Raw genomic sequence first — 144,179 nt, forward strand, 5'->3', positions numbered from 1 at the left:
AAAATCTATGACATGCATACATGATTTATTTGACTGATTAACTGAAAAAGAGGAAGATACACAAGATAATGGTGTAAAAAAAGTCAGGAGTGGCGTAAGTGTGAAGGAGTACCAGTAGTATAAAGGAGAGCGGTGTGTATGGTTTCTATGTTTACATTGTGTGTTTGTCTGTTGTAGCCTGTGTCATGTAGGGTGAACTTGGGGTATGTTCAAGCGAAGCACATTTATTACAATGTATATACAAACACTTTAATCAGTCCCATCCAAGGAATGAGTAATTTTATAATCAGATTTTAGGAATCAAAAGTACTACTAGTGTATGGATTCATCCATGCCTCCAAACATGAATGCTGTTTTTATGCCTCCGCCACGAAGTGTCGCCGGAGGCATTATGTTTTCGGGTTGTCCGTCCGTCCGTCCGTCCGTCCGTCCTTCCGTCCGTCCTTCCGTCCGTAATCAATTTTGTGGACAGCGTATCTAAAAAACTGTTAGAGGTATCCTAATGAAACTTGGCATGTATATGTATGAGGGGGTGAAGTTGTGCCTATCAACTTTTGGGCGCACATGCTCGAGGTCAAAGGTCAAAAGGTCAAGGTCAAATGCTCAAAATTTCACTATTTCCCTTATATCTATGCAATGCCTGGAGGTATTTTCTTGAAACTTGGTGTATACATAAACTACCAAATAAAGATTCTCCAGAGAGAGTTTTGAGTCATGAGGTCAAAGGTCAAGGGTCAACGGTCAAGTGGAAATGTTAAAATTTTACTTTTTTCTCCATATCTTACAAATATTTTAAGGTATCTTCGTGGAACTTAGTACATATGCATGTTCTGACTGGCAGTGATCATGTAGGGAATTAAGGGGTCATGGGCCAAAGGTCAGGGGGTGAAAGGTCAATGTCAACTCATCAAAATGTCATTATTTCTCTCTTATCTATGCAATGCCTGCAGGATTTTTTCTTGAAACTTAATGTACATGCATATTACCCAATATAGATTCTCTTGGAAGTTTCTTGCTTAAAGGTCAAAGGTCAAGTGAAAGTGCTAAATTTCACTTCTTCTTAAAACTTATAAAAGGGTCAAAAGTTGGGTACAAACCCTCAAATCCCCAAATACCTGCACTCTTAGACAGTATGGCCATTCATCCAAATAAACCTAGTTCAAGGATAGTGAACACTCAATGCATTTGTGACAAACCTGTCATTTTAATATTTTGCCAGTTATGTGAAGCTGCCATCACACATTGTCAAGACATTGTACTATAGACGTATTCAGAGAACCATGGATTATGGCGGAGGCATACCAGTCGCCATAGCGACATTTCTAGTTGCAATCATGAACCATCAGCTACCAAGTAGACCAGTTAACTACAGTAACATTCAAACTTTATATGCATACATTTTGAACAAAGATTTTCCCTAACAACCAGACAGCTTGCCTGAAACTTGTCTGACATAGCAACACTTCGTGCATACTAAGTGCATCCACAGGATAGGTGCATAAGTATGTATAACATGTGGATAGAAGAACTTGTTACTAAGGCCTTGTAGGAAAATATCCATGAATTTGAACACGTGACATGTAAACTGTGCTTTCAAAATACTGGAAAAGTGGACATTTTCGTGGTGTTGAAAGTTTCTTGCAACAAGCTTCTTACCCAGCCGAGCGTGAAAAATTAGTTTTACAGCACAAGCGACACCTGTTATAACGAAGCCCTCGGAAGCAGCAGTTTTCTTTCGTTATATTGAAATTTTGTTATAGCCAAACATTATAGTATATATAGACGATAGTTTTGGACCTAAATCTTTACTTAGCTGTATTGAGAATTTTGTTGTAACCATGTTCGTTTATAACGGGAGTACTGTAGCCTCTGCAATGTACCAGGAAATTCTAAATTTGTCACAACAGGACATTTTGAAGAAAATTACAATGTTACTGTCACTGAACTGCACTGTTCTGTCAATATTTCAGATTACTGTTGTATGTCAGATTAGTATTAAACATGCTGTCTGATTGGTGGGAACATCCTATCATTTAACTCTTTATCTGCCATGGTGGAAACCCCCTGTGCACCACATTATTCTGAGACACCAATGTAGTCATGCTTTGAGAAAGCATTCTGTTTTTCAAATCTATGTAACTTTTATAGATTTCTGCCAAGTTGGACATGTAGTGAGCAAAGTTGTAGAGAAAATGCAAAGCTTTGCTTTGACGTAAATTGTATGACAAATCTATTTTTTTTTTTTCTATCAAATGACTAGTATACACATTACAGTAAAGGCATGACTTTGCACACACAACAGTAATAGAAACTTGTAATTTACACACAAATTGAATGGGGAACACCACTTATTGGTCAAACACCACATAGAATGCAAGCTATATGTGAGAGGAAAGGAATCGCAAGAAACGCTTTCATTGTACATGTACTGTGGCATTTGGCGATTTATCAATCGGTTTGGGCAGGTTTGTGCGTTTGAGCAGAATATGCGAAGTTGGCACGCCGTCGACTGAGCCGGACGTGCAGACGTGACACACTGTAATGAGTTAAAGGGAATGAACAAACTTTGACAATGTTGGTAAACCAGCTTCTTTATCATTACAGTGATCAACATTCACACACACACACCCAACAGGCTTTAACCAGGAATGATACATTGTACGTCGCAGTTTACTCACATGCCCGCACACGCACACTAACGCACACACACACAGAAAGAGAGACGCTAAAAGTGACGTACTTGTTGGTGCAATTGATTTTGCATTTATTTCTCTGTATCCTCGGGTGATACAAACCAACCTTAATAAATACATACATGAATTGAGATTGGACCTGTTTCCACAGTAGCAATTGACTGTGAGCTGAATGTGTCAAATAGAGCATAAAGCAGGAACAGCTATACTATCAACCCTGTCTTACATTAATCAAGTATGTCATAGAATATCATTTCATATCAAGTTAAGTTAGTTTGCATATCACAACAGGGAGTCTTACAACAAGTGTTGACATGAACCACAATCAAAATGGCTACCAAGTACCTGCAGCCCATTTTTTGGACACACTTTGTAATGACAGCAACTTACAGTAACTGAATAATGGTAGAAGCTGGCAAACAGCCAGTAATCACTATCTTGCTGTGGCAACAACAGTTTTGTAAGTTGCAATCATGGTGAAGTCTTAAAAACATCCTCATATAATCAAACTACTTGCACTGAATCTTGATGAGCACCACCTTTCCAATGGTGATGTAATAGGTTTAATTGAAATTGACTTGTATTTCTCACAGAAGACAATACCATTCAACAGTTTTGCCACCCTCTTTCTCACTGGCTTTGCAGTGTTTAGGTGACAAAGTAACACGTGTCCCCTACACCCTCTACATGTATATGAAGTATGGAATAAATGATATGCATTTATTTTACATGCTGCATGGCAAGATTTCAATCTGTGGAGGGAGTGTAGTGAACCCTGATCTAGAATAACTCCACATCAAGCTTGGAAGCCATCACGTGGCTGCAGAACACACCAAACCTTTTAGCAGCAGCAGGATGTAGATTGCATCTCCTAATAAATGGTCTACAGTAAAGTGGTAATGCACTGTAATTTACACCCATCAGTCTCTGAAAGATTTCTCAGCATCCCCTGCTAATCTTAATTCAATGTTATTTAAACTGGAAAGAGAGAAGTCATCCTATTTATCTCACTAAATCATTCAAACAAGTCAAGCCATGTGAGCTGCAAGATGTGCATGTGTATGACATCATGGTATGTGGATGAGTGGCCAAGCTTTCTCACATCTCAGGTTACATAAACGGACAGACCAACAAACAGTGTTATCACAAATGATTACCTGCACTCAAGAGAATTAACTTAATCCACATTGGACGGAAGTCGAGATAAATCACGGCATGGATATAAAGACATTTTACTGGGAAAGCAAACAGAACAATGAGCAGCTACATACTGGTTGGATAACTGTAACATGTTAATGGCTCTTTTTCAATTCATTGATTTCAGTTCGAGTTCCATGCTTCATTTTGTCACAACTATTACCCTGACAGCACTGCCATTGCTTTTACACAAAGCTTGTCCTACATCAAAATGTCTGGTATGAGATAACTGAATTTCATTGTAAGAAATTGAATTTGGTGAAAAAAAGAGGAAAAACAAGCAAAAGCCAGGAATCAAGCTTTAGTTGAAAAAAAAAAATATATATATATGTGTAATTTGTTGAAAACATTGCCAATTTTTCTTTGAGATACTCCTTCCTAGTGGCAAGGGTTCCTGACTGCAAAAGGACAATTATACTCATTCATCTGCAAACATGCTAATTCTTAATCAAATTTGTGCAGAGCTACAGGTCGTGTTTCTGTGATGGCAGCCAAGTCTAACTCGACGTTTCCCATACCCTTCAAACTTCGACAAGTAGTGATTAGATACTGTATACAGAACCACTTTTGTTGTTTTCTGCACAAGATCGAATACAATTTTACAGCTTCCTGCTTTGTGACTCAGAGATCCTACCTCATTGAGATTTAAACTGCCTACAGACTTCATGAGGGTCCAATCTTGCTTGGTCTCTGGATCAGAAACCTGAACATTGCATCAACTTTGACCTCTCATTTCTCTGAATATGTTCTCGCAATCCACCTTTCCTGAAGCATTATCCATAAATACATTCATTCTAGACATCACTACATGTTACACCAGACAGCTTCAAACTGCCCCAAACAAACTACATGCACATTGGCAATTTCAGCTCTAACCAAGGCACTAAGTTTTCACAACCATGTCAGCAATCCAGTTTACAAAGCAAGCACAAGACTCAGCTTCACATGACAACACTAAATCACAGTACAAGTTCAGAGGACCTTGCTGTTTGACACACTGACTACGGTACATTCTACATGGGAATCAGCTGGCAAACATTAGCATTCTGATTACAGAAAGCTATATATGAAGAACCTGTGTATGAACAATTTCCAAATGAAAAGTGCAGTGAAGCTTATTACTGGACCAACTTCATTTACATTCTTACAGAAAATTCACAACTTTTTTCCCAAAACATTAAACTCTTGGTTACATAACACCAATCTAGGTCACTAATCAAAGTTTTGGGTGGTGATGGATTGAAAAAGAAAGAAAAAAGTCTTCTCTCTGAAAGGGAACTAGGTGATGTTTTCCAACAGACTGAACACTGTTTACGTATTCTCTTCAATCAGCTACATCTTGATTGCAGAATAAAGTACCCAAGTGTGACATCATAGTCATTCATTACCATGGAAACTGTTTTTAAACATCACACAACCCAAATATCTGTGAACACAACAGATGCTTACCATGCTCGAACAAAAGACTGTGATATCATCACTTTGGTACTCATAAGAATACAATACATAATTGTTTCACAATACTATAGTGCTTTCAATGTTGGGTGCAGAATATATATTTTTTTCTTTTCTTTCTTTCTTTTTTTTTTTTTAAGGGGCAAATTATCCAAGTGCTGTCAACTACAGACAGCACTGTTTGCTTTGGCATGGATCTCACAATTTGAGACTTACATGGAAATTACTCCTCAGAATTAAAATGATGACCTCATTGTGAAAAATTACAAGAGATATGGCATGTACTTTATTTTCTGAATAATGAAAGCTTCACAGCACTTTTCAGTCTGGCTTGCACAGCTTCATTCAGGGTTGAGTATGGTAACACCTACTTCTGGTAATATTCTGTAGCACAAGTCTTATAGAAATCTACTTTGACTGAACTCAAAATGCAGTGGCTGTATGGTTCATACATGACCAAAATAATGTGAAGACAGTTAACACTTCACTTAGCAACTCTTCATATTAGTTTCACTGCATCTTATACATATGACAAAAGCTCTTGAATAGTAATAGAGTGACGGTGCTACATTGCGACAGTGCAACGTCAGGTTTGTGAGAACAAGTCACTTGTGCCACAGGAATACAAATGATATGGGACTACATACAGAGCAATTGTCACAAGAGCTATCAGAATAAAGGATGCAGGTTAAACAAAGTTCTAGTTGATCTGTACTCCTCAAGGAATTTGTCGTCATGAAACAAAATCCTCACTTAAAGTTTAGTATTGGTTCCTGGGAAAAAAGAAAAGAAAATGGAGTAAAAATGGAGTACATTTAGTTTACCATTATTCAAACCCTGTAGTTTTAATGCCAAAACAAACTTGAGGCAAATTCACAAGACATTCAACATTCAGTGTTTCCACATAGAGTGGATGAGTGGGACATGAGATATTGAGTGTTCCAAAGAATGTGATTCATACCAGCACTGACACGCACACTAATATTGACAAAGAATTACACAAACTAAAAGCCACAACCTGTCCGCATTACACTGTACACTTGACACTGAATAATTTGAGGTATGTCCTTTTCCTTGTTGGAATACACCAACACTTAGTGTTTGAAGTGCAATTTCGACCAAAATCGAGCCAACATCCACCATGATTCTATGTAGAACATTATATAGATTCTCAGATGAAAGAATTTCACAACCTGCTGTAATACACCATGTATCCATCTCTACACTACCGTAATAAAAATAATCCTTTTTATTCTTGCTTCCATATTAACACACTTGGGTATAGCATCCTGCACTCAAGCCAACAAGAAGCGCATCAAAGTTTCCAATCATCAGCCAAGTTAGAAACATGCCTGTACTTGAGATCAAAATATACAAATAACAGAATACAAAGAAGTAACATAGTAACGGCATGTCATTATCACCAGCGGTTTACGTACACACAGCAGAGATTCTCCATACCACTTTCAGGCTTGGGAATTTCAGCCAACACGGTGAAGCTGTGTAAGTTGTCACATTTACGCAAAGCTTTACTTACTGTGTCTGATTACCGGCACCTCACCATGAACAAGGATTCATAGCAAGATATTACACACACATACACCCAGATTTACGTGTCCACTAGAATAAATAACTTGTACACAAGACTGGCTACGCATTTAAAGTGTATAAATACACCACCGGACTTGCTGTCCTAGTTACACAAGAGGTACAATAACCCATTACAAAAACAAAACCTACAATATTTCCAGTATTCCATACAGACATCTTTTCAGTACTATGTCCTAGATTTCTTCAATTGTTAGTCTTACTATACAAACATTCATCCCACTGTCCTTCAGCTTGCTCAGATCCCTCATCAATCAATGAGAATCACTTCCTTGGATTTCTCTCCGCTGCTTTCTCCTTTCCTCCCATAGTCTTTGGCTGTACATACAAATAAAAGTCGAGATAAAACTGCAGGATCTCTTCCATATCACATTATGAAGATATACGCAGTTCTCAAATGCACAAAGGGCCCTTTGCATGCATGTTTCTGGACACTTTGCTTCATAGTGGCATAGGGATAAAAGTACATCACCTAATTAGTCCACAGCATGGCTACATGATAAGAGCTCTATGTACTGTAGCTCAAATATCACAACTGAGGCTGTTCATAATGGCGCATTCCTCTGCACTGATTGACCTCATTCTGTGTGTTAAGACTCTTTTAGTCACTTTTTAAAATATCTTACTACCAGTGAAGTCTTCCCTAGGCTATTGAAATTAGACATCTTTGTCTATTCATACGAAACCTACCGTATATTAGCATGATCACAACTTTTTTTTTGTAATTTCTTCATTTTCCTAAAGTGACAATATTCTAGTGAAACCATTCTTTCATGCATGAAGAAATTTACAGGAGCAGGCAATTGAAAAATGGATATGGTAGAAAATAATTGGCAGATGTTAGTTTGATATTCTTCAGACCCATTTTCAATGCAGAGTGCAGCAAACATTCAACATTTCCAAAATGTTGCTCTTACAAATTGCACACCACAATTCTGGGAACTAGGCAAGACACATGCAAAATATGATGCTTTGTCCAGGTGTGTGATGTTATCAAAAGCATGGCTGCATGATGCTAGATTAATTTTGCAAGAACTCATCAACTATTCACAACCATTGATGAAATACTATTTACATCATTCAAAATTCCAAAATTATTTCTTTTTAAATATAGATTTTATCTCCAAGATACCGCATGACAAAGGCTGGCAGTATCAATTAAAAAAATTAAAATCCATTACTTTAACAACCAGAATGCAGTACATTTTTCACCATTTCCTATCTTTTCTCACCTTTTAGTACACAAGCTAACATGTAATGAAGCTAATGCTTCCCTGTTTTGATTTCAATGAATATGCTACTCATGAGTCACTAAAGATTACTGCAAAAAAGCACAAACTGCTTAAATAGTTGACGTAATTCTTTACACTATGGAGAAAACTCATTTGCAGCTGGACTCTCACAAGAACTGATGAATGACCCAAGAAACAACCAACATGCATATTCAAATGTAACTTTAGATGCAAATAAAACCAGTATCTCAACATTTTGCTTTAGCCATCCAAATCCCTCAATGAACATGGTTACAATACACTGGTTTACCATTCATTTTCACATGGGATTAGTCAACGGGCAATGAGATCAATACTCACAACATGGTTCAAACATGAAAACACTTCAATTTTCAGATCAAATTTACTGAGGACTACAACCCTTGTATCTGGGTATCTAGTATGATCTTGTAAGATATGGGCATTTCCACAGTAACAGGATACATTTCAGGATGTTACTTTACTTTATATTTCCAATGTGCATTACCCCCCTTACAAGATCATCTCTTAGAACACTTTAATAAGAGATTACTTTGCCCCACAACTGCTTCAAAGAAACAGTCTGAGAATTTTGCCAAATTGGAAAATTTCCGGGTAACATAACACTGAACAAATGTCTATGTACTAGCATATGGTGGTCAAATAAAGAATACTCATTGAAAATATGTTTTTAAACTGAATGGTCTAATACTGATTAGAATAGATAAGAACAGCTCTGAAATTCTACTGAACATTGTGGAGTTACTAGAGTAGAAGCTCATCTATATTGGAAATTCAACTGAAATTGAAATCCCACAGGTAAATAGCTTGTATTGAGATCAAAAGTTTAACACCAATTCCAATCGTGGAGTTTTGTCTTTCCAGTGTTGACTGTTACTTGTTACCCTAAAATTTTTGATAGCAGTTTGAACAAACAATGTCTGTGTATTTGGCAAGAATTAGAGGGGCAGATTCCTTAGTCTGAGCAAAGTCACAATGTTATCAATAACTCCACGAAGTAATGTAGCTTGTGAACGACTGAAACGTCTACCCTTGCCGAAGCTTTCAGTTTGTCTACAACACAGGATATTAAAGAGCTCAATAATCTGTTTCAATGGATCAGATAACAAAGGACACAAGATTCCTCAACGATTCTAGGTTACAGCTTGTTTTGATGCTTACATGCTGCACTTGGGTTTTTTTTTTTTAATGCTGTTCTTTGTATTGAAAAGAAACATTATACTCTAATATTAAGATAGATATGATGAACTTTTTCTTTTATTGTGTGTTTGAATATCTGAACCATGATGACCTATCCTATACTGGCAGAATGACAATGTTTATGCCCAAAACTTGCTGTTAGTAGTAAGGAAAATAAAAGAGCTTCGTGCACACCTTTCACTTACCCTGGCCGGGTTCCCCCTTCAACAAGGATGCTTTGCTCTGAGAGGGACCTGAAAGGACACAGAAACAGTCGCATCATATACTACTATGACTTCATTATATACTATTTCATCATCATATATCACTATGACCTTACTATATACTACTATGTCCTCATCATATACTACTATGACCTCATTACATACTATTTCATACCTTATATACTATTTCATCATCATTAACCACTATGACCTTACTATATCTATGTCCTCATCATATACTACTATGACCTCATTACATACTAGTACTATTTCATACCATATCATGTACTATTTCATCATCATAAACCACTATGACCTTCCTACATACTACTATGTCGTCATCATATACTACTATGACCTCATTACATACTAATTCATCATCATACAAAACCACTATGAGCTTACTATATACTGCTATGCCCTCATCATATATTACTCTGAATTCACATAAATTATACTAAATATATCCCTCACAAATCACTTCTTGTCCTCTGATTGGTCGAGGGCCATAAAAGTGACAAAACAAATTCCACCATGAAAATCCTTATCCCATCAGAGTCTATCTTACTGAACCACTGGGAGATTAAGGAAAGTTTTAATGGCTTCTGTAAGAGCTCGGATGTTGGTCCCATGTGTACCCTTCATATCTGGAGGGTATGATAAGTCACACCTACTTACCAGAGCTAGAGATGGCACTGGAGGCATTGCTGAGCATGGTGGAGTAGTAGTTACTGCTAGTGGGCTGACCCCCAGAGGAGGAGGAGGTGGAGGCAGCGCCAGAGCTCTTTCCTCCAGCTAGGACCTGGGGACGAGAACTGCCTGGAACCACCTGCACGTTACCCTGTGGTATCGGCTGCACAGCTATAGGTATAGGAGAAGAAACAACATTTGGGTTCAAAGGTCATAGCTACTCATCATCATCACATCCTCCAGACATCAACATATTATCAATTTGTCATTAAAAGTTTTTGCTGACTTTAAGGAGGCAAATTCTGAAATACAAATGAGTGCCTCTTTAATTTAGGTAAAAGACTCACTACATCAAGCAAGGCTGTTTCAGAATACTAATATTTGTAATTAGATGGTATGCCACTTGATATCTTGTAAGTCGACTAAACGCACAAAGTAAATCTCTTCCAGTTTGTACACATGCCAAAACAAATATCCATTCTTTTCATCATCATCTTCCAGTTTTCATGCTTATCTTGCATAAAACAAGAGTCCCATACCCACAAGTGTGACCGTAATATCCAGGCTTCATTCTCAATCTCACAATGGTGAAAACAAATGCTGGCAGTCCCAGGTCAAACAAGACTGTAAAAAGGATTGCTTACAAATGGAGTAAAAACCTTTTAATACCTCATTTCCACATTCTTACAATTTCTATGAAAATCCATATTTAACTTCATGCCACTTATATGGCTTTCAAACACACTGTAGAGGCATAACACATATTTACCTTCATGAAAACTAGCAGAGAAAAAACAATGCATAATTCACTCTTTAGCCTGGCAGAGTCTTGATTCATGTAATACGTCACATAGCCGCAGCTTTACTTCATGTCACAAAAACACTTATTTATCATTCAAAAGAAAGTTTACACCTGGTTTTCTCCTGTTCAAGAAAACCAAATATCTGAAATGTAAGACAACACTGGTAGTAAATTCTTTTTGCAATATTAAAGAGCAATATCAGATTTACAAAGTGGAACACTACACAAGTGGCATCACAACAACAAGAATCACAGTACTAACTAACACGCCTTCATTCAACACGCGATGGCATGTTGAGTACAGCAAACTGAGCATCATGATTTGAAAACCAAAAAAAACAAAAAAACATGAACACACAAGAAATGTGAAGTAATGTCAAATGCATGAATGGACAAATGAATGTAAATGGCCTGGAAACACAGCACCTTTAAAACCCTTGGTACTATAGTAAAGTATGTTAAACAATGCTGTACATTTTGGAAGACACATTATGTCACTTTCCAACAGGTTATTTTTCTACACAGTTAAAGTGGCAGTAAATACTGAATGTGTCATGTTTCTTTGGAGGGTCAATTATGTTTAGGGTAGTTCCATGTCAAGCCCAGCTTAGAGACAGGAGTTTGTGATCCACCACCAAACACAAAACAACACAGAACACAGCAAATAAAAGACAACACCAAAACAACACAAAACATCAAAAGGGCACGCAATACCCATGTTAATAGTTTGCACACTGACATCAAACGATGGTAAGCACAAAACATCTGATAAGATGAGCTTAAAACACGACTAATGTATGCTGCAAACCCCCTTTTCAGACGCATGCCATTTTATACCAAAATACGATAACAAAACGACGTACAAAGAATCATTGTATAGCCGACAGACGGTTCAGACACTAATTTCAATCGTTCTGGGAAACGTCGTATAGATGTGCTGTTTCCCACTGTGCATGCTGTTATAGTCATGAGTGACAGTTGTGGGGTCACCTTTCGTGCGCGCTCCCATTAAGCCCCGCCCAGTTACACCGTTCTATGGTCGCCATACGTTCAGACGCACACGGAATGCTGATTCATTATCGAGTTCTAGTTCGAAACGATGCTCTGACCATCGTTTCGCTATACGTCGTTTCGTTATACGTCGTTTCGTTAGTCAGCGTTCAGACTTATGAATTCATCGTATAGCTATACCGTTTTGGTATAGCTATACCGTTCTAGTATAGATTTTTGCGTCTGAATGCCCTGAAAGATATACAGATATTTATGCTTTTAATTTATGCAGGTTCCCAACAACAAACAAGAGACCCGCGGGTCTAGCGCTCACCTGAGTATCGCAAGTTCACCTTTCACGCAGTCACTAACCTAAATTATTCACAGCTCTACCAAAATTTGACCAGGCATTCTCAAGTAGAAGATGAAAATGTACAATAAAGGCCCAATTTTTTTTTAAGATTCCTTAATTTGGGGGGATTGGGGCCCCCTGGGGCCCTCTGGGTGGGGCATGGTGCCCATTTTGATAAATTGAGATCCTGACCCCCTAGGGATGCTACCTGCCAAGTTTGACAAAAATCCATCATGAGGTTTTCAGGAAGAAGATGAAAATGTACAATTCAGGCCCCCATTTGGACCCTTCCAACCACCCCCCCCCCCTACCCACGAGGGGCACCCCTGGATCTCCTATGAACAAACTTGAAACTACAGTCATTAATGTACTCACTCATAGTATTATCTCAGCTCTATAACTTCTGATTCTAGAGAAGATTTATAAAGATTCCTTCATTTGGGGGGTTTGGGACCCCTGGGGGCCCCCTGGGTGGGGCATGGTGCCCATTTTAACAAATTGAGATCCTAACCCCCTAGGGATGCTACCTGCCAAGTTTGGTGAAAATGGGTCATGGGGTTCTCAAGAAGACGATAAAAATGTACAATTTAGGCCCCATTAGGACCCCTCCTCACCCCCTCCCCTGGGTCCCAAGGGGGGCACCCCTGATTCTGCCATGAACAAACTTGAAACTACAGTCATCAATGTACTAACTCATAGTATTAACTAAGCACTATCACTTCTGGTTCTAGAGAAGAAGATTTTTGCAGAATCCTTAATTTTGGGGGGCTTGGGCCCCCTGAGGGCCCCCTGGGTGAGGCATGGTGCCCATTTTAACAAATTGAGTTCCTAACCCCCTAGGGATGCTACCTGCCAAGTTTGGTGAAAATGGGTCATGGGGTTCTCAAGAAGAAGATGAAAATGTACAATTTAGGCCCCATTAGAACCCTTCCCCACCCCCCTCCCCTTGGTCCCAAGGGGGGCACCCCTGATTCTGCCATGAACAAACTTGAAACTACAGTCATCAATGTACTAACTCATAGTATTAACTTAGCTCTATCACTTCTGGTTCTAGAGAAGAAGATTTTTACAGATTCCTTAATTTTGGGGGGTTTGGGCCCCCCTGGGGGCCCCCTGGGTGGGGCATGGTGCCCATTTTAACAAATTGAGTTCCTAACCCCCTAGGGATGCTACCTGTCAAGTTTGATGAAAATCGGTCTTGGGGTTTTCAAGAAGAAGATGAAAATGTAAAAAGTTTACGCACGACGCACGACGGACGACGGACGACGGACGACGGACGACGGACGACGGACGACGCACGACGCACGACGGACGCCGGACGATCGCAATAGCTCACTTGAGCCTTTGGCTCAGGTGAGCTAAAAAGTCACAAGAACTCATCAAAGGCTTTGCATACTTAAGCCTATCTACCTGAATATTCATAATACTTATCACAAACTGATTAAAGTTATTATTTATGCAAAAGTTCTCTTTTGTTGTTGTTGTTTACAGTTTTTTTATAAAAAGAAGGAGGAAGAAAGGTGCCAAAAGAAGGTATCAAACCTTGAACAGTTTCAGGAAATGGTTCACGTACCAGGCAATTCAATCTTGGCTACACATTATTCAGATTTTTCCTTTGAACTTTGAGCATTGGAAAACTCAATACAATATATTGGCAATTCCTTACCAGACAATGGGATAATTTCAGCATGTTGGACTGGCTGTAAAGGGCAGACCTTTCTTCTTCACTGTTTGTATTCCTTTATGCAGTGACTATCAATTGTTTTCAGAAGATACATTTTTGAAAAGACCAGTACAAAAACCATCACCTAATGATAGCGATACAGAGATTTCATACAACATTCACAAATTACACAGAATCCACAATACTCAAACACAAACTTAAATCAACATTGAATTAATACATGTTCAATAATTCCTTGAATTATCAGGAGGGTTAGTGTTTGATGAATGCCAAGTATCCCCGGAAAAGAGACAACATAAATTTTTGTATATCATTCTATTTTTTCGTTCCATTCATCACCACCATGCCACGACTTACGATCACACTCTCAATACAGACATGTACTAGGTGGACAATTACAAAACATGAGGTGTAGACTAAAGGTATGTCACCAATACTAGAAGTGATTTCAAACCACTCATATCACACAAAGGTGCACAGGGCAACGAAGTGTTCGTCAGAAGTGCAAAGAGCCGTCTCCAGTTCTCAACTCCAACACAAGCACAATGCATGCAGCACTGTTTTACGGGTGCCAAAATGATCGAGTGCTTTTCAAGTACTTCATTTCTATTGCCTTTCTTGAAACAGATAATTAAAGCTTTAACTTCTTGTCAGAAATGCTTGATAATCAAATTTGAAGCCAGCTGTAACTTGAGTGCGTTCACAGCACACATATACCCAAAGAAACAAAAGTTGTCAATAATGATGATTATTGCATGAAAAGGAATGTAACAGAAGGGTTACTTCGTCATAGATAATGAAAGAGTAAAATAATAGGGGAGCAAATTAATGTTTTGTGTTATAAAACCATGAGAGGAGAAAGGTCACATGTGAAAAGAGATGCATTGTTTTTTTTTTTGACAGGGATTTTTTTTTTTGCAAGAGAAAAGTATCTTTTTTTTTTTAATTTAGCTTTGTGAAACTTGAATATATGATCTCATTAATAAAGACACTCTTTGTTTGTCAAGTATTAGATTCCCAGAGTACTGTGAATTAGGAAGAGGAGAGAGTCGTGGTTTAGCTTCCGTTCCTCCCGACGACACACTTACTTTGACCGAGGTGTGTGTGCAGCCCAGAATACTGAGCTACCGTGTACTGACCCGTGGGGCGGTAGCCGGCATAGTTGGTGGCAAAACTTCCCCCAAAGCTGCTGGCACTGCTGTACTGGGCGTAGGGATTGTGGCTGGTGGGTGCAGAAACAGCTCCCTGAGCAGCCTACCAGTAAAACATAACACAAGGTGTCAGGAAGATATTACAGTTACTGTATTTTCATGAAATGGTACACATTACCAATACTTATTTTTTTGAAGTACTCAGCAATCCAAAACATCTGAACATGTTTCAACATCATCACACATTTATTTTTTGCACTATATTCTATGAGCTCTATGAGCTGGAGATGATGACGTTCCATACTGCCAAACATGCAAAAGAGAGTGTACACATCATAATCAAACTCAAAATACTACAGCAGATTTTTCAAGACTAAGCCTCGATAACAGTACTATGCCAAATCAAAGGGGTATGTGGAACATCTACCCATGACATTTGAATATCATCTGTACACTCAAAATGTCCACAATTTTCTGCTGCACAAAATGTTACCTACACTGGTATTTCCACATTTAAGAAAAACATTGAAACATTGAAACAGCACTCCGGCAATCAAGCACTCACAAAACCACAAATTATCTGTTGTTCTGTTTTATTTAATCCATGTAAGCAAACAAATGATTAACATCCACTGACTAAGAGCTCTTCATTTTCTCTGGAACAAAATGGCTCTTGTGAGCAGCTACTTGAGTTTAGATTGACATGAAGGGATAATGTTTGAAGCACAACTTCCCAGCAGGAACAAAACGATAGAGAATCATCTACAACGCTGACCAATCATAGAGAGGACACAAAATCCCTAGGACATGATTCTCTTTTTCTCTTGCTACCCCTCCTACTGTTAGACTTCCTACCTGGGCCTGAGGTGGTGGCTGTGTGGCAAGCCTGCTGAGAATGCTTCGCTCCGACATCTGGAGGCGGGCAGCCACAGGAGGAATGCGAGAGAGAGTGGCTGGTAGGCGGGCTACATCTGACTTCATGTCGCTAAGCAACTCCTCCAGCTGATTCAAAACTGCGTATGGGAGAAGACAGTACATGAAGGGCAAAATATTCATATCTGATCTACAGATGAGGTATTAATGAGATACTGTCAGCTGAGAACCACATGACTTCGTCTGTTGAGAATGAGAAGGGCTTAATTAAGTCTTCTCGAACAGTATGGGTTTTGTGGACACTTAACTCCCTTATCGTTCTCAACCGACGAGTCTTCAAACCCTGTACAAAGTCCACAGAGTTAAGCACCTATATCTGGTTAACATTCAGTTGGTGTCACTGGTAAATTCTTATATCGTTCTGTTTTGTTTCTTAATTAGATTGTTTCCACAAGTCTGCAATAATTTGCTTCCACATTCCTCCTTTCTCCAAAGAAAGAATAGTAGTGCAGCTATCTGCAGCACTGAGTATTAAGATTGAAGCACAATAGTACTGCACCTACCTGCAACACTGAACCCAAGAATACTCAGGCAGGTGTCTATGGGAAATGCGTATCATAGCAAAATCAGTCTGTCCTCAACGGGTTAAGATCAAATCTGATAGTGAGACAGGGCTAGGTAGTAATAGGGACTGCATAGTATTGGTTGAGATGAGGATTTAGCTTCAAACGTCTTGCAAGATAAATCTAGAAACCACTTTATAAATTGTTACAGAGCAAACAATTCTTTTTCCCTCACATTGCTCACCTTTGTGAAGCACAGCATTCGCTGGTTTGTTACCAGCCAGGGACTCCTTGGAGAGATGTTGGTGGCTCTCTGCCAGACATTCCACCTCAGCGAAGCGAGCATTGAGAGCCATGGCTGGATGGTTAGGATCCTGGGTTAGGTTGAGGTACGCTGCTCGTCTCAGCTGCTCCTCAATCACTAAACCTTGCTCCAACAGCTGTGAAATTGAACACATGACAAATCTCACTCGCCTGCCTCTTGCCCCAGCTGCTTCCTCTTACAAATAACGGCAAAGATAAGAAGAAAGTCTATGTCTGATCAAGGTATTGCCACTCTCAGTGATAAGTGTGTGTGTATTACTCTACTGTGTGTGTTACTCTTTATGTAACAAGGCTTCATCAAAAGTAAGTATTTGCAAGGGCTCTGACTTGCAAAACCGTAATATGAGCTGCTTTATTTCAAAGATTCAATGTAAGGAATGCATCCCGCACAAACACATAATTATAATACTTTACTAGTTGAACAATAAATCAGGTAAAGGAAATGCAAGTTTGAAGTCATGCACAGTGCATTACATACATAATCTCATTAAAAAATATGCCTCTTTTTGTTTGAGAAAATACATCTGCTCAAATGTTTTGCAAAGGAGGGACAGAGGCTGAAGTTTATCATGAAAAGTGAAATCTAACCATGTTACGCAATGCACCTAATCAACACAATGACCCTGCATGGTTCTCTCACCTTGAACCTACGAGCAAGGAACTTGTTCTTGATCTCAAGGTAGTTTCCTTTGCCTTGATCTACTTTGAAGGGCTCGTTGAGGATGGCGTAGGCTGGGTCATTCTGGATGTCTTGCCAACGACCGTAGCCATGTCTGATGGAAGGGTACATGATTAAGGTCATACACAAGGAAGGTTCAATAACTATCAATTATCCTGATCCTTTCCAATGGTTGTTCCAAACAAACGTCAAGGGTTGAATGACATTAAGACTTTCAACAGCAGTTAGTTCGAACTCATCACATGTAGAATTCATATTTCCTGGCCCACCATTGCTACATGGCAGCTAAATACACTGTATATGCATGGATTGACATGACAGGATTAACAAACAGAATTATGCATATGTGCCATACACACTGCCATTGGGAGGATAATAAAATGCACTGCACGTACAGAGGTTTGTAGATGTTTCTATCTTGTATCAAAACTATGCAGTGAGGTTGTCAGACAATGAAGACTATCAGACTACCCCTCCCTAATATACGTATAATCCAAATTCTTAAATATCATGCTATACAGTCAACTCCTATTATAATGAAGTCCTTGGGACAAGTCGTTTTCTTTCACTATATAGAAATTTTATCACACGCAAATAATTAAAAAAGAAAAGACACAGAGCAAATAATTTGGGGGCCTGAATTTTTACTTTGTTGTAACCGGAATTTTGTTATAACTGCGTTCGTTTTAACAGGAGAGCATTGTATAAGAACTGCACAATAAGATAACGCATGGACACATTTAAATTCATCTCACTACAAGTCAATCTAGATATCACACGATAATATTAGTTACCCCCTGCTTGTTCACGAAATACGGGCAAATATCTACGGTCTGGTGCCATATTCCATGAGGCCGAAGGCCGAATGGAATATGGCACCAGACCATAGATATTTCCCGTATTTCGTAAGAACAAGCAGGGGGTAACGATTTTATCTTTTAGTGTAAGTGCTAACCTTTTTCTCGCTGATTTCCCCTCGTGAATGATGTTGAAATCGCCGGCTGTCAGCCATGACCATGTTGACTTAGGCCTAGCTACGTCTCAACAACGCGAGCTGATTACTGCATGCGATGCGCACATACAAATACGTAATCGTACACGCCATAAGATACTGCAGTGCAGTAGCCAGATAGATATAAGTTGCTGTTGTTTATCAAGCATCTAGTGGTCTCAGGTTATGTGCGCAATACGCTTGAGGACTGCGCACTGTCCATTTGTTTTGTACAGGATTAGCGCGCACTTTCCTATAAGCGTCTTTGGTACACGCGCAGCTGGCTGTGTAATACAGTATCATGACGTCATATCACGTAATACGGGATATATTACGTGGTTGATTGACCAATGAGATTACAGAATTCACGATCACTAAAAGATAACAAGAGATATCAGCTGAAAGCTAGCCACTGAAAAGGATACTTGACGATGCCATGAAGGAGCCAGTAGTCATGCTTTCTATGCCAGATCTCTGACTCATTATCACACATCTCTTTAGCTGCACGTTCCTCATTCAGCCACAGTGTATGCAGCTCTGTGAAGCCACCATCAGCGATGTTGAAGACAAACGGTCTCTTCTCAGGTTTCTTCACAACTGGCTTTTCTGGTTTCTCTTCCTTCTTAGGCTTAGTCTCAGACTCCTCCTTCTTCTCCTCCTTCTTGGTCTCTTCTTTCTTTGCTTCTTCTTTCTTGCTCTCATCTTTCTTGGATTCCTCCTGTCCATCTTCTTTCTTTTCTCCTTCCTTTTCTTCCTTCTTTTCTCCCTCCTCTTCTTTCTTCTCTTCCTCCTTAGCCTCCACCTTCTCTTCTTCCTTGTTGTCTTTCTTCTCCTCCTTGGAGTCCTCCTTGGAGTCCTCCTCTTTCTCATCTTTGGATTCCTTTTGTTCCTTCTCTTCATCTTTGACTTCAGTTTTTTCCTCATCTTTCTTTTCTCCTTCCTCTCCTGCAAGAATGGAATGCATTGAGGAAGACAGTTCAACACATAAATTGGAGAAAAGAAACTAGCACAAATTTTGATCAGCATGAATTTTAATATGCCAAGAAGAAAAGCATCCAATATACAGATGTACATTCCTACTGAAATCTGCAAAGTTGCTCTGATATAAACAGTGATACAGAATTGAGCCTTTCTTAGAATACCGTGACATACAGTTTCATACATTACAATCTGCACATATTTGCAAAATTTCTTTGTATAAAACAATTCAAAATCAGAATCCTAACGTCTCCCCATGATGATAAAATTGGAGTCACTCCTATTTTCAGTCACGATTTCAATTTATAAGGTCTCTAAAAAGAAAATATGATAAAAAAGAAGTGCCTGCCAGAAGCATATTGTCATGACTCCATTGGGAGAGAAAATCAAGATCTAGATTAAGGTAAAGCTTGATAGTATGTTCTTATTCTTGCAGAGATGCAAAGAAGTGTCGACATCAAAATCTCACCTTTTGCTTCTGCTCCGGATTCATCCTTTACGGCAGCTTTCTCCATGTCTTCTTTCTCTGCCTTATCTGTTTCATCCTTCACTTCTTTCTTCTCTCCCTCCTCATCCTTCTTCTCATCAACTTCCATCTTCTCAGGCTCCGTGCTTGTCTTCTCCTCGTCATCTTTCACTTCTGGTTTCTTCTCCTCTTTCTCGTCGACTTCCATCTTCTCTGCCTCAGCCTTCTTCTCTGCCTCAGCCTTCTTCTCTCCCTGATCTTCTTTGTCCTTCTCTGGCTCTGCCTTAGCTTTAGCTGCTTCAGTCTTTGTCTCAGCTTCAGCCTGCTTGGTTGCCGCTGCCTCCCCATTGCTGGCTGCAGCAGCCTTTGCCTCAGCATCGCTGGTCTTGGAGTCCACAGTGCTAGCTGGAGAGGCCACACGGGCTGGCGTTGGAATGGGGGAGGAGGTTCTGGAACTACCTTTGCTAGATGTTCCTTTCCCTGTCAGCTGGCTAATCAGCTCCGGTAGACTAACGCTGCCATTGATGGGTTCAAACTCTAGCACCTACGCGAAAAATGACATTATAATCTCTGTTATGTATACTTCACAAACTTGCTAATAAAAGGTGTTTCTCCTTCAAGGACCCCAAAGGAATTCTCTGCAAGTTATCTAAATAAGATTTCATGACAAGAGAGAAATATGAATTTTACAACATTTTAAGTGCTACACTGTATCTGAACTAAACCAGCATGTCTTGAACCAATGGTTGGTGGAGGCATGCTGGGAATACTGTCAGCATCACAGCATAGTCCAAGCATAAACAGAACAATCTCTAAGTGGTAAAGTAGTTCCATAAGCACTGTAAGTCCTCATAAAATCTCACAATGATTATCTCAATGGTGGAACACCACAGACAAGAGTCATGTGATACTTCTAGAACTAACCTTTTTCCTGATGAGGCTCATGACGCCAATCCTTGTCAGTACATGTTGCCGTGACAACCCCTCCCTTGGGACACCATCAGCAAATGTATCAGCTCCATCTGAACCTGGCTCACACAGATGTCTCATGAACAGAGACACGTATGCTCTGTAGGGATAAAAGGTGTGACAAATTTTGAGGATGTGTTTTCTGTTTTTTGTAGAACCAGGTTACTTGCTTTTTAAAAGCAAGCAAACATTCAGAGCTGAATGAACTCAGTTCTTGTCCTTAGTGGAAGACGACAAATGAGTTATATTGCCGAGTTCATTTGTTGAGTTGATTTATTGAGTAGATTTGTTGAGTAACATAAACATTTACGCAACAGATACATGACTAGCAGTAGAAAGCTGAGATATGTGTTTGCAAGTAATTATGACAGAAAAGCAGCCATAGATGTGACAAGTACAAACACTACTTTTCAATTTACTGGGGAAAATCATTAGACTTCCTTTGAAGCTACACAGGTCACTATTAATTTGCCATAGTTTCAAATCAGAAATATACAGCAGCATAGACATGCAATTTGAGTCAAACCTTAGGTATTAGCACTCAAACTTATAGTGAAAGAGTTGAAAGCTGTAAACTTAAGGATTTAGCTCAGGTTAACCCACTGAAGGCTAGTCAAGGGTATACTCGGCCAAGTGTCTCCAGGAAATGCATGTTATATCTAAATCAGCTCATCCTTAATGGGTTAACACACTCTTCCTTCCAACTAAAGTGCCTCCTTACCTGAAGTGTCTCTCTGGTTTGCCCCTCAAGTCTCGGACTAACCACTGTGAGTTGTATGGGTCTTGGGGTGGCATACCCCATCGCATGATGGCATTCAGGAAAGCCTTGCGCTGGCGGGCACTGAACCCTAGCACCTGAGAACACACACCAAAACATTGCATTGTAACAACTCAATTACATACTAATTCACACTTCAATTACAGTAGCTTCTAATGTAGTTAAAACTCAAGAGAGTATTGAATAAGACCCATAGAATATGATGTCTAATTGAGTATCTGAACATAAGAACAAGCCAAGTCCATGGTAGGTCATTTCGAGCAAATTTAAAAAAAAAAATCATATTTTTTCCATTTGTCCAATAACAATCTATTCTAGTATGGTGGTAGGGCAACACTGTAAATACAAATCAATATGTACATTATTATCAAAATTAACATTCACGTTACTTGTGGGGGAGTCTTTTTATTTGATGGACTTGGCTCGTTCTTTGAATCATATGGACTTAGGTCGTTCTTTGATTCGTACGCATGATAAGACTGCCATAGACTATTGGTATAGTCTGGTAAAATGAATAAATAGTAGAGTTGTGTTCCTTTCTCCACTCTAAGTCAGTATGGTCTGCAAAAATGTAGTTGCCTACTATGGTACAATGTTCCTTGAGGATGTCTATTATTAAATTGGATTGAGTGTGTGTGTGTGCATATACATGTGTGCATTAAATGAAGGCTCTTATTCATGTTATGCTAACAGTTCAAACTTGCAAACTCTAGTTATATGAGCACATAATGCTCTCTTTTCATTTTCTTGACACCCTGACCCTATCTAACTCTCCATCCAAGGCATCTAAAAGTCACACAGACACAGTAATACACTCACATACACACACTAATCAACACTCAAATCAACCCATTGAAGACTAGTCCCTAGGGACTAGTCTGAGTATTGACCGATTCGGGTTCGTTGAGGGCAGCAGACAATTTGTAGCACTGGGTGCAGCCATTAGCTCAAATTGCAGTGTCCCAGCCTACCCCCCTCCTCTCCCCCACCCCACGGGCAACATGTTTATCGTGCACTTGTAGCAGGAGTACGCGCACTTGTTACAAAGGTTCGCGCACTAAGCAAGCATTCGCGCACTCAGTACGAGACGCCTATTGGCTAAAACAACCATGCATCAGTTTTTCATTCCGTGCATGTGCTAATGTAGGGAGAGGGGTGGGGGAGTGGGAGGGGGGGGTCGGCCGGGACACCGCAGTAATGGCGCTGCCCATGCCGATAATACACAAACCGCCTCACAGAATCGGTCAATACTTGGGCAGGTGTCAGTGGGAAATGCGTGTGACAGCAAAATCAGCTTGTCCCCAACGGGTAAATTATTGTACACGAGCAATGGCATCATGACTGGACAATTATCCTTTAACATGAATTAATTAATGATGGTAAAATTAATCATTTCCGTTGCAATCAGCAAAGCAGTCCTGGCATTAGATATACCTTCTGTATAATATTTAAAATTCAAAACACATACAATTAGTCATATATGCATTAAAAGATGGACTAAACCATGTAAAAGGCACCTCCAAAAGGGCCTTCCTCTTTATTATGCAAAAAAAAAAAAAATGACAGGTTCAATTCAGTTGACCTTACATTGAAATTCATTTGTTTGTTACAACAATGCAACAATAGTTTTGTTACATGTAAAACGTTAAGACGGCTAATGCACTCAAAAGGATATTTGGCTGTGACCCATTCTCCTCACCCACTGCATCTACCCGCGTATTTTGTGTCTTCAAGTAAAATAATAATGCAAGAACACACAGTGAATCCCTTAAAGCCATTGTAGTTCAACCTTGTAATACAAAGCAGGATTAAAACTTGTGAAAATTCCATAAGGAAATTTCTCTACCTGTTATCAAGCTCAGAGTCAAATACTTTTTGATCCAGATCAAATACACACTCATCAACATAGAAATATATGCTGTAATGCATATTTGAAACTTTAAGAGACTTAAACTTACAGCAATAATTGAGCTGCATATATACATGTACTTTCACATTACTCACAAAGATTTGAAATATTGCAGATTGTCCCTCAAGGTAATACACTGTAGTAATACTTGTTCCATATGAATAAACATGAAAGAATAAAAACATGAAAGAATGAGGCCTCACTCACATGTAGCTGGGCAACAGTAAACCTGATACCAAAATGATAAATGATAAAAAGGACATAACTATTGATATTAAATTAGTGATTGGCTAAACAGAGTCACGTGATGGAGGTACATTCGTTATGTTCACCCATGGGCGAATATTCTTGTGAATGTTCTCCCATGGGAAAACATTTTCACGTAACAAATGACAGAAGGTCTAGGACGGCGCGCGCACAGTGAATTTGGCTCTGCGCGAGCGAGCGATCAAGCTGTGCTGTATGCATGCTGGTGGTTGCAAAGATCGTACACTGCAGAATCTCTATGATCTTTGGTGGTTGACGTTGACGTATTTGACCAACCCATATAATATAACAGATGATGACTTTTGTTGTCGAGAACATGTACCAAACGTTCCACCCTCAGAGTTTGAAATGCTATTTCGGGAGGCTGTAAGTCCCTTGACTTCGTCTCGGGACTTAAACCTCCCTCAATAGCATTTCAAACCCTTCGGGTGAACATTCGGTATGTTCCCTCCCCCGCCAGTCATCATCTATATAATATGATAAAATCACTTGCATACACACATTTATGGTTTAAAAAAAGAAACATGATTTCCTTACACTTCATACTGCCAAACATGTTTCATAACTGCAAAAAAAAAAGTAGTAATAATCAAGTTCGGTCCAAAGTATTTTAGTTCATCATATTTCATTCACATAAGCGTCACAATATTAGATGTCTTTGTCTTCAAAAGTTACAGAATTCAAACCGTGAGAGCCATAAAGTTTACATGTGTATCCTAACAATACAAAGGAGGAGTCCATAATGCAATCATGTTCTGAAAATTCAGCTGGAAAAATTGCTATACATATAAACAAGCTCATTGTAAAAAAATAAATAAATCTGTGATCCACACATCAAAGTAGAAACACCTTTTTGAATACATATTTGGTACTTAATTCTATACAAGTGTATCAATGCAGATATTTCATTGATTTAAAACAATGCATCAACAACATAGCACTTTTTACATTATTTACAAAAAATAATAATAAATTATCCTTGATAGTCCTTCTGATAACGTTAATTTCACTGGAATCAAAAACAACAGTGTGACTCACATGGAATGACATCATTGTTGATATGACACATGCATATTTCTTGGTAAAAAAGAATAAAACAACTGTATTAAACTTTTTTTTTTCTTTTTTCTTTTTTTATAATATGAATGATATAATTGCTTATAAAATACATTCTTTGGTTTTCATATCGTGTAATTTGGCAAAGCAAATATCCTTGGCTAATTTCTATGTCAGGCTTCTCATGCACGAAAAGTGATAAACATGCACACACTTATACTTTGTACATACAAACAAAAGTACCAGCGGCGGATCCAGGAGAGGACACAGGGGCGCGCTCTCCTCTACCAATTGGACAATAGATTAGATAATATCACATCTCGTTGTACCCCTTCATCTGTTGTCTTTAAAATACATTGTATACAGTCGGTTGCAGTATTCATGATAATACATGTACTTTCATCCTTTGATAGCATGAAGGATCAGAACCACAATACATGTATACATCTTCAGAACAACGCAAATAAATGAACCAGATACATTTACAATCAGTGATTTTTGCTTTCTTCTCGTTGACATGAGCTTTTCGTAGTCAGGACGATGTCACCAAAGATCTTTATCTCTTTCTATTTTTTCCCCTTCTGACCGGTCACATTGCTTTCTCGACTGTCCCCGAGCTCACAATATCTTTGGTATATATTATAAGTAAAAGATGAAGTCTTATGAAGTAAAGTTAGTTTTTAAATACCAAATGCAAGATGCAATTATGTAATGCTAGAGGGGAAGTTCCATTTGGCACACATTTTTGTTGTTGTTACAAGTGTATTTGAACAGGAAGTTATACATCTGCAGAAATGTGACAAAAACAAGTTTCAGAGAGAAAGAAAAACATGCGCGTTCGATGAGACACGCCATACATGAAATCTGAATCCCATAACGGTACAGCGTATGTTAGATCAGATATTGTCAGTACACTGTACATGCTGGAAGACTACACAGTTTTGGAAATTCTTTGTCAGGAAGTGGGATACGTAACATATTGTATCATATACATGTACATTGTTTCCAGTAAAACGCGTAAATACTTTTGTACATGATGTTTATATACGTGTATACTTTAACCCTAAAAGGGCCGGGGGGGGGGGGGGGGGGGGGGGGGGGGGGGGGGAGGGCGTTAATCACCCCCCCCCCCCCCCCCCACATTTTTCACCACTATTCCGCCGCGCGAAATTTTTAGACTGCGCCGTTGCTGACTTTTTACTCTCAAGTCTCGCACTTCGTTTGACACCATTTCTGCGATAATCACACATACCGTTACCACGCTGCACAACCTTTTAAACATGCCTGAACTGTATTAAACTTGATACTGACATACATGTTTCATTACTGAAGGAAAAAAAAAATTCAGAAGCATCATTGGTAGCATCATGACAGAAAATAGTACTGATAGAAAGGAAACAAACATTGAAATTCAGTATATCCTGTAGAATTTAATCTGCCTAGATCCTTTAGGATGATTCACAAAATTAATCCCAAAAGCTCAACACCTACCAAAATCTATACTGCATAGAAGGCTCTACCATAATAAAGCATCTCATGAAAAAAAAAATAAGTACACTAAATCAAAACACACACACTCGTAGCAATTTGTTTTGGAAAATATGTACGTCAAAAAAATACTACTTATCAACTTCTACAGATTGTTAGCAGCAGTCCTGATGTTCTCATCAAACACTGACTGATTGCAGTTGCATGTTGCTTCAAAGTAAGGGAGAATATTGAGGTGGACTGATTTGAAAAGCTCAGATATTATATGAAGATAATGCACTTGATACACAAAGATAGTGCATGTGCTCTACTGACAACATTTTTTTTTCTTTCTGCAGCTTGGCTTGACAGAAGCTGAAAGCAAAATCATAAAACAGCAATGTTCTTTATCTCCAGGGCAAAATGTAAACAGAACTTTACCAAAAATCAATGTACTGCATTCCAGAGAAATGCCACATAACTTTTACTTTGTGTCTCCTATTTGTAATGCATATTCCTTATTTTCTCAACTATCACAGATAGGAGAATCTTGAAAGTGTGAATACAACATCACTAGGGCAGGGAAGATTAAATCTGTATCATCATACTGAAATCTGCCTTGTGCAGTCTACAAAAGCAGAATGGTAATAACAATGAAAGATTCTCAGAATGACAAATCATGACTGCAGCAAAGAGAGATACAAAGTCTTCAAGTACAAGGTCTTCTTAATCAGTCGCCAGCATGCTTGAACTCTTTGGTGACTTACTCTTTGTAGTCTGATTTATCATTCTAAGAATCTGCATCATTTGATGTTACCAGCTGATCCACCCGAGCTTTGTGTTCCTTACTCACATACTTCTTCAGTTTTTGGATGTCTTTCTTTTCGGCTGTTTTCACAGGGATAGGGGTGGAATAGCAAGGCCTGTTTGGTGGAAGACATGACCTTGCATTTGGCCTCAGCAAACTGAATTTCATTCCAGTGAGAGCCATCATTGAGGTTGATACCTCAACTTTGTATGGATGCTGACTGCTGAAATAGAAGACCTTTACATACTTCGATACCTTGTACTTATCTGGCCCTCGCTGCGAAGATTTCTTGGAGAAAGGCTCAAAGTGCCGTTTGTAGTCCCTAACGCGGTCTTGATCTACGCAAACTACTCAAGTACATCAAAGAGTTCTTCAACCATTTCGATTCACTCTGTGAACCACTCAGCACTTTCTACTCTCCTTTTTTTGTTCTCAATTGTTGCGAAGTGGCGGTCACAAGGAAGGAAACTATGTCCCCGAATAGGAAGATGATGTTCTAATATGCTTTGAAATCGGCCCATTTGCACCAACGTGAAAAAGTACTGTATCAAGGTGTGATTGTGGTTTTGTCCCCTACATCCATCTGAATAAAGTTTCAGCTTTGTCACATTCAGGGACAGCTTGTTTTCAATGAAATATTGCAAACAAGAAATCACCTCATTGGCCTCCCTTTTCGCTGTCATTTCTGGATACACGAACATGGTTGAGTTTCATGTTTTTGCACTGAAATAGAGAAATTGTAGAGCCACAATTGCCTCAGATAAAACACCTCACCATAGGGGAGATGGGGAATGGGAATGTTTTGTTGGTAGTCTATGGTAAGAACATCAACCGTTTCATCATTTCTTTGCTCTGTCGCTATCAGATTTCAGTTTAGTAAAGAAAGCTGTTGCTTTACGCTTGTGAAGATTAAGTTCAGTTTGCAAACGTCTGCGGATTGCAACGTTCTTCTCTGTGCTTATCTTCACTTGAAGTTCAGCACACGTACCACAAATATCAGTTTTGGGTCTCCCAAAGCCATAGTTGAAATGTTTTTTAAAGTAGTTATAGTACGTCTTATAACGAACTTGGCATTCCACCTTCTCTAGAACAACACCACTCTTCACCCTTAGATATGTTTCAGGGAAATGTTCCTGAAGAAATAAGAAATACATGTGCCTGACACTGAGTTCAGATGCTAAATAGCGCCGTTTTGTGTGTTCCTGTCCATAGTTTGAATCTTGGTATGGAAATGACCGTATGTGAGCATCAATAAGGCGGGTCGACTCTTCACTAAGCGAATGAGGACGGTTGCTATGTTTGCCACGATTATCAGTTGGAACGCTACCAGATTTCACAGCATTGCCGATGCGTCTAACTCTTGTTGTGGAAACTCCATGAAGACTGGCATATCCCTCTCGACAGACTACTTTTTCCTCTTCACCAACTTTGACCTGAAATTAAAATAAGCTCACAATAACATGGGTATCAAAGATGACCTCACTTCATTCTCACTACACGTAAGAAAGTACATAATGCAGAAGACTTTAACTTCTTTTTATGTATTGTTCTTGCATCCACCCCAACAAAAGCAAACGACAGTAAAACAAAAATTCTGCTGTTGATGTCCATGTATGCATATGAATTGTGACAGTGATGCCAAAATTTACCTTGCTCAGATCATTACTTACTCAGTGAAAACAAAACAACCAAAGAAGTACAATAACTAAAGGAATCAGCAAAGTTCAGAATGATAAAGGTGCCCACTGAATATATTTATTGAATGTCAAGTTAAATGAATGTTACCTTGCCATCACTTTCATAGACAGAAATATGACAATCTTTCTTCATATGTCGTCTTACAACATATGATATCTGTTACACTTGAAATGCACATCGTTGCTGGGGTGATAAGACCTTGTATCTGCAATTTTGGTGAAAATGAGTTTTTTGGATTAATGGTCAAATAATGGATTAAGTGATGTCCTGTCCAAGCTGTCTTACTCCAAAAATGAAGCCACCACGGCATGTCAAAGGAAAGGCTATCCCATTCGCCACAGTGCTTTGGCCGTCATGTTTTTTGGCTCTCCTGAACATTTGACATTTCGTAGATACGAGGTCTTATCGCCCCAGCGACGATATGTAGCTACCACTTCACACTGTGTAATGCTCTGCAAAAGTATCTTGACCACAAATAGAGAATTAAAGGGTGGTGGGTGGTGGGTGGCCTTCACACTACTGGAACAAAACAGCATATTTGTTTTGGGCTGTGCAAGGTTGTAAAACTTACAATGTAAAAAATGTGGCAACTCCGATGGGCATCTTGATTTGTCCTGGACCTCCTGCGCTTGACAGGCCTTGTGGAAATGCCACCACTTAAATAAACGTCTTGTGCCTTCTTATCTGCAAGATCATTGAAATTTCTCAAAATGTTCTGCTTCATTTCAGCGCTGAAGACGTCCAGGCACTGGCGTGAACATCTAAAAGGAAAATCAAACAGGAAGTGCATGTTTTGGATCTTAACTTGTTATACAAAACCAAACAAATAAAATTCTGGTCGAGAGCAGAAAGCATCTTTACCCTTTTGCTGACCTATATTACAACAAATATTCATGGCAGGAACGCTGAGTCACCACAGACTCAGATTTGTGTTTCCCACTTAGACTATGATCTATTTACCTTTACTTAATTTCCATGCAGAACAGTACAACTTCTGAACCAGAACACCAAGTATTTAACTATTATGTAATAAATCTTCATAGTTTAAATAGGTCTAGGCTCTATTTGCACTTTGCGAAGTTATAATTTGCGTAGAGTTCCTGAAGGGGATAATGAAAGGTAGATATTACATAACTATGGCAAATTTGGAGGCTTGGGTAAGACATTGACTTTGAAAAAAAAACAATAACGGAATAGAAATCTGATACTGTGATAGCAAACTCTCAAGACTCAAGCTGAAATACATTTGGTGTACAGTAGCTCTTATACCACATTCACACTGATTCAAACTCTTTTATCTTGTTGAGGCTTTATTTCAAGACTGTTCTAGTACACTGGGAAACATTTCTACTCCATAAACATGTGAAGAGACATGATCGAAACAGGAAAAAGCTTGCAAGAATACACCAGGGCTGGGTCCTGGGATCACCCCATCATGGCAATCAAGGCCAAAGTAAAACTAAATCACGAGTGTACAGTCCCTGCAACACATGTAGATCTATGTAAGCCTAGATCTAGATGTCTACAATGTCAGACAAGTACAAGTAGATGAAACAATGGCATGTTTGACTGGTGTATAACATCTAACGTTACAGGTACCGGTACTTGTTTACCTTAGATCAACTACGACCCAACTACTAGTGTTGTAGTACTACTAGAACTTAGGCCTGAAACAGTAGAAGCTGCAGAAGCTCAACTTGAAGAGTTCTGTTTATACAGGTAACAACAAAATTATTCCTGCCATTGGAAAATTTTTAGTTCTGAGCACATTTCTTACAAGGATAGAGTGATGGTGATTGGGTGATGTATCTCAACATTTCTATTGTTGTGCAAATGAGGTGAAAAATGGAATTAATTTATGTCAATCTATAAAGGACAAACAAGAGTAAAAAGTTAACACCCAATCACCATCACTCCATCCTTCACTTGTAAGAAATCTGCTCAAAACTAATAATTTCTCAGGGGTATGAATAATTTTGTTGTTAACTGTAGTCCGGTCTAGATCTATAGACTGTAGTCAAAGAGGTTTCCCAGTCTAGGTGTGTTGCAGGTGCTATACAGGGATTACTTCATCAAAAAATACTAACACTAAACAGACTTCTACTCTCAACAAGTACTCCCGTACTACGGCTACGCCTACTAACATCTTACTACTAGTACTAGACTAGTACCTAGGCAAAGTGCAGATCTACCGTAGATGTGGATAATTTTATAATCTGCACTTTCTCCATATTCAAAGAAATACACAGCACGTACATGTGAGTGGGGTTTACTGTGGTTAACTAATTATGTCACTATAGATTTACCACCAGTATTATTTTATACACACATCCTGTCATAGCTTGTAAACAATGAAGTGACAGTGATTGACAAGCTTCAACTTTCAAGAGGTGCTACTATGCACCTAGGCTGTTAACAGCAATGAAGTACCTGCAATTTTCACCAGTTTTCCTGGCTGGAACCTGGTTTCCACTGGTATTTGTGTACTCCTTGCCCTCTGCTCTCAGCCTTTTGCATTTCTTCTGCTTCCATTCATTTTCCGTCCTGTGTCCTTTCCCACTCACTTCCTCATCACTGTCGGCCATCTTTGAAGTGTGCCAGTAGTAAACAATGAAGCTTAGACAGGGAGTGATGAGAGAGGGCGCTATAAAGTGCACTCCCGTTATAACGAAATGCTCAGGACCGGCAGTTTTCTTTCGTTATAACGAAATTTCGTTATAACCGAACAAATACAATATATAACGAAAACAAGGAAACCACACATACATTATGTATGGTTTATTGAATACTCATTATACACTGGAAAGCTATGTGAAATGGGATGTTACCTTCTTAATTTCATTGAATATTAGTACATTTAAAAGAGAGTAATTTTGTTGTCTGTATTGTCACACATGTAGAGAAAATGGACAGTTAAGGATTCGGTTACAATTCGCTATACCAAAGGTTCGTTTCTTACAAAAGTTTGTTACTCCGAAGGTTCCTCATTCGGAAGTTTCGCCATTCCCGGGATTCCGAAGGTTTGTTCATTTGAAGCTTCACTCTTCCAAAGATTTGTTATTCCAAAAGTTCATAATTTAGATATTAATATATTGTTCGTTTTTCGAAGGTTCATTGATTGGAAAATGAAATGAGGTTCGTCATTCCCAAGGTTTGTAAATCATAAAATGAGAAAGGTTCACTATTCCGTATGTTTTTTTAATCCAAAAATGGAATAAGGTTCGTTATTCCGAAGGTTTGTTAATGAAAAAAAAAAATGAGAATGGTTTGTTATTTCGAAGGTTTGTTATCAATTAAAGATGATTATAATTTTTTGCAATTCCTAAGTTCTGTTAGTGGAGTCACCTTTTTCACTTTTGGATTAATGAAACTTATCTAATGTCTAAATTATGAACTTTAGCGTTCCGATTAACAAACGTTTGGAATTCCGATCACTTTTGGATTAACGAACTGTCGTAATACCGGTAAGAACCCTATTTCACTGTCGGATTAACGAACCTTACTTATAACGAACCTTTGGAATAATGCCAAAATGTTCATAACAATCAACCCTATTTCATTTCTGAACTAACCGACATTCAGGTGTATCAGAATCTGTGTGTTTTTAATAAGAATTTTCGGAACAATAAAACAAACCTTATTCAAATTTCAGATTATTGTATTACAATAACGCAAGTTCCCTCGAAAACTATGCGTGACACACGGAGCACATACACAGTGATCGGAGCGCTCGCCCATGCAGAGACACTAGAAATGCTTGTTCTACCACGTATTTCCGAAAGCAATCCCTATTTCGTTATACAAAGCTCATTTCTTTTGTGTTTCTTTGTCGGTGGTGCTCGGAAAAGACTTCGTTGTATCGAAAATTTCACAATAACCGTGTTCGATATAAGCGAATTTTCTACCATAGGTTTTAATGGCAATGATTTTAGGACCAGAAGTTTTACTTCGTTAGAACGAAATTTCGTTATAACCGTGTTCATTGTAACGGGAGTGCACTGTAATATTCAAAATTACATTCAAACTAGCTTTCATTTGTAAATTTTAGGCACTTTCGGAGCAAATTACGGTTTGTCATTTATACACAAGATGGACCTATGTATGAACAACAATTTCCTATGTCTAACTCAATTTGGCCAAAAATTGGACTTGGATCGTTCTTATATTCAAGTATTCAATTATAATAACAGATATGAATACTGTATACGGCGAATATTTCACGAGGTTTTTATTTTCGCAAATTTTGTGAGTCAGGTGCTATTAAAAACACATGAAAATATTGACTCTGATCCTGACGTGGATGTGACATGCGCGTGTACATTCCTCCGTTCAGTACAAGACTCCACAATCGCTAATTTAACCACTCGCAAAATCGTCGGGAATTTCTGATTTGCGAAAATTTAGAATCACAAAATATATGGCACGTACAGTATACAGTCTTCAGCTAAATGAAATGCACACAATTCAGAATATTGTATCTCAGCAAAACTACCATCATACAAACACTGAATTCAGACTTTGACACATGAGTAGCTCTGCATCTCAACTACCATGCATACGTTTTAAGATGTGTCTGGTCAATAAGCAATGTATTCAACTACAACATCACAGTAAATACCATACCCCTAGCTTTTACACATGATACCAGAATGAAATCTTGGAAGGAAGGAAGAAGGGAGTATACCAACCTCAATCTGACCACCAACTCTAGCCAGGAGTGGCGGCAGCTTGTCCCTGTCACGCTCTGCTCGCCTGCTTCTTCTCACTGCAAGAAACACACATATAATACATATTACTTTCAGTTCAAAGAGCACAACTTCATAGTGGAGTTTATCAAGCCTTTTGAGAATATAACATATTGCACACTCACAAACACAGACACACTGAACACAATCAATCATATTCATATATGGTTTGTCACTATTAATATTCTCCCTACATCTTAGAGTAAATGCATTCATCTTCTGTATGTTAAACTTACCACCATCGTTCTTGTCATCGTAGTCCTGATCATCTTCCTCATCGTCTGTGCCTCCAGAGTAGTCACTGAAGTTCTCACTCAGTTTATCATCCCAGACTAAAGGATGGAAATAGGAAAACATGACGGGTTGTAGTGCTGGCCGAACAGACTTACAGATTTACTACAAAATACAGTAAAACTACATAGAATCTAAGGTATGTTTCTTCAATTTGTCTCCCTCTATAAATCTAAATTGTTAAGATCGCAACTGCTGATCTGCAAATTAACTTCCTTGGTTCCTGTTTTTTCAACATGTTTGTTACTTTACAAATCAGCAGTTACGATCTTCACAAATTTAATTTGTAGAGGAAGACAAATTGAAGAAACTAACATCTGAACCTTCACCCCTCTGAATAATATCTTTCTTTCATTAACAGAGAATCTGTTTTATCATGGTAATAAAGAATACATACATCATCACCAACACTGAAATAGAAGCACTTTCTTGGAATCAACAGACACATGATATGCTTTTCCTACACCACAGAAAGAATTTGGGACTACACTGTGGCATGCACTCACCTGTAGATCTATGCAAATGGTGTGGAACAGAATCTGAAAAACATTTGGTAAATATTGCAAACATTCTAGAATGGCACAAGAAAGAAAACAGCATTACAAACTTCTGTATAATGATACATACTTGGATAAACTTAACACATTCATAGCAGGGCACTTAAACTTTTTCCCTTATTTTTTTTTCATCAATATTGATACCAATATTTGCCCATATTCAAGGCACAAATACAAATGGGATGACAAAAAAGAATCAAGTGCATGCTCCTGTATCATTGCAATAATAACACAGAGGAGCATCATATCAATGGGGTCAAATGCAATATTGCTAAAAGATGTCATTGCACCATAGGAAAAGAAGGAAGTGAAGGTAAGATAGAGCAGAATGGGTAAGACACTTGCTACCTCTCATGTTAGAGTCCTCCTGTCCACCGTCATTGTAGTTGACCTGTCTCCTGATCCTCTTGCCCTTGCCCAGAGTTCTGGCTAGGTCCTCCTGCTGCTGTTCATAGTGATGTCTTAGCAGCTTCTCCCAGTAGGCTGGGTCTGAGGGTTCCAGCTCCTGTTTGATCACTTCTGTCTCTGGCTCCTGGTCCAAGGACAGAACCATCAAACACAAGGTTCAGATTGACAAGAGTACTTCATCAAAGCAACATCATCCACAAAATGGTACGGTACCTGGCTTCAAGAAAGTACCCAAGAGAGATCACTCTTCAAGAGGAAATAGTTAGAACATGATCCTATTTACACAAGCTGTGGATTCATACATGTCATTTCACTGTTTAGTTCCATTTGATATCATTCATACAGTGAAAATGCACCCTCTTTTGTATCCTCAACCCTATGCTTAATTCATCATATACGAACAGAGCATGGCTAGAGAGAAAATTGTGTAATCTGAGTGCAACTTGGACTACTCTACAACAGCATGATAAATATACTGTGTAATAAACTCTAGAGGTTCTTTACCTCTGCAGAAATAACAAGGGCCCCTACAAACAAGTCTCACCTCTTCCTCCTCTTCCTCCTCATCCTTGACCACATAGCTGGCCACCTTGAATGAGTTGAGGTACTCATTGGACATGTCATCCTTAATGACCTCCACGTTGCCTTCTTTGGTCCTGTCTAGGAGATCCATCACAGTTTTGTCATCCCATTGAATGGTGCCTTCTCCCTCCTCTGTGAATGAATCAAGACATGATATTGTGATACCATTGAATAGTGCCTTCACCCTCCTCGGTGAATGTAGATATGATATTATGATACCACTGAATAGTGCCTTCACCCTCCTCTGTGAATGGATCAAGACATGATATTACCACCCCATTGAATGGTGCGTTTACCCTTTCATCTGATTTGTAAATCTCTATTAGAAGCAAAATTCCTTAGTTCACACTCAGAGTTTGGAGGGGATGGGGGAACAAGATTTTGTCCAAAGACAGCAACAGATTTACAAGATGCATCAAGGAGCCCATTCACATCCAGTGGGGCTAGAGCACCTCAAGAATTGCGATTTCCATTCTCTCAAACCATAAGACTGCCAAAACCCGATTTACGGCGAGTCTTATCAAGTCTAGAAAAAACTAGGAAAAAGCTCACAAAGGTAAAATCAAACTCTGATTATGAACAAAGGAAATTTAACAGCACATGATCACAGTATGAGAGTTATCTGTGAAACTGACCTGGTCCTTCATCATCCTTGAACAGCTGCTCTGTACCAAACTTGAGGATGTCATCGAGCTCCTTCTTGGACATAGCTCCCTTGGCCTGAGACCCTAGTCCTGGTCTAACCACCAGATGGGTCAACATCATCTTCTTCTTGGCAACCTGCCAACCATCGAGCAACCACACAGTGTCAAAACACAATGTATCCATTCAAACACAAAGGGTTTATATCAGAATGCAATACATAGGCAGTACAATTCCCATCACCTCCCCACAATATCCATATTGAAGTCTCTTTACATCACGATGTGAATCTTTTCAATATATTCTGATCACAAAATATTAAGCATATCCTTATCACTTCTCACTATCCTGTCTGTGAAGACTGTGTTAAAAGGGTTACAATTTCATGCAGTCTACAGAATCCTAAAAAATAAATAATAATCATAACCTCTGAAAGTAATGTCCTCTCAGCAACTTGGCCTAAACAAAAACTGAACATCAATGGTTCACATTTCTATTATACTACTGTAGGAATCACAGACTATGAAAACTACAAAGGAATTAAATCACATGACTTTTGACTGCCCTTCCACTAGATCACAATAACAACTAGAAATGTCGCTATGGCGACTGGTATGCCTCTGCCATAATGCATGATTCTCCTAATAGGTCTATAGTACATGTGGACAATGTGTGATTACATTTTCACAAAATTGGCAAAATATTAAAATGACATGTTTGTCGCAAATGTATCGAATGTTCACCTTCTTTGACCTATGTTTAATTGGATGAATAGGAGAGCATGTATTTGGGGATTTAAGAACTTTAACTTCGACTTTGACCCTTTCATAAGTTTACGCACTTGAGTAATTGTCAAGGTATGGAGAAAAAGTGCAATTTCTGTATTGAACAGTAAATTGTTATCATTTTCATCTGGCCTTTGATTCATAAGAGAATCAATGTCAGGTAGAATATACATAAATACGTACTAAGTTTAAAGATAACTTGAGCCACTTCCGAGATATGGAGAAAGAAGTAAGTTCAGCACTTTCACTTGATCTTTGACCTTTTGACCTTTGACCTTCTTGGCAAAAAAAAAATCCCAGACAATCTCTAGTGGGTTATACATGCATACATCAAGTTTAAAAAAAAATAATCCTGCTGGCATTGCATAAATACAAGGAAAATAGTAAAATTTTGAAGTATTGCCCTTGACCTTTGACCCCTGACCTTTGACCACATGAACCCCAAATTCCCTAGATAACCACTGCCAGTCAGTACATGCATATATACTTTGTTCCATAAAGATACCTTGAACAATTTCCAAGATACAGAGAAAAAAGTGAAATTTTAACATTTTACTTGACCTTTTGACCTTTGACCTTTTGACCTCATGACCCCAAACTTTCACCAGAGAATCTTAATTGGGTAATACATGTATACACTAAGTTTCAAGAAAATATCTTCAGATATTGCATAGATATGGGGGAAATAGTTAAATTTTAAGCATTTGACCTTGACCTTTTGACCTTTGACCTTGAGCATGTGCACCCAAAAGTTGATAGGCACAACTTCACCCCCTGATACACATACATGCCAAGTTTCATTAGGATACCTCAAAAGGTTTTGATAGTTACCCTGTCCACAAAATTCATTACGGACGGACGGAAGGACGGACGGACGGAAGGACGGACGGACGGAAGGACGGACGGACGGACGGACGGACGGACGGACAACCCGAAAACATAATGCCTCCGGCACCACTTCGTGGCGGAGGCATAAAAATATCAGATGATCAAATTCACCTCAACTAAAACTATTTAGCAGCAGATATGCATATAGTTTAGTCAAATTGACATAACTGACATCGTTCAATACCTGAGCATAAGTAGGAACTCTCAAGAATCTTTAAATATCTGACTTTCCTTACTATACAGGGAAACATAAAGACAATTTGTGCATCGTGCTGACAATCTCTTCCTCATACCTGAGTGATTCTCTCTTCCACAGAAGCCCTGGTCACAAAGCGATAGATCATAACCTTGTTGGACTGCCCAATACGATGGGCCCTACTGAAGGCCTGGATGTCATTGTGAGGGTTCCAGTCCGAGTCGTAAATGATGACGGTATCTGCAGTGGCTAAGTTGATACCAAGACCTCCAGCACGTGTCGAGAGCAAGAAGACAAACTGTTCTGCACCAGGAGCTGTAGAGTAGAAAACCAATGCAATCAAGTTTATGGATCAGTTCAAAATAAGAGAGTGGTCTGATCATGCATGTGCCTTATCTTTAGAGTGCCACTGAACAAAATAGGAGTAAATGCAATCTCTTTATCAAAGTTTGCTCTGAATCACCTAATTTAATTACTATTTCATTCATCAAAGCTTTTATTTTAAATCTTTCAAAACGGAGATATCATCCAGCAAGTGAACTTAAATATTCAGCTCTATTCTTACAGCCCCCACACTTCACAGAACATTTTCAAACATTGTACTTCATCAGACCACCTGAAGGCATTTAACATTGAGCACTGTGAACTCTGTGAATAAATGAATAATATAATCACACAGGCAAACTTAAATACACACATACAGACTTACAAGCAATTGTACAGACAGATGTATATGAAAACACACATATACATACGGATAAAACATTAAATGCATATATTTATGTGTCAATCACAATGATCACCCACAAGATCAAGATAAGCTGAGTGAGAAAGTCAAATTTACCATTGAATCTGTCGATAGCTTCCTGCCTCAGACCTCCTGTCACGCTACCGTCAATCCTCTCATACTTGTAGCCTTCTCCCTCCAAGAAGTCTTCCAACAGATCTAACATCCTCGTCATCTGTCATCACAGGGAGTCAAAGGAAACATGTCATTATCATCACTGTGTGTAGTGATTTCATACAATCATTCAAACTCATTGTCAAAAGCAGATGTTCAGAATAACAGGTAGTATGATATCCACATGTGACAATCTTATGTATGTATCATGATACATCTTGATTATTACAAAATACATAACCCTGTGACATTCACAATACCTTCATACCAAATGTAAATGGACTGCAAATTGACAAATGCACTGTTTACTTTATGGTTATATATTGAACTCAAGATATATTGGCACTTATAACAATGTTGGTTCAGCTTCATGAATACTAAGTTGGATTCTAAACATGATATTGCATCTGAACATTGATGGACAAATAACACTCCTGTACTAGCTGCTAATGAAGTAAAGCTCCAGGTAATGACAGTTTGTAAAATCACCTAGATACTGTGACCATGTGGTCCATGAAGATGGATTAATTGGTCTCAGTGTCACACACACAACTCACCTGAGAGAAGATGAGAACTCGGTGGTTGTCTTTTCTCAAGAATCTCAGCATCTTGGTGAGCAGCAGCAGTTTACCACAGGCTTTGGTCAGCGCACTCACTTCAAACGCCCCATTTGTCAGTCTTTGTGCCTCCTGCATGGTAAAACATGCGTACCAAACTTCTAGTTGATTTAGAGTCTCGGAGTATTAGGCCCAGCACACAAATGACTTCATTTTACCTTTTCATTTTCACAAATTCTCATGACTGAAGCCAATCTAGATTCCATGATAGAAACCTCATCATGGACCAATCACTTCTCCCACTGCGTTAACCTGTTCAAGATGAGTCCCGAGTCGGGCAGGTGTCTATGGGAAATGTGTGTTGTAGCAAAATCAGTCCGTCTTCAACAGGTTAAGCAGCATCATGGGGAACAAGTATTGTCATGCACACAGCTGCAGGAACCTACACTGACAATTTGACAATTGAATCCAGTTCATGAAAGACATTGCTAAACAAAATTTCATAACATATTTTTATCCCAGGCATACATCACAAAATAATCCGCAGAGAATACCATACTGGTAACACATAAAATCATATACCCATAATTACTTTATGGAACCCCAAAATTCTGAACATCTTGAGTTATTACAAAAAAAAATGACAAGGAAAAAATATGTTTCTGCTTCAGTGCATTATCAAAAAAGATATTATTCATTATATTTTCTCACAGACATTCAAAATATCCAATAACAATCCACTCTACTCACCGCAGCAGCTGTAGGGAAGAGGTACGGGTGATTGCAGCACTTCTTCAGGTCCATCATGATGTTTAGCAGTGACACACTGCCACCACCACCACTCTTGGAATTCAGCGCCTCAAAGTTTCGGGTGAGGATATATTTGTAGTACTTCCTACAATACAGAATGACAGCAGCACACTGCATTACATGACTGAAGTTGGAAGCACCATCTTCTCATCAAGGCTTAACAAATCATTTTGTTGCCGGAAACAGAACACAGATTATACATTGCCATCATAGCACTTACACAATGCTAATTCAGCTTACATCGATTGAATTACTGTAAAACAAGCAATGTTCGCACACATTCTAATTTTGCGAATTTTGCGAGAGCCAAGATTCGCGAAATTAAAATGCATGCAAAAGTTCTTGTCTACACTATATGCATTGAATGTTAGAGGCAACTCGGGAAAATTTCATGCTGCGAAAAAGGCTGTCAGCTTCAATTCTTGAAAATTTTATGCCGCGCAAATATTGTGTTTTACAGTATACAACTGTCAAGCCAGTGACCAACGGGTACAGTGTACCATTGTGAGATATGGCAAGAGGAAATATGCATGGTTTGGAATCAACTACTTTACAGGAATTTCTTTCTACATTCTATGGCATAAAACTACATTTTCTACAGGACCACAACTGGACACTGGCAACAGCTGATGTCATGTTCCTAAGAAAAACTTTCCCTATGCAGAAAGGGCAGAAGCAAGCTGTCCTGAGGTCAAATTTCATTTCCATATTTCATTAATTTGTCCATCATTCATAACTTGAAATTGGGACAATGGGGAAAAAAGGTCACTACAAAGTCTATGACGTAATATCGGAATCAACCTTTCAAATTCCACAGTCAGCAAAGATATTTTCTGTAAAATATTCAAAGAATTTGTGATATAAATCTCCTGATAGGTGCCATTATTTCATACAGTTGATTATTTTCTGTCAGTCGATCATCTGCCTACTCTTGGCTGATCTTCTTTACACAGCATCATCTCCACAAAGAAGGCGATATAAGATAAGGCTGAAGTAAAAAGGATGATAGCTGCTTACTTCTGGAGTGGACTGAGCTCGACACGGACAATGAACTCGCTCTTGGATGGCATGCCCTTGAGTACGTCTGCCTTGAGACGACGCAGCATGTGAGGTCCAAGGAGGTCGTGAAGCTTCTTGATCTGGTCTTCCTTCGAGATGTCCTCAAACTCGTCCAGGAAATGCTGCAGGTTGCTGCATACAAAGACAGACAAAAAACGAAACAATCAGAAATCTTTGCCACTGAAGATATCCTTTCATCTGTGTGTCAGAGTGTTACAATTCTTCAGTTTTTCGCAGCGATTCATAAACTTTTGCAGTTAATGTTTACTTGTTTTGCTCAATTTCGCGTTTTTGTTTTCATTTCATTTCATTTCATTTTCATTTTATTGTTTCTGTATGGTACAAATAATCAACTATGATCACTTGTTCTGCTAAATAGTTTAGCTCCATGTTTAAAAATGTGTTTGTGCAGATATGCACTGTCAATTTTCAGAAGACCTAATCTCGGCTGTAATCTTCATTGCCCTACCTTTTTTCTAATGCTTGTGCAAATTCCACAGCAAAGGTGTGGAGCATCAATATCAATAACATCAATCATTACTTTGACACTAGCTACAAGACTATAGTGCATTCAAAACGAATTGACAGCAGTAGCACCTCCTGCTAATATACTGCATGCACACAAATATGTGTCAATTTCACAAGAGATCATTAACATGGAGTTGCAGAAGGCACAACTTACTTGAATTCTTCAGGACTCATGAAATTGAGCAGATGGAAGAGTTCCTCCAGATTGTTCTGTAGTGGTGTGCCAGTCAGCAGCAGCTTAAAGCGGATGTTGTAGCCACTCAGAATCCTGAAGAACTGGGGGAGAGACCATGCAGACAAATTCATTCACCACCATTGTCTGAAATATTCATTGAAAAATTGCTTTCACAGATATTACACTAATCAATATCATTAGAATGGCACCTACAATATGGGACAGAGTACACAGACAAATGTCCCATCTACGATGGTCAAAATGAATTGTAAAATGTAGCTTTCACTTCACTCAAATTTACCAACATGGAACAGTACTCCTGGTGGAATCATGAACACAATTCAAACTCATCTCTGTTAATCTCAGTCATGAGCTCTATTGAAAAAAATATATATATATGCTAAACATGCACTGCTTTACGGCTTCATAGTAAATTTCTGTATGGTCAACTGCTATATTTGTCATACACAGCATACTCTATGAAGAAAACACATGACAAACAATAAAAAAAAAGAAGCCAGGACAGCTGACCTTTGATTGGTTGTTCTTCAGTCTGTGGGCTTCGTCCACCACCAGTACATCCCAATTGACCGATTGCAACGTGGTGGAGTCAATGCTGACCAGTTCATAGGACGTCAGTAGAACATGGAACTTGACGTGTGATCCCTGGCGCATCTTGTAAGCTTTCTTACCACCCTTTACTGCATCATCCTCAAAGGAGAACTCATTTTCCCTGAGATGAGATACGTACAGAATAGGAAAATTAATGGACTGCAACGCACAAACAAAATCTGGGAAACAACCATATTATTTGGTAACCAAGACAGTATTTCTGCCATAACTTTATCCTCAAAGTTCCTAAATACAATTGGACAAAAATAAAAGAAAACAGAGTTAAAACAGCAGGAGCTGAGAACATTAGGTATTGAGGTATTATCAAAAGATTTGAGCACTACAAAATTCGCAAAGATTTCCATAACAATTACTTCCATAAGTATGCTTAGCATTCAAGTATACATGCACACACACACAAACACACGTATGTTAGACATGAGATGCTCATTACTTCTTTACACAATAATGTTTCTGTTTATACATACCATGCTTGAGGTTATATATCACGAACAATTAATCCACAGGTCTACAAAGTTGTTAATGAGAGAATATACAGTAGAATGCAAACCACTGGCATACCAATCAGAAACGGACAGTCTTTCATACTTTGGTTCATTTACCTGATGACTGCTCTGCTGTCCTTGTCTCCAGTGTATGTGACAACATAGAAGTCTGGTGCCCAGAACTCAAATTCTCTCTCCCAGTTGATGATGGTCGAGAGAGGGGCACTGACAAGGAAAGGTCCCTTGGTGTGGCCCTATGGATTAAAGAGACCTCTACATGATTTTCAAACATTTACATTGGAGGATCTATAAATTCATTATACCCACTACAGAGTTTCAGAATTCAGAGTGATTGGGTTAAGGAATAAAAATGTTTTCAATATCTATAACAAATTACAATGAATAAAGATGATGACATGGCAGCCTCACCATAAGAATGCATGAGTTGGGGCTCAAGGAAGCAGAACAAAAGAAGATGGCATGCATACATTCTACACATGTGAACTTGCTGAGCAAGTGGTATTGTAATGGAATTACACTGCTCAATTTCTAAAATATGTGAGGCTCTATGTCATCAACACCTGTTCAGAGTATTTGTGTAAGATTTCTCAGAGTATTGGTTTCTAAGCTCAAGGACCACAATAAATTCTACAAATCTATACATGGAGTTGTCAATTTATGTACTACATGATGTGAAATTATGAAAATAGTCTGGAATGCCCCTTTAAAGTGATACATAATATTATCATGAGATGGTCGCAACACAGACATCATTCGTACTGAACTGGATACAGTCAAAGTCCTTTCTACATTTTTAGATATTGCATTAGACAAGGCAATCATGACCATAATTTACTGATTCCAGACACGGAATAATTATTCCCTGCTGATAGAAACTGTTCATGCTATTCTTTTGACCATTACTTTGATCGTAATCCTGCTGATACTATGGCTACTTATCACTTGTTTGCTGGCTTTGAATCCATTATTGTTTGAGGTCCAGTCACGTAAAATCCTCATGTTTTGTTTCATTTTCACATATCTACTTCTCTCACAACTGAGTCCAATATCACTAGTATGCAAAGACAAGCAAAGTCAAATCAGTCTATAGTGGACACCCAAGGGAGGTGAAATAAGTGGCTGCTATTGGCAGGTGGCTGCTATAGACAGGGTCTGTAACATGGCTCTTCTTTTGGAGGGAATCTTTTCATGGCTGTATGTCACAAATGGCCACTATTAACAAAGAAGGTTTGACTGTTTTACTTTCCTAAGATTACTGATTGGTCCACTCCAACAGAGAGCTTGGAATGCTACTCACCTCCTTGTAGAGTGAGTAGAGGAATGCAATGGTCTGAATAGTCTTTCCTAGACCCATCTCATCAGCCAGGATGGTGGAGATGTCATGAGCCCAAGAGTATCGCAGCCAGTTCAGACCCTCCAGCTGGTAGTCATGCAGCTTGCCTCCACACGCATCAATGTACTGGGGCTGCACCTCAAGCTTCTTACGCAGCTGCACACATACAATTACAGGGTGAGAGTATGTGTAAATATAAATAAAGACTATACAAAATAAAATATAAAGACATATAAAATAAATATAATGAATATAAGACTATGTAAAATAAATGTAAAGACATACACTGTTGATGAAAACTGCTGATACCACATCAGCAGCTAATGACTACCTTATTTCTTGAAATGTCTTCAAAATATGTTCACTGATGTCAAGGCATTCCAAAACAATGCATGCCTGAGTCTCATTCCAAAACTGATGATCAGCAAACTCATGTGATCTGAGAAATGATGATAAAGTCACTAATTAATATGTTTTTGAAAAGATATCTCAGAGTTGACATTGGAAAATCAGTCTCTGCATCCTCACAGAAGATGTTTAGATACTAGCTCTGTACAGGTGAAAAAAACAAAACAAAAACATAATTGCATTTCCTGACTAAATGAATAGTACGTGCCAAATATATAAAGAGATAGCAGAGATGAATAGCCAAACTCACATCTGTAGTGGGTTCCAATTTCTGCACAATCCTGATCTCCTTTTCTCGTGATTTCTTGGATTTCCCTTTGCTCTTCTTCTTCTTCACAGGTTCTCCAAACATCAATGCCCTGCAGAAAAACAAAAACAAAAAGTTGTAGCTAATTAGTAATCTGAGACTAGTTTCAGTAAAAGTATAAGATTGATTCAGTCAGACAGTAGCCAAAATCACGATGTCTATTTCTCTTTGTTGTTGTTAGTGTTGTTGTTGTTGTTGCTGTTGAGTGAAGATATGAAAATGGAAAATGCCATCTAGGGCAACAATAGCAACAAGGTCAATACATTTCACTGCCACATTCTACATTGTAAGCAACATTTCTCCTACATACCAACATTTGAATGCTTTCAGAACCACTTTGTGGCAAGCTTCACAGCTACACTCCATGGCGACATTCACATTTTACATTTTAAATAGCTGCTTTGCATGCAGGCCTTATGTGTCTCTCTTGTTTGGTCGTTGTTGAATAAATTGTTTCTACTTTGCATACATGGCACGGTCTTTGAGTCTTGAGCGCAACATTCAAATGAATAATAATCCCTCTCACAATGAGAAGTTTTTACATTCAACTTATACTCCTAGGGTACTTCTGTCTTTTTATAACTGGGGAATATTTGTTATGTATTTCATTCTTTTCAAATTTTATGTATTTCTTTGATTTTTCTAACCATTTTTTTGGCTGTGTGTGAGGGTGCATGTGCGCACTTGTGTGTGTTTGTGAGGGAGAGAGTGTGTGTGTGGTATTTTTTTTACATTTTGTGAGAAAGTTATGATTCTTCCTAAAAAGTATTTACATAATTTGGAAAAGTTTCTGATTTTGTCCATAGGTCCATACACACTCATATGTAGAAATTGCAAAATTTTTGGTGAAAGTTTTATTCCACTGCAAACATTCTCAAGCATTAGACATATAGGAAGAAAGTGAGAACTTTACTACTAAGAATGGAAAGGCTAACTGCACAAACTTATAAAAGACACTGAATGTTGATCATCGATGATGCTCTTAAGCACATTACAACTATACAACGAGATCACTTTATGCTCAGTAATGATGAGATTACTTGCATGGCAGCAAGAATGGAACAACTAAGTTAATGCATAGCTTACTTGAGGTCATAGAAGAACTGGATCTGTTTGGGTCCTTCAGGAATCTTACGAACAAACTCCTCCTCTTCCCACGTGGAGCCGTCATAGTTGACAAGCTTCCACTTGATCAGGAAGGATGTCTGGTTGTATCGATCAGTCTGCCAGGAAGAGGAAATAAAGTATGTCAGTGTTGATAAGTTATGGGTTTAACTCATGACAGCTTGATTACCACACTGACACAACACAGGTTAACATAGCCGGTGATAAACAGCTGTTTATAAACAGCTGTGGAAGATTTACAAATAATGTGTATGCGGCTCATGAAGCCTTATTACATTATCCTTGACATAAATCTAAATAGTAATCAGATTATCAAGAACATGTATGGAATGCATCAACCACTTCTTCAATACTTCACTTCAAAAGACCCATTCAACCCTCAAACACACACACAAGTACACACACACCGACACACACACACACCATCATGAATACTTTGTCAACATAAACATATCCACAAAATATACGCACCAACATTCTGAGCATTACATCAGAAATATATACCAACATATCGTCGGCATTATGCCAAAAGGGCTAAAGAACTTCCCTTGTTATACCAAAGGGCACTAATAGTGTACAAAGTCTATAGCGTTAAGGGCCTTTTGGCATAACAGTGGAAGTGGTTTAAGGCCCTTTTGGCATAAAGCCAACGATATACTTTTACACACACAAAAAAAAAACACACACAAAATGAGCAACCATATGTACCCCGACATTCACAAAACTGCATTCATACACTGTACAAGAATGTGTAGTAAAAGACTATAAAGGTGAAGAAGCCTGTAGTGAGTTCTGAATTGTACAAACCTTGCTGTTGATGATCCTATGTATCTGCATCCATTCTGGCTGTACTCCATACTGCACAAACTTCTCCACGGTTGCTAGGATATCAGCATCCACCTGGTCCTCCTCCTCCTCCTCCTCCGTGTCATCACCCTTCTTCTCAGAGTCTGTCTCAGACTTATCTTCTTTCTCTTCCTTCTCTCCATCCACAGCTTCTTTGGGTTCTTCAGTCTCCTCCCCTTCCTTTGCCTCCTGAGAAGAAAAAGAAAGAAATGCACTTACATTACTACGATACAAAGTATAATATGGGCCAGATAGAAGGTTTAACTCCATTCATATTCTACGAAAACAGCACAGCAGTGGTCAATGCGGCATCATATGACACAAATATTTATAAACATACACGAACTTAAATGTAATTCCTTCCCAACATGCTGAGTTTAAATAACTCTCCCTCGATCAGTTTCAATAACAAATACAAAGATAATGCAGAACAGAAGATGCATTCATCTTATAAGTGAATGTTCATACTCAATGTTTGTGTACTACACTAATCTGTGGGTTGTTATACTGGAGATATATTTCAGAAACTGCAGTGCCTTATCATTCACATGTTCATTCAATATGCAAATGACAGATATGTGGAGCACAGGTCAATGTCTTAAAATTTCTTATCAGCTAGCGTTGGCTCTTCTGTTCTTTTATTTTCTTTGTCCATTTTGTAACTTTACACTGATGACCAAATCTAAGTAAAACAACAACAAAAGGATAACAGCTGGTGAGATGACATGTCACATTCACAGATGATATAAGTTATAACTATGCAGCCTTCCTAATGAGCAGTGATTATGACATCACTAAAAGATGCATGTGGCATCTTGAGACACATGGCAAGAGGACCAAGAACCAGACTAGACTGACATGACATACTGTTTCTTTCTCATCCTCAGGTTTCTTGTGCTCCTTCTCGCCATCGTGGTCCTGATGGTGTTTGGCTTCCTTCCTCTTCGCCCTGGCGATGCTCTCCTCATCATCAAACGTTGGAGGGTCTTCCATGTCATTCTTACGAATGAAGTTTCTATGCAAGATGCTGTGGAATACTTCCATCTGGAAGGGACAAAAATTAGAGCATTTGCTTCACAACGTGAATTCAATATCATGCATAGATTGTATTCGTGTCATTTTGCTGATGTACAGTCATTCGCACATTCCCTAGATTTCACTACATTATGACTGCATGTACAGTAGTCATTCTCATGTTACTTAGGTACAAAAAACAAATAACGCAAAAAGTATGACTATGTGCGATGAAAGTTTTGTCACACGTCAAATCTGCAAAATATTGAAAGGAACCTAGCAGCCTCTTACCTGTAGCTCAGTGACCCACTCACAATGCCAGTAGGACATGCCATGGAACTTGCAGAAAAACTCTCGGATGGGTTTAGGTTTCAGCTCCCTGAGTTGCTTCAAGCGAGGATCCTCTTCCTTCTTCTCCTCTCCTTCCTGTGGTTCTTCCTCCGGTTCCTCAGGAGGCATCTCTGGGGTGTTCCATCTCCAGGTCAGGATCTTCTGGACTCTACCCAGCGGAGGTTCACACTAATGTGTTCAAAGGAAGGCAGTAGAGTGGACTCCCGTTATAACAAAGTCCTCGGGACTGGCAGTTTTCTCTCATCATATCAAAATTTCGTTATAACCAAACGAGGAACAAAAAGCGGGTACTGCTGTGGCCTGAATTTTTTCTTTCGTTGTAACCGGAATTTCGTTACACATGTGTTCGTTATAACCGCACTGCCCTGTAAATCAATGAGCTGTACTGCATTTTTGTGTTTGATGATAATGACATGTCGTTAAACTGATCTGAAACAATATCTTCAGCGGTAAAAATTTTCCTAACATGCAAGGAAGTCACCAGACAAATCTACTACTAATACCACTGACATACAAAGTGATAAGTACAACAGACAGCTGGACACCATACTGGCTACTCTACAAAGAATACAGCACAATGATTCAAGAACCATCTAGGTATTTATGTAACACTTCCCGTCAGAAATTTGGCCAGATACATAGATACACATTTGTACATATCACATGAAAGCAATGCAAAGCTGCTGTGTCTGTTATGTTTCTACATCATACACTTGTCTAAGTTATCTAATTGCTGAATTAAAGCAGGGCTCCACACTAACTTTTTTTTGGTGGCCCAATGGGGCCACAAAAATCATCAACTTTAAATTTTTGGTGGCCTGAGAGAAAAATTTGGTGGCCCGAAAAAAAAACATTAACAAACATTAAGAGTCCTGGGTTTTTTTTTTTTTTATGAGTCACACACTCACAGCATGCATTTATGCATTTCCGGCACAAAAAGTTACGAATTTATTGACATAGGCCCCTACTTTTCAAAAAATTTTGGTGGCCCAAGGCGGGCCACCAAATTTGAACTTTTTTGAAATTTGGTGGCCCGACTTTCATTTTTGGTGGCCCTGGACCACTGGGCCACCGTTAGTGTCGAGCCCTGATTACAGAATCAGTAAGACTTACAGCGCAGCGTGGGCACACCCAGTCATCATCAGGAATCTTGCGGAGTGGTGGGTTGAGGCAAAAGATGTGATAGGAGGACGGACATTGCTCACAGCACAGCAGCTCCCCACCATCATGACATACACGACAAAACTCCATGTGTTCATCTGGCTCCTGTTCAGGGGGACCTTCTCCTTCCTAATTAACAAAATTTGATATAGACTTACATCATTCATTAGGTCATCCATAGTCATCTACTATTCTATGAATTTGATAGAAAGTGTTAAACTTAACAAAAATATAAAGTGTCTGACTTATACATCACTAACAAAGAAACAAATATCACGTATTATGTCAATGCCACAGCACATGTTCAGCACATGTTCAGAACACCAACATCAATAATCAAACCCATCATCCTCACCGTCGCCTTCATAATACCAGAGACTCCAACCCAAAGTACCTTCTGATCTGGAGATTCTCCCGCCTGAAACCGCGAGCAAACGGGAGACTCAAAGTTGATGTGTGCGAAGCGCGAAATTCCCATGGTTCTAGATGCTCTCTGGTGCTATCTAAGGCTTATTTTTTCAACATACTATAGAAATATGCAAGAAATCCTTTCCAACGGGAGACAAAGAGCAAGGGCGGGAGAAATTAAATCTCAAACGGGAGAACGGGAGATTTTGCAAAAATGGGTTTTCGGCGGGAGATCTCCCGTCGAAAACGGGAGGGTTGGAGTCTGTGTAATACTCTGTCTAAACTGTAGTGCTTTCCTATACGAAACAGGTTTACAATGAGCACTCTGATTCCTTCAAGACCCCTATGATACACTGCACACTTAAGCCACTAAATTTGCCCTGGATGTCCTCACACATGTGTTGCACTACTGGTAACCTCAACTTAAACCTCATGGAGTATGATATACACGATAATTCAATCTCTCCCAGGCAAGGCAGTCTTTACTCACACAATGTGGGCAGCTCCATTTACCCTCAGGAGCGGTCTCTAGCTCAGGGTCCAGGCACACCAAGTGGTAGGCCTTGGGGCAGGTATCACAGAGAATGATCTCCCCTCCCTGCTGACATACCTCACAGTAATCCTGGTGGTCAGTCTAGTCAAAGAGAAGAAACAGGGGAAGCTTGGTCAATTTTACACATCACAGCGTCCATGGTAAACAGTAAAGGCTTGCATAATATCCATACCAATGTTACTATCTGCCTGAATTGTCTCTATTCCGCAATTTAGTCAAGTAACCAAACATTTTCCAACTCTTTCACACATAAGAAAAGAAGAAGCCTCAGAGCAAATAAGGAATGAGATTACTATTCCAAGTAAAGTGCATGTGCGACATGCAAGAACTTGACTTCCTATATATAGTTTTCCTCATTCAATATGGGTATTCACATCGCTGAAAACTATACTTTAATCTAACTGCATCCCAAGCTTGGCCTTGCACTGAATATGAGATATGATTGTAAATGCATGAACTCTCCCATCACAATGCTACCAGCTGACTCTTTACAGAATATGTGTAACGTTTTGATTCCAAGTGACACCCCACCTCATAGCCATCCTCTTCATCCGACGTGGTAGGCTTCTTCTTCTTCTTCTTCTTGGCTGGTGCCTTGGGACGGGGAGGTTTAGGAGCTCTGCTGCGGGGCGGAGGGCGTGAGGCTGAGCTTTCAGATTTGGCACTAGAACTCTTCATACTGTTGTCCTCATCATCATCTATGGAATGGTCACTATCACTGAGGCTGTCACTATCCTGTTTGTCAGTCAAAGAAGAGAAAATATGTAATAGTCATACCCAATTCAATACCTACTCAGTAATATACTAGTAGTGTATCAGAATTGCTTCTATGACTGTTACAGCACTCATGAACATCACAAGACCAATAGAGTGTCAGTGGCAGGTTGCACATTATACCTTCTACAGTGTATTTCTCACAGAGTATACTTGGGTGACCCGCACCTCATCATGTTAATGTTTGTGCATATTTGAATTACATTTCGTCACTGAAATTCTATGAAACCCCACTCACATACAGGAAAAATGCTGAAGATTCCAATGGAATCACAAGTTCACTGATCGATATCGAAATTTGCAGCTATCGTCGCCAAACACAAACGATGCGGAATAGTTGTGCGCTATTAGGAAGGGGCCCGCAACTCGTCACCCACGCTCCCATAGACAAAGCACATAAAGACATATGCGGGTGACCGTCATGCTCCCATAGACATACATGTAAAAGATGCGTGCGGGTGACCGTAATGATACTTCATAACACGTATTCCTCATATAAATTTCAGATTTTTGCGAAAACAGTTCGGTTTTCACCACAATTTACTTGGTTGTGGTAGCTCTGTCAAGTTTCAAGCATACTGAACACAGTCCTGGGCATAAATTTTTGTTTAGCGCGCTTGTAACAATTTTAAGCGGGATGACGGTATTCGGACCCCTGACGAGGTGCGGGCACCTCACTATACATCTTGATTGTACATGATTCTGTCAAATGTTTTCTATTAAGCCATGACAGCATACAGCCATATCAAGAGGAGAGAGGTAGGACATTGTGAAAATCCCATATCTACATTGTTTGAAGGAACAGCTGGCAGTGAATGTCCTGCTACTTTGCCATGAATCCTAGAAATCCCTTTCTCTATAATCATCATCTATAATACTTTACATATACAAGGCATTCTCCTCAACATCTTATAAAGTTCCTCTCACCAGTTTTCAGTCCAAAGAGAGGGTGAAAACATTTGTTCCCAATGCAATAAGAGATGTATAGAAACAATGCTAATGAAGTACTGTATTAATGCCAAATATTTTAAGAGGTTTTTAATTTTTGTGCATTTTGCAGGTCGAGTGATGTTCGCAAATTAAAAAATACATGAAAATACCAAATCTCATCCTGACATGAATGTGAAGTGTATGCACACATTTCTCCATTCATTACTGTACTTCAAAATTGTGACTTCAACCACTCACAAAATTGTCAGGAAGTCCAGATTCGCGAAGTAGACTTGCTAAATATACGGCATACATAACATTAGAATGATTACAGCAAATTTCATCATAGTGTCATCTTTACCACTTACATTCTCCAAAGTACTCACCGAGGGCGCTTTCCTTTTCTTGTTCAAACCACCAACTTTTATTTTCAGCGGAGCTACTGTTTTCCTCTTTTTGCTCTTTTCCTTTGCTTTGCCCTTTCCTGTACATTGTAAAATATGAAATACAGCATGTCAGTAATGCAATGTGCAGGAATTTCTTCTGCAGGTCAAAACACTGTTTCACAAAGTGGTGGCCTGCTTCAACAACAAAACAAAAAAGAAATAGAAAAGCACTCAGAGAGTGCAGACCTCAACCAAGCAGCTCATTTCCACCCACATATGCATGCTGAAAATTGCCCCATTTCCCAATCTAGAAGCCTTTTGTTTATTTGCATACATTTTGTACACAGACAAACAAATGCCACCAAAAACATAACCTCCTTGGCAGAGGTACACATAACTTTGCAAAGATGTAAAATGATGTATAATTATACATATTATTATACAAAAAGAAATTGAGTCCAAAGGTATTCAAAATTATGCTGTCACTGCTATAAAGTATAGCAACATGCTGGAAAACCATCCCCTTCGCTAAATGATTTTGTCTTATACAACAGTCAATGTAAAAAACTGAGTTTGGTAAATCTAGTCACTCACAGATCTTTACTATAATGAAGCAGTAACGTGCCCTTATAGTGAAGCATCTACAACTGTGTACATTCTGAATCTTCACTTCTGAAATGTTTGATAAAGGAAATAGCGCACAGCCGTCTTCACTTAAAATAAAGTCATCCGGCATAAACATGTACAACAAAACATAACAGATTGCTAGTTTTGATTAATTTATGAGAACGGTTGATCTATATACCACTCTAGTGCATGATCATTTGCCTAAATGCAAGACACTGAGAATAAAGGCAACTACACAACATGTTATGTCATGATTTATGCTTGCTACTACCGGTATGGAAATATTTCAATGTTCATTTCACTCCCTTCACATTTGTTTCCAAGAAAAGTTCTACAGTAACAATCATTTCATTATAAAGCATCAATTTCTTGAGGTTATGAATGAAATCTCATGCATTGATAAGGTAGGCACCTCAATGGTATCATTGCCAAAACAAGCTTTACTGCAGCCATACTATTTTTATCCACTGATGAATTTAATAAATTTCATATCATATTGTGTTAGATATGAAACATTTGCAGATGAGTTTCACGGCTGCTTTCATACCAGACTCAGAACTGCTCTTTCAAAGTGTACTGAAGCATACTGTTTACTGTGATGTATTATTTACAAGAAAAATCTCCCATTTCACTGAAATTCAAAAAACAATTCACAGAGAACTGACCGGCTTTGCTGCTCTTCTTCTCCTTGGTGGGTTCTTCTTCTTTCTCTTCCTGATGAATTTTGACTTCCACCTCAAGAGACTCTCTCTTAGGCTCCTCTTTCTCCTCGTCTGACTTCAAACTCTCAGTCAGAGGTTTGAAGTCCGGGATGGTCGGTCTCTTTGCCTGACCCTTCTTGGGATTATTCGCTGCAAACTCCTTCCAGAGGAGAGCCAGGAGACTGACCAGCTTGTTGGAGGGCAGCTTGGGAGCTCTCTCGATGACCAGTGGGCGGATGTGCTGTGAGAAGAGTTTGTAGTTGATGAGCTCGTCGTAGTCAGAGTCTGTGTACTCCATCTCAAACTCCTCAATGCCAAGTTCACGCATGAGGTCGATGGATGTCTTCGTCTGTGGCTTCGGTGGTGGTATCAGTGTAAGGGGCAATGGCTCCAAGGGCTGCTATGGACACACACACACCCAAAAAAAAATTATAAGTCAAGGTTTCTATGATGCTGTGCATCGAGTAGCCAAGCCACCAGATCACAATAACAAAATATCATGAATTGCTCTTCTTTGGAAAATGTGGTTGATGCGACACATTTTTTAGCATGAAACACTTTAGGGGGAAGGGGCAGCAAAGACGGAAATGACACACATCTGCATATGAACCAGCTTGTTTAAAGAAAAAGAAATGGATATTTGCGATGAGCGTTTATAGTTCCACTGTCAAAATCATTCATTTACAACATACACTGTACATGTTGTATACCATATCATGCGTCATGCGCATAGTGCTGCAAACTCAAAGAGCACCAGATAGAATAACACAATACTGGGAGGATACACAGTAACATGCACTATTCCTCACACTGCAAATAATGAAATGAGGCTTGACAAGCTGTATGACCATTGAGTGACTGGCTAATTTGTGTTATCAATATGATTGAAAGAACATGAACCAAGGAAGCAGACAACTGAACGTGATGTACAGATCCTATTTCATTCCAAGCCATTCACACAAAGAGAATTGTCTTGACTCTATGCTCTACCTGTACTTGTATGTTTGATTAATTGTACAGTATCCTATTGATGACACTGCTAAAGATATTTTGCGACAGCATGTACAGCTGTACATCCCCAATATTTTGCTACAGCATGTACATCCCCAATATGCTTGGTTCAATAAAAGATTTAAATGTATTTTGTCAATCCCAACCCCACTGAATCAATGAAAGAAGAATATGTTAAGTCTGCAAGTGTCGTTTCTTTCAAGACGAAAGAAAAAAAAAAGATCATATCTAGACAGTATAAGACAGATCACCTTGAATTCCTTCTTTTTCTTGGTCTTCCCTTTGATGTCGCCATCTGAGTCATCGCTCCCATGATGATCACTTCCCTAAAGTATGTCAAAATATCACACAAGTCAGCATCACAAATTACAGTAAGTGCACAAATCTAGCATGAACTTAAATGTTGGCAAACACATGCAAAGGAAAAATATATGAAATCAGAAAGAAATCAATGCCATGCCATATGAAAGTTTAATGCTTTAAAACTGCGTAACTCTAGAATGGTTAGTTACAATGTACCTCTCCAAGTGTATGTAATATACCACCATGACTGCACCATCATACTACATGTACAATTGTACTTGACCCTAGAGTGTTGAAATGTTTTCAATGATTTGAAGTATACAATTGATTGTATGCTGTGTGCTGATGTATTTATCATGATACCATCAATCCCCTCATGTAATCACCTTATCTCTAAAATCTGTCTGAACAAACCAAAAAAAAAACATAAAAAGGCTAGAATTCAACATTCAGAGCATACAAAAATGTTCCAAATTTGAGGGAAAAATTTACACAAAAAAAAAAACTTAATTCTACAAACATGTTTTGGCATTTAACAAATTTGAATCACCCTGGCACCAATTAACCAGTTTAATTCACTAGTCACTCATCCCTGTAACAAGTATTACAATCTACAGCACACCCCTACATTCCATCATGTTCCATGTAATCATCTCTGGTTATTACGTCAAACCTAAATGTACGTCACTACATGACACACAGTGGTATAATTCCAAGTACCGCAGTTGTGACACAAAACAATATATATATTGTTGTTGTTTTTTTATTCATTTACAGTCTACATTTTGCCAAACCCTGGGTTAAATTGGCACATTATAGATACTTGTTTGAATACAACTACAAATTATAGAGTCTTTAAAAACAAGTGGCTTGATTCCACGAGGAGGATCAAAATCATTCCTTGAACTACATATGTTTCTTCAGAGAGTACTCTGAAGTTGGTCTCTATTGAAGCACACTCTATTCTAGCAGAATTACGTACTTTACATCTTTGGGCAATTCCGCGGTTAGTAACGTTACATTTAAAGAAATTTAGATATTTATTTTTACTACTAAATCACCATTTATTCATTTCAAGTCAAAATCATGTTAAAACCTGTTCATCCTCCACAGGTCTATGATATAGAAAAGAATGAGTACAATCCAATAAATATTAGAATTGCTATGGCAACTAAAAGGGCTGGTTAGTAACGTTACGAAAAAAGGACATGACAAAAAAATCAATGTCTTGTAACAAAAAGTGTGCAAAATTTCAAGTTATTTCAAACAAAGTGTTGCATTAATTTCAATTATTGCATCATGACAAACGTTCACGCAAATATTTTTAGCAGTTCTACCAATAATTTATCAGCTAGACCCCCAAATGCATGGTTAGTAACGTTACGGTTAGTAACGTTACATTTGTCCGGAGTAATTCCGCAGGTCATTTCACCCTTTTGTAATTGACAAAATGTCACATGACTTCTGGAGTATTTAAATGTATTCATCTTTTACCTTTTAGCAAAAATTTGAGGAAAAAATTTCAAAGCAACCCACTGTAATTTGCATTTAAGTGAATTTCAGCATCCCCAGTCCCACATGTACATTTTAAATGATGGTTTTGGATCTCGCAAAATCAATAAATACGAAAAATAAAATCTACTGAATTTGAAAGACCTTAGTGATTGGTGAACATCCATGGCATTAGTTGATACCTAAATTAAAGAGTAAGATAAAGAGGCACATTTCTTTTATCCATGTCATGTCCACCTAACTGCGGAATTGCCCCTTTACAAATGCACAGCACTTTACTGATATTTTTCAAATCACATCAAATTAAATTTTCAACAGATTTGCAAGCGTAAAGTAACTCACAAAATGTGTATTTCTGTACCATGGTAATGATGAAATCAAGATTCAATTTTTTCAAAATGCAATGACTCAAAAAATTAGATATGATCTGTCCATGCACACAACAAACCCTGAATTACGCCACAGGTGAAAAGCAATATGCGTGTGCACTGCACTGCCAACACATTTACATTCACGAAATAATAAAAATGTTGGAAAGATTTCATTTAGCAGTTAAATCTATATGAGCAGAAATAGAATAAGAAACATTGTACTGGGTACCTCGCTATCTCTCTTTCTTTTCTTGCCGGACTTTCCATCTTTTCTCTTTTCTTTTTTACTTTTCTTGCTTTTTTTCTTCTTTGGTGGGGAATCTCCATCTGAAAAGAAATGTGGAATATTTCAATGCATGACTCTCATCCATAACACTAAACAGACAGAAGTACACATAGGTTTGACTTACTTCATTACTAGTTCATTGAGACTTCCCCATGCATGTCAACATGGCCTAGCTACAGTGTAGGACCAACACTACAGTATATAGTATAAATTCACGTAGGACTCTCCGCCATGCCCACGCCATGGCTTGGGCAGCCAGCCCGACCCCCGAGGCCGCTGCACAAACAACAGTCCATGCTTCGCCACACAAGCTGTTATTTCACACACATCACATGGGTCGCACAAAGCACGCCAGTGTAGCTCGATACACACACGCACGCATATCCGTACACACAAACTCCATAAGCCCATTCATTCAGCGTGCGAAATGAAGGGATTGATAATTATCTTCATAACTCATCCGTAAGCAACACCTCGCCAAAATCGCTGTATTTACAGGAATGCTAACACAAAAACATTGAAAATTCAACCATCAGACAAAAGGTAAAACATCATAGATTAGCGTGAACAAGGGATTGTTAGGATTTGGCGCCTACAGTTCAAATGTATGTTATTGGAAGATCACCGGTGTCCGGCGTTCGCTAGAGACGATGATCGATCACGTCGTTATTTTAGTTACGATGATCGGCGGACCTTGACCAAGCGTCGGAAATATTGCTTTAATTCTCCTTTCCCAGGTGCATAAATTTTTTAAATCTCTGTCAGACCTCGAAATAATAATGCACAAACTATATCTGACACATTTGTAAATTTTCATGCAATTTAATCACTGTACCGCACTCGTAAATATCGCCAATATCATCGATATTTTCAATAATCATTCACATACCGAAGTCGGCCTGTTCGCCTCCCTCGTTGATGGCCCCACTCTCACCGGTCGTGTCTAAATCATATCCATAATCGTCTGGTTCTTCGTCCCTTTTTGCCATTCCTGGCATTCTCAATTGATCCAGCAATATTCCGTGAACGGAATTCCGTGACCAGTGTCTCCCTTGTGTGTTCCACTTCACAGATTAAAATCCGGGTTATCGCTAGGGGAGGAAGTCAGAAGATGGCGGAGACAAAAACTTACCCCCTCGACAAAAGGGTAGTAAAACGTTAATTGCACATGCGCATAATGACGTCAGTGGCCCTTACTTCCATCCCATAATAATTACTTCTCCATCCCATAATAGTTACATCTTAGTTAATGGCTCAGGGAGAGGTATATAGCCCGTGGGGTGGGGAATCACATGTTTGGGGATGTGTTACTGTGGGTTAGGATACTAAGTATTTTTGGAAACATGAATTTGATAGAGCAATACATACTCAGTGAAGCGTCATGGGTTATTGTTTACGGCACTCGGGGCTTATGCATGATTCTTTGAGATTTTTCACCTGATTTACATAATCGTAGCTCCGTGGGATTATGTTTCTCTTCCTATTGACATTTCTCATAGAAAGAGCGGGCGTTCGGTCATTGCCGATTCAATGTTGCCTGACAGATATGACTATGACTTTTCATCTGGAAATCTCACCGTTTTTCCCTCGTTGATGAACACAAGTATGTTCATTTCACTTTTTTAGAAAATCATTTTACCAAGGGTCTTGTCAAGAGCCATACCAGAGCGTATCGCCACTTCCTCATTGTTTATTTTTCTGATTTTTAGTCAAAACGTCTGGAAGGAAATATAACAAAGTAAGATATTTTTATGCTTCTTATAGCCAGCTGATATGATCGTTTCTGTTGCTCATATAAGGAATTTCAGATTTCTGTGATAACTACTAGTATTCACTAATACAAGAATTACAATATAGGACTTGTTGGCATATACTATGATAACCTTTGAAGCTTTGGTCTACTTTTTGCCACTCCGACGACTCCAAGAATAAAGGTATATCAAAGCAGGCAGGTGACAAGTTTAGGATTCTTTTTTTGTTCTTTTCTTTTCTGTCTTTCTTAATATGTTGAAGCATGGTGATAGTCTGTTGCTTTCCAATTCAATGTTTTTCTCGAACAAACATTGATTTCAAGAACGCCATGATAAGATTATAGGCCAATATATATTCTGAGGTTTATCAGATGAAAAGAATTGCATGTTTTGTGACTTCAAAAAACAGAATGATGTAGGATCTACTACACGACATTGTTTACATTAGTTTGCATTTAACGTTTTAAAATCACAGACCACTTCTTGAAAACTGTTCAGTGGCTCAACTATAACGCAGACGGGAAGCGGTGGAGCCACAGCCTAAAGCAGGGCCCTAATTTTCTGCAATCTAGATTAACAAAAACAAAAACAAATCTCAGACAAGCTATTCGTCTATTTTCTCTGCTCAGAATGCAGATATATAGATAAAACCTAAATAACAATAATAATAAGTATACAGTATTTGTAATGCGCCTTCGATCTATTCTGAGGCGCAGAGGGACGTAATTATAAAAATACATCGTAGTCATAATTGTACATGAAGGTTGAAAAAGAAGAAAGAGATAGATAGAGATCATACACCAATGAGCAATTCGTTGAAAATTCAATCAAAACGAGATGCGAGCAAGTGATTTCAGAAGCTTTTTAAAATGTTCCAATGGTCTCTGCTGATCGGATCCTCAGTGGAAGAGCGTTCCAGAGAGATGAGGCTTCAGAAACAAAGGCTTTTTCTCCGAGAGTCGAGATTGTTCTTTTAACTGTTAATTGTTTACTATTACATGAACGGAGACTTCTGCCATAAAACAGGGACGTATTCTGAAACAAGGTTTCGCAAATATTTTGGATAAAGAATGTAGAATTTTAAACTCTATCCTCTTGGATACTGGTAGCCAGTGAAGATTTTTAGAACTGGGGTAATGCGACATGTTCCACTGAGGACCCGAGCAGCAAAGTTCTGAGCACGCTGTAGTTTGGCCAGTTGGTAAGATGAAGCCTTGAACCTATAAACAGTTTCAGCTTTCATTTTTTAAAGAGAGAGCATAACTCAGTGAAATCTTACAGGATTATACCTATTTATGTTTGGCCCTTAAAACTTACGAAAACCACAATACTGCCAATAGTTGACTTGCTGGAGAAATGTTTACAAATAATTCAATATTGGTGTGGAGGTTAGTCAAGGAGTAAGCAGTGGTTAGTGAAGGAAACCATAAATCGCTATTGACTTCAATCAAGCGATTTCCCAAACTTCCCATTGTGCAAGCAAACGCGACTATCATGGTGCGTGAGACACCAAGTCATTTTACATGCTCGTATACATTTGAATTTTTGTTTGCTTGATTCATCCACTTGGCAAATTATATCATGTTAACAAATCGACAACGTTCTTATTAAGATAATGAATAAGAATACTTATAAGAGCAAGGAGTTACTGGTAACTCCTTGATAAGAGTATATAGGCCCTTACGTCGCGTAAGACATGCAAGAACATCGCATTTTATGAGGTATATATAGTACAGGTGCATGGAGGAGATCCCATCTAATAGCAAGCAGTTTGTCTGACTGGGATAACGGCCTTTGGGTCATAATAGGGCTTTTAATGATTTTTTTATGATATTTCTTAAAACTGGAGAACAAAACACCCATGAAAAAATTGTGAAAAAAAATGAACCTCGAGTACATATCTACATAACATTAAGCTAAGGAGGGTAACACAGAGGGAATGCAATCAATAGACATAAAATTGTAACGAATTATTAGGGGACATAGAATGTGTCTACAATTGTACGGAGACCTGTATTTTGTTTGGGTGAGTTTACCTTAATTGAGAAACAGTGTTCTGATAATGCACAGTCTAATTATGATATCATTCAAAAAAAAATTGTTACTGTCACCATTGTTTACATTTTCCTCAATAGGATATGCATTATTTTAATGCTACCCATACAGTGCTGGAGGAGGTGGGTCTGGATGCGTGCGCACGCACGTGTGTGTGTGTATGTGTGTGTGTGCGTGGGGGGCGTAAAAAATAGAGCAAATAATGTCGAAAAATAGGTTCAACACAAAATTCTCAAACATTATAACTTTCCGATTCGGTATAGCTGGCTATACCAAAGCAAACAAACAAAAACGAACGTTCATTCTGCATTTCGGTGTAGTTTGATAAAGGATACTTTATAAGCGCCAAACAACGAGAACACTTAGAACCCCCCCCCCCCACACACACACACACACACACAGACACATGCGTATATTTTTTACATACTAAATTGTATTAAATTGTAGCTATTTTAGTTTATGTGTGACATGCAGCAGCCCGGCGTTTCTCCTCTCTTTAAAAAGTAATCATTGTTGTATATCGCGGAAGAATTCCAATTTATATCATTTCAATATAATATTCTATTCAAGAATGAGTTATCAAGAGTTATCAGCCACAAATAAAAGTAATAAACAACTAAGATGAAGACTATTGTGAGCGAATGAGAATTAAGCCACATACCGTCAGCGTTTTGAAAAGAGGTGAAACTTTGAATTCTACAGGGCTGCCAACATTGGAAACTATAGTTGAGAGTGAGACTCCCATAGGCCAATGCTGTAATTTACGAGTCAAAATGAGTGAGATCAATAGAAATGCATGTAAATGAAATAAAGTTTTAGAGTGAGAAAGGACCAAAATGAGTGAGTCTCACTCTCAATGAGTGAGAGTTGGCAGCCCTGTTCTATATAACTGCTTACTTAATTATGTTTCAGTGAAACTTGTATACATTGCTTTTGTTTTGTATATTATTAAGTTGAAAATACATAATTTAATTCAAATCAATTGAACGAAGAAGTGAAGACTTCGAATCGTCCTACAAAGCCCTATCTATGAATCTATTCATATAATGCAACACAAAATGTGCTCAAAGTTAATGTCGCACAAAAATAATCTGATTATATAAAGGAAGAACAAAAAACACGCATGATTTCCTACCGTCACTATGAAATGATAACTGAAGTGCAATAATGGATGTTATTTTGATTGGGTACTGCATAGTTTAATGTTGATACAAATTTGTATGTTGATTTTGGATATACAGAGTGTTTTCTTCTGGACCCCTCGGTATAGAACAGCTCCACCATGAGGGCGGAGCTGAATAGGGCCATCCAGCCGCAGTTTCATACTTTTGTGACAACTTCTTTGTTTAATTCAATAAGAAGTGATGTATGGGGCCTACATATTTTATTTTGCGGGAATTAAATCAATAAATCATTCAATCAAAGATAGAAGTATTGATACTAAAACAGGTCTGATAAAAATAATATATATATATATAGATATAACAGCAAATAATAAGGAAATATTTCATGTCTGCAAGGGTGTAGTTTTCGGTGGAGCAGGACATTAATAAATTTTGTGAACGTATAAGTATGCTATATCGAAATATCTTGACAAACTCTTTTTCGATATCCATCATCTTAATCACACAGGAAGATGTTCTGAGTAGGCCTATATTTCACGTGAATTAACGAGTAATTATGTTTATTGATATTCAAAGATTTCCGTTGTTGCCATCGATTCCAATTATGAATGATGATAAAGAACGTCGAATATCAATATTTTCTGAAAGAAATTTTAAATGAATAAATCGTTGCTGCTCATGATAACGTGTATTGACCAGGAAACTAGTAGCTGTTTTGTATTCTCAAAACAATTCCTCTTTATATTAAACAGGCACTAACTATGAACAATTAGGGCCTATTATACTCCATATCATTAACTTATAAAGCATGCATTCCTATAAACAAAACATAAAACATGTACTTGTATGAAAAGACCCTCTGTTTTGTATTGATGACTATCGTGCTGCATTGTTACCTGAAAGTCTGATAATTATGATATCCCTGAACATTCTACGTATAAGATTTGTTATTATTTTCATTATGATTCAGGGAATTCCACTCATAACTATGTGCGTTGCATAGTATCGGGTCATCCTTAATTTTTATATACACATGATACGTGAATATAAAGAAAGGAAAGCTTATTCAAGGAAGATTATCAAGACTATATACAACCCCATACAGGCCTCTTCTCTAAACATGTTTTAGTACACTGTAAAACATCGGTGTTAGATTTAACACCACGGGTGTTAAATCTAACACCGATCAAACTTCAATAGAGGACCACACCCACAGGTGTTAAAAATGCACTGTGATGGTGTTGAAAAGTGTTCACCTGACACTTCGTGGTGTTAATTTGACACTGTACCTGGTGTTATTTTGACACTGTGGGGACTAGTGTTAATTCAAAAATGACACCACATGGTGTTGATTCGATATTTGTTGGTGTTAATATCAATGGTTTAACACCGGTCCAGCTTCAATAAGAGACCACACCATTCAGCTGGTGTTACTTTGGTGTAAATTTATTTTCACATTTTTTCAAAAATCTAGTATTTTAATGTAAAATTCTTGATCGTCTTGTTTAAATTAAAAATCAACAAGAAGTGCAGTTACTAAGAAATTCTTCAAAAAACAGTTTAAAATTTGGAAATGACACCCGGAGGTGTTAATTTAACACCATAAATGAGCACCGAAAATTTAACACCAGCTTGGTGTTCACTATTTAACACCGGACTTTTTGCAGTGTAACTGCACTGAAGCTTATCTCGCTCAGTTCTTATACACACACATACATACACACACACACACACACACACACATATATGTATATATATATATATATATATATATATATATATATACATATGTGTGTGTGTGTGAGAGTGTGTGTGTGTGTGTGTGTGTGAGTGTGTGTTTGTGTGTGTGTTATTATTATTATCATTATTATCATTGCTTATTATATAAACCTTTAGAGTTCTATTGCAGTTTGGTATTCCCGAAGTTTTGAGTCCGAAAATGAAAAAAACAAAAACAAAAACGGCTCTTAATTTCGAAGGTCCGTTTGGGATTATGATAAATCCTATTTCATTTTCTTCGGATTGACGAACATTAAAATAAGGGTATAGGAAATATTATGTTAAGAAAACTTTAATGAAGGAACCTTCGGACCCTTTCATTGTCGGATTACGAACCTCGTTTGATTTTCCTTAACGAACCCTCGAAACACCGAACTACTTTTCTATTTCATTTTCGGAATGAGAAACCTTATTTCATTTTTTATTAATGAAAATTTGGAAAAACGGACACCACCCTACATATTGTGAATAAGAATTAATCTCAGAAAGTGTCTTTCGTGTTACCAACAATACATGGTTTGCCACTATACAATCCCAGTCACTATAAAGATACTTATACACTGTATAGCTGGATCTACTACTGATGCTATTATTAATCCACAGCGCATAGGAACTTATAAGCATTGACTCGCAAGGATCTAAAATTGAGCAAAGAATGATTACAATGCAATCGTCCTGTAGAAGGAGTCATGTAGGCCCTATATACACTAACTATACAGTGGATATAGGCAGGATTGACATGCTAAAGGTCGGAGTTCCCGGAAAAAAAAAAGTGTGTCCATACTGTCTGATACTGGTACTTAATGGCAATCAATGACTGAGTCTGCGTATTCAAATACATTGACCCTAATAATACTCTATGTCGTCAATATAAGTTTTGGAGTAGCCTATTCGTGATGGGACCTCATCGAAATTTTCAGAATGATCATACGAATGGCACATAACAGGCCCCTATATCAGATTATACCATGGCATATTCATTACAATCTATGTATCATACCCACATAACAGTGAATGCCGGTAATATTGTAGGCCTTTCCAATAATGCAATACGGAAAGCCGTTTCTCAGACCGTCACGATTTATTATTATGATGTTGTCGTGCCAGCGTTCGTCTTGATTACTTTTTTTGGTGGTGCTCGATAATGATGACGTTGTTTTTGTTGTTGTTTTGTATTAAAAAAAGGAAAATAAAAGACGGTCGAAGGATCCTATGGGTCTTATTCGCATTGTAAATGGTAAATTATTTCCCCCCAATGTACACAACTTGATGAACTCGAACCATAGTTTCGGACCGCCAGAACGTCCTCGTTAGGGACGGTATTTATACCATCAGCATGTTCACATCTATCTTCCCATGGTTACCTATGTCCTTCATAGTATATTGTTTTTCTGTTACTTTGTTTCTGTGGTGAAATATCAATCACAAATGCCGAAATGATGGGCAGTGATTTAGTATATAAACTACAATTGTATTCATCTGAGTTTCGGAACTTTCCTCGCTACAAAAGGTATATTTGCAGTACATGCATATAATTACAAAACTTCGATTCAAACAAGGCTCCATCAATTCAATATCGATTCGGAACTTGGGGATTTCCCTCTGCCGAGTCAATCATTATCCGCACTTCCGCATTTATTCTTGATTAGTATAAGCTTTCAAATTTGATATTATACGACGACACCATGCATGTATAATGCATAAAAACGCAAGGCAAGTTATGGGTAGGTCTAAACTGGTACATTAAATTGATATCATTGTTTTCAACATAGCAACTGACAAGTAATTGATTTCAACTAAGATTGCTCTGATTCATTTTGTTTTTTGTCCGACATGCTTTGAATAAAATATTTGCAGGCCATTTTTTTTTCAATTTAGGCCTACCTTCCAAGTAATGAAATAACCGAAGCAATGTACCCCAATAAGCAGCCTGTCATGATAACATTTTTTCTATGCTTTTGTTTTTATTCAAACTAATAAGAAAGATTGCATTATTTACAACAGAATTTGCAAGATTAGAAGATAATTATACAAGGTGTAATTAAGAGCAAAATAAAATCATAACATAAAATTGCATGACTGTCAGCTTTATACATTTGACACTCAAACACACGCAAAAATGTATGTAAAACTTTGTCAGGAATTATTTACAGTAGCGGGTCCAGAGGGGAGTGCAACCGACGCATGCCCCCCCCCTTTATTTTTTCGTTAAAAACAAAAGACATAAAAAGATAAAAATGGAATGAAACCCGGAAGAGGCACCAGAAATATTAATGCCCCCCCCCCCCCCCCCTTTACAGAATTCCTGGATTCACCCCTGATTTATACATTACATGTGTATTAGTGAAGAAACGTAATAATTTGCTTATGAGATGGTGACATTTGTATTTTTATTGTGTCAAAACACATAGAAATCAAATCTCATAACTTCTTTCTACAATACCAATGAAATTACCATTGCTGTGTGCTTTGCTCTGAATTAATTTCATAGTTTTTTTTATTTTTTATTTTTCGTGTTTTTGTTTGTTTTTTGTGCAGAGAGACACTATAAACCAGGGAGGTGTTCACCTCCCTGTATAAACTTAATACACTAGAACGTGTGCGTGGAAGTAATAGTGATTGCAAAAGGTGAACCTATAACATATTTAAACAAGTTTCTTTCCGGGAGACATCCTAGTATCCAAAGTGAAACAAACGATTCTCCCAATATTTGCACACTTTGCTTCATTGATTTTTTTAAATCTGATTTTGAGTGTCTGACACGGGGGCACAACCCCTGCAACCAGGGAATTCAAACCAGGGAACTCATCATAGTTCCTGTTCTCCAACTGAGCTCTAACAGCTCCACTTGCTATTGAAGTACAGTGTAGCTGTTAACATAGACACATTTGTATAATGTATGCCAAGCATACATGTATTACACGCACTAACATTTTGTAAAAGCGATGTTGCCTGCAACACATCCACATCAGTCATCCCACACATTACCACGCTCGAGCATTAACACACCCAAACACAATATATACAGGATGCACACACACACACACACACACACACACACACACATTTCTTTTAACTGTATGTGTAAGTTTGACTGTTAATGGAATTCTTTACACTTTGAAGGAAATGCTGTTGTGTGCACTATTCTAACTTCAGCATTAGAAGGTCCCCCGACATCCACTAGGCCTATAATGTTGATTTATAATGATGTGAATACACATAAAATGTAATACAGTATGTCTTCATGACACAGTGAACAATTCTGTAATTCATTTAAATTAAAATGTATTGCAGATTTTATTTTCTTAAAGCACCCACAAAGCTAATGCCCTACAAATAACTCCACCTTTTATGACGTCGTCAGCAGTCAATAAAACAACCTTCAAAATGCCCAGTGTTATACACCATGCTATTGCCTTGACTGATCAAAAGCAACCAATAGTAAGACATGTCTCATCGAGAAACATATCAGAATCTTTTGATCGTTATTGTCTTTGCCTTGTGAAAATGCTCTAGTACAATTGTACAGAGAATAGCGCAAGCTATGGTGTGGAACCGTTTTATGTGAAACCCGTCTTGCTGTACTACAGCACTGAGCTGATGCACCTGGTTATAGCAAAGTGCAGACCATTAATACGTATTGTTGCATATACATGTACAGTATATGACATTTCAACAGACTTCACTGGCCGTGATAATAACATGAGAGGCAAGAAAGAAAAAAAAAAAGATTTTTGAGGAGTTGAGCTTGGTGACAACAGAAAAATAAATATATCAAATCATTAAAACCCTTTGATGCATTTTGATCACACAATTCCTCAATTTGTGCTGTGAAGATCAATTCATGTCAGCGGAAGAAAGGATAGACATGTAGGACCAGAGCTGGATATCAGGGAGCCTTTAACTAAGCACATGCTCCATGAAATTCACTGCTGTTGGGTTTCTAGTTTATCTTCATTTTATGTTTGTGCATTTGTTGAGAGTATTTTTTTTTCAAGGGGTTCAATGAGATTCATTGTCAATACACAGCACACATCTTATGTATATATACACTATAATACACTATGTATACTATGTATAATTACCAGAGTAAATAGGCAAAGTCTACAAGTGGGTATTTTACAAAATTTATTGGCATTGTGACGGGTGACACCAACATCGTTCTCCCTTTTCAACATCAAACACCCTGTCCAAGGATGGCTCCTGCAAATGAACAGTCTTACCATATACAGTACAAAGTCCATGGTTTGAGTTCAGCTGTATTACACTCCAAAGAGAACATACACCGGCTAAAAACTTGTAAAATTATCACAGCTTTGTCTTACAGTGAAGTAACCTGTTGTTGTATGTTTAATATACAGCCAATTTGTACATCTACCTTGTGCCCAGTTGAAAACATGTTGGCTATATGCCTGAAATACCTGTAGCTAAACTAAATCACGTTTATTGTGCTAACTGATGCAATCATTTTGTAATGATGTGAAAGTGCAAGTCCAGACACTGCATAGTCTTTGCACAGATTTAACTACACAATTTACATAATACAGCTGGCATAACTAACTCATTGAGAAGAGCATGGTCATTTTTCAGTATTTTTTTCTTCTTCTTTGAAAAAAAAAAAGAAGCAAAACCTGTAACAAGTCGTATGTGATTTCTATACAAGGGGTGCAACTGCAAGCCCCAATTATTGAAACAAGGATTTGATTCCATAATTAATGTTACAGACAAATATGGAAAAAAAAAAATCCAGGACAAAAATGACAATGAAACTACAAATTTGTACCAAAGTTGATTGCCAAAGGCCGAGTTCAAAGGTCACAATCTTGAAGTAAACTGAGAGTACTCTGACTCTGGAAAACACCTTCTTTTTCTTCTTCTTCTTTTTCTTATCAGTAATTAATTACAAACAGCAAACCAGAACAGAGGAATGAAAATGAAGGTTAGTAATGAATGCATATTTGTTTTGGAAAGTTGGCAGATGGAACTATCCACGTGAGAATAGTGAACACTATACAGTGCATAAAGTATCTTATTTTTGAAGTAAATTCTTGGAATTCATAATTTTGAATCTCTATTCCATATGGAAATTAACTTAAGATCCAACTACAGAAAAGAACAAACAAAATGAAATCAGACCTTTGTTTCCATCAGAGAAATTTGAACTAAACGTGGAATTCTTCATATCTACTGTCACTACATGTACTTCTACCCAAGAGCATAGTGCTACAATGATGCAGACATAGACTATAGAGGGCGCTATTTGTTTCCAGTCGACAACAAGGCCAGTAGCCCAGCAGCGATTGCCACTGACAAAATGTAGTTTCTGGAGGAGAACAGGTAAAGGAAAAACAAGGTACTACAACAGGAGAAAATTAATCATTGTCATAAAGTGAGTTTAGCAAGAAACATGTACACAAAACTGTACTACATGTATAATCCAACCTTGGCAAAGGATGTATGTCTTGTGTATGACTGATGAAAATTTGTCAGTTTTGTCTACTGAAAGTTAGAACGACATACAGCAGCTACCGGAAACTGTTCTGAAAGAGTATACGATTGTACTCATCTATTCATGGTAATTAAACAAGAAATACATACAGACAAGTCAAAGGATTCAAGTGGTTAATTGGGACATGGTGATCATAGCATTCAGGAATTTTGGGTCTCACAAAAACAATCAGAACATGAGTTCACTATCAATTCATAAAGAATATTGTACTGTACATTATTATAATGGTACAAACGTATACAAAGTACTTCTGTCAGTGAATATAACAGCTGACACTTTGCCCCCCCCCCCCCCCCCCCCCATGTTTAACAATCCGTGAACTAATTGAGCCAATATCAACAAAGCCATATTCCTACAGAAGGGTGTCATTACATTTAGCTCCTGTCAGTACTGGATTACTTTTGAGTGCAAATATAGAAATTACCTCAAAGATAGCAAGGACTATAAAATCATAAAAAAAGAGGTATTTCATTCACGTTCACAAATAATTCTCTAACAAGTTAGATTTCCTCAATGACTAGATCCCATCGCACCACTGTGAGGACAAATCTCTAATGAGTTGATGGAAAAGGATACATATTTGGATCTTGTGACTTGAGAAGGAAGAATGAGACGGAGAGGACCAGCATCAGATAGAGGGCGTTGTTGTAGAATATTGAGAAAGTTGTGGCTTCGTAGTCTGCTACCTCATTCTTCTTCCATAGGATCCTATGTAATGTTGAGAAAGGAATCAAAGGACATGATACATGTACAAACATTCCATTTATCATACACACCTACTGTACACAAATACATATAATAAACTAATATGTACAAACATACTTATAGATAGATCCTATGTAATTTGAAGTAGATTCATAAGCATTCTAGATATATACAAAGCCCGTGCAATGAAGTTCCAACTCATACACAATTTACAAAGAGTCTGATAAGTGAATGACCAAAAACAGAACAAAATATGAAATTTATCTGAAATATCCCCCCTCCCCCCCCCCCAAAAAAAAAGGGGGGGGGGGGGAATAATGAAGGACAAAAGATGGTGCCAGCTTACCTCTCATCCTTCTCCTTACGAGACATCTTCTTACTGTCAGCATCACTCAGTTTCTTCATGACTTCCTTGCTGACTGCATCCTCCCTCTTAGGAGCAATCCTACAGACAGACGACAGCCACAAAGGAACAATTGTCAACGTCTCGGACACAAGGTGCTACAGGTACATATTAAAAGCGCTTGCCCGAGGTATGTCAAAATCAAAGTCCAGCAAGTGTTTTGAAACAGTGTGAAAAAGTGCTTGCCTAAAGCGGGCAAGCAAAAAGTTCTGAAGTCACCTTTTTTTTTCACCCCCCCCCCCCCTGCAACCCATGAAGTCAACCATACAGAAATGCAAAGATAACGACTGCTTACTGATGGAATGCACTTTAATTTCATTTCAACAAATTTCCAACACTGTTGTGAAGAAGCTCCAATTCAATGCAACTCCAACACTCGATACATGTAGTAATAAGTTTGCTTCTCCAATAAGTTTAGGCGTGTTATATGCTGTTTATTCAAATGATCAAGTTTTATCACTTACAGTACAAGTGACTTTACATACATGTATCATTTTCTTGTTTGGGCAAGTGTTCAGCATTATATGATTGCCTGAACAGGCAAGTGGTAGGGGAAAAAAAAATATTTAGCACCCTGCAGACAGTCAGAACATTATCATGGACAGTATATTAAAAGAATCTTAAAACTGGATCAGTCAGTATTTTCAATTTCTCAAACTGCTGAGGTTGAGGACATTTCTGCCATAAGAAATTTTCACAGAATAAATTCATGTCACATATACATAATGACATACTGGTACACACTTTGTGCCTACTAAACTGTTGCGAATAATCATACACAAGTCAGAAAATGTCCCATAATAAACTGCATTCTGGAGCCTGTGCCTCTGGGAAACTTCATTTTCTCATGATTAATTTTCTGATCAATGAAATTATCTGAAATGATTCAATCATTTGCTAAGTTTGTGTCAATATTCAAGATTCCCTTGTGAGAACATAGCAATAGTAGCATCCCATTCCTATTCACCAAGATTAATAGTTTGACCGTGTACCGGTAAACTTGCCTACCTCTCAAACCCATGCACAGTATGCAAACAAACACATCAAAAGCAAAATGAGTTTGTTTTTTTTTCTTGTGCAGTTTGTTGCCAAAAATTCCCTCCTGAACAATTATTAAACACGGCACTTTAACTCACACCCATACATCAATAATATGCAATCTTAGTTGACTTTGTTGTAATCTTACTTGTGCTTGAGGACGAACTTGACATTCTTGTAGGCAAACGCCACCAGCCAGCTACTGATGATCGTCATGACTACAAACATGACAATAGACTGGGACTGGAACAGGTCCACCTGATGGATACGCCAAAACAGCCCTGCAAGAAAGCATTGTGTCACAGAGCTGAAAGCATTGATGTACAACTCTTAAAGGGTGTGTACAGTTCTGGTTGAGGTGAGGATTTAGCTTTTAACATTTTGCGAGATATTCAGAAACCACTCTATGAGATGTCAAAGAGCATGCAAATCTAACGGGTATCAAAAGTTTATTTGATGAAAATCGGTTTTGAAATGGCTGAGATATCCAAAAACAAGGTGAAACAAAGAGATCCTAATAAAAGGCATGGCCTGTCGCCTTTTATTGTCACTTTTTTTTTATATCTCAGCCAAGTGAAAACCAATTTTCATCAAATAAACGTTGGATCCTTCTTAAAATTACATGCTCTTTCATATTTCATTAAGATGTTTCTCATTATCTCACTTAGGAATGTTCAAAAAATGAATCCCAACCTCAACCAGTACTGTACAGTCCCTTTAAAGCATGTAGGGAAAGGCAAAAGAATCTTTGAGGTCTAAGTCCACACTTTACAGGCCCGAATTCACAAAGGTGGTCCATGGTTTAACCCATTGACAAAAATTGTACAGGGGAAACTCGGTATAACGAACACTGCTATAACGAGATATCGGTTATAACGAGGAAATTTTCTCGGTCCCAAATTTCCTTCAACACAAGTCTATGTAAAATGCTACTCTTATAGCGAGATCAGCTATAACGAAATAACTGCTGTAACGAGATAAATTTTGTGACTTCCAAACAAAGAAAAACATAGTAAATCAAACCTGCTATAGCGAGGTAAAGCAAAATGCCTTCGGTAAAGCTTTACTTCACCTGTGCTATCATCTTCCGAGATTGTAAAGCTTGATGTGCCAAAAACTGTCTTGTATACACATCATCATTTTCTTCAGTGCATTCCAGCTAGCACTGCATGTTGAATGTGTGAAGTGTGTGTGTGCACGCACACTGATACATGCAGAAAATGTGGTGGGACGGCCATACAATGTATGTATGTGATCATCATGACGTTTAGCAGGTGTGAGGCAATCTGATGCTGTGATTGGCCTTCTACTTAGGGAATTCCCCGTCTTCACACACACACAGTCATAATGTACATTGTATGTATACAGAATGTGTCACATACACACACAGCATTGTGCAGACCATATTCAAGCTTTCCACACAGCACACACCCATACGATAACCACATACCAATCCACAGACGATCTTGATACAATCGCAAGCTATATAAATTTACAAATTCATACATCTACAATTAATAAGAAACACATTCTTGATATTGGATTTCCTTGGCGAAAAACATCTTCTTACCCATAAAGGTGAGTAATTCCCTCACACACAATATCAAGTTATCAGTATTGATTGACATATGATGGGTAGTCCCACATGTGCAAATTAATGTCTTTATTTTATGCCTTCTTTTATGCCTACTGATATAACGAGATATCGGCTATAACGAGGAAAATGACTCGGTCCCGACCATCTCGTTATATCGAGTTTCCACTGTACCACCTTCGTGAATTCGAGCCACAATATAGTAAATTATGTACAGCTGTATGTGTATTTAAAACAGTTACGAAATCATCACCTATTCATTCAAAGTGAAAATCATTTGACATGTTCATCCTTCCAAGGTTTATGATATAGAAATGAATGAATACAATTAAACAAATACAAAAGTAACCATGGAAACTTCAAAAAGTTGGTTGGTAATGTTACTGGTACCCCCCCCCCCCAAAAAAAAAAAAGGCAATAGAAAAAGAATTCATTACTTTGAGACAAACTTTACTGAAATGTAAGATAATTCAAAAAAAGTATCAAACTATTTTCAATTACATTGTAAAGCATTGTAACAAATGTTCCAGCAAATATGTTGACAAGTTTGACTCAAATTGTGTTTAGCTAGCTTTAAAAGAAATCGGAAAAGAAATGACAACACCATGCACCAATGACTTTCAGAGGGGTTCTATCCTTAGATTTTTTTAATTTTAATTTTTTTGCCATCTAAAGGGTATCATTGACCCTCAACTCCCATAGTTATATGGCCCCCGATCCAAAACTACGAAAAGCGTTTGCATTTGTACAGTGTGCATGCGATCAAGCACATTGATGGACAGTGCACTAGCGTACATGTATGGCACTCACCACTCTCTCAATCTCAGATCTCGCACATTCTCTTGTTTCTAGATTTATAAGACATCAAATTTCAAGGATCTGTTTTAAGGTGTTATATGAAACAAATAATAACTTGGGGGGGGGGGCAGGGTCCATTCATGCACTGGACAGAATATTTCATGAGGTGAAAAATGAAATTACCGATACATTCAACTCAGATAGCTCAGCTGCGCCTCGTTGAATGAATGTTTAACTTAAATTTAACTCACATTTCATCTTTCACGAGATCACCACATAACATTCTGTGTATTGCACTTAAAAACATTTGTTATTTGCATACCCACTGCATCAGTAAATTTTACAGAATGAAACTAAAGGACCAAACAAGAAATGCCATTAATGATGGTTGACACACAGCCACAGTCATGAATCGTGAATGATTTTAGAATCAGGCCCACACCGTCCGTAGAGTCTATGCCTCTCTGTACTGTCTCGCTGATTGGCAAGTGGGGCCGATTGGAGTAGGCCTATATAGGCCTACATATGCGACATGAAATGCTCTAAAATACCATGGATTTTACAAGCGATACGGCATGCAAATAGCCTCACAATAAGGATAAATAGCACATTCAGTTTTCATAGCCTTGCACGATTGATACCGAGCGAGCGAGTTGTGTGCATTCGCTCGGCATTCATGGCATTCAATGGCATGCTACGCATACGTGGCACAGCAGACCAGTGGAAGTGTATCACATATGGGTCTATCAGTATCACTATACGGGTTTCAAAGTACATACACTCGACTCAAAATAACCAATTTCTTACATGTTGGGATCGCTGAAACAATAAATGCGTTGCCGTAGAACAACGCAGATGATTTAGTGGAGACGTTTCTGCTGAAATCCTGGAGCAAAAGCTCCTCTTCCTTCGTCAGTTTCTTGCCACCAGCCATTATTTCTCAGCAACCTGTCACCCGAGACTGACGAGAACCCGAAAGAGAACGCGCTTCAATTTACACTCAATCGAATATACAACACACAAATCGAGTTGCACATGTATGGAGGCCAGACAAGTCGATAAGCCTACAATTCGGACAAATCTCGGCCCCAGCCGGGAAACTGTCAGCCCAGGGGCGTCACCAGCTTTTTTTCAAGGGGGGTGCGTTTTGACCCAAATGTAACGAGATTTTTTTTTTTTTTTTTTTTGGACAGACATTTGGAATATAGGAAGTTCTCAATCCCTAGACTTTTACTGTTGTTGAGGGAAGCCAAGCGGGGAAAGGGCACCGGCGTAGCTAGATTTCATCTCTTACAGTAAAAAAACTACCATTTGGAGCTATATTTTTTTCGCTTTGGAAATAAAGGGGGGAGGGCGCACCGGGCGCAGCTGCCGGCAATTACTGGCAGCAACATCAGGAGAAAGGCATAACAATTAAATGCGAGCGAGCGGAGCGAGCGAGCTTGAATATTTTGACATTTTACAGTATAAAAAAAACCCTGCCATTTGTTGTTATATTTTTTCGCTTTGGAAATAAAGGGAGGGGGCGCACCGGGCGGAACTGCTGGCAATTACTGGCAGCAACATCAAGTGAATTGCATAACGATTAAATGCGAGCGAGCTTGAAAATTTTACATCTTACAGTCCAAAAGTTGCCGTTCTTAGCCATATTTTTTTGCTTTGGAAATCAAGGGAGGGGGGCGCACCGGGCGGAACTGCTGGCAATTACTGGCAGCAACATCAGGTGAATTGCATAACGATTAAATGCGAGCGAGGGGTAAGAGCGAGCTTGAAAATTTTTCATTTTGCAGTCCAAAAACTGCCGTTCTTCGCCATATTTTTACGCTTTGGAAATTAAGAGAGGGGGCGCACCGGGCGGAACTGCTGGCAATTACTGGCAGCAACATCAGGTGAATTGCATAACGATTAAATGCAAGCGAGCTTGAAAATTTTACGTTTTACAGTCCAAAAACTGCCGTTCTTAGCCATATTTTTTTCGCTTTCGAAATCAAGGGGGGGTGGAGCGCATGCCACCGGGCGCAACTGCTGGCAATTACTGGCAGCAACATCAGGTGAATTGCATAACGATTCAATGCGAGCGAGCTTGAAAATTTTACATCTTACAGTCCAAAAGTTGCCGTTCCGTAGCCATATTTTTTTGCTTTGGAAATCAAGGGAGGGGGGCGCACCGGGCGGAACTGCTGGCAATTACTGGCAGCAACATCAGGTGAATTGCATAACGATTAAATGCGAGCGAGCGAAGAGAGCGAGCTTGAAAATTTTACATTTTACAGTCCAGAAACTGCCGTTCTTCGCCATATTTTTACGCTTTGGAAATTAAGGGAGGGGGGCGCACCGGGCGGAACTACTGGCAATTACTGGCAGCAGCATCAGGTAAATTGCATAACAATTAAATGCGAGCGAGCTTGAAAATTTTACATTTTACAGTCCAAAAACTGCCGTTCTTAGCCATATTTTTTCGCTTTGGAAATTAAGGGGGAGCGCATGCCACCGGGTGCAACTGGTGGCAATGACCGGCAGCAACATCAGGTGAATTGCATGACGATTCAATGCGAGCGAGCGAAGAGAGCGAGCTTGAAAATTTTGACATTTTACAGTAGAAAAACTGCCGTTTTTAGCTATATTTTTTCGATTTGGAAATTAAGGGGGGGGGGAGCACCGGGCGCAACTGCAGACAATTACTGGCAGTAACATCAGGGGAATTGCATAAAGATTAAATGCGAGCGAGGGGTAAGAGCGAGCTTGAAAATTTTTCATTTTGCAGTCCAAAAACTGCCGTTCTTAGCCATATTTTTTCGCTTTGGAAATTAAGAGAGGGGGCGCACCGGGCGGAACTGCTGGCAATTACTGGCAGCAACATCAGGTGAATTGCATAACGATTAAATGCAAGCGAGCTTGAAAATTTTACGTTTTACAGTCCAAAAACTGCCGTTCTTAGCCATATTTTTTTCGCTTTCGAAATCAAGGGGGGGGGGTGGAGCGCATGCCACCGGGCGCAACTGCTGGCAAGTACTGGCAGCAACATCAGGTGAATTGCATAACGATTCAATGCGAGCGAGCGAAGAGAGCGAGCTTGAAAATTTTGACATTTTACAGTAGAAAAACTGCCGTTTGTAGCTATATTTTTTTCGCTTTGGAAATTAAGGGGGGCGGGGGGGGGGGGGTGCGCCGGGCGCAACTGCAGACAATTACTGGCAGTACCATCAGGGGAATTGCATAAAGATTAAATGCGAGCGAGGGAAGAGAGCGAGCTTGAAAATTTTGACATTTTACAGTAGAAAAACTGCCGTTTGTAGCTATATGTTTTCGCTTTGGAAATTAAGGGGGGGGGGGGCGCACCGGGCGCAACTGCAGACAATTACTGGCAGTAACATCAAGGGAATTGCATAAAGATTAAATGTGAGCGAGAGAAGAGAGAGAGCTTGAAAATTTTGCATTTTACAGTCAAAAAAGTGCCGTTCTTAGCCATATTTTTTTCGCTTTGGAAATTAAGGGAGGGGGCGCACCGGGCGGAACTGCTGGCGATTACTGTCAGCAACATCAGGTGAATTGCATAACGATTAAAATAATGCGAGCGAGCTTGAAAATTTTACATTTTACACTCCAAAAACTGCCGTTCTTAGCCATATTTTTTCGCTTTGGAAATTAAGGGGGGAGCGCATGCCACCGGGCGCAACTGCTGGCAATGACTGGCAGCAACATCTGGTGAATTGCATAACGATTAAGATAATGCGAGCGAGCTTGAAAATTTTACATTTTACAGTCCAAAAACTGCCGTTCTTAGCCATATTTTTTCGCTTTGGAAATTGAGGGGGGAGCGCATGCCACCGGGTGCAACTGCTGGCAATGACTGGCAGCAACATCTGGTGAATTGCATAACGATTCAATGCGAGCGAGCGAAGAGAGCGAGCTTGAAAATTTTGACATCTTACAGTCCAAAAAGTGCCGTTCTTAGCCATAATTTTTCGCTTTGGAAATTAAGGGAGGGGGCGCACCGGGCGGAACTGCTGGCAATTACTGGCAGCATCATGAGGTGAATTGCATAACGATTAAATGCGAGCGAGCTTGAAAATTTTACATTTTACAGTCCAAAAACTGCCGTTCTTAGCCACATTTTTTCGCTTTGGAAATTAAGGGGGGGGGGGAGCGCATGCCACCGGGCGCAACTGCTGGCAATTACTGGCACTGGCAGCAACATCAGGTGAATTGCACAACGATTCCATGCGAGCGAGCGAAGAGAGCGAGCTTGAAAATTTTGACATTTTACAGTAGAAAAACTGCCGTGTGTAGCTATATTTTTTCGCTTTGGAAATTAAGGGGGGAGCGCACCGGGCGGAACTGGACGATTACTGGCAGTAACATCAGGGGAATTGCATAAAGATTAAATGCGAGCGAGCTTGAAAATTTTGACATTTTACAGTCCCAAAACTGCCGTTTGATGCTATATCTGTTTTTGCTTTCGAAATTGAGGGGGCGCACCGGGCGCAACTGCTGGCAATTACTGGCAGCAATATTGGGAGAATTTAAATGCGAGAGAGCGGAGCGAGCGAGCTTGAAAATTGTGACATTTTACAGTCCCAAAACCGCCGTTCAGTTGTAGCTATATTTTTTGCAGTAAGGGGGGGGGGGCACACCGGGTGGAACTGTCGGCAATTACTGGCAGCAACTTCAGGAGAATGGCATTACGACTAAATGCCAGCGAGCGAGCTTGAAAATTTTGACATTTTACAGTCAAAAAACTGCTGTTTGTAGCTATACTTTTTCGCTTTGGAAATTAAGAGGGGGCCGGGGGGGGGGGACGCCCGGTGCGCCCCTCCCCCTGGATCCGCCACTGGTAGTCAAGGGTGTCGGTTTATGTTCATGACTGGGGGAGGTGTGACCAGCGAGGTGGCGTCGAAGTGACCAAGTATGGGAAGGATGTCCAAAATCTATGTATATAGTCAACACTGTATAGAATACACTTGCACTAGTAGATCAGTGCTGCCAGAACCAGGGGTGCGAATTGCTTTTGCCCACGATTTTTTCTTTTTCTTTGTTTTTGTCCTCGATGCAAAATTTCAAAAAAATAAATAAATAGATAAAAAAATAATAATCATTTAGTGTCCGGCGTTGAGGTCGCTCGCAGACTGAAGGTTTTTTTTTTTTTTTTTTTTTTTTTTTTTAGGGTCTGAAGGGGGGTGCGTTCGCACCCAACGCACCCCCCCTGGTGACGCCCATGCAGCCTCGCAGTGATAATTATTTTTAGTCTGCTCAGTGATAGAATAAGATCCTCAAAGTACGAAGCAAAGCAACACATTTGAGAATCTACCCTCTCATTTCATTGTTGTTGAAAAAATTGGTGTGTATAGTCAACCTCATCCTTTACCAGGTTTACTTATGAATCAAACACACCCCAGAAAGTGAAATGGAAACTCCTGCCATGGTACGGTACAACACCGGTCATATTCAGCTGTATGACTGTGTCTTATTGGATTGATGGCATATATACAATATAAAAGCAAAAGAGAAGGGAGTATTTTTATTTGCTACTTAAAATTTTACAGCAAATAGGACCTATTTTAATGCATAAACATGTCCGGTATTACTGGTTGCCCCCGCAACCGTATAAGCTGACAACCATGTCAGTCAGATTTTGCGTGTGTTGTTCTGTTCCAATAATGGTGGATGAAAATTATAATGGGATTTTCTTGGTTGTAATTTTGCTGAAGGACCAACTATGAAGCAATAGCTGTGAATGGCCCTATTATGGTCTTCTTGATATTTCTCTTATTCTCCATGTGACATAGCCATATTTCATCAAACAGTATAGAGATAACAGAGATAATTGAAAAATAGACCTATTATATATTTTTTTCCTTTAAAGATTATCCTTTTATTTTGTGTCATTCAGTTCAATCTTTCATACAAGTTTTGCCTATTGTTTGTCTTATTATTAATCTGTAAGTTCAAAATTCCAATATTAATATGTAATACAATATAGGGTCTATATACCTACCCCAAACATCACGATATTTTATGTTTCGTGAATATATCAATATATATTGTAATAATAAAACGTGAGATTTGACTTGCTTTTCAACTTATGTGCAAATATGGAAATGATTGGTCCAAAATAAAGTCAATAAAAGATACTGAGATAAAGAAATCATAAAGAAAAACCATGCTTAAGCATATTTCCTCCTATTTCTTTATATTTCGGTATAGTGCTCTCCATAATTCAATGGGTGACCTCCAGAATGTTTAAATAAACGTATAGGGTCATTTCGAGTTGGAAATGTTCTACCCATGTACCAAATTAATTCAAATCATTCATCTTCATATTTCGCGAAGAGAAGAGTGCATGTATCGGAAATAATATCAAATACAAATTCTTTTACCTTGTTAACCATGTGCAAAAACAAAATGGTAATAACACATCAATTGTAATGATAACTGCAAGGTCGAAAACGAAATGGGGTTGAACAAAGAGAAGTATGACGGGACCTACATGAAAGCAAGCTTGTTTGGCTGTAAGCCACGAGTAATCAGTGTTTGTGAAAAAGAAACGGAGAACAGATAGTTAGAGGACAGGCGAGCTAATGGTATACCAAATAAGAAAAGCGGGGTATCATGAACGTGATAAAAAAGAAAAAAAAACTATACTAAAATGTGAACCATTATTGTGACCGAGCTATCATTCGTTTCCGGAGTAGACTGACATGATTTGCATATCGAGCCTACTTTGGTATACATTAAACTGTTGTTGCATTAAAGCTATCACAAGGTTATGTTCAGTACAACACAAAAAGTAACATGTACAGCTATTAAGTCAGTTGGTGCCTGCCGTCAAGCTCTGGATAGAAAGTGAGAGAGAGGTATGCCAGGGAAAGAGGAAGAGAGGGAAAAGAACTATTGAAAGTAGACTATGAAATTGCTAATGATGAATTCGGAAAACCCGACGGCAAGGCCCAAAATGCAATCTGTAGCGTGTTGACTGTGATACATAAAAAAAAGAATATACGAAGTACAGTATAGGCTATAAATAGGGTCTAATAACAAAATGTGTTTTTTATGCATAAATGTTTAAATGAACAAACAGACAAAAATAAATGCAGGGCAAAATTAATGATGAGTATGCAACAAACAATTGAATACGGACATTGATAGATTACATTATCCCTTCAAATATGTGAACTTTGAACTATGATACATAAAAAGCAGAAATTATATGCTCCCTTTGAGCATGTATATAGAAAAAAAAAGTTACATGCTCCTATTGATCATGACATAGAAGGTGTCAGGGCTAACAACGAATCCACGCTATATACATACTAGAATACATAATAGTGGGCCTGTGATCTATGACAGGTATAGCTTAGTAGCTTAAAGGGACGATAAGTAACATGTGACTATGATAGTGGTAGGGCCTATAGAAGCTTGAGGTGGCAACAATGCTGTTCACAGTCACGAGACAAATAACGATCGGATTTTATGGAGCTACTGTTGTATAGCTCCATGATTTAGATGAGTAGACGATGTACCTCAAAATAAATAGCGCTCACATGCAAGAGCGCTTTATAGCAAGAAAACTCACCATCGAACGTGAAAACAGACACGCAAACACGTATCTTATCGGAAAGGAAAAATTGCAACTGCAGCCATGATCATCGAATGTTTTGAAATGTTATCATGAATGTATTGATCTTCCAAGTATTGCAAAGCACGTCTATACATTTCACGCCCTTTCCCAATTCTTGGTCGCATATTACCGGGGAGATGGAATATCCAGTTGGTAAGTATGACTATACGATATTGGCTATAGGGCCTAATTACTAAATGCTTTTTAATACATAAATGCATGCTTAAATGAACAAACAGACAAAAATAAATGAAGGGCATGTAATGATGAGTATACAACAAACAATTGAATACGGACATTGACAAATTACATTATCCCTTTAAATATGAGAATTTTGAACAGTGATTTGATAGTAAATAATAAAACAATGTGTCTCATTTCAGTACATAAGTCCCCCGCTTCCCTATCGTATTACAATATGGACTCCGATCCATCAGATCGCCGGATAAATAGCGGCAAAAGTGTACAAAGATCAGCTTCAATCTGAAGCATTTTTTTTTTTTTTTTTGGAGGAGGGGGGGGGGGCAGCAGAGGTGTGAGAAAGGTCTTTCTATAAAGCATGGAGCTATAGTTAAAACTTAGCTCCATGCTATAAGCGAAGTGACAACAGGTATAGGTTTACAAAAACACGTTGCGTTTTAGCTGCCCACCAATCCTTATGTACACTGTATGTCAAGAAGAGGTTTAAAAGAGACAAACATTGACTATAAGGGGGTAAGGAAATTCTTACTACACCTGTTGAGGCTGAAGAAGCAGCACATGATCAGATGATCAAGATGAAGAATGGGGACAAAGGAAGAACCAAAGTTGATTCCCAGGGAAGCCAATAAATAGAGATTATAGCAGGCAATGTTATGGGATAAGTAGGGAGAGGACACTATCGAATTTTATGAGCAACATCAATGATATAATCAACAACAAAAAGCCACGTGAGGACAAAGTATAAAAGCAAGGATATCCAGAAAAAGCTACGAGAAGGTCACTCAAACAAATTGGGCAAATACGTTTGAGAACGAAAACCCTCTTATACGATTCCCGGCGTCGTTATGGTTGTTATGGTTGGAAGTCAATTGGGGTTTTAAGGCACATCGGACACTTTTCAGATCTCAGCAACGCTCAGGATAGGTTGTTATAAACAGCGGGCATGTATTAGATCGGATTTCATCGGCCACATAATCACTTAATTTTGCATACAACATACATCTTTCTACTATAGCGGAGCTTCATCACCTCCGACATATCCATTCTAGAAGATCAAATTAGTGATAAGGACGTACCGAGTGCGTGTTGGTCGTAAGGTATATACAGCGTTCTTCCAGCGATCTGATATCTAATATTGGTTCCAAATCTGTTCGTGTTACTCAATCATTATACCCAAATTAAGAAGGGAAAACATGGCAAATAGTGGCGAGATTTTGTTACTCTATATTGTACGGCGTTTTATTGTGGTCAAAATTCATTTTCAGTGTAAAATCTGAATTCTGTGAAAGAAACACATGTTGCGGTTGTTACAATCATCTCTGGCCCACGAATAGTAATCACTCCATATTCATTTTCACTTTAGTCTTTATCATCAATAGGATTTATTGAAAGTAACTGTTGAGTGGGGATTGTATCATAGTCGTTGGGTTGGCCGTCGAAAGAGAATCGGATTTCTATAGTGTTTGCTCGTAACATTTTCTTTTGTCGCAAAGGTTAGATGTATTGCCTACCTACCATCCTCCCAACCCACTTCATTTCCATGGTGACACGACATTGGCACCTGCGACAATATTGCTCCGGTCTTATTTCCTACAAGGACTTAGGGTCAGAGTTGTGATTAGGTTTAGTTTGATGTGAGGAGCAGGATTGTATAGGAGTTATAGAGTTTATATTTGTGGGTAGGTTTGATGTTTGTTTAGCCTGCATATTTCGTGGGAGCAATTGTCATCGGACCCTTTTTAACACATCCTTCCACTCCCCATTCCCGCTTAACCCCAATCCAGTTACACGTCACGAGACCGACACCCCTGTTGTCAAACAACCTATATAGTCCATGGGCCAGGCCAGATATTGGTACCATCTGAGGTGGCAAAACCTTTTTGGTGTCATTTTGTCTGTCGGGCATAGATATGCTTATCAAGCTATGATAGCATTTCCAAATGAGTAGCTTAGTCATAGTAAATGAATTTTTAACCAATTTGGTCTCGTTGTTATATCCCTATACTTCTGAATCGAAACTAACCGCCATACAAAGAAGAGCACTGTCTTCTGTATGTTCCATAGAGCTGTAAAATGCAGCTCTATGGTATGTTCACAGGTGTTCTGTTGTAAACGCGGTGCGCTTAGTCTTTACACAAGGCAGCGAAGGGAATATCCAAAGGTTATGATGTCCACAGCGCTTAGTCTTTATTCTAGACGGCGAAGGGAATGTCCAAAGCGTATGATACAGTGTATATGCTTTTATCTAAAAACAACAACAACAAAAGCAATTCCTCGTGAATTTTACCGTATCTTTCAATTATTTATAATTTTCCGGCGAAAACGCTACGGTGAAAACGCTGATACCACGCCAATGTCGCTTTATTTCCCTCCAACAATGAAAGATAATGCAAAAACAATGTACCGGTACACTACAATACATTATAATAAATAACATTGTAAATGAACAGAGTGATTTTTGTTTAAAACTGATGTATTTGTTGATAGGGTGGTATAAAAACAGTATAGATAATCCCTTTTATGAGGAACTTTAGATATGATAACGGTACATTGGTCTAGATAAAGAACTAAGCGCAGCGCATGACAGCTGTGGACATCATAACCCTTTGGATATTCCCTTCGCTGCCTTGAATAAAGACTAAGCGCACCGCGTTTACAACAGAACACCTGTGGACATACAGAAGGCAGTGCTCTTCTTTGTATAGCGGTTTAGTTTCGATTCAGAAGTATAGGGATATAAATACGAGACCAAATTGGTTAAAAATTCATTTATTATGACTAAGCTACTCATTTGGAAATGCTATCATAGCTTGATAAGCATATTTATGCCCGACAAACAAAACGACACCAAAAAGGTTGTGCCACCTCAGATGGTACCAACAACCCATTTTTCGGGTCTTGGCCCATGGACTAATACGAGTAGTACAGCTCACAAGACCATACAGACTACGAGTTATACAGTCTGCGAGTCATAATACAGCCCATGAGTTCGACACTAAGCTAACAAGGCCCACGAGACCGGCATGATATTAAACCCCGTGTTGTATTTGCTGAACTCGTGATGGGCTGTTTTACATAGTGTCGAACTCATGGGCTTTGGCCTATACTTATAGTGTCGAAGTCGTGGGCTGTAGGACTCGTGAGCTGTATATGACTCACTACGCTGTCGGTCTTGTGGAATGACCACCGCCCCCCCCCCCCCCTCCCATAACACCCGTCTCTAATTTTTAATCTACCTTGCGATATCCATCTATATCCTTATGTCTTTCTGTCTTTCTGTCTGCCATGTATTATCGATATGCTATCGATGATGTTTCGATACCTGTCTCTCGTTGGACAGAGATGGAAAATGTCATCAGTTGACAAGGTCAATTCTCACTCTACAGGCAATTTTACATCGCACCAGCTCCTTTCAAAACTGACCACGATTGTTGTCATCTGCTTATTTCCTAATGCTGACGTTCTATTCAACATGATTCCAGACATCAGAGGGTCCCCTGAAGCGCCTTGTCTTGAATAACGTCAATGAAATTCGTTGGTGATTTGTGCGCACACTCTTTCAGACTTGCATGATTTCACTGAGCTACTAGAGCGCAATAATCATCTTAAAAGCGAGTCAACCACCCATCCAGACAGTTTGTTGCAAGAGCACGAGACTAAATAGGAAGTCGTCCAAACCAGGTCAGCGTCATTTTGATTACATTCTTGTCTCAGGGAAGACAATCTTTTCTCATCTTCTTCTTATTGCCATTCAAAAGGGTAAGTTAAGCACGTTTCTGATTTCTGTTGATTTCGTCATTACTGTGCGTTGTTTGTGTTAAAGGCAGTTTTCTGCCTTTTAGATGTTCTCTAAAGAAATAGTGCAATAAATAGATAAATAAAAAATAACTTGATAACGTTGCTGTATATCTTGTGAAGTATTCAACACACTAAGAAAAAATGATTCATTCTTGCACCTTTTAAGGGTGCAAAGTGATGTCACACTGGTGGCTCCCTATGGGTGTTATCTTGCACCCTCGAGAAATGGGTGCAAAAGTGGTACCTTGCGCAAGGGTATAACCTTGCAACCTGTGGGTGCACCTTTGCACCGCCAAAGAAGGTGCAACATTGCACCCTTTATTGAGGGTGCGAAGTGGTTCCCTTGGGTGCATATTTCCACCCACACAAAGTGGTGCTAAGTTGCACCCTTTTCTTGAGGGTGCATCTTTCCACCCACACTAATTGGTGCTGAGATGCACCTTTCTTGAGGGTGCGATCTTTCTCCCTTTAATTTTCGGCGCAACTTTGCACCCTCTCTTGCCTCTACTTTTGGTGCAACTTTACACCTTTCGTGAGGGTGCACAGAAGCACCCTAAGTTCCAAGATTGTAGCCTCTTTTGAGGGTGCGATTTTGTGCCATATATATAGGTATAATGTTGCACCTATGTGGTGCTTATTTGATCCATGACTGCAGCAAAATTGCTTCTTTAAAGGAGCCAGTCAGTGTCACTGTCTACGCCTTTAGAGGCGCAATGTTGCCCAGTGTAACCTCAAGTGAACCTTGAGATTACTGGGCAATATTGTGTCTCTAGAGGAACAGGCAGTGACACTGATTGGCTCCTTTAAAGAAGCAATTTTGCAGCAGTTATGGATGAAATAAGCACCACATATACTTAATATATATAACAAGGTACAATTTGGTTACTTAACTACTTTAAACCTTGAATAGTGCGAACTAATGCAAGCCTGTTTGCTCAGTATATCAAAGTTATGCTGTTGTTGCACTCTGCAAAGTAAATAAGATTGGTGTAATTTGGATCCTGTGAATCATGAAATGTGTGCGTGGAATTTGTGAGTTTTGAAATGTTAATGTAGAAGTTAACTTATAGTTGTGTTTGGATGACATACTAAAACCAAATATTTACCCAATTACCTTTCCAATGAGGTGAGCACTATCACTATCTATCAAACAAACCCTCTAGGCAAGAGCATACATCTGCATGAAGGAAGAGGTAAAAATATGATATACATTTGTCTGGATACGTTTTATTCAAAACGTACTTGAATACGTACTTATTCACATAATCTATAAGAATAAGATATGCTTTTTGCCAGTACACAAAGCCTCAAAAAACAAAAGCATGCTACGTACATTTCTAAAGTATGCACCATATCTAAAAATAAAAAAAAAAATGTAAGAGGATTTAACAAGTTGTTTGTATGCATTTAAACGAATAGGCCTACATATTTCCATGCGTACAATATTCATGTAACAGTGACGTCATCATGAATCATCAAAAAGATATGTTTCCAGCATAGACATGAATTTATCTAAAATTTAAAACATGTCTTACAATTAGGAGTTTGTTTTATAATGACGATGCCAATTGTCTTAAAGTCCTTATCACGACATGTCTTGGTGTTCACACTTATTCAAATCATGAGATTCTTGGCACTTAGATTACGACTACAATTCATTATGGTTTAGATACTTAACTGACATACGCATACCATATTCAGGTATACGGGCATTTCGATGAAAACATCTAAATACAAAGTATAATTACAATATGAAAATCGAACTTGATACCAGCCCTTATGGGCTACCAATGGAGACTAGGCAGAATCGCAGTTATCATGGTTATGTATTCAGATTTTGTTTTGGGTGATCAATTCGAGTCCCTCGAGCTGAGATTCCGGAACTGCAATGAGCAAATCATCATAATGACTAACAAAGTGACTGAGAATAATACATGCACCAGTTTCTGTTTCGTTGTTCTATACATAGAAAGCTGTTACGTTTTCCAATCCTCTGTAGGCACACAGGGATTTGCAGATCACCTTTGGCTATAACGCCATGGTCGCGTGCAAAATGATTGCTGCTTATCTAACTTGTAGTTTCCGAATAGGGGACTACCGTGCTTATACGTATTAATCGGATGATAGACCCCGTCAAAGAGTAAATTGCGGATATCGTATACCATTGTCAAATCCACTTTTTGTTCTGTACACAGTTTCACTGGACTCTTATGAACCACTTAAGCATTACCAAATCATGGAGTATAAGAACAATCTTATGTTATTTCCTTGAAACGGCTGCATTTGTATGAGCGGGAACAGTTTGGCATCATACATGACTAAATGCATGTATTATTCAAGGTTTCAGGACACTTTGAACCGTGTTCCCCCCCCCTCCCCCCCCCCCCCCAAAAAAAACCCACAAAACAAAACAAAGCAAAACAACAACAACGAGTGAAATGTTGTATACCCTAGGCCCATTAGTGTATGATCTTTGTCCTTTGAATACATTGCCCATATTTTTCAACGAATAGGCATCTGGATGCAACGTAGGTATATATAAAATGAATTTTTTTAAAAGGAAAATACATTTAACCACTTCAGAAATAACTATGGAACAAATAGCATAATATTGACACGTTCCCTTATTCCTAAATGACGTGACAGAAAACTTCCCTCACCGAAATCATTCTGTCGTTATTCAAGTACAAGACATTGGTGATTATATACCTACTTCGATTAAAAGTATACATGGAGTCATTGCAAAAGTATCTAATGAATAGCATGCTTCAGAACTACATCATTGTCATTTATTCTATGACGCTAATAATAGAGTAATTGTTCCGCCATACTGCCTGGCAGGTTGTAGTCCTCCTACGACGTTTGTTCAGCAAATAAGGCACAAAATAAAATTTTGCGAATTTTACACGCTGTTGCCAAAGTATCTAATCTTCTTTACCACTATTCTCAGACATACGGTATGCTGATGCTGTATGAATTAGAAACGGAAGCTTCACAAATATTCACCATCTAACAAGGTAAAAGCGAAGTGATGTCTTGCCCACATATCGAATTTGTGATTACACTGATTTTCAAATGTAAGCTCATTGACTTTTTGACTGTTGACGGAGTCGGACTTCACCAATATCAACACTTGACAGCCATCTTTAGATGTTCTGGGGAGTGAATTTGGTGGTCATATAGCTCAAAAGTGTGGAAAGTTATTAAAAGAACACCACAATACTATGTCGACAGTGCTTACAAGGTGAGATACAAAGAAAGAGCACGAAATGACATTGTAGAATTTGACAATGACCTCCAATATTTGACCTTGAACGCTGGCACCCACAAGGTGGTAGAAGAACACATAAGTGAACATGGAAAATCGTATAATGATCCAGTGGAAGTTATGCATTTTTTAAAGTTTCAGTGTCACTTTCATGTACGGAAACGTATATGAAGAAAATATCAAGGGAATTCCATAAAATCTGATTCTAAATGAAAAGTACAAATTGCCTCCACACATTTGTCGTTGTCATAATGTTAAGGGTAATATTACCCCCACCCCTTCTGGAAGAAGTAAATCAAGTGCTCCTTTTGTAATGCTAGAAACGTGAAACTATGCCTATTTTCTTTACATTTCTTTATATAATTTTCCATGGTTGACGTCAAAGATGTAGCTTTCTCATCTCGTAATGGCGGCACTGAAACTCTAAATAGTATGTGTATATATAGCTCTTCAACGGATTTTCCGATATTCCTCAATTTGTGACGATGTGTTCAACTGCTAAAGTAATCTCCCTGCATTAACTTGTCCACTTGTACTTTTCGTTTCATTGCCCTTCGTGATACAACTTTGCCATAATCGATAACAGACTGATGTACGAACGGAGGGACAAGCTGAACAACATCATTTCTCTGGTGACAATTCCTTGTAAAAGTATACACCATGAAAACTTTAGGCTGGTAAACTATATCAAGACAATTATTGAACAATATTGTTAATGAAATGCCGTAGGTTTTTCTTCGTGATAGTTGCCTGTTCAGATCAAGGCTTGCAATGTACTGCTGAAGTATGCATCGGGTGTTTCTGCCTTGTCTGGGATACTGAAAGCCACAGAGCACAGAAGGCCGGAAACATTGTAGCGAAGGAAGACACGATTGTATACAGGAATTCGGGCGGATTTCACAACCATCCAGCCAAATAGTGCGCAGCATTCACAGTGAAGATTGTGGGATTTAGTCCTGCCAGGTTCTGAAAGAGATTTTGGCATGAATAAATAATGACTGAATAAAATTTTGAAGGAAATAGGTCGTTTACACTATAGGCGGTTTTGTTGCTTACATAAACTAACAGGTTGCAACTATGACCATTGACCAGAAAATGGAAAATTAAATTGATTGCATAGATCTACTTCAGGTTTCTAACGTCTTTTGCTGAAATAATGAGAAATGGTTTTGAAATAGCTGCGATATCCAAAACAGAGCAACAACAATATAATATAGCACTCACTTTTTATCACGATCGCTGCGTTTTATTTTGTTTTTGGATGGCTCATCCATTTCAAAACCAATTTTCATCAAATAATCTTTAGAATTCCTCTTAGAATGGCATACTCTCTATTATTTCATAAGTAGGTTCTTGGTATATCACAAAAAGTTAAAAGTCCAAATCCTCACCTCCACCAATAATATACCATCCCTTTAAAGGGGCTGTACAGTACTGGTTGAGGTAGGGATTCATGTTTTGAACATTCCTAAGTGAGATAATGAAAAGCCTCTTATGAAATATGAAAGAGCATGTAATTTTAAGAAGGATTCAACGTTTATTTGATGAAAATTGGTTTTCAAATGGCTGAGATATCCCAAAAAGTGCTAATAATAAAAGGCGACATGCCCCAACTTTATTAGTATCTTTTTGTTTCACCTTGTTTTTGGATATCTCAGCCATTTTAAAACCGATTTTCATCGAATAAACTTTTGATACCCCTTAGAACTGCATGCTCTTTGACATCTCATAGAGTGGTTTCTGAATATCTCACAAAACGTTAAAAGCTAAATCTTCACCTCGACCAGAACTGTACACACCCTTTAAGCTTTGATATTGGTTTCTAAACAAATCCGGTCGGATAGATTTATTTCAGCTCTTTGTCATATAAGTAAAACATGATAATGTTGCAAAGAAATATTCCTCTTATATTTCTAGTCACAAAGCAGATGGAATTCCCGTCTCCCATAAAAAAAAATAAAAGTGCAGCACTTACTTTGTCACAGACATACAGCATATCCTCTCCAGGCAGACGGGGAATTAGGAGACAGCATGCCGACATCACTAAGTTAGAGCTGAAAAAAAAAAGAATAAATGTGGAATAGCCTGAGTAAAGTCATGTTGAAAAGAAAAATGTGGCGAATTTGGACTGAGATGAAAATACACACCTTTTATGTAGGCCTGCATACATTTATGACATAGGGCATATTCAAATATTCCCACATTTTTCCTGACCAACTCAAAGTCTTCATTACATAAAATAACAAAGTAAGACAACATCAAATTACATGCCAATTTAACATCAGTTTGCTGTATATTTTACACAGTTAGGAAAGGAGTAAGACTTATAGACCTCAGCCATTCAGCCGTTGCTGAGCTTGCCACAGATGATGGTCCGGGTGCTGGCCATGGCAATGGGTGTAATGATGCCCATTATGGTTGACACCTCTAATCCTGCTACCACACACACAAGAAACAGAAAATATAGCCCCCTCTACTTATTCATAACATTGATTTGATTTGCTTTGATAATACTGGTTACAGAAAAGAAGATTACCCCCCCCCCCCCCCCCAAAAAAAAAAAAATATATATATATATATATAATAATAATAATAATAAATAAAATAAAATGAAATAAAATAAATAATATATAAATAAATAAATAAATAAAAAAGAAAAAAAGAAGATTCTTGCAGGGTAGAGATGCTGCCTGTATGAGGTACAATCCATCATGGAGTTTTCAGGAAAAAGTCCAAAAAACCTGAGAAGACGTAGAACGGAAAAGGCAAGAATGAATGATCGCAATGGTCCACTTGAGTAACATATCTCTCGATTATAGATGGTATCAAAAATTGCACTATAGTCTTATCAAATTTTCCGCAACCCCAAAACGGTGGCTACGTTATAGTAACAGATAAAACTGCGTTCATGTGTAATAATACGCTTTAATATAATATACTTCACGGATAGCACATGCTGAAAATCTAGATGAATCGATAACCTGAAAATACATATACAAGTGTACATGTATTACGGATTAATCCATTAATGAAACTTACATATTCTGTTGAGGAATCACTCTGTCCTTCAGAATTGCATATCAGTTTACGTGATCAGGAGAATGCGCGCAAATTATTGTATCTTGCTTGAATACCTGAAAAGGAAAATCAAGTGTCATGAGTTCAAGGCCACTGTTCATGCGTGTGCAATAATTTTGCAGAAGAGCTAACTTATGTAAATGTGACTACATAACTCTCTCCATGGCAGCTTAATGTATAGTTCAATTTTTATGCACTGTCTTGCTGCATACAGGGTGAACTTAAGTCTACCACTAACACTACCTGACTACAGAGAATTATCCCAGCATAAAGATAAGCGTACAATGTTTGCCATTATAAGTTTAGTTAGTACACTAGTCTATTTATCCATAAGTTTATCAACAATTATTCATCAACTTCAGTTCCGTTCATTTTATTCGTTATTAATCAAATGTGGTATGGCACGACGCGATGTATTATCCTTGGGGATGTGTGTTTGTGTGTGTGTGGGGGGGGGGGTGGCGTAAAGGTTTTGTTAAGGATACACTTCCTATAGGAATATCCGATTCCACGTTTTCTTAACTATTTTGTTTTGTTGTTGATCGGTAAATATAAAGAATTACTTGAAATTTGTGATTATGTATGTGTTCACTGCATTGTGAGTATAAATTACATGGGCGTCACCAGGGGGGATGCGTTGGGTGCGAACGCACCCCCTTCAGATCCTTAAAAAAAAAAACCTCAACGCCGGACGCTAAATAATTATTCTTTTCTATTCTTTTTTTTTTTTTTTTTTTTTTTTACTATTTTGCACCAAGGATACACACACACAAAAAAAAATCGTCGGCAAAAACAATTCGCACCCCTGGTTCTGGCAGCATTGATTTTATACATATCTATTAGTATTCTACAGTGTTTACTATTTATCGACCGTACTGTACATCCGTACGATACGGAGCACTTATACACGTTTGCATGTACGTGTGCTACTTACAAGTATGTAGGGTCTATGTAAGTTACTTCTGACAAATCCATATTGCCAGCCCAAGAGCGAGCCTTAGCCTCATTAAAAAAAAAAAAAAAATGGAGGGGCAAGCATATTTTAGTTTTGCCCCTCCCCCATAATTAATAATTCCCGAAATGAGAAGATTTTCTTGCTTTTGAAAGAAAACAAAAATGTTGCCCCCATAAAAATATTGGAAGGCAAGCGCACCATTTGCCCCACCCCACATAATCATAATTCCCGCGGTGGAAAGATTTTCTTGCTTTTTTGTTAGAATTCAAGAAATCTGTCCAATTATTTCACCCAAAAGCAGTGGCGTAACTACGGGGGGGGGGGGGGGGTGCGCCCCCTCCCAATCCGCTGGTTTAAAAAAAAAAGATTTACCGAAATAATAGTTCAAGACAGTGTTAGTAAACTGCTTTTGAATGAAAGGGTGATCCAGAAATAAGATATTTTTCTATGATTTCTTTTAACCATAATTAAATAGGTATATAGTGTGAAACATTGTTCAAAAAGCCCGGACCCGACAAAGATTGCGATTCCTAGTTGGCATTCTGCATATAAGCAGGATGTGCACAGTGTACTCAGTACATCCGAACGAAGAGTCGCTACAATGTTGCGCAATGTGATGTAGAATGTACACCTTTGTACCTTACGCTTCGTTATATCGAAGCTAGATCATTGATTTTGCAGTGTTGCTTTATACATAGGCTTACCAGTCTATATAAAAATGTCTTGCATTGCCAATAAAAAGACTTGACCTGGGATAATTCCTAGCATTTCCATGTATATAATACACACACACAAACAAACACGCACAATTAGTTTAGGGGATGCTCTAAAGTGCCGATTTTGGACATCCTTTCCCCGCTTGGTCACTTCGACGCCACCTCGCTGGTCATACCTCCCCCAGTCATGAACATAAACCCACACCCTTGACTACCATTGGCGGATCCAGGGGGAGGGGCGCACCGGGCGTCCCCCCCTTAATTTCCAAAGCGAAAAAAAAAATAATAAAATAGCTGCAAACGGCAGTTTTTGGACAGTAAAATGTCAAAATTTTCAAGCTCGCTCGCTCGCTCCTCTCGCTTGCATTTAGTCGTAATGAAATTCTCCTGAAGTTGCTGCCAGTAATTGCCGGCAGTTGCGCCTGGTGCGCCCCCCTTAATTTCCAAAGCGAAAAAATATAGCTACAAACGGCAGTTTGGGGACTGTAAAATGTCAAAATTTTCAAGCTCCCTCGCTCCGTTCGCTCGCTCCGTTCGCTCGCATTTAATCTTTATGCCATTCTTCTGATGTTGCTGCCAGTAATTACTGACAGCAACATCAGAAGAATGGCAATTTTTGCCTGCAGTTGCGCCCGGTGCGCCCCCCTTAATTTCCAAATCGAAAAAATATGGCTAAGAACGGCAGTTTTTGGACTGTAAAGTGTAAAATTTTCAAGCTCGCTCTCTTCGCTTGCTCGCATTTAATTGTTACGCAATTCACCTGATGTTGCTGCCAGTAATTGCCAGCAGTTCCGCCCGGTGCCCCTTCCCCTTAATTTCCAAAGCGAAAAAGTATGGCTAAGAACGGCAGTTTTGGGACTGTAAAATGTAAAATTTTCAAGCTCTCTCGTTCCGCTCGCTCGAATGTAATCATTATGCTCTCCTGAAATTGCTGCCAGTATTTGCCAGCAGTTGCGCCCGATGCGCCCCCTTAAATTCAAAGCGAAGAAATATAGCTCCAAACGGCAGTTTATTTGTTTTTTACTGTAAAATGTCAAAATTTTCAAGCTGGCTCGCTCGCTCGCTCGCATTTAATTTTTACGCAATTCTCCTGATGTTGCTGCCAGTAATTGCCGGCAGTTGCGCCCGGTGCGCCCTCCCCCCCCCCCCCCACACCTCCTTTATTTCCAAAGCTAAAAAATATGGTTCCAAATGGCAGTTTTTTGACAGTAAAATGTCAAAATTTTCAAGCTCGCTCGCATTTAATTGTTATGCCATTCACCTGATGTTGCTGCCAGTAATTGCCAGCAGTTGCGCCCGGTGCGCCCCCCTTAATTTACAAAGCAAAAAAATATGGCTACAAATGGCAGTTTTGGGACTGTAAAATGTCAAAATTTTCAAGCTCGCTCTCTTCGCTCGCTCGCATTTAATTGTTATGCAATTCTCCTGATGTTGCTGTCAGTAATTACCGGCAGTTGCGCCCGGTGCGCCCCCCCCCCCCCTTTATTTCCAAAGCGAAAAAATATGGCTCCAAATGGCAGTTTTTGGACTGTAAAATGTCAAAATTTTCAAGCTCGCTCGCTCGCTCGCTCGCATTTAATTGTTATGCAATTCTCCTGATGTTGCTGCCAGTAATTACCGGCAGTTGCGCCCGGTGCGCCCCCCCTTTATTTCCAAAGCGAAAAAATATGGCTCCAAATGGCAGTTTTTGGACTGTAAAATGTCAAAATTTTCAAGCTCGCTCTCTTCGCTCGCTCGCATTTAATTGCTATGCCATTCACCTCATGTTGCTGCCAGTAATTGCCAGCAGTTGCGCCCGGTGCCCCCTCTAATTTCCAAAGCAAATAAATATGGCTACAAACGGCAGTTTTTGTGCTGTAAAATGTCAAAATTTTCAAGCTCGCTCGCTCGCTCGCTCGCATTTAATTGTTATGCAATTCTCCTGATGTTGCTACCAGTGATTACCGAGAGTTGCGCCCGTTGCGCCCCCACCCCTCCTTTATTTCCCCAAAGCGAAAAAATATGGCTCCAAATGGCAGTTTTGGGACTGTAAAATGTCAAAATTTCCAAACTCGCTCTCTTTGCTCGCTCGCATTTAATTATTATGCAATTCACCTGACGTTGCTGCCAGTAATTGCCAGCAGTTGCGCCCGGTGCGCCCCCCCCCCTTTATTTAAAGAGCAAAAAAATATGGCTACAAACGGCAGTTTTTGGACTGTAAAATGTCAAAATTTTCAAGCTCGCTCGCTCCCCTCGCTCGCATGTAGTCGTTATGCCATTCTCCTGATATCGCTGCCAGTGATTTGTCGTTTCACACCGTCATTCCATAATCCATTTATAGGGGGTACAACCCCCTCCGGCACTTCCACACCCTCCCCCTCCCCCCACCCTTGCTCGCTCCCTCGCATACTAACCCCCCCCCCCCCCCCCAAGATGAAATCATAGCTATACGCCGGTGCCCTTTCCCCGCTTGGTTTCCCTCAAAAAACAGTAAAAGTCTAGGGATTGAGAGCTTCCTATATTCCAAATGTCTGTCCAAAGAATCTCGTAAACATAAGTGTCAAAACGCACCCCCCTTGAAAAAAAGCTGGTGACGCCCCTGAATTATGCTTGTATAATTGTGTATGTAGTGAAAATTGTATCATTTATGTGTACATGTACATGAATATATGTGAGTTTATGCATGTATGTAGATATTCCTATGTGCACGCCCATGTACCAACAAAAAGAATTTCCTAAATGAACAATAAATGAATCTGAAATCTGAAATCGGAATGCCATGACGTCTTTAGCAAGACATTTTATCGCTAAAGCTGCTCTAATTCCACAGAATGGTTACGAAACAAAACAAAATAGAACAGAAAACAGCACGCATAAAACTAGCCAGTTTTAACAGAACTCTAAAATGAACATTTTAATATTACTGCCTGCAAGCCTGCATTATAAGACATGGCTATACAACCAAAATCATAACAGATACAAGAAATTTGATGAAGGGTAATATCGAGAGTAAGGCCTTGGTCGAGAACATTGTGGATATTTCAAATCATGCTTTACGATGATGTTTTAACTCACCATTTTCCACGTGGTAGGAATCTGCGGGGTCTTGATATTATGAAGTGGACAAAATAATTTTGAAGTCAGAGTTGCAGTAAGCCGCTACGAAAAGCCTCAGAAGAGCTGATCTGCTATGGAAATGGAATTTGCGCTAGATGCTCAGCTCAAACACGCATGAACGAGCTGTACAATGAGCCATCTGGGAGTCAACTTATGTGCACATAAGTTTGCACGACTCAACAATTCATTGAATTCATAAATCATGTTCAAGAAAAGAATGAACATGCCCACACCAGGTGACCAAACTACTGGGTCCGTGAATTGACACTCTAGGAAACATCCATGTCATTATTTTGCATCGAATGTATTCTATGGATTAATAGGCGTTTAAAAAAAAATCCACTTTTGATTCTTAATAATTCAGTAACTATATATCAGATAACACTATCATTGATATGGGAGATAGTTGTATAGTGTACAATTTCGTTGGAGGTGGTTTAAAACACAAATCAGTTTCATGAAATCCATGATCAATTTCACAGTTAGGTTACAGATTTTGCTCTATTTCCAACCCTCTGTACAAAATTTTCACTTTGCACAGGGGTCAATGGGTGTGTATGGGAGTATGTGGTTAACACCCTGACATTGGTGTTGAACAATAGCCAGGGTTTTAATGCTTTATTATTTATTCATGAGAAATTCCACTATCACAGCTAGTCTTTATTCATTCTAAAATGTGGTGTTTGCAAGCACACGGAAACATGTGCTTACATTTTCATGTGCATGCATTTTACCCTTAGGCTTTACCGTGCATGAATCCATGAAAAAAAAAAAAGGGGGAAAATCAACCTTTACAAATAAATCGTGTAGTTTGCACCCTTATATATCCGCGAGTTTGCTCTCTAAATGATTTTAGTTTATCATTTCCTTTACGTTCACTTAATAAAATATGCATACATAAAATGTGACAATGGTATGAATAAAATGACAATGTGACAAACAAACAAACAAAGCAAACAAACAGCAAAAGATATCAAGTGAAGGGGTGAGTGAGAAGGCAATTGGCCTTATTTAAAACTAATCCCGGAAAAGTAAATACATTGTATATACAGAGAAAAACATTGGCACACACGCACACACACACACTCACACATACACACACATGCATACACAGACAAAAACATGGACCAGCGCATATTAGCAATACACAAGATGTCATTTTCACAAACACACCCTATCTTGCTAGTCTCTTATAAAATCGTAAAATGATATTGGTAACTTCCAGAACCTTTCAAGTAAAATACGTTTTAAAGCTTCCTTAAAACTTTGTACCGTTTTCTTACATTTCACATCAGAGTGGATGGAATTCCAGATTTGAGGGCCTTGAAAAAATATTGACTTTTTTTTCTGTCCCGAGATCGAGTCGCAACGAAAATCTTTAGCGTGTAGTAGGGTTTGATTCCATCATCGCACAGTAAGCATGCAGGGAATGCTGTGACATATTCCATTTCGATTGGTCAATACCAGACGAGCAGTCAAGTATTCTTCGTTAGCTTGTTCGCAGACCCTTTCATCAAAGACTCAACTTCATTTAAAAATGCTCCGATGAATGATTATGAAATTATGGGAGAACATCAAGTTTTATGATGTCTTTAAAAAAACATGTACATAGTAGCACCACAACGGTATGCAATATTGTATTCAAGTGTCGATCAACACCATATAGGTCTTTCTTTGAGACTTGTTATGGGCTCAATATTGCACCTTAGCAAGAATGAACCACAAACAGGAAGATATGTCTTTGTAATGGTAATTACGTTTCGACATCCCAACCAATAAGAGATAGGTTAGGTGAATGTTAAAGACACGGGGATACCCGAATAGAAATTGCTCCCCAAAAAAATGAAATAAAACGAACATTATTCTAATAGGCATGCCTGGGCAGTAATCTGATGTTTATTGATAGAGAATTCTATTTGAAGATTCATATCAGTTTGCTTTGTCAGAATCATGAGGAAAAGTGATAAAATAAACCGGCTACTAATATCCAGGGTACAGTTTAAACACTTTCACATGAAACAGCTCTGATTAACACTTTTGCACAATAATATTTCTGTTCAGAATTGACTTTTGTTTTATATGTTTTTATCTTAAAGTATAGGATTTCATTTGAAGCAAAATATAGCCAAAATTACGTAAACGTCCACAATAAATCTTCAGATTGCTCAGTGAGACGGCGGCATCGAATCCCGATCAGCGAAGGCACAAATGCACCTGTGGAATTGTTTTGTACAGCAATAGAAATCTGACGACTATTTGAATAATTACAGCCAGTTGGAACTTCATCTGTTAAACCTCCTAGGTTATGTGTACAATGTGATTGGTCAATACCAGACAAGCAATCAGGTATTCTACTTTTGTTTTTTTAGTAGACCCCTTTCATCATGGACTCAACTTAATTTGAAAATATACTCTCGATGAATGATTATAGAATATGAAAGAAATTTAAGTTTCCTGATATCAAAAAATATATGTTCATAATATCAGCACAAGGATATGTAATATTGCATTTTAGTGCCGAGCAACACCATAGGATGGCCTTTGTTTTGAGACTAGTTTGGGGCGTAATATTGCACCGTCAATGACCGTGGCAAGATCGAACCCAAAATGAACCATATAAGAAGCAAAGTTCCACCATTTTCGCAAATCGTGTAGTTTGCACCCATTTTCGCGACTTCGAACCCTTCTAGCTCCCTTATTGAACCTTTTTTTCTTAGTGTGAACAAAGAGCAATGTTATGATCTATATACGTCTGGTATCACACTTGTCGCTGGAAATAGGTGTATGTTTAGAATGACACTGTCTAGCCTTTATTTTGTCTTTGTATTTGTTTTACTTTTGCTCTATTTCAAGTTCTTGTTCTTGTTCTTTTTCTTTTTCTTGGAACAAAGTTTGGAAGACAGATAGGCTTGAGAAGTAGACTATATACAGTGAATAATGAGTATCGTATCACAAAAGCCTTTAAACGAAATCAAACACTGATGGCATTTAAATGACGAGGTTAAAATGTATTGATACATTGATATTGATAATCTTCGGAATTGCATTTCTTTGTGTGCATTCTTCGTGTATATGGTATATTTCTTCTCTCTGTACTTTTATCATTGTAAATCAGACCCAATATTCATCCGCTTGGCTGAGAAGTTTTATAATAAATAAAACCATTCATTCAACTGTTTCTTTCCTAGTCGAACTAATAACCATTTGTTTGTTTTTGTTGAGAACTCAACTTGAAACATTCAGTGAAACCCGTCTCGAATTGATCACTGTTGATAGAGAGAGATTATATAAAGGGTAATTTTGATAAACTCTTTGTTGAATACATGGTATTCCTCTCTTTCTTATACAATGCGCACGGGCACATTTTCAGCAGTTTATAAATAACAGATATTCACCTGGTTGTGAGGTATCCTGTGGATTACGCTGTAGTAAACAAGGACAAAGAAGAAGAAGAAGAAGAAGAAGAAGAAGAAGAAGAAGAAGAAGAAGAAGAAGAAGAAGAAGAAGAAGATGATGATGATGATGATGACGAAGACGAACGCATATTCCTGATGATTTTTTTAATAAAAAATGTTATTGTTGGGAATGCAAAGTTTAACAAAGAGTGTTTCTTCGTTTCATGGTTGATGGTGTGGAACTCCGCATGTCTTGTGGTATGGTCTACAGTATTTTCTAGCAGCGAACTGACAGATCTATTGTTACTTCAGGAACTTTTCCCATTAAGTTGACTTAAAGCAGAATTATACTTCAATGGAGCGTAAATCTTCCACAGGATTGTCATTATAACCTTTGTGCTGCGCATTAATGTTTGCTTACTTACTTTATTTCATGAATTTATGAAGAGTTTCCATTTTATGGACAATAAATAAATGAAAAGAAATGAAATGAAATGAAATGAGTCATTACATTTCCGGAGCGAAGGTGATATGGGACAGGGCCTGTTCATCGATCATTGCGGGGTTGGGTTATCCTCTGCTGCTCTCAATCCTTCCAATTGCAATCTGCGCTAATGCATTTCAGTCTACCTCATCAAAATCATTGACCTGAAAGGGAAAGGTTCTTTAACATATTGAATTAAGCTAATAGACAGATGTAAAGGAGTTTGGTGATTTTTTTTTCTTTGCTTGCTCGTTCGGGCTACCGAAATCGTCACATTGCATTTTTGGGGGGAACCGACAATAAAACTTGATGGCGAAAAAAAACACGAAATGAAATTATTTAACAAAACATTAAAACAATACATTACATCATGATTAATGTGAATATTGACAGGTATGACAAAATTGGGTCTTAAACCCATGTAACGTGTTTAGTTTGCAGTAAGGATTAGGATTAGGATTAGGTTTATGTTTGTGGGTACAATTTATTTTTCGCAGTAGAAAACGTCTTATCAAGCTGTGAATGGCATCTGTTCTGAACATTTCAGATTAAAACCCTCCCAGTAAGATGTGGCAGTGGGCAGCAGTGAGGGCTTTAGATGAGGCTAGAGGTCATGACCTCCACCAGGACCATCGACCTTCGGTGCAATCGGTCAGATCATCAGGGAGACCATCGACACATTCATTCGGCCTCGACACCCTGGACGAGGAGGAGCGTGTTAAGGAGACCGACGTCGAAAAGTTTGCAGCGGCGTCGAGACCTAAGCGGTACTCGTATTACTATCGTCCGTTCCCGATCCCGCTGATCTGTAAGATATGCAGGCGAATCACGGATGTAACAGGTGAACGTCTGAGAGTGTCGTGTGCAAACTGAGACCCATTCCTGTTTTCGTCCTGAAGCATTAGTTTTACTATTTCATTTGGAAACTTTGTGTTTCATTAAACACACACACACGCACACACACACACACACACACACACACACACACACACACACACACACACACACAAAACGTTGTATCATCGTACACAGTTACTCTCTAGGGCCTATATAGTTTCTTTTCCCACTATCGTTGCTGCTGCTGCTACCCTAGTCTATTACTGCTAATATCAATATCAAGTAACTTTACTACCGCTGCTTCTACTACTATTGCTACTACTTAATTGTATAATCATACTAATGTTACCATAGTAACATCATCCTTGTCATCCATAGGTGTGTGTGTTTTTTTTTCCCTCACTTCTCGAGCTAAGGACATTATCATCATATCTTATCACCATGAATCACTTAAATCCTAAAAGCTTTGATTCGGCGTCCTGATATCATCCGGCAATTTTACCCTGTCTTGCATCAAATTGTATACATACGATGTGCATGGTACAATATTAAAGTATAAAGTAAAAGCAAACACCCTGTGACCCAGAATGATATAAGTTTGATCAGAAGTGGAGATCGATAGAGTAAGAAAGTGACAATTATCGTCTATTTTTGGTCTTGATAAATTATTCCGAAGGTTCGGTTATCCCTGAATGCACTAATTAGCATACGTTCATCGGAAAATGAGAAAATGATGAAAACTACCTGGCCTTTGGAGTAACGAATTTCATTATTTCAATTTCGGATATTTAACAAACCATCAAAATAATAAATCTTCGAAATAACGAACTGTGTCCGAAATCTTGACCACCCTGTTTGTTTGAATGTGTTTTGTTATGTCCACAAGGTGGATGGCTTTGCACGCTGACGTAATGATCACGTGTTTATTTACCTCATTTAACACGTCGACCTCTTGCTGAGTTTTCCGATACCAGAAGAGTAGGCCCGGAGAACTTCCTGCATAAGAATAATATGCAAGTCTGGTTCTTGTCAATGAGTGGAAAATTTCCACAGTGTTTTCCAGTTGGATCTCGCACCGACCATGTGATGGCGCTATTTCAGACGTATATCTATCAACCCGCTCTGAGACGTATATCTCCACCACATAATCTCCTTGCAGTGATCTACACCAGTGATAATACATAGGGGAACCCGGGGCAAAGAGGAACACAGGGCAAAGTGAAACACACCCATTAAACATATTTTTTTTTTTGTATATTCAGTCTTGAATCTAACGCTCATGCACCAAGATTCCTCTGCGGATGCTCCGTCTTTTGATATCAGAGCTGTGTAAATAAATAATTGTATGTGTGTCTTTAAGGAAAATATCTGTCCTGCATACCTCAAAACCAACAATTGATGATTACATATATATATGTCAAATTATCATGCTTATCTGAAATCGTCTCTCGAAAACCATGGTAACAACGATGCATGGGTTTCAATTCATTTCAAATCAGTTCAAAATGATTGTATTTCTATAATAAAGTTATACAAAGTATTAAGCTTCCATTAATCGTGGTATCATGGTTAGCAAATATTGGCCGACGTCACAGTGATGCTTGTTGGTAAAATTATTCATGGTTGGGGCAAAGTGGACGGGGCAAGGTGGAACATGTGAACTAATGGGCTTGTGGATAAAATGAAGTTTGATGCGTATCCACGCACGCTGCATGCTTTGCGTGTATATTCCACTTTGCCCCGATGGCCTGGGGCAAAGTGGAATTTTCATACTTTTTTCAAATTCACAGTAATTGATAAAACTGATAATTTGAAAACAAATTTTACTGCCATTTGTTAGCGGTAGTCCTCAGGTAATAGTATAAACAAAAATCTTGCTTTTATACTCTGCTTTGATTTACTCTTACTCTGCTTAGACAGTTAACAACGTACAAGGAAAACGTTAACAAACATCTCTATTTTAAAAAGAATAGTTAGGTATATAAAACAAAATTCATAAAAATTTATATTTTGGTTCTCAAATTAAATAAAAGTCTCACTACAGAAGGGACAAGCCTTTTTCCATCGCTATGGTTGTAAGACCAGGCGTCCACTATAGGGCGCGGACAAGACGCGGACAAGCCCCGGAATGCAAATTTGGTATTCCGCACTCCTTCGGGAACCTGTCCGCACGTTCCTGAACATGTCCGCTCACTGTCCTAAACAAGTCCGGGCGTTTCCGCACCTTCGGGAGAGAGAAAAATTTCCGCGTCCAAATTTTGATCGAGACCAAAATTTGGACGCGGAAATGAACTTCCTGACACCTTCGGCGACTTGTCCTGACGATGTCCTGAGGATGTCCCGCTTGTCCGGAACCCTTCCGCTCCTTCCGCACACGCTCCGGAAAGAATCCCGCAGTGTGGGGAAGCTTCCCGAATGAAAGCGGAAGACACCAGGAATGTTTTAGGACAGTGCGGAGCCAATGCGGATCTATATATGCAAGTGTCCGGAACCGATGAGGAAATTTTGTGATCAAGACACGAAAATGTCGACACTTTCCGCGAGCGTCATGCCAATGAAACGCAAAATGAGCAAGAAGGGGGGCGAGGCCCCCATGCAAATATCCCTATCACAGGCACACCTTTCGTCTAGTGATGAAGAACAATTCTAAGGAATTTCCGGTCCTAGAAGGCAAAGAAGAAGGTAGTAGAGACTGTGCCAAAAGCAACCAGAAAGAAGTGAAATCAGCCCCCTAACTTCCTAGTAAGTTTGTTTTGATTTGATCTTTTCAGAAATTATTTTTCATCTGAGTGACTTTCCTGGTTCCTATTACACTGTACTTACTATTGTACATTTTCCTTTATGTTGTTTTCGTATTTTATTTGCAAACAAACTAGGTTGTCCCATGTGACAGCCCAGCTGAAAAATCACAAAAGTAGGTGGAAGTACACTCAGAAAAAAAAAGCATAGAATTTTTGGCTAAAAAAGGGGAAGGGTTACGGACAAGCGGGACATCCTCAGGATTACATAAACATGAACAAGTTGTTATTCATACGTAAATGCTTTCTAATGATACAACATAATTATTAGAACAAAAGACAAATTCATCACACTAAAAAGCATGAATTCAATTGCAAAGATATACCTGTGTTCTCATTACAATGTAATATCTTTGAAGCCCAAAATAACAATGAAAGCTAAAGATGATGGGGGAAAATGAAGAATTTTCTGTCACTTCAAAATTCAAGTGAAATGAGAGAAAAGCAATAAATCATGGACTCGAAAAAGTGTTAAATTTCTGTCTTTCTTTTGTTTTGTTTTTTGCTTAGTGTATAATATATTTAAGTACACATTAAGCATCACAAATCATTTCAGAAATATTCTTTACCTGAATGATTTTTGTAATTGTTACTTTATTACCTAATAATTGTTTTTCTTCTCTTTTTGTTTTAGTTGCAAATAAACTCGATTGTCCAATTTGACAGCCCAGCTGAACCCCCCAAAAAGTAAATCAAAGAAGGTTAAAAATATTTCCCCATTTTTACACTTCATTGACAATAGGCTAGCAAGCTCTAAGCATGAAAAAAAAAATCTCAGACTTGAAAATGTTCAAAAGTGATCAAACTAAGAGAGGGTTAGAGATGCACAAGGGTAAAAATGAGAGAAAGAAAAACAAATTTAATGATTAGGATCATTTTGGCATGCTCTACAGAAGTATCAGACAAAACATGTATATACTTCACGATGGATAAAGCACAGGTCTAAAAAAGGGAATAAAGAATATATATGTATATATATATATATATATATATATATATATATATATATACATATATATATATATATACATATATATATATATATATATATATATATATATATATATATATATATATATATATATATATATATATATATATATAAGTAACAAAACTGCAACAAAGCTCATGCTGTATTCACCAACGGATTATTTCTAGTGAAGAAATAAATCGTTGGTGAATACAGCATGGACTTTGTTGCAGTTTTGTTACTTATCTTTTTATCTTGCCCACACGTGGGTCAGTCAGTCCGCGGACAGTCCTAGGAATGTCCCAGGACAAGCCGATTCACAAAGTTATTCCGCGTCTGTCGCGGACAGGATGCCGAAATAACAAAATTTGCTTCCGCAACCCTTCCGGGGCTTGTCCGCGCCCAAGTGGACGTCCGCCCTGAACTACACACTAACAATCACGCCAGGACAACCAGCCTGAACAGCGCCCTCCTCGGCGAAATCACTTTACATAGACCTTCCTTTTCATGCATACATAGTTGGTCAATTATTTTGTTTGCCGACGTCTGTGGCGTTGGAACCGGGGGAACGAAGAAAAAGTAAAACTTGTCACGACTATTTTCTGTACGCTCTGTCGCATATCCATGACTGTATAATGTGGCGTGGCAGTTTAGAACTGGGACGTTTATTGTCGAACTGTGACCATATAAACTATTTTGCAGTACAAAAAAAGAAAAGAATGGAAAGCTCACGAGTGAGGGAATTTTACTAATTCTCTTATCATTCAGAGAAGCGTGTCGTGAGAATGAGTTAATGACCTTCTTTATATAGTTTTTAAGTATTACAGAAAGAATGAAAAGCTCTAGAATCACGGGCTATTACCTGATTAAGAATTGGCTTTTATTATTCAGGAAACGTATCGTAAATATTAAATAATCAGAGGTCTTCTCATCGTCAAATCAAAGATTGACTCTTTCTGCTTGATAATGTTTGATAGCCCGCGAGGACTGAATGCAAATGTAATGATAACCTGAGGAAGCACGTATTATCTTCATTTCACTTTGTACAAAATCGTATATATATGACTGGTGCTCAGGAAAAGACGGGGTTTATTGCTTTTGTGAAAGACTGCAGTTTGAATAACCTACATTTTCAGCTATTAGAACCGAAAGGAGAAATACTTGTGCTTGAAAATTTGTTTGTGGTGAGTTTGTATCTGTATGGTACTTTGTCGTCTGCAAGATGACTTCATGAGTGTGTTATTGGAAACACGGAACAAGAATAAAATGTAGTGACATGGTCTCTGATTGGATGAATAAAACCAAGAGAGAAGCCTGCAGGGGTGCAGGAGACGGCTTGTATCGTGTGTAGGTCGACGTCGCCTTTGTGATTTTCTTTTGTGTATGTCGTCTATTTACTTCCACGATTGAATGACTTCATCGGTGTTACCATTCCATTCTGTGTAGACTTTTCTATGGGATCGAGTCGGATTTAGCATGATGGTACTGTGATTTGTGCTTCACCGCTGATCTACAGGTCCTTCCTCCGTGTATAGTGTATAGTACGGTTTGCGAAGGCGACAGACTCACTACGCAAAATCTCATAGGGTGCCGGGTACCACTTAATTTCCTGTGGGACTTGCGCACTTCGTTTCTGCAAAAGGAAACTATTAAGGCATTCTTCAGATCAGACCAGGGTTTTGCTTCACATCGAGATTGTCTAAAGAGTCAGGCAGCTTGCCTCGTTCAACCGGAATTATTACTTGTGGTTAATAAAAGAAGTCGCACTTTTGCTGTTTGACATAGTTTGTTATCGTAATTGAGCGAGTAAAGCAAAGCAAGGAAACTTTATTATCCCGCTTCGCGATCAAGTAGATCTGACTGTGATAAAGAAATATGAATGGTGACGTCCAAGACCCGCGTTTCCTGACCACAACGTCGGCATTCGACAGGTTCTTTCCTGCCGACAACTTCGCCTTCGAACCCGACGACAGCCTCAACGACGATGTGGAGCAGGGTGAACACCATCCCGGGAAAGGTATGAACGGCACACCGAGAATCATGCTACAGGATGACGATGAGGATGATGAGTTCAGGAAGAAGCCGCCAAGTGAAACGCTCTCTAAGATGTCGGAGAAATATTCTTACCCTGACGTGTGTTCCTATTGCCACAAGCTATGGGATAAAACAGGTGAGAAAGAACTTTACCACACTTTGTGCACCTGCAATTTTGCGTTATATCTTTAACAGGTACAGATGTCAGTGTTATCATTCTATCAACATTTCAAAAAAGTGTTAGATTTGGGAAAAAACCGTATAAAAAATAGGCCAATAAATTATACCGAAGTTTATTCAAATTTTGGGCTCTTGCGCCGAGTTGCTTTGACTTCAATAATTGATTGACAAATTGCCCTTCATCGACAATCAGTGTTTTGAGCACTACACAGCTAGCCGTGATAAAATCAGGTGGGATTCGAACCCATGATCTCCTGATTGCTTGATAGGCGCCATATGCTCAAGACTACCGAACTTTCTTCCGATAGCCGTAAAAGATTCCCCTGATTCTGAATCCTGAACACATCGCAACATGTAACTGTTCATGATTGTAAATCAATGATTCCTGTGCCAAGTTATTTCCATCGCATCTGACTGGCAAAATGACATTCATCGGGGGTAATAATACGATATGCACATATACTTTCCATGTTCTGTCAAGCAGTGATATCATTATCAATAAACGTCGAAAGATCTTTCAGGAAGAATTCAATGGACATGCTATTTGGCCTGTCTGAGGAATGTTAATGATTGGACTTGACACAATGAAGAAAGTCGTCTGAACACCAGGAAGATACGAGGAAAAAGATGGAGAAGAAAAACCGATCGGTAAAAGAATTAGAGAAAGAGCAAATGGTACAAACTATATTACGTCATATAATGTGAATTGCTGTAAAGAGGTAAGACGAAAGAAAAAAAAAAACAGTGGAAGAAAAAGGAAAAGAGAAACCCAAGTAGGAGCACCATGTAAACTCGCTGGATTGCACCATAAACACGATAATGTGATGGACACAAACAGAGAACTGAAATATGGCACACCAGCGCAGAAGGAACTAATGTCTGTACAATACCTTCTGACCTTGCATAGCAATGAAATAACAAATCGCTGCTTACTAATAGAAAATTACTTTTAACAGGTGTCCGGACTCTCTAAAATATAATGTTATTAACGCAAATATAATGTTATTAACGCAATTGTATGTATACGTCAATTACTGAAGGAAATCAAACCAAACCCTTACAAAATATTTAGTAACCCTTTACGCAGCCGAAACAAGAACAACGTAGGGTTTTTTTCGTCCACCTGTTGATAGGAACGTGTAACCCTATGACTATTTTGTGCTCTAAAGCACGCCTAAATATATACCCGCATCTTAAGGGAGTAAGAGTATACCCTACATAAAATTTGAGTAGTATGCCATATACTGTTGTGAAATCAAATCGTAATATTTGATATCTATTCTTTCACAGTCCAATAAGTAGATACATAAAATATCAATATCATAACAAGCAGAGAGTGCCAAATCTACATGGACTTTTCAATGTTAATAGTCAAACGAGGACAGGTTAAAGGAAGAAATCACCGAAGAAAGAAAGCCAAAGCGATATATAGAATACAGTAATCTTGACAGCATTATAAAAGAGCACGAGAGAGCCAAGAATATACCTCAAAGGATGACTGAATGAATTCACCTGTTTGTGTTTCTGTTTAAATCGTAGTGTCACTTGGTATAGAAAAGAAGATAAAATTATAATGATAAAGAAACTTATGCCAGTGACAAAGCAAAGCAGATTTTCTTGATATGGGTTCTAAAGTAAATAAAGTAACTTGTACATAATTACTTTTTATGCATTACACCTAAACAAAATAATATTAATAGCGAATGTTGCTGTTGTTGTGAGCGCATTGTTTTGCCATGACTGCATGGTCATTACTTAGTATATCACAACTCAAACATTGTTGAAATAGTGAACCTCCCTCTGGGGATAAGCTCCCTAGCGCGTCGCTCACAATTAGCGCAGACCCCGAGCTCTGTCTGGTGAAATATAGTAGCAGTTGATTATGCCGAATCTTTGCCTCCGACCATAAAGGCACCAAAGAAACTCCTTCAGCAAAGTACTTATCATGGACGCTTCAAGGCAACCCCAATTTTTTTTTTCGTAGTGTAACCTCAGAGAACTTATTTTTCATGTCTGTTTAGCATGCGAAATAATTTTTATAAGCCCATAATACTGAATGTTTTGAAGAAAACACAGTTATCATAGTTGTAGAATAAGGCACGGTATGCGATAATCATCCAAGGCCGAAGTTGAATATGCAAAATATGAAACCTGCACTGAGCCATTCTAAAATCTCTTTTCTTGATGGTTTTCTTATAATGTCTTCATGCTCACATAGTGTTGTTGCACACCGATGAAAGACCAAGCAGTTTCAACTCGGATCTTAGTTATGAGTGATACCTGAGAAGCTGGAAATACGCACTGCAAAAACATCGGTGTTAGATTTAACACCACGGGTGTTAAATCTAACACCGATCAAGCTTCAATAGAGGACCACACCCACAGGTGTTAAAAATGCACTGTGATGGTGTTGAAAAGTGTTCACCTGACACTTCGTGGTGTTAATTTGACACTGTACTTGGTGTTATTTTGACACTGTATTGGTGTTAATTAAAAGATGACATCACATGGTGTTGATTTGATATTTGTTGGTGTTAATATCAATGGTTTAACACCCGTCCAGCTTCAATAAGAGACCACACCAGCTGGTGTTACTTTGGTGTGAATTTATTTTCACATTTTTTCAAAAATCTAGTATTTCAATGTAAAATTCTTGATCATCTTGTTTAAATTAAAAATCAACAAGAAGTGCAGTTACTAAGAAACTCTTCAAAAAACATTTTAAAATTTGGAAATGACACCCGGAGGTGTTAATTTAACACCATAAATGAGCACCGAAAATTTCACACCAGCTCGGTGTTCACTATTTAACACCGGACTTTTTGTAGTGCGTAGGGGATGTACAGCAATCATGAAGGAACTGATGCTTAGGTGTTAGGGTGCTATAACGAAAATGAAAAGAGGTGAAAGACTCCATTATGTAGCTATGAATTTGTTAAACCAGTTCGTCTTGACCCGCCACCATGGAAAGGCTGTGAACAACAATCGAAAGAAACCCTGATTGCTATTCAGAATAAAAGAAGAGAGATAGGTAAAATGACAATGTTTTGAAAAGTGCTTTGCGGATGCTTTATCTGGCTAAACACTCCAAAGTAAATCTGAAATTCTCTATCAAACTGTTTCAAAATAACACCTTTTTATAGGGAAAGACAAGGCTTCTTTGTAATTCACATACAACGCAGATAATCATGATAACAAAATGATCACTATATGCAGCTTTAAAAAAGCCAACTGCAACGCTAAATCTGATTCATCGTTATCAATTTATAAATTCAATGCAAATTTTTTTCCTTTATCCATGTCCCCCCCTTCTTTGTCCTCTCCACAATTTTCTGTTCCACTTTATTTCAGTTCGTATCAAAACATGCATAAGCCCTTCATATCATCATCATTAGTATTATTGTTATTGTTATTATTATTATTATTATTATTATTATTATTTGGTATTATTGTTCCTGTTATCATTATCGTTTTAATTATTGATATCATTATTATTTGTATCATTTTCATTATTAGCTGTAATGTAGTATTAGTAGTGGTGGTGATGGTGGTGGCGATTGTATCCAGTAACAGCTCCAGGTGTATGGTATAATCTAGCATTTGTAAGCGCAGGGAGAAGTGAAAGAATTCACTGTGCCACTGTGATTAATGTTTAGTGATCATTGATGATTTTTGTATATTTCATCATCATGCCAATGTAACTCTAGACGTCATCGTCATCATACTTTTTCACTGTGGCGATGGTATGTATGTAGAAGAAACTGGTAGCACCAGTGGATCGTGATGGAAAAAGTGGAGAAATTTAATGTAGCTTATTTAGATCACTTCACTAGGTGTTAAGGATGCGTCACCCTACTCAAAAAGGCTTGTATTGATTACTTGGTGTGGTGTTATTCTACCCACTTACACTCCAAAGTATGCTGGTGGGTATCCAGCGCAAAGTGTTTTCGGAGTCCAATTACCAATCCGCGAAATATCAAACCCCGTGCTATCCTATCAAGGATAGAGATTGAAAGTCGAGGTTGTGTTCAAAGTTACAGGTAATGGCCAATATCACCAGCAAGATAATTTGAGTGTCGAGCGGATACAGATTGGTCTATCTGCCCTCATGTTTTCCGTTTTCATCATCATCATCATCATCATCTGGTACAGGAAGAAGGCGTTGGCCTGTAATTCCCGATCACTGCTTCTTGTTTGGCCTGTACTTAACTGAGTACGACAGAGTACGACATGCGCAGGAGTGGAGTCATGGGAGATCAAAATGATGCTCCCACCAATATTTGTCAATATATCTTTAAAAATTTTCAGTTGTTGACAAGACCACTATATGTTCCGGCAAGCTGTTCCAGTCCTGTATTATACGTTTGCTGAAAGACTTGCTTCGAACATCCAATCTGCAATGTTCTCTTTGGATCTTGAAGCAGTGTCCTCTTGTGGTTCTACTTGTAGGTTTGGTTCCTTTACTCATCTCCACTCCCTCCAAATTCGTTTTACTTTCTTTCGAGTTTTCCTCCTTTCTCCTTTACTTTAGGCTTCTCCATTTTCTACTTCATCTTATACGAATTTCCTTCCACTCTCCTTTAACGTTCCTGTTTCCTTTTTATCTTATATTTTTATTGATATCTATAAATAAGTGTGCATTTTCCTTACGCTTAGTGAAGTACAAAATGTATATCGCTAGGTTACGTCATTTATGTCGCACAGCCATTCACAAGGCTCAAAAATAAATGAATAAATGGATAATAAATAAATGAATAAATAAATGAATACATACATAAATAAAATATACAAATAAATAAATGAATAAATAAATAAATAAATAAATTGATTAATAGATAGATAGATAGATAGATAGATAAATAAATAAATAAATAAATAAATAAAAGGGGAATGGCAACAGTCAATCAATTCTTGTTACCAACACGCCCAAAAGCTTAACAAAATGCCCATATTGGTCTTATGGCAGGGAGATATTCTCCCTGGTCTTAGTCATCTTTGTCTATTTGTGACACACCGTCAACTGCAGTAAAAACCCCAATTACTACTTAAACAACATTTTTATCAGGAGTGCTTATTGATAAACTGAGAAATATTCACCGATACTATTCGTTCTACAAGTGGATAAGGAAATTCAATCTCACACGTCATGCAAAGTCTGTTTCTAACTTAACAATGTAAAAGCCGACGACATATCAATTTATACTACCTTATCCAATTCACAGGATTTGACAGGTATAGTACGAGCACACACCATGCAATGCGCGACCACAGCAAACGCTACTCCAAAGCTCTGTGTTGTGTTACTAGTTTGAAGCGTGATGGGAGTGACCCCCTACTTCCTTAGAAGAGTTCCATTTCTCTTAAAATGGAAGTGATGATTTCCATCATAAAAAATCGAAATCATTGTAGATTTTTTCTCCTTCAGGACTCTTTATCATCAATCACATACCACACGTTTATTTCTGGTTTGTTATAATTCTTGATTCCATTTTCTTGTATGAACAAACAGCTCACAAAATGTGGTACAGCAATATAGTGTTATGGGTTCTAAGATCAGAGCAATAATTATATGTATGTGATTATCATCATCATTCTCATTATGATTTTATTCGCTTATTACTATGATATAATCAGATGTAATACCGGTCCAATTCATGGATGTAACATGTGAAAAGTGGATATCAAATACAGTAAACAATACGACACGAAATTGTATTGGCACTAAAATTACTCCATGCACAGGACTGTAGTCAGACATATCATTAAAAAGAACCAATGCGTGTTAAATTATATCAATGACGATTTATATTACCTTGATCATTATTTACGTGCCCACAATATCTAATTTAACTAATATGATAGCTTTCTATGTTTCCTCAGATCAGCTTAAGCCCAAAGAAACCTTCCAAACTGAGATTCTGTCAATGTCATTGTCTGTCAATCACGGCTAAATACTAAGTATGATCAACAAATGACATTAGAATTTACCTTTGCATAGACTGAGCATTTATCTGCATGTTTTCCTCCAATGTCTTTTGTTAATTAGTATTTTAGAAGTAATTGACAGGTGATGTAATTGACAAACTCTTGCTTCGGAAGGTCATCTGCATATGGGCGTATCCAACAGATCTGCATGGAGAAAATAGGAAATTAGTATAAATTGTATGACAGGTATTTAGGTATTCATTTGGCCACACAATAGTGATGTTGAGGGTATCATAAACCAACACAAGTAAGCATGAATTTGCATTGCATAGGTCCTTAAGTACTATGGGTCTGGAGGGACATGATTTGTAAAGTGGATATGTCATGGGCCTGCAGGAGACTAACTGTACAGATGGCGACCTGTGGATGGCGACTCAGGTCTCGGCGACGCGTCTCGCCGACGTCTCCTGGAAACTAGCGCTGGGTTTCCAGATAGTCGCAGGAGAATCGAACATGGTCAGCTGTTTCAGGAGACTTTGTCCAGTCTCCAGCTCGGAGACGTCTCCGCGACGTGACGGTCTCCGTCGGTTGCGGCCACGTCGTGGAGACTGATTTTGTCCGTGACGTCTCCGCAACCTTGCGGAGACCCATGGTGGCCTATATGGGCGATGATGTTAAGATGTCGCAGATATATTCGTCTCCGCAACTAGGCAGTCGTCTCGGAAAAATCTCTGCGACTTCCAGGCAATTTAAGTCGTCACCTTGTCTGCAGTCGCTTTGTCGGTGAGACCAAAAACCGCTTTTTGGTCTTCCGAATCGAAAAAGTCGTCGCAACTGATCAGTCGCAACAGTTGCGGCGACTTCTCCGCCAGTGAGATGGGTCCTTTAGACATTGTCCAATTAGAATAAAAGGGTATTTAGATGCACTGGTCAGAAATCGAACTCACAATCTTCTGTGCAGGAATCCAGAGCCTTAACCATTATACCGCAGTGTCTCTCTACCGCGGTGCTCCCACTGTGACTGTTTTATCGCAGGTAACCACGTTAAGTCTTGATGAGACAAAAAGTGGATAAACCTGTCTCTTTGATATTTTGATTCCAGGAACCACGGAGATGATATCGCCCTGTGAGTGTCCGCGGTCCAAGCTCCACGTCCACGAATCGTGCCTAAAGACGTGGTTGAAGGAGAGTGGCAAAGTTCGATGTCGAGAATGCAATTCGGCCTACAGCGACCAGAAGGAGAAGCAACAAAGGGCCGAGTCGGTAAGTCACTTTACGTTTTACTTTAGCGCGAAATAAAAATGACTTCGCGAAGATGACCGCCATTTCTGCTAGAATTCAACGCGAAGCACAGCCAGAAAGAGCTGACATTAAATCGTTCATTTGTATTGACAACAATAATGCATTATATGACTATAGCATTTCCAAGGATCAGCCCTGAGAAGGCTTAGCACGAAGAAAAGTTGCGAGAACTTAATGACACCACTGCATTTTGCGATTACGAAAATTGTTTCCCTTGGGACAAAAGCTCAATAGATATTAGAACACTTTACAAATAAAGAACGTTGCCAACGTTTCCTTTCTGAATCTGTTGCAGTCACATCAACTATGTGTTTTAAGATATCTAGGAAAACGAGAAAATCTTTGCTATTCTTTTCTTAGAACCCATCTCTAAACATAAGGAAACCAAAACCCAAAGAGAAATATAGATTGAGTGAAAGCAGCAACATTAGTAGAACACATCAGTGAAAGTTTGAGGAAAATCGGACAATCGATGCAAAAATTATACATTTTTAATGTTTTGGTATTGGAACCACTGGATGACGAGACTACTAGAGTTCATGAAGTCATGTGTAGACAACGATATAAAGAAAATATACAAGTAAAGAGAATTCCACACACACACACACACACACACACACACACACACACACACAAATCACTTTTTATGAAATTTACATATTCCATAAACTTGATACTGACATATGTTAAAGGTAGTAATTATTCCCCCTGCTTTCTGAAAGCGGTTAGTCAAGTGCTCTTTCATTACACTAGTATGCTAGAAAAACGAACTCATGTTAAATTTTCTTTGTATTTTCTTTATAATTGTTGTCCGCACATGATGTCATAAACTCAAGTAGTCTCCTCACCCTGCGGCTCTAACAAAAACTTTAAAAAATCCTAACTTTTGCATCAATTGTCCGATTTTCCTTAAACTTTCACTGATGTATTCTACTAATGTTGCTGCTTTCACTAAATCCACATTTCTCGTTGGGTTTTGGTTTCCTTTAAAGACAAAAAAAAAAAAAAATGTGCATGCGCAAACGGCCTGACAATCACGTGACCAAAGTGGCTACCTTATGGTGGCCGTAGGATGTCATGCGATTCAAATCATTATCTGTCTGTGTCATTAATGGTCCACTGATTTACTGTTTCTATCTCAGTTGTTTTCTTTGTCATTTTGACTTTCAAGTCATTCTCTCAAACTCTCTTAATCATGAATGTGTAAGAAAAATCTTGAAACTCCAAAATAATACATCTGATATTGAAAATGATCATCGAAAATTTATTGATTTATCTGTCAATTGCAATATCTTATTTAACCACACTGAATGAAAATCTTGTGTGATGAATAGGCCTGTATCATTTGTAAAATAATCACTTTTAAATTTACATGTTGTCCTGTAAAATAATAACTCAAATTGCAGACTTTTTGTCGTCGGGATTGAGAGGTTCACCTTTAAAGAGTCCTTGCCACTAAAATGACAAAAGTCATACACACTTCACGTCATTGTTGACCTTTGCAATGATGTCGTCATGATAGTATGGCCAAATATCCCTAGGAGGAGTGTGTTTATTGATCTACCGGATTTGAGTAAACTACATTACTAATATAAGTTCAAGTATAAAACCCAGAACAGTAGCTCTTCTGTATTCTCATACATAAACAGAGAGTGTTTGACGTCGAGAATGTATTAAGTTTAAGGTTGAATGATTGATTTTTTTTTTCAAAGCAGGGTCAAAGTCCTGTTTCAGCTCAATTTCGACATCGATTATAGTATGATTCTTTTTTAATTTAAAAAAAAAACTTCTTGCCTAGTATTCGATCAAGTAACCTGCAGCAGCTCATTTTGCTTTGTTTTTCAAACCTCCTTTCTGTTTGGTCTTGTCCCTAAATCACAACTTTCCGCAAAATACTCGCAGACCAGAATATAAGTCTTTACGCCATCCATACAATTTTTGTTTCATAAACACACAGACACACACATACACGCATAATGTGATTATATACCAAATGTTTCTTCTCAGGAAGTTGTCCATCAGGTAAATAATACATTCTGTTTCGTGGAGTTTTGATACCAACCATCGTACTTAGTACGCGTTATCGTATACACAACATCAAAGTCCTTGAGAGATGGTGGTGCAGCGAGGTGGTGAGAGTTTTAGATTCTATCTTGCCTCGAAAAGAATCTCCCCACTGAATGGGTCTACCTTTCCAGCAAGCTGATATCTACTATTGATTGTAACCTCATTGATACAAAATTAAACCTGCCTCAAAAACTATACACTAGGTTGCGACCCCATACCCAAGTAATATGTCACCAATCAAGTATTGTGTGTATCTAAGACAAAGTTATCAGTATGACTAACTCTTACCCTGTCGTCGACGAACTCGGGAAATTTGTTGCTGTTGTTGTTGTTGTTGTTGTTGTCGTTGTTGTTGTTTGCAATTATATATTTTTCTCTATGAGGGGACTGCATTCTACAAGCTCTGCTTTTTAGCAGTCCCCTCCATTTCCAGCAATAGTGTTTATGCATTTACCGCAGTGACGTAACAGTTATTTGTATCTCTGTTGATAATTTACCTGTATCTCTTTTACAATGTTATTCTGTTCATCGCATTGTGGTACTGATTTCATGACGTCTGTGTATATGAGCGTTTCTTTGTATTTCTTATTATATGTTTGTTGGAAGTGAAATAAATCAACTTGAACTTGAACTTGAACTCTTTCTCGCCAAACAGGTCGTCCAGCAAGCCAACATGTGTATCATCGTGGTTCTCATGCCCCTTGGTACTGTCATGGTAGTCACCGCGTGTCTACTGCTCGACACCATAAGGTCCGCCCAAGCCAAGCGGGCGGCTGGTGAGGAGACCGACTACCTGGGCATCCCACCGGTCAGCTTTGGATTCCTAATGATCTTTATGTTCTGCCTGATTCTCCTAGCTGTCTGTGCCACTCGCTCGTTCATGGGAGGCAACAACAACAACAACTCCGACGAGATGATGTTGTCAAAAATATGACCCAGTCATTAACATCCATATCCTTAATGCCAGGTCTTTCGGTGTTCACTTTTCTTTTAATTAAAGTTTGGAGTTTTTGTAATCATCCAGACGCTTTCTACGTTATATGAACAGTTTGAGGTGCTTCTACAGAGCTGGGAAATCTTGCAGAAGGTTATAGAGCTCACCCTTGTCTTCCAATTCAGATGTGGCCTTCGATTTATAACACCTCCCAAAGTAAATCATCTCTCAGCTGAACTCCAGCATTATCTGATCAGAGTTATTTGACCACACGATTCGTGTATCATATTTCATCCACGTCCTGCAGATACATGGACTTACGAATAAGAAAAAGCAAAGTACAATATTTATACAGTATTTACTTATTCAATATTGTAGTATAATTATTTTCTACTTCAAAGTCACTGATATATATAGCGTTGCGTGTATCATGGTAATTAAACGTATGTTTCTGTAAATCGTGGACTTACCAGCTGACCAAGATATTATCCATGGTCAACAATTCATTGCTCAGAGCAACTCAATATCTTTGCGTTTTGTTTTTTGTTTTTTTCATAGAAATCAGTGGAAACTCATCAAATTGTATACCGCAGATTGTTATACATTGGTAAAGCTCTTCACTGGATTTGTACAGCATGGTATCATGTTTTCCGTGTTTGCAGAATTAAAAGAAAAGAATACCAGCTTACAGGAGTCCAGTTCATGTAAAATGTAATTACAGTGAAATCCGTCCATAGCGCGGCCTAACCAAAATGAAACGAAAAGAGTGGCTGTTACAGACAATTGGCTGGTATAGACAGATGGCCGCTATTATAGGGCAGGTTTGACTGTATTATGTCTAACTCTGATAAATTATTTGGAGTTTATGGACTCGGGAGTGATATACAAAGTGTGTCATTACGTCTGAAGCTAATTCAGAACGTTTCTTTTTTTTTTAAATCACAAAGTGGTAACTCTTTTGTAGCATGGGTTTACCACACACATAATTATATATTGTATCTCTTCATGTGCCACGAATACATTAGCCACTGCCCATCAGCCACCAGCCAATGGTCTGCCATTGGAGGGTAATTGTTGCTTAGAGTGGGTGGGGTGCATAGAGTGGCTCCTTTTATGATTCTTATCTTTAAAGGCGGTATACTCATCTTTTCTAAACTATACAAACTACCATCGTCCAAGGAGAGCACTTGTATCGTATTATATTACTATACACGTGTCAAATTTCTAATAACTAATATAGGCCTATCTATATCAATACTATGTTCAGACGTGAGCCAGCGTGAGTATAGTTATCCTACGTAATTTTCTCTCAGCTTAGCTTGAAATGAAATGAGTCTTTTAGATACTCGTAGATCACATGTATGTTTATCTGATTTAGTCAAATGTTACCGTGATACAACCGAATGAAAGTTGCGACATGTATGATAAACATTGTATGGCCAAAGAGAGAGTTGTCTGTGCTGATGAGGGCCGGTCAAAGACTATTCTCCCGAGATTATCAGAAGAATTTGACTGCAATTCACTTCCAAAGTAAACTCATCACAGATAGTGTATGGTAGCATGAATTCAATAAGATATGTCAATGTATCTCCTGTATATCAATGTATCTACTCATGTATCGTTCCTGAAGACGTATCATTTTCATGTGTTTAAAAATTTACAAACTGTTGAATGTCATTTCAAAGAAATAAGTGCCTATCATACTGGAGTTATAGCTTGTACAGCAGCTGCTAATAGTTGAACGTCATGCACCGTTCATGTTGTTATCAGTCAGTGATGATGTAAAGTTATATATAGACTGAACGTCATCAAGCGGTAAATAAATCAACTCGACAACAATTAATCGTTCTGACAGCAAAGTTATATCGCATCTCTTTCTTTTTTTCCTTTTTGATTTGGCAAACGATGTTACAGTGTGGGATTCTCTCAAGGCAAATTTCTTTTTATGTGCGTTGCCTTTTTTGGCTGTGTCAATAAACCCATATGAGTCCATTACTCAAATATACATACGCCAGATGCACTGTGCATTGATTGCTGTTTGACAGCTAGAACTGGATATAATGTTTGTGTATACTGTACAATTATGTTACTTGTGGATCTGTGCTGCATGTGTACACGTTACGGAATGGGCGCTTTTAGTGACACGGAATGTATGGGCTTGTCGTAGGCTGATTTATTGTATGCATGCATCGAGGCATGGCAACTAACTCCAGAGAAGTTTGCTCATCTTTGGCAAAAGTCTAGCAAAAAGATGACTTGTTATTTTTTCATTCTCAGTAGAGTGCTATAGACAGTACAATGCTTTTTGGGGGCTAGAAAGGTGTATTACCTGCATTGTTAACATGTAACCTAGAAATGTTTGACCTCGATGGAAAGACTCAGGCTTGCTGACAAAAGCAGACAATGTCTTTCACAATATTTTGAGTCGCTGTACTCTAAGTAAATACTGCCATACTGGGACTACAGAGAATTAACTTTAGATTATGATCGAGGGATATACTTATAAAGGGTGCATCCATACTTGCATGGAAAACTTGATGGAATATTATACATAGTCCGAAAAAAGCGAATGTACAAATTTGGCGTCAGTGACAACTCAAACACCAACTTCACTTTTGTAACTGTCGTATGGAACAAAGACTGTATAGAGATGATATCAAAATTGGAGCTACATTTTGTACACGCTATTGTCTTCCAATGAAAATGCTAGACAGGCTCCTAATGTGTTTAGACCTACATGGAGGTTTTTTTTTTTTTGTGGACAAATATTTTGTATACAGCTATGTATGTATGTATGTATGTATGTATGTATGTATGTATGTAAACACTAAACAGTAATATGTAAAAATCATATTTTGCTACGATATAGTTATGGTGTACATGTATATGAAAGAGGAATTCCTTTTTACTTGGTGTGTAATAAAATGATACCTTTTCAAATGCGATTTTGTTTTTTTGCGTCGTCTTTCATGGTCATGTTGTTTTTGCCGTTTCTGTTTCTTATACAAAACGTCTGTATTTGTCATGAGGTCGTGTAAGAGAGACAGACGTAGACAGTAATATATATATCAGAGAGAGGGGGAGGGAGAGAGATGGCTCTACGATCAAACAGGGTTTCATGGCGGTCTATGGCCTTGCGTACACTGACCGATGAAGTTTGAAACTTGGCGCCAACTGGAACACAGTTTGCTGTGCTTTGGGTAAGGAGCTTCCAGCAGCAGAACGAGTTCCCATACAGACAATATTGAATTTGGTTTGTTTTATACACTATTTTCTTTGTTGAAAATGAAAAGCAATAAATCAAATGAAAAGATATGAAGGTAAGTTCGTAGAGAAAACCCCGAAGTTTATAGGCAGGTATGTATGCTTCACCCGTCCAACCATGCGCTCACTAATCCGATCTCAGCACGTTGCACATTATAGGCTCTATCTATCATTCTTTGGTTCTATTCCACCTTTGCATAGCAGTGAAACGGGGCTGAGAGGTTGAGGATTCAATCCCAGCCTTCCTATTGTACTCTGCTGGTATACAAATGAGTTCAAGGTTGGGTAGCTGAACTAAATACGTACTGATTGGAGGTGACGCGCATGACAACCTTGCGCTCTTTTATCAAAACAGTTTTTCTCTTATAATGTAGGTGTCTTTGCTAGGTCAGATAAGAATAAACACACACACACACACACACACACACACAAACTGGCTGGAAATATAGTTTTCTTATGATGTTTTAGTGTTAATTGCCCGAGACAAATCAAGATAACCAATCGAAGTAAACAAACTGCCTTATTTTGCGTTTTGTTTATAAATTGTGCTTGGTGTAGGTGTCAATTTTCGCAAAACATGAGAATAAAGGTACCTGTATACTTAATTCATCTACACTCACTCACACAATCAGTGACATCATTACACTTAGTTTGTCTGTTTTTTTCAGACCACATGCAAACACACAACAGGCATATACGCCCGTGTGCATACAGTCACATGCCTGTTATTTCAAGTTAAACCGTTGCAAATTAATTATGACATTGAGTACACGTACATCGCATTACCACCAAAATGGATGACCAGCCCCTCCCTTGCTGCTTATAAATTTCCATATTTCATGTCAATAAGAAATACAGTATTGAACCCCTGGCTTTTGATCTGTTTTGAGAGTATTGCAGGTGTGATAAAATGAGTGATGACGAGGATGTTGGATGAAACCAAGTTTCCTGAAGCTTTTGGCAGTAGTGTTTTATGCTTTTCATCAACTTCATTAGTCTGTAATATACTGTATGTAACACATGCACGCATTATGTATAGTATATACATATATATATCAAAAACATTCATAATGAATGTATATACACAATACAATTTATACATGAGCAATGTTTGATCAACTAAAAAAGAAAAAGAAAAAAAGAAATCAATCAGTGTGTGACCCAAAATACATATGGTGTAGTTTCCATTAAACACACACACACACACACACCACACACACTGGTGTTAGAAATAAGTGTTGTAGAGTTTGCATCAGATGGGTGACACATCTTTATGTATTTCGGCCCTCCAGTATTTTCTTCATTAGTGAAAAAACAACAGAAAGCAAACTTCCACTTGTCTTTTTTCTTCTTTTTTTTTAAAGCCTGTTGGCTTTAATGAAGTGACAAACCATGTCTTTGAAATATCATAAAGTGACATTACTTTATTTTTCTCCTCATCAACTGACATATAAAACACTTACATTACAAAACAAATATAAATACATTGGAACCATAACACAAGTACATTTACATTTTTATGCAAACTTGTCACATGCAATATAATATGTCTGTAGATATATATGACTTTTGCTATTTTCACACTCATTAAATGCTTAAATATACATGTATTCTGAAGTGACTTTTGGCAAATCCCCTATGGGGCAGAAGAGAAAATCAAGTCTGGCTTTCAAGCATGACAGGCTCTTTTCTACACCATGTATCAATGCTTCCATAACCTCAGGGTGAGTTTTCCATCCAAATTGGTGTCTGTCGACAGTAACAGGAGCTCTAAAACTAACATAAAATTAAGTTGTGTTAGCTTTCTAGGGGGCAACCAATATCTAGATTAATTCATTCTCAAGATTTTACTGCTTTAACCTTCACAGCTAGTCATTCTGTTTCAATGAATAAACCAGATTCTAAAAAATCTTCATGTCATCATGCATACCAATCAAGTTACAGCTTAGTCAGATTGTAAAAACATGGCATTCCTGTCAAGTTGGAGGATTTTATAAATATGTTATACATTTGGGAGTTTTTTGTTTTGTTTTGTTTTTACATGTCACTCAGATAAAGAGTTGGGATTTATTCTCACTTAAATTAAGCAACTGTTTCCCTTTACTGGTGATTATTTTTTCATCCTCTCTTTGTTCTTTACCTTTCATTTTTGCAATGGGGGAAATAGAGTGACATCTGGGCCACATTTCATGAAAGATGTTAGGATAGCAACTCTTGCTGGAATGGCAACTTCCAATAGCAACAGCCAATCAGGAAGCTGGATTCTTGTTGTTACCATGACAATTGACGTTCCAGCAAGAGTTGTTATCATATCAACTCTTTATGAAATGGATCCCTGATGTAATGCAATCCTCAAATTGACAATGCCTATTGACAGTGACAAGCTTTATCCAGTTCTTAGCAGGATGAGCTCATATTGGGGTGAGCATTTTCTATCTATGGCTCAAAGGAGGATCTGTGTGCTGTTTAGCAGATTTCAACCTAAAACATCTCTTAACCGAGAAATTCTCCTGCCTAGATCCCCTAGCAAACTAGAGACTGTGATTGCATGAACACACATGCGATGCAGATGTATATGTATTAAATGTGAATACACGTGTAGTATAATTTTATACATTGTATCACAGGTTCAAAGTGTGATGATCCCTCAAGGACCCTGGAAGCTTTAGGGCTACAGATGCTTCCTGGTGGTATCATAGCCTTTGTACTTTTGCACATACATGTATACAGTACAAACGGGTAAAGCTAAATCTTAAGCGGGAAACACACATCAGGAGCTGGAGAAATTCAAACTTAAGCAGGAGAGTGGGAGATTTTGAGATACATTGTAATGGCCTCAAAGCAAGGGATCTCGTGCAGAAAGCAAAACAGTTGCAGTCTCTGCTGTTTGTAGGTGTGAGTAATTACAAATGATAAGTAGAAGTTTGGTACAATCAATACAGCAATGAATACATGAGACTTTTTAATGTCCACATTATGCAGGACATTCCTTAGTCAAAGACCATAGGCAGTCACACTTTCTGCCATGTCAGTCAATTCTTTCAAGAAGCAAACTGCAATTTTACCACACTCTGCCCAGATCAGCACAAGACCTGTCCCCTGAGATACAGCACTTTGCATAGAGTTTAAACATTAAACACTTTATGCCACCAGCAAAGAGCAAAGGATGGTAGGCATGAGTAACCACAACTATGAATGCTCAAATACGAGGAATCTTGTTCTCTTAAATTTGGTAAGTTTGTTTGTCAGGGCCCTGTTACACTAAATGCTTAAATCAAACATATGGCCCCCCCCCCAAAAAAAAAAAAAAAAAAGCTCAAGAAATCAAACATTTATGCTTGATATCAAATTTATTGCATAAATGCTTACATTTTATTTCAAACATAAAGATCACATGCATTATTGGTCGATCCAAACTCTCTTTGACTCCCTTTAATCAATGCAATTTAAGTCTAATAAAAAGCCTGGCTTGTTGTCTATGTGTAATTTTAATTCATGTTTGATCGTAAGTCAAGCTTCATGCAACAGGGCTCTATTCTGACATCAATCTGACACAAAATTGTATTGCCTTTTCCCCATGCAGTTCACAAGGATTGAACAAAAGATGCCATCACCTGACATAAAAACTATATTGAAACCAGAGACAAATATGTTCTCATGGATTCACACTGTGCATGAGGAAAGTGGAATTCTACTTCTACAGAATAACATTATGAGATCACTGTATCACATGTGATTATTTAGATTTATATGTGCATTTTTCACACAAGAAATGAAAGACCTTCAGTGCAAAAAGGACACATCACACAGATCTTTCTGTAATACCAGACTGCACTGCAGTCACAGAGAAATAATCTTAAATGCTGAACACAAACTTGACTCCCAGAAGTAATGACGAGTGACTGTGATGGAATAATCATTCAAAAACTTTAAGGTGCAAAGTAAAAATATCTCAGTGCTACAGTAAAAAGTGGAAATAAAATCTGTCATTTGAGTTTGGTCTCAATATCAACATTCTTGATCATCTAAACCAACCCATACAATCTGTTCTTTAACATAAACATTTATTCTTCAGTTATTCAGCAGTAAGGTGTGTCTATAGATATTTTAGACAGACAGGCAGTATCAACTATTGTATGTTACTGCATTGATCACAACAGTACTTATACATGTAGTATAAAAATGCAAAATATTATACATCTATCAATTTCAAGGTGATTCTCTGCTGAACAAAAATAAGTGACTTTTGTCACCAATACAATAAAAGATCAAGGCACCTATGGAAACAAAAATCTTGCAACACAAGACTATATCATAAACAGGGGACAATGTTGTGGCAAAAAGTTATGCTAATTATAGACTTCTCATTAAAATCATTTGTCAGTTTGATTGTTATCAATATTCTACATAACTGCAGCAAAATTGTCACTGCAGTAAAAACAATGATGATATTATTTGTGGTAGTAAACAAGTATTCATGCATTAGCCACAGCAGGCAACTCAATCCAAGTTCAAGAAAAACACCAATGGCCATATACAACCTTTCAAAATATTTATCATATTCCACATCAAAGCAGATTATTTCTGTGGTAGAAAGACAAATGGACCCAAAGTGAATATAATTTGCAACCCTAAGAAACAACCTGCAACAAATTGTAGTATTCACTAGTAATGGAAGAATTAGAAACTTATCCAGCATACTACTGAGTTTATAAAGATGAAACAAGTTCAAGTAAGAGTTTTTGTATTTCCTGTCTAACTACAGAGGTTACATCTTTCGCTAATCCTCAGATCTTTGAATGTGCTATGGATGACCATGAGATTTGTTTTTCTTTTTCAGAATACACAATTTTCTCATTTTATCAGTCTTTCTGCCCTTTCTATGATACCCAGGTTATAGAATGACAGTTAAATAATGGTCCAATTATCATTAAAGCTGAACTTAGTTTCCTTTCCTTTCTTTTTCCTGAATGTACAAAGCAATTTAGGAAGATATTGAATGAATGAACTGACTATCCAAGATTGTTTTGTACTTTGTGACTTCCTCAAGATCTAGAGTGAATCATCACTGCAACATAGGAAAATATCCCTTGACTAGAAAACCATATCTTATGTGTTACTTTCCTTTACTTTATGAGCACACATGGCCTGACTTTAAGAGCAAATAAAAATCAGTTCAAAGCAATAAGAAAAATACAAATCACTCCACACTGATTTTTAATTAACTTAAAGACAAAGGTCCTGTTGCATAGTGTTCTAACTTGTCACATCCTGTGTACAAGTCTGGATGAATCTGAGGTAGGCACTATGTAAATCATGTAGTCCTAGATAGTAAGTGGTATCGCTGGGTTCAGTTTTCACTCTTTGTGAGCTTAAAAACCTGTTGGGCTGTAGCACTGTGAGAGTGTCTTTGTTGCAGATTTTCATTTGGGAACAGCTCCTAATTCTCAGACATGCCAGAACTCGTCACATATTTGTAGCAAAGCTGGAGAAAGGAAAAAGCTAAAGGAAAGATACTAGCTTGCTTTGTCACGTAACCAGTCCCCAGAATCTTTTCATAAGAGGATACCAGAGGTAATATAAATCCAGTCACCAGAGGAGCAGTGATAAGTGCAACACATGACTTAGAGAGGATGAGTAAGTTCTAAAATGAGTCCTCATTTCATAAGTTAAGATCTACTATATACGCCATATATTTAGCGAGTCTAAATTTTTGCGAATTGGGAATTCCCGATGATTTTGCGAGTGGTTAAATTCGCGATCATGGAGTCTTGTAATGAACGAAAAAATGTACAAGCGTACGTCACATCCACATCGGGATCAGAGTCAATATTTTTGAGCGTCTTTAATTTTGCGAATAGCACCGACTCGCGAAATTCGCAAAAATAAAAACCTTGCGCAATATTCGGCGTATAAAGAATCTCTCCAAGAGATCCTACTGACATGGGAGATTTCAGTATTTTGGTTTCCTAGCAACTCATCTTGCTCCTCAATCACCACCTGCTGGAGATGCCTTGGAGTTGGACTTGCCATCTTTTTTCGTCTTCTGTGGTTTCTTCGACTTCTTGGGGAAGGCCACTTTGACGAGACAGAAGGCGGTGGGAAGACGGTTCCCCATGAAGGGTGGATCAGTCATGTCATCAACCATGATCACATACTCACCTGAAAATAGCAATAAAACATTTGACAATGTTTGATATTTATGTATGTTTAATGTTGACAAGTTCTTCCACCCCCACTGAAAAAGAAAAAAAAAATGGTGTGTTAAAGGGATGGTACAGTATTGGTGGAGATGAAAATTGGGTTTTAACTTTTTTTGCGAGATACCAAGAAAGTACTTATGAAATAGTACAGAGCATACCATTTTAAGAGGAATTCAAAGTTTATTTGATGAAAATCAGGTTTGGAATAGCTGAAACATCCAAAAACAAAGTAAAACAAAACGATCATAGTAAAAGGTGGGTCCCACACTTTATTGGGATCACTCTGTTTTGGATATCTCAGCCATTTTAAAACCAATTTTCATCAAATAAATGTTAAAATCCTCATGGAATTACATGCTCTTTCATATTTCATATGAGGTTTCTCACTATCTCACCAAAAAATGATAAAAACCTGAAGTTAAGTCTCAACCAATATACGATCCCTTTAAAGCACTTTCAAGTAACAAGCAGGTGCTTAACAAGGCTAGATTCTTGTGACCATACAATCATGAATGTTAAACAAGAGAGTAGGCCTGAGAGTAAACACTAGTGTGATTATAAAACCTTGTGTGTATCAAGAATTCGCTGTAATAATAGTTATTACTCCAATGAATAACACATCAACATTACATCAGTGTTGTGATTGTAACTTGGGCAAGGTACAATGTAATGATGCCCTGTGCAAAATGTACAATCACGTTTTCATTTCTCTGTTGTCAGATCTGGGACTAACAAGGAACTGGATGAGATCAAAATTAAGATAATGTAAGTAAGAAAGCAAATAAGGATATTCCATTAAACATGGCCACACTCTATGATTTGGTCAACAGTAAACTGGATATACTGACCTGGCCTGGAGTACCTGAGATCCCCGTAATACTTCTCACGCTTAGACTTGCTCAGCTTGAAGTCTTTCAGACTGGTGATTGACAGCTGGTCTGTTTTTAGAGTGATTTCATCTACAGGAGACAAGACATGGTAGAGAGTGGTATAAACATTCATTCTGATTCAATGGAGGTCTCTATCATTAACCTTCTATACAAGGGATGAATCTTTAAATATGTTGCTATTGCATTACTTTCAAAAGTATATCAAAATTGATATTTCTACTTCTACTACCTTTCCACAACAATTAGCTATTTCATTCTTTGGAGGATGCTACTAAAACCAAACTTCAAGATACACAAACAAATGGAATAAAGATTTCCTTGTTTTTTCTTCTTTCACAGGTGAAAAGTTTCCCAAAGACTGATTTATGCTGCTACAAATTGCACATTTATAATTTCTTGCCAATGGCCATACACATGGCATCAATTGGCCTCTAAAATGTATTTTGGCTGCAGTATATAGTGAGCAATACCGAGATGATAAACTTTATTCCTCATTTTACTGTTTATTAATTTCCTATTCTCAAACTTAATCCGTTCCGAAAGGGAACCTGGTGGCCTGTGTATTAAGTCTATGGGTATTTCAGAATTCAGTATAGAACGGGTTTAAAAAAACACTCAAATCTAATACATATTTTGTTTGTAAAAAGAAATCTACAAAATTATAGAAACTAGATAGAGTACATATGTGAGGGCTATTTGCTGGTAAAGTGAATAACACATTTAGTTTAAAAACTTGACAATGGCACTCAAATGCCAAGTTGTCAAGCGTTTCACCTTACCTACACACATAATTTTAGTCAGAGTAAGGGTGGGATTTCACGTAGCACGCGAACGATTTGCGAAGAACGCGAATGGCAAAATCCAGCATTCGTATTTTAGTCTGCAAAAGATCGCCAAACGAACGTGAGGGTTCGGAAGCGTCGTCAATTGTTCGCAAATGTCGTTTTTACTTCGGTGAGAATTTCAAAAAAGTTTGAAATTTTTTGCGAACCTTTTCCGCACACTTCGTCGTGATTTGCTCGTGAATTGTTCTCGGAAGTGTCTTTAAAGCCTCGTCATATGCGCAAGACCTTCGCAAGACACGCGCGATGTTCGCAAAATGTTCGTGAAACCCCAAACAGATTCCGAAACTTTTGAGAATGTCTCGCGTATGTTTCGCGAAATCTGCGAAGTTTTTCCGATCATTTTACGACGTAATCGCAAACAGTTCGCGTACCTTTTGAGACATTCTCTCGAACGTTTAGCGCACGTTTGGGGGATGTATGACCTATACGTTTTCTACAAATAAAAATCGTAGCATACATCTAAACATCAAAGAATTATTAACAACTATGGTAACAAAAGAAATGTAAGACTATAGCAAAGAGAAAGAAATGTCTGATATACAAAAAAAAATCACAGAATACACTTAAAATTAGTCTAAAGTATCTACCATTTCATTTGAACTATAGAGATTATGTGTTGGAGGAACTGCAAAAAAAAAAAATCAAATGCTTTACTAGTGGAGATAAGTATTAAGAAAAAAAATGTAGGCAAGCACACGATAGAGAAATGAAAACAAAAGAAAGGAGAAATAGAAGGAAAGAAAAAAATCAACTCAAGGCAGCTTCCATCTCTCCTTGGGTACATTTTCTACCATGATTATTGGAAATTTTTCGTTGTTCGCATTTCCGTCGCGTGTTCTTCGTGTACGTAACATGCTGTACTTTAGCAATGATACACACGACATTCGCACATACGTCGTGAAAACTTCGCACAAATTGCGCAAGAATAGTTTTCGGCTTCATTGTCGGAACACATTCGGAGAAAAACTTTTCCGAATGTTGGATTTTGTCATTCGCGTCCTTCGCAAATCGTTCGCGTGCTCCGTGAAATCCCACCCTAATGACTTCTGTATATCACTGCAATATGAAGTGGCACAAACTTGTATAACTGCAACACATGACTATTATACAAAGCATTATGTGACAATGTGTTTACTGTCAGTATATTAATATTAGGGTTACATGCCAAGGTTGAAATCATAAATAACATATTATATGGTTATTCTTTGTCATTTAAAAGGTTATAGTAATGTTGCTATGAAGAGTAATAGCTCATTGCATCCAATGCTAATAAAACAATCTGAAGTTATGACACAACATGGTGATAAATTGAAGTTTGTACAAACAAAAACTGAACAAACACAAACTGAGACAAAAAGAACTAACAAACTGCTTTGTAAACAGTAAAAAAATGAAAGCTTCATGTACAGTCTATATAAAACACACACACGCAAACATCAATAGTTCTACAAGTAGAAATCCCACAGGACAATACAAACCGCATGCACAAATTGTCAGGCTGTGTAAACAAATATATTTACACACACACACACACACAAATACAGTTCCGCCTGCGATCAACGTCACAGTGATTTTGCGCGCGAATGAGCGCGCGCAAGTTAGCGCAGTTGAGCGCGGTTGAGCTCGCTCATTTGCGCTCACATCGTCGGGCGGGTGAAAGCCGGCAAATGTATCTGCTGCCATCTGCGGCCAAAAAAGGACATGGTACTGTCGTAGGTGCATGTATTACTGCAGTGCCGAGTGTGCTGAGCATGTTCTCGCGGAAGGGAAGGGCCGTCCCTTTTCACATCAAAGTTTGATAAATGTGTTTGTGAGTATGTATGTCTGTGCGTGTTTGTCTGTATGTTCGCGCCTCTGTAAAACAGAAAAAAAAAAAGGCGTGAAGGAAATGGATGGAACAAGATTCCGCTGCAAGAATTTGACCATCGCTGGGACCATAACTGCACTACACAAAATTTTACTTTCAGCGTTCATGTTTTAACTTTCATGAAGGAATATTTTCTGGTTATTTCGACTGTCTTTTGTATATAGTTTCCATTAGCGTTTTTTTTCCCCGCGCAGTACGATAGCCCGCGCAGGCGCGTAATTGTGATCCATGCAATCTCGACAAAATGATAGCAAGGAAACATCAAAGAAATAAAGCAAGATTCCGCTGCAACATTTTAACCATCGCTATGGCCAAAATTGCTTATTTTAAGATTTTACTTTCAGCGTTCTTGTTACTTCCAGTATTCATGGTATTCGGAATATCTGTTGTACTTTCTATCAGCATTCTTTTTTGTGCAGTACGAAAGCGAGCAGAGGTGCGCAATTGCGATCTTTGTACTAGTAATTCAGGGCAGATGCGCGCAACATTGCGCTCTCTGCATTTCGAAAACATAATCGTGATCAGAAGAAGATATTTAACAAATTTCCGGAGCAACATCTTAAACCATCTCCCTGCAATGTATTCTTTTCCGCACAATACACAATAGCTAGATAACCAGGTTTAGAAGAAAGCATTAGAACACGATTCCGTAGCAACATTTTGGAACATTGCTCTAACCAAAAATTAATATCGTAAATTATTTTGTCTGACAATATTGCTTTAGGATTTTACATCCAGGGTTCGTGGTATTCTGAATGTCTTTTCTACTAAGCCATGGGTTCTGTTCCGCACATGTACGACAGCGTGCAGGTGCGCGCAATTGCGCTCTCTACATTCTCGACGAGATGTAATCAATTTCAGAAAGCATGAAAGAAAATTGAGCAAGGTTCGGTAGCAATATTCTGAAACATCGCTCTAACTAAGATATGGATCAATTTGTTTGACACTTTAATTCTTATTTTACTTTTAGCGTTGATATTTCTGTCACTGTTCATACTAATCTGATGAACCGTTGATCTATCCAATACGTATTCTTAGACGAGCAACAGGATAGCGAGCAGATGCACGCAATTGCGCTCTCTGCATTCCCGACGAGATAATCAGGTTTACAAAAAATAATTTGAACAGCATTCCGTAGCAACAATTTGGAAGATCGCTCTAACCATATATACTCCTAGTATATCATTTTGTCAGAAAATACAATATTGTTTTACGATATTACATGTAGCGTTCGTGATAGTCTGAATGTCTTTTCCACTTAGCCATGACATTGTGTTCTATTCCGCACAGTTTACGATAGCGAGCAGATGCGCGCAATTGCGCTCTCTGTATTCTCGACGAGATAATCAGTTCAAGATAGCATAAAAGAAATTGAACAAGATTTGGTATAGCAATATTTTAAAACATCGCTCTAACGTAAATAAAGAACAATTTGCTTGTCACTTGTTTAATTATTTTAACTCTTTCGTTGATGGTTCTTTCACTGCTCATGACTGTAATCTGAAGAACGTTGTTCTATCCTAGGGTGAGCATGGCGTATATGTTAGCGAGCACATGCCCGCAATTGCGCTCGCCTCTGCATTTCCAACGAGATAATCAGGATAAGAAGAAGAAAACATTAGATCCCGATTCCGTAGCAAGATCTTTGAACATTGCTCTGACCAAAACATAGTACATCATGTTTTTGTATTACAACATTGTTTTTTGATTTTACATGAAGCGTTCGTGGAATTCTAAATGTCTTTTTTACTTAGCCATATTCTCTGTTCTTTTCCGCACAGTATACGATAGCGTGCGTAATATGTGCGCAATTGCGCTCTCTGTATTTTCGACGAGATAATCAGTTTCAGAAAGCATGAAAGAAATTAAAGAACACAATATTTGTATAACACTTGTGTTAACACTTGTGTTAGTATTTTACTTTTAACGTTGATGTTTCTTTCACTGTTCATGTTATCGCGAAGAACCGTTGTTCCCTCCAATACGTATTCCTATAGACGAGCAATAGGATAGCGAGCAGATGAACGCAATTGCGCTCCCTGCATTCCCGACGAGATAATCAGGGTTACAAAAAAATAATAATAATAATTTGAACAGCATTCCGTAGCAACAATTTGGAAGATCGCTCCAACCAGATATATTCCGAGTAGTATATCATTTTGTCAGAAAATACAATATTGTTTTACGATTTTACATTTAGCGTTCGTAATAGTATGAATGCCTTTTCCACTTAGCCATGACATTGTGTTCTATTCCGCACAGTTTACGATAGCGAGCAGATGCGCGCAATTGCGCTCTCTCTATTCTCGACGAGATAATCAGTTCAAGAAAGTATAAAAGAAATTGAACAAGATTTGGTATAGCAATATTTTAAAACATCGCTCTAACGTAAATAAAGAACAATTTGTTTGTCACTTGTTTAATTATTTTAACTCTTTCGTTGATGGTTCTTTCACTGCTCATGACTGTAATCTGAAGAACGTTGTTCTATCCTATACTAATGAGCATGGCGTATATTTGTTAGCGAGCACATGCCCGCAATTGCGCTCCCCTGCATTTCCAACGAGATAATCAGGATAAGAAGAAGAAAACATTAGAACCCGATTCCGTAGCAAGATCTTTGAACATTGCTCTGACCAAAATATAGTACATCATGTTTGTGTATTACAACATTGTTTTTTGATTTTACATGAAGCGTTCGTGGAATTCTAAATGTCCTTTTGACTTAGCCATATATTGTGTTCTTTTTCGCCCGGTATACGATAGCGTGCATAATATGCGCGCAATTGCGCTCTCTATATTTTCGACGAGATAATCAGTTTCAGAAAGCATGAAAGAAATTAAAGAACACAATAATTTGTATAACACTTGTGTTAGTATTTTACTTTTAACGTTGATGTTTCTTTCACTGTTCATGTTATTGTGAAGAACCGTTGTTCCCTCCAATACGTATTCTTAGACGAGCAATAGGATAGCGAGCAGATGAACGCAATTGCGCTCGCTGCATTCCCGACGAGATAATCAGGTTTACAAAAAAAAAATGATTTGAACAGCATTCCGTAGCAACAATTTGGAAGATCGCTCTAACCAGATATACTCCGAGTAGCATATCATTTTGTCAGAAAATACAATATTGTTTACGATTTTACATTTAGCGTTCGTGATAGTCTGAATGTCTTTTCCACTTAGTCATGACATTGTGTTCTATTCCGCACAGTTTACGATAGCGAGCAGATGCGCGCAATTGCGCTCTCTCTATTCTCGACGAGATAATCAGTTCAAGAAAGTATAAAAGAAATTGAACAAGATTTGGTATAGCAATATTTTAAAACATCGCTCTAACGTAAATAAAGAACAATTTGTTTGTCACTTGTTTAATTATTTTAACTCTTTCGTTGATGGTTCTTTCACTGCTCATGACTGTAATCTGAAGAACGTTGTTCTATCCTATACTAATGAGCATGGCGTATATTATGGTTAGCGAGCACATGCCCGCAATTGCGCTCGCCTCTGCATTTCCAACGAGATAATCAGGATAAGAAGAAGAAAACATTAGAACCCGATTCCGTAGCAAGATCTTTGAACATTGCTCTGACCAAAATATAGTACATCATGTTTGTGTATTACAACATTGTTTTTTGATTTTACATGAAACGTTCGTGGAATTCTAAATGTCCTTTTGACTTAGCCATGTGTTCTTTTTCGCCCGGTATACGATAGCGTGCATAATATGCGCGCAATTGCGCTCTCTATATTTTCGACGAGATAATCAGTTTCAGAAAGCATGAAAGAAATTAAAGAACACAATAATTTGTATAACACCTGTGTTAGTATTTTACTTTTAACGTTGATGTTTCTTTCACTGTTCATGTTATTGTGAAGAACCGTTGTTCCCTCCAATACGTATTCTTAGACGAGCAATAGGATAGCGAGCAGATGAACGCAATTGCGCTCGCTGCATTCCCGACGAGATAATCAGGTTTACAAAAAAATGATTTGAACAGCATTCCGTAGCAACAATTTGGAAGATCGCTCTAACCAGATATACTCCGAGTAGTATATTATTTTGTCAGAAAATACAATATTGTTTTACGATTTTACATTTAGCGTTCGTAATAGTATGAATGCCTTTTCCACTTAGCCATGACATTGTGTTCTATTCCGCACAGTTTACGATAGCGAGCAGATGCGCGCAATTGCGCTCTTTGTATTCTCGACGAGATAATCAGTTCAAGAAAGTATAAAAGAAATTGAACAAGATTTGGTATAGCAATATTTTAAAACATCGCTCTAACGTAAATAAAGTACAATTTGTTTGTCACTTGTTTAATTATTTTAACTCTTTCGTTGATGGTTCTTTCACTGCTCATGACTGTAATCCGAAGAACGTTGTTCTATCCTATACTAATGAGCATGGCGTATATTAAAGTTAGCGAGCACATGCCCGCAATTGCGCTCGCCTCTGCATTTCCAACGAGATAATCAGGATAAGAAGAAGAAAACAGAAATAGAACCCTATTCCGTAGCAAGATCTTTGAACATTGCTCTGACCAAAATATAGTACATCATGTTTTTGTATTACAACATTGTTTTTTGATTTTACATGAAGCGTTCGTGGAATTCTAAATGTCTTTTTGACTTAGCCATGTGTTCTTTTCCGCCCGGTATACGATAGCGTGCATAATATGCGCGCAATTGCGCTCTCTGTATTTTCGACGAGATAATCAGTTTCAGAAAGCATGAAAGAAATTAAAGAACACAATAATTTGTATAACACTTGTGTTAGTATTTTACTTTTAACGTTGATGTTTCTTTCACTGTTCATGTTATTGTGAAGAACCGTTGTTCCCTCCAATACGTATTCTTAGACGAGCAATAGGATAGCGAGCAGATGAACGCAATTGCGCTCGCTGCATTCACGACGAGATAATCAGGTTTACAAAAAAATGATTTGAACAGCATTCCGTAGCAACAATTTGGAAGATCGCTCTAACCAGATATACTCCGATTTTACATTTAGCGTTCGTGATAGTATGAATGTCTTCTCCACTTAGCCATGACATTGCGTTCTATTCCGCACAGTTTACGATAGCGAGCAGATGCGCGCAATTGCGCTCTCTGTATTCTCGACGAGATAATCAGTTCAAGAAAGTGTAAAAGAAATTGAACAAGATTTGGTATAGCAATATCTTAAAACATCGCCCTAACGTAAATAAAGAACAATATTATTTGTTTGTCACTTGTTCAATTATTTTAACTCTTTCGTTGATGGTTCTTTCACTGTTCATGACTGTAGTCTGTAATCTGAAGAACGTTGGGTAATCATGTAGAAATGCACACCATGCACACCTACCATTTTCTTCCTTAATTTGTTAATGAAAACTTATTGTAGCCATCAGAAATGTCAAGATGGACCATATCTGACGGTTTCATGAAATTTCATAGTCAATTACAGAAGAAAAGTATCTAATTTTGACTCAAAAGTACGCCGATCGACGGCTGTGTCAGCGTAGCATGATGGATGATCGATTATGTGGAAGAGCGATATAACGGTGATAATCGATCGTTGTAGTCTGTGATACAGCCGCTTGTTTGGTATTTAACCACAATAATTACGTCGGCTCGAGAGTAAAATGTGGAAGAAAGAAAGTGATCTTGATGCGTCTGGTTTTTTTTTTTTTTGATCGTTTTAGTTAAATTTCTCCTGCGTGTGACTGTATATCTGTCAACATTTTTTGCTGACTAAATGATGGACAGATAATATGTGTACAAAATTTCAGTAAACGTAACAGATATATGAAAAAATGGGAATTATCCATCATGAATATTGCACAATCAAATGGATTTTTACTACAAAACAAAAGCAAATACTGGGGTTGCAGTTTTTGTATACATAATTTAAAAAATGAAATGGAAAAAGTAAATACTATCATAAAGACAATTACTTTCTAGTATAAGTTGAACCTATCAATTAAAAACAAATTACTATTTCAATTTCAATATTCTGTTTCTTTTTAGGTAAAATGAGCACTTTATGAGAAGTCCACAATATTAACGTTAATACATGATTGTATAACATAACATTCACTTTTCGTAATACTATTCTCCTTAATTTATTATTTAAATTAGGCCTATAAAGTATGTAGATTACTAGAAACAAATCCCCTTTGAATTCAATTTCCTTCTCATCTTCTTTTCTCTCTCTCTTTCTCTCTCCTTTCTAATACCGTAATAAATAGCCTAACCTTTTTCTTCCACTTTTCCTTCAACTTCATTCTATTCCCTTCAACACTATTCAAATTAAGTTATTATCATCAACTTTTGTCATGATAAAATTAATACTTGCCACAATATTTAAAGAAAGGATCGATGTCTAAATCCTGGTATGAATGATATGTACCTTATCAATAATTTGAATAGTGATAATCATGATAGTGGCAATGAAAACAAAGAACTATCACAATACTAGCTCACTTGAGCCTTCGACTAAGGTGAGCTAACAGTAAAAAAAAAACGAAAAAGAAAGTAGGGGCTACACGTATTGCACAAGTCAAGTTCGATATTGTTATTAAGCGGCTAATTAGAGACTACCAGAATCATTATAATCGTTGACATCGTTCTCGCGAAATCGGTGCACTACTTATCGGAGACTATGTTCGCGACCCACGTACTTTTCAACTCTGATTTCTCATTTTTCTTACCTTTTCGGCTTTCTAATTCCATGAAAACTCTCTGATATGGTTCAATTTAGCATCTCCAATAGCTGCATAAAATTTTATTGACAAACGGCGAAGCGAACGGTAGGTGTGCATTTCTACATGATTACCGAACGTTGTTCTATCAGGCATGAGATTTCTCCGCGGATTTTGAAATTCTGGGGGGAAAATACACAGTCGAGAAACTTTCCGTGATTTTCCTCTTTTTCTTTGTTTTTTTTTTCTTTTTTTTTTTGGGGGGGGGGGGGGGGGGCAGCCCACATATCTCGCCGTGCATGACGAGTATGTCTAGCGATGTCTAGATCTAGCGATGTCACGATTTCAATTACTGTCGAACACTTACTCAATCCAACACCAACAATCAGCGATTCATAACCATAACCGAAGAAAGTCCATTTATATTCCAAAACACAATGTGTGTCTCGCCGAATAATGTGTGATGATAAAGCCAGTATTTTGGCAGTAAAAGTAGCGGCAACAGAAGAAACTCTGCTGTTTTCTGCTCGCGGTAAGCTGCCAGCAGGTGAGTCGAGTGGTGACTTGCTATGCCTGCCTGCTTCACGTCATGTAACTATACGTGTGTAGAGCACCAGCACAGCGCACACACCAAGTTCACGCAGAAAAAAAAAAAAGAAAAATCCCACGATGCCAAGGTGCCAGACTGGGAATGGGGAGGGGTGGAGAGAGAGAAACCAATCAACAGAAGAAACCGCGCGTACTGGCGCATTCTTGGAGGTCATGAACTGTCTGGGGTGTTGGAGATGAACAGGGAAAGAATGTTTAATTACTGAGTACACATAGCTCAAGTCGAAGCCCCATGCAGGGCGAAGACCCAGGATTACAAATGCAACGATTTCATATTTCTTTCATGTAAGCTCCTTAAAATCACTCTCCCGCAATATTTGATGAGCTTAATTTAGGTGTTAGAATGTCAAATTTTTCATGAGATTGTAACTTTGTGTAATACAATACTATATACCTATTGATTTATCAATCTGTAAACCACAAATGTGACTACCAGTGACAATAAAAAAGACTTGTATTTTTTTTTCTGCCGAGATTCTTTTTTTCTTCATCCTAATACTTCCAAGTTTACATGAAATTTCTGATGTTTTTACTGCAGCATCAACAGTCTAACATAAATTACTGAAATATTGTCTAAATTAATGCATTTGAAATATTGGTCAAATTTAGAGGATGCAAATCTATGTGGATAATTTGTGACACTCAACTCGTCTTTTTGATGTTTTTCTTTCAGTCCAAAAGGAAGACAAAATAGTATCATGACGTTTGCAATTGTTCAAAAGGTCTGCTGTTGATAACTCACAGACTCACAGACTAATCACCAAGGGGCTGTTCACAGGCCCTCTCTCCAGCCAGCTGTCGGAATGTGCTTTGAAGTTGCATGGCAGCCTGGCTGGCATGAATGGGTGTCGAGTTTCAATCAATATCTACTGTTGTTTTATTCTTGTACTTGAACATGTCGTTTCACCTGACAGTGACGCGGAAATCGGGATGGTGTAGGGGAGAGGGTTTTGTTGTGTTGCAATGTGTGTGTGTGTGTGTGTGTGTGTGTGTATTTTTTTCCCTCGGTTTTTTTCTCCTTTTTTTGAAGGGGGGGGGGGGGGGGGGGAGGACTGAGGCCAGAGTGGGGAAAGATCAGAGTGAAATGAGTGCTTGCTTCTTGTCTGGATTATTGACTGAAGAAAGATAAATTGGTTGATCCTTTAGTGCTGAATTTTCTAATCTGTTTAGACTTTCTGAAGGAAAGCATCTTGGATATGATGGAACAAGATGGCGTAGAAACATTTCGAAAAATTTCTCTTACCAAAATTTATCACATTATTTTTTATGACAATATTGTTTAATGATTAAACATAAAGCGTTCGGGGTATTCTGAATGTCTTTTCTAGTGTCCGTGTTCTATTCCGCACAGTATACGATGGCGTGCAGATGCGCGCAATTGCGCTCTCTGCATTCCCGACAAGACAATCAGGTTTAGAAGAAAGCATCTTGGATATAATCGAACAAGATGGCGTAGAAACATTTCGAAAAATTGCTCTGACCAAAATTTATCACATTTTTTTAATGACAATATTGTTTTATGATGAAACATAAAGCGTTCGGGGTATTCTGAATGTCTTTTCTAGTGTCCGTGTTCTATTCCGCACAGTATACGATGGCGTGCAGATGCGCGCAATTGCGCTCTCTGCATTCTTGACGAGATAATCAGTTTCAGAAAGCATGAAAGAAATTAAACAAAACAATTTGTATATGATACTTTTGTTAGTATCTTACTTTTAGCGTTGATGTGTCTTTCACTGTTCATCTTATAAGCCAGTTCGGGGATAGCTCATGTGCACATGGGTACAAATGACCTTTAATTTTTCTCAGTTGGTTTGGCACTTACTCAATTCAAAGCGACATAATGCAGCAGCTTGCCCAACATAGCAATTTATGGAACTCTTTATGGAACTATTCTAACAAAGAATGAGCCTGTGTAGATGAAGTGACCAAAGTCGTTCGTCAATCAACACTTTGGGAAGCATCTATTTCATTGTGCTGTTTTGAATACATTAACAAACTTTTTCTTTTAACATTACCAAATACCAGGCTTGCTGTCAGGTGGATGTACTGGCAGGCACCATTATATAAGGATTCCATAAATAATCATAGCGTTACAGATGCTTATCTCAGCGAAATTAAAAACCAAACTGTCTCTCAGTACAAATGACCTTTTTCTGCTCATGCTCAAACTGGAAATCCGAACTGGCTTATTGTGAAGAACAATGATTGTTCCCTCCTATACGTATTCGAGCAGTACAGGATAGCGAGCAGATGCACGCAATTGCGCTCTCTGCATTCCCGACGAGATAATCAGGTTTACAAGAAAGAATCTGAAGAGCATTCCGTAGCAACAATTTTAAACATTGCTCTATCCAAAATATACTCCGAGTAATACATTATTTTGTCAGAAAATACAATATTGTTTTATGATTTCACATTTAGCGTTCGTGGTATGAAGCGTAAAAGAAATTGAACAAGATTCCTTAGCAGTATTTTGAAACATTGCTCTAACTTAAGTATAGTACAGTAACTGCACTTGTTTTTGTGTTTTACTTTTAGCGTTGATGCTTCTATTACTGTTCATGTCACATTATTCTGAAAAACCGTTGGTGTAATACGAACCGTTTTCTTAGACCAGCTAGTAACACAGTGCGCAGATGCACGCAATTGCGCTCTCTGCATTTCCGACAAGATAAGCAGGTTTAGAAGAAAGCATTTAATATGACTGAACAAGATTGCGTAGAAACATTTTGAAACATTGCTCTTATCAAAATTTATCACATTATTTTGTATGACAATTATTGTTTAATGACTTAACATAAAGCGTTCGTGGTATTCTGAATGTCTTTTCTACTTAGCCATGCGACGAGATAATCAGTTTCAGAAAGCATGAAAAAGATTAAATAAAACAGTTTGTATGCCACTTTTGTTAGTATTTTACTTTCAGCGTTGATGTTTCTTTCACTGTTTATGTTATTGTGAAGAACCGTTGGTCTGTCCCTTACGTATTCTTATAGGCGAGCAGTATAAATTAGGATAGCGAGCAGATGCGCGCAATTGCACTCTCTACATTCTCGACGAGATAGTCAGTTTCAGAAAGCATAAAAGAAATTAAACAAAAAAAAAACAATTTGTATGACACTTCTGGTAGTATTTTACTTTTAACATTGATGTTTCTTTCACTGTTCATGTTATTCTGAAGAACCGTTGTTCTCTCTAATATACGTATTCTTAGACGAGCAGTATATATTAGATAGCGAGCAGATGTACGCAATAATTGCGCTCTCTATTCCCGAGGAGGCAGGATTAGAAGAATAATAAGCATTAAAGATATTGAAAAATATTCAGTAGCAACATTTTGATACATCGCTCTTATAAAGAAAAATAGTACATTATTTTGTATGACAATATTGTGTCATGATTTTACGTTTAGTGTTCGTGGTATTCTGAATGTCTATTTTACTTAGCCAAGTGTTGTTTTCCGCACAGAATATGTGTAACGTGCAGTTGCGCGCAATTGCGTTCACTGCATTTTCGACGAGATACTTAGTTTCATGGCACAAAATAAGAAATTGAACAAGATTCCGGAGCAAAAAAAAATTAGACATCGGTCTGACCATATAGACTAATATGTTATTAATTACAGCTCGTTATTCCGAAGGTTCGTTATTCCGAAGATTCGTTATTCCGAAGGTTCGTTAATCCGAAAATGAAATTAGGTTCGTTATTACGAAGGCTCGTTAATCCGAAAATGAAACAAAGCTCTTTGTTCCGGAGGTTCGTTACGGACCCTATATAAAACCTTCGGAATAGCGAACCTTCGGAATAACGAACAGCACCCAACAGTTATTTTGTATATGAGACTTGTTTTTGGCTTATATTTTTAGCGTTCGTGCATGTTTCTTTCACTCTTAATATCATTCTGATATAAGGAACCGTTGTTCTGTCGCAATACCATCTTAGACGAGCAGTAGCGAGCAGATGCAAGCAGTTGTGTCCTCTGTATTTCTGACGAGATAATCAGGTTTAGAGAAAGCATTAAAGATATCTGGCAACCTTTGGAAGCAGAGATTAGTACTCAGCAACCCAAAAAATCGTATTTTTTCGATCAGAATTAGTATTTTCAGTCTTCCTTTTTTTATTATTTCGAAATAAACTTGCCGATGTATGAGGCCTACTGGCTGTAAACATAACATTACGACGTCATGCCGAAGTACCGAGCTGCATAGTCACCAGCACGATAAAGAATCAAAACTATACTCCGTGTTCATCGCATAGTTGATTGATTACTTATTCTCGCAATAAATATGCAGAATGTACCTCCAAAACTTGTTGGGCTGGTTATGGAAACTTCCACTACCTAGCAGGGGAGGGGGAATGTTTTTATCTTCTCATCTTTTAAAGAGAGCTTTTGTCTTAGCGAATACAATATCTTAGTGGATTGGGTGTTTTCTTTCCAATACTATAAAACATAGTCATGCGTTGTTTTGAGGCTTTTTCATCTCATGGGATTTTAAACATCATATTCCAAGCAAGTATTCCAATTCCTTCTCCCTGACTGGAATCGGAAAGGCTGCCGTAACGACGATCGCTAAACCACACTGTGTGTGGCTGTGCCGATGTCACCTGAAGTACGAAGGAAAGCGCCATGTGCTCCCGCCTTTAGAGTCGGATGCGCCAGTGCAGAGCTGAGCGGAGAAAGGGATGGTTAAAGGGAAGATAAACCCCAAGAGCAATGTGGATTGAGTGAAAGCAGCAACATTAGTAGAACACATCATTGAAAGTTTGAAGAAAATCGGACAATCAATGCAAAAGTTTTAAAGTATTCGAAGAGGTGATAATTGGGCTTTTTTTTTGTACGAGATACCAAGAAAACATGAAATATACAGAGCACATACCATTGTAAGAGGAATTCAAAGCTTATTTGATGAAAATCGGGTTTGGAATGACTGAAACATCCAAACACAAAGTAAAACAAAGCGATCGCGATAAAGTGTGGGTGCTACACGTTATTAGAATTGCTCTTTTGGATATCTCAGCCATTTCAAAACCAATTTTCATCAAATAAACGTTAAATTCCTCATGGAATTACATGCTCTTTCATATTCATAAGAGGTTTCTCATTATCTCGCCCCCAACCAAATCTATACGATCCCTTTAATGACTTGGTTATTGTGAACAGTTTTCGTTCGATACAATCATTAGCTCTTTCAGGAGGAAACAAAAAACAAAAAAAAAAATCATGGACCAACAACAAGAAAAAAATCCACGAATGTTGATAGCGAAAAGTTTGAAAAGTCTTTTTTTTTTAAATTTAATGAGCGTGAAATTACTAATGTCATGATTTTGCTGTCTAATCGGGTTTTTGGTGCATCATTATAACTAGTGAATTTGACCAGCACTGGCCATAATATACGAGACCTTTCATGTATTTCTGTGATTGCATTTCTAATCGAGTAATCCCTTTTCATTGTTCAGGGAACAACATACAAACTATCAGATCAAGTACAGTAAAATCTACTGTTTGATGTTTCTTATGCGCCAAAAGAAAGGTCATATGAATCCTGATACCTTTGCAATGATTCCCACGAGCTAGTTATTCGATCGATATTTCCAGGATATT

At 38.2% G+C, this 144,179-nt stretch overlaps 4 protein-coding genes across 5 annotated transcripts in view; 1 reads left to right on the plus strand and 3 right to left on the minus strand.

The window, feature by feature from the left end:
• Window positions 1-3,570: 3,570 nt before the first annotated feature.
• On the minus strand, window positions 3,571-58,932 carry LOC139731733 (chromodomain-helicase-DNA-binding protein 4-like). The gene is made up of 38 exons (XM_071642646.1): window positions 58,682-58,932; window positions 57,736-57,833; window positions 55,572-55,646; window positions 54,274-54,706; window positions 52,982-53,079; window positions 51,423-51,626; window positions 50,829-50,972; window positions 49,883-50,059; window positions 48,710-48,937; window positions 48,272-48,448; window positions 47,366-47,593; window positions 46,520-46,656; window positions 45,377-45,485; window positions 44,683-44,874; window positions 43,482-43,618; window positions 42,778-42,979; window positions 42,226-42,347; window positions 41,502-41,675; window positions 40,425-40,569; window positions 39,675-39,806; window positions 39,061-39,178; window positions 38,314-38,531; window positions 36,341-36,485; window positions 35,668-35,837; window positions 35,061-35,247; window positions 34,104-34,199; window positions 33,811-33,887; window positions 21,861-21,994; window positions 21,095-21,239; window positions 20,174-20,714; window positions 19,152-19,671; window positions 17,697-17,829; window positions 16,977-17,172; window positions 16,152-16,309; window positions 15,285-15,399; window positions 10,306-10,488; window positions 9,610-9,657; window positions 3,571-7,271 (listed from the first exon to the last, which is right to left on the minus strand). The coding sequence occupies exons 1-38, from the start codon at window positions 58,788-58,790 to the stop codon at window positions 7,204-7,206; spliced, it is 6,573 nt and encodes a 2,190-aa protein (XP_071498747.1). The 5' UTR covers window positions 58,791-58,932; the 3' UTR covers window positions 3,571-7,203.
• A 10,355-nt stretch (window positions 58,933-69,287) lies between these two features.
• Window positions 69,288-75,514, minus strand: LOC139730748 (translocon-associated protein subunit gamma-like). The gene is made up of 5 exons (XM_071641647.1): window positions 75,356-75,514; window positions 72,305-72,437; window positions 71,062-71,160; window positions 70,587-70,718; window positions 69,288-69,824 (listed from the first exon to the last, which is right to left on the minus strand). The coding sequence occupies exons 1-5, from the start codon at window positions 75,480-75,482 to the stop codon at window positions 69,758-69,760; spliced, it is 558 nt and encodes a 185-aa protein (XP_071497748.1). The 5' UTR covers window positions 75,483-75,514; the 3' UTR covers window positions 69,288-69,757.
• A 31,567-nt stretch (window positions 75,515-107,081) lies between these two features.
• On the plus strand, window positions 107,082-118,319 carry LOC139730846 (uncharacterized). The gene is made up of 3 exons (XM_071641755.1): window positions 107,082-107,932; window positions 115,004-115,164; window positions 117,926-118,319. The coding sequence occupies exons 1-3, from the start codon at window positions 107,638-107,640 to the stop codon at window positions 118,202-118,204; spliced, it is 735 nt and encodes a 244-aa protein (XP_071497856.1). The 5' UTR covers window positions 107,082-107,637; the 3' UTR covers window positions 118,205-118,319.
• A 9,138-nt stretch (window positions 118,320-127,457) lies between these two features.
• LOC139731838 (MORN repeat-containing protein 1-like) overlaps window positions 127,458-144,179 on the minus strand; it is a 53,337-nt gene continuing 36,615 nt past the window's right edge. Inside the window, exons 12-13 of one of the 2 annotated variants that reach the window (XM_071642749.1) lie at window positions 128,520-128,630; window positions 127,458-127,630 (exon numbers count right to left, since the gene is read on the minus strand). In XM_071642749.1, coding sequence (XP_071498850.1) covers window positions 127,458-127,630; window positions 128,520-128,630 — 284 coding nt within the window. Of the gene's footprint in view, window positions 127,631-128,519; window positions 128,631-144,179 lie in introns of those variants that run through there. The other variant, XR_011711003.1, reaches the window with a different exon arrangement.

The sequence above is a fragment of the Diadema antillarum genome, unplaced genomic scaffold (genome assembly GCF_040938485.1).
Source record: "Diadema antillarum isolate AM-2024a unplaced genomic scaffold, OU_Dant_1.0 scf00000002, whole genome shotgun sequence".
Lineage (NCBI taxonomy): Eukaryota > Metazoa > Echinodermata > Echinoidea > Diadematoida > Diadematidae > Diadema > Diadema antillarum.

Excerpts from the sequence above, each read along its gene's own strand:
- LOC139731733 (XM_071642646.1), bottom strand. The coding sequence starts at position 58,790 with ATGCCAGGAATGGCAAAAAGGGACGAAGAACCAGACGATTATGGATAT. Across the intron at positions 57,834-58,681 it reads AGGCGAACAGGCCGACTTCG|ATGGAGATTCCCCACCAAAG; the intron begins GTATGTGAATGA and ends ATTTCTTTTCAG. Across the intron at positions 36,486-38,313 it reads TGGAAGAGAGAATCACTCAG|GTTGCCAAGAAGAAGATGAT; the intron begins GTATGAGGAAGA and ends GATGGTTGGCAG.
- LOC139730748 (XM_071641647.1), bottom strand. The coding sequence starts at position 75,482 with ATGGCTGGTGGCAAGAAACTGACGAAGGAAGAGGAGCTTTTGCTCCAG. Across the intron at positions 70,719-71,061 it reads CGTAAGGAGAAGGATGAGAG|GATCCTATGGAAGAAGAATG; the intron begins GTAAGCTGGCAC and ends AACATTACATAG. Across the intron at positions 69,825-70,586 it reads AAGTCACAAGATCCAAATAT|AAACTACATTTTGTCAGTGG; the intron begins GTATCCTTTTCC and ends GTTCTCCTCCAG.
- LOC139730846 (XM_071641755.1), top strand. The coding sequence starts at position 107,638 with ATGAATGGTGACGTCCAAGACCCGCGTTTCCTGACCACAACGTCGGCA. Across the intron at positions 107,933-115,003 it reads CAAGCTATGGGATAAAACAG|GAACCACGGAGATGATATCG; the intron begins GTGAGAAAGAAC and ends TTTTGATTCCAG. Across the intron at positions 115,165-117,925 it reads AGCAACAAAGGGCCGAGTCG|GTCGTCCAGCAAGCCAACAT; the intron begins GTAAGTCACTTT and ends CTCGCCAAACAG.